Source organism: Polyodon spathula, chromosome 11 (genome assembly GCF_017654505.1).
Source record: "Polyodon spathula isolate WHYD16114869_AA chromosome 11, ASM1765450v1, whole genome shotgun sequence".
Taxonomy (NCBI): Eukaryota; Metazoa; Chordata; class Actinopteri; order Acipenseriformes; family Polyodontidae; genus Polyodon; species Polyodon spathula.
The window spans coordinates 18473600-18617778 of NC_054544.1; the positions used below are offsets into that span (position 1 = coordinate 18473600).

The 144179-nt window shown below is 39.8% G+C and overlaps 5 protein-coding genes and 1 long non-coding RNA gene across 14 annotated transcripts; 5 read left to right on the top strand and 1 right to left on the bottom strand.

Moving 5' to 3' along the window:
- Positions 1–4948: 4948 nt before the first annotated feature.
- si:ch211-45c16.2 (mitogen-activated protein kinase kinase kinase 13) lies at positions 4949–50854 on the top strand. 4 transcript variants are annotated; one of them, XM_041264185.1, is made up of 15 exons: positions 4949–5030; positions 18613–18732; positions 31204–31864; positions 32087–32270; positions 32622–32813; positions 40597–40755; positions 41446–41604; positions 41998–42106; positions 42413–42522; positions 43063–43179; positions 44190–44330; positions 44416–45169; positions 45455–45525; positions 46151–46454; positions 46939–50854. In XM_041264185.1, the coding sequence occupies exons 3-15, from the start codon at positions 31294–31296 to the stop codon at positions 47038–47040; spliced, it is 2973 nt and encodes a 990-aa protein (XP_041120119.1). In that variant the 5' UTR covers positions 4949–5030; positions 18613–18732; positions 31204–31293; the 3' UTR covers positions 47041–50854. The 4 variants fall into 4 exon arrangements, with proteins under 4 accessions (XP_041120119.1, XP_041120118.1, XP_041120121.1 ...); XM_041264184.1 differs by having other exon boundaries at positions 4950–5030; positions 18591–18732; XM_041264187.1 differs by having other exon boundaries at positions 4950–5030; positions 18591–18732; positions 31291–31864.
- Positions 50855–52747: 1893 nt separating this feature from the next.
- Positions 52748–75481, top strand: pfklb (phosphofructokinase, liver b). Of its 4 annotated transcripts, XM_041263109.1 has the most exons (23): positions 52748–52979; positions 53077–53185; positions 55739–55812; positions 57672–57749; positions 59562–59751; positions 59952–60117; positions 60259–60303; positions 61090–61198; positions 61744–61839; positions 62181–62273; positions 62618–62743; positions 63359–63423; positions 64057–64120; positions 64296–64442; positions 64970–65040; positions 65418–65505; positions 68075–68227; positions 69200–69364; positions 69704–69765; positions 70201–70312; positions 71517–71616; positions 71870–71975; positions 72859–75481. In XM_041263109.1, the coding sequence occupies exons 2-23, from the start codon at positions 53101–53103 to the stop codon at positions 73004–73006; spliced, it is 2343 nt and encodes a 780-aa protein (XP_041119043.1). In that variant the 5' UTR covers positions 52748–52979; positions 53077–53100; the 3' UTR covers positions 73007–75481. The 4 variants fall into 4 exon arrangements, with proteins under 4 accessions (XP_041119043.1, XP_041119042.1, XP_041119045.1 ...); XM_041263108.1 differs by lacking the exon at positions 52748–52979 and having other exon boundaries at positions 52986–53185; XM_041263110.1 differs by lacking the exons at positions 52748–52979; positions 53077–53185 and adding an exon at positions 54434–55062.
- A 3862-nt stretch (positions 75482–79343) lies between these two features.
- On the bottom strand, positions 79344–91728 carry LOC121323594 (trichohyalin). 3 transcript variants are annotated; one of them, XM_041264737.1, is made up of 16 exons: positions 91571–91728; positions 90883–90934; positions 90430–90486; positions 89511–89637; positions 89144–89233; positions 88426–88613; positions 87839–87881; positions 82882–82993; positions 82544–82647; positions 82151–82224; positions 81748–81812; positions 81346–81518; positions 81070–81202; positions 80933–80974; positions 80789–80831; positions 79344–80376 (listed from the first exon to the last, which is right to left on the bottom strand). In XM_041264737.1, the coding sequence occupies exons 2-16, from the start codon at positions 90932–90934 to the stop codon at positions 80222–80224; spliced, it is 1458 nt and encodes a 485-aa protein (XP_041120671.1). In that variant the 5' UTR covers positions 91571–91728; the 3' UTR covers positions 79344–80221. The 3 variants fall into 3 exon arrangements, with proteins under 3 accessions (XP_041120671.1, XP_041120672.1, XP_041120673.1); XM_041264738.1 differs by having other exon boundaries at positions 91519–91589; XM_041264739.1 differs by lacking the exon at positions 89511–89637 and having other exon boundaries at positions 79347–80376; positions 91571–91724.
- Positions 91729–109564: 17836 nt separating this feature from the next.
- LOC121322572 (ubiquitin carboxyl-terminal hydrolase 37-like) lies at positions 109565–116341 on the top strand. The gene is made up of 12 exons (XM_041262687.1): positions 109565–109890; positions 110185–110216; positions 110404–110449; positions 110701–110769; positions 111065–111096; positions 111285–111330; positions 113364–113450; positions 113714–113845; positions 114171–114294; positions 114724–114899; positions 115104–115203; positions 116268–116341. The coding sequence occupies exons 1-12, from the start codon at positions 109799–109801 to the stop codon at positions 116301–116303; spliced, it is 972 nt and encodes a 323-aa protein (XP_041118621.1). The 5' UTR covers positions 109565–109798; the 3' UTR covers positions 116304–116341.
- On the top strand, positions 116317–121232 carry LOC121322573 (ubiquitin carboxyl-terminal hydrolase 37-like). Its single transcript, XM_041262688.1, has 11 exons — positions 116317–116432; positions 116546–116609; positions 116873–116945; positions 117295–117380; positions 117534–117603; positions 118034–118172; positions 118633–118710; positions 118854–118923; positions 119354–119492; positions 119953–120030; positions 120529–121232. Exons 2-7 carry the CDS (start codon positions 116559–116561, stop codon positions 118703–118705), a joined length of 492 nt encoding a protein of 163 aa, XP_041118622.1. The 5' UTR covers positions 116317–116432; positions 116546–116558; the 3' UTR covers positions 118706–118710; positions 118854–118923; positions 119354–119492; positions 119953–120030; positions 120529–121232.
- Positions 121233–128155: 6923 nt separating this feature from the next.
- On the top strand, positions 128156–130714 carry LOC121322575. The gene is made up of 3 exons (XR_005951057.1): positions 128156–128421; positions 128592–128686; positions 130082–130714. It is a non-coding gene; the product is annotated as an uncharacterized LOC121322575 (long non-coding RNA).
- The last annotated feature ends 13465 nt before the right edge of the window (positions 130715–144179 follow it).

The window sequence follows — 144179 nt, forward strand, 5'->3', positions numbered from 1 at the left end:
GGTCCCCAGGACCAGGGATAGGAACCACTGCTTAAATAATCACTAACCCTGGGCTTCATTTGACTTTAATCAGCCTTGACTGAGAGAACAGTAAGTTCAGCTATGTATGTTCCAAATTCAATGCCAATATCTCATTAGAAACTAAAACTCAGAAATGTAAGATTAATTTTTTTAAGTTAAGATACTTGGATAAATTGTCAGGTACATGGTGGGGGATAGTGGGCGGGTCTATTATAATGATGTACAAAGAGGAGAGTCTTCATCCTGCCATTCTCACAATCATTCAACTACACTTTTGCAGATCTCTTATTTTCATGATCTTGTCAAATGGGGGTAGTTTTATAGGTGTAGATCATTAAAATTGTTCCTGAAACCTCAGATGTTTTTAGTATGTTCCTCTTAATCAAAGACGACAGCGTGCCACTGGACACAGATCTGAATCCTTTATTTGCATGACCTGATCTTTCCTTGGGATTTATATATTTGTATTTTTTCAATACTTTTGTACAGCTTATCTTCATAAAAGTGACACAATATTGTTTATAAAGACAATGCAATGAAGAGTTTCTTAAAAGTTTTATATTTTTTGACTGTGTCTGTATATATGCTCATATATAAGTAAATACAGCCTATATATATACACTGAGTGTACAAAACATTAGGAATACCTTCCTAATATTGAGTTGCACCCTCCTTTGCCCTCAGAAGAGCCTCAATTCGTCGGGGCATAGACTTTACAAGGTGTCGAGAGCGTTCCACAGGGATACTGGCCCATGTTGACTCCATTGTTTCCCACAGTTGTCAAGTTGGCTGGTAGTGGATCTCTACTCCGAATAGCTCATTCCATCTCATCCCACAGATGCTCAATTGGATTGAGATCTGGTGACTGGGCAGGCCACTGCAGCAAGCTGAATTCACTGTCATGTTCGTGGAACCATTCCTGGACAATCCTAGCCTTGTGGCATGGGGCATTATCCTGCTGAAAAAATCCATTAGCAGATGGATACACTGCTGCCATGAAGGGATGCACCTGATTGGCAATGATGTTCAGATATCCTGTGGCATTCAAACGTTGCTCCACTTTTATCAAGGGGCCCAATGTGTGCCATGAAAACACACCCCACACCATCACACCACCACCACCAGCCTGCAATGTTGACACGCTGCATGATGGATGCATGTACTCATGTGGTTTTACACACATACACAATCCATGTCTCAGTTGTGTCAAGGCTTAAAAATCCTTCTTTAACCTGGGTCCCCTTCATATACACTGATTGAAGTGGATTTAACAGGTTATATCAATAAGGGGTCATAGCTTTCACCTGGATTCACCTTGTCAGTCTATTTCATGGAAAGAGCAGGTGTTCCTGTTTTGTACACTCAGTGTATATATAGAGAGAAAGTAGAAGACTTTAAGTCTTTTATACATTCTTGAAAAATTAGTGACAGGTGCCACATGTTTACTCTCTCTCTCTCTCTCTCTCTCTCTCTCTCTCTGGTGCTCTCCTCAGTTCTCTCTCTCATCTCTCTATATATATATATATATATATATATATATATATATATATATATTTGGGGATTAAACCCCTAATATTTGGACAATAAAAATATTAATCATAAAATACGTGTTGACATCTTTTTATTTTATGATTGTGTATGTGTTATAATTAATATAATAAAATGCATTTGTTAAGGACAAATCCCATAAATGTGAGCAGAAGTAAATGTTATTTAGGTTAGAGACTTCCCTATTGCAAATCTGTAACCTGTTGGTCATTTTCAAACTGCAGATGTTACACCTTTCTCAGGCTTGCTCAGAGATTGCCCCAGCGATGCAATTTGCAGGAGGTACTATTAAACATGCCGAGTGCAGAAAAGTGGTAAGAAAAAATGATTAAATACAAACAAAATGGGATAAAGTAAATCTATGCAATGTTCCAGACAGGAAACTCTCAATATACCTGCAAAAATGATCATTTGATTCACAGGAAAATCCCTGAAACTTTAACATGAGTCAAGCACAAATTGGACTACGGAGGTAAATACCACATTCACGTCAACCTTCATTCAGTGTGAGTAAACAGTATTATACAGGTAATTGTATAATACAGCTAACTGCACTATATTTAGTTAAAGAAGAATGATTAAACAGTATAGCTTAGTTTATTGTGATGCCATTTCCATCTCATACAAGCTATTTAAAAAACGTAGATGGCTGAAACAGAGCAGCTAACACCGATCTCAGTAGAACGCACACCTGAGCTCCGGACGCCGGGTTGCGTCTTCATTTATGCATAAGAGAGTTTCATTAATATGGTTATTAATAAGTAGTTTAGTTTCATTTTTACATACGTGGCATTCAAAGATGTTATTATTCAACAGATAATATACAATGAGAACAGAAGACAGGGCGGCATGGCTCCAGTTGTTTCCGTCCTTGCACGGTGTGTTTTCACCGGTGTTCTGGGTTTCTGTGAGATTCTACGGAATTATGCCTCTGCTTATCTCATGCCCCTGACAGTAAACTCAGAATAGACATTGTCAAAACTACACTCCCTCCTGACACACAATAATAAAACAGAAATTGATACAAAATTGATATTGGTTTTTATAAAAGCCCTTTATTCTGCAGTTTATGCTTTAATACAGTAAAGAATGATTGTACAAACTGATCTGTGAATGAACTGAGGCACAGACTTTTTTATTTTTTCAATTATTACGTTTTTAATATCCTGCCAGTAACTTCAATAATGGTTTATTTTTCAGCCAAGCATGGCAGGGTTAAACCTCCCACTATACTTCTCCCCTTTATTATAACTCCCCTTTATTACAACAGGTATATTATTGAAAATCCTTATGTTCTGTAAAAATGCTGTGCTCTTTGAGCTAATTCATCAGCTGATCTACACTAATCGCCAGCTTTTAACCTGCCCACAGGGTTTTCCAGTTCAGTGAGTTCCCTAAAAAGATTTAAATAAGAATGCCAAGGATGCCTGAAAAACTCCCTCCAGGCACAGAATCTGGACACGCACACACACACACACACACACACACACACACACACACACACACACACACACACACACACACACACACACACAAACGTGTATAATATTAGCTGTGTTTGCTGGTCATGAAATGTAAGGCTGGTAAAGCATCCTACATCTTAGTGTGGTTAATAAAACTCAGTTCTACTATTGAATGGTTAACATTCTTGGCTGAGCTCCTTAAACATTTACAGTACTCAGAGCTTTGTGACATCACTGTGTACTGTGCTGTTCTGAGGACAGGATAGCACAGTAAGGCTTGTGTCAGGTGTCACTGCCTGACTCTCCCACAAGTGTATGGCAGATTCTCTGGCTGATTTAGAAGGACACACCCTAGGATATAAAATGGCTGCATCAGTGGTAACATGTTCATTTAATAACATGCAGTACTTATGGATTCATAGTGATATGAACCAATCCCCACTAGTATCCATTGCAGTATTATATCAGTACCAGACAGTGTGCTACCATATCAGGAACACTGTTCAAGTTCTGGTCTAACTCCATTGTGTTGCCATTCTGCTAAGGTTTGATTATGGTAAAATACTGGTATTATAATGGTATTTTTTATTTATTTATTTTTGATATAATGTATAATGTATTCTCCATTTTAACACAATCAGCCTTTTATGCTATTCCCTAACTAAAGTCTATTTTCAATAGACTTGTGACATTAAAAAGACTTTCAAATCAATGTAAAATTATTAAATTCAGAATTGAAAGATTTTTTTTTTTTTTTAATAAATGCTTATTGAAAAATGATCCATTTGGATAACAAAATGAATTGCAGAGATGACACACAAAGAATGTATTACACATGCTAAACTGAAACTATTTGCAGGAGTTTTTGTTTTTAACCATTAGAAATGATATATAACAAATCGTATGACTGGATTACATGATCTTGCACTTCTAACATTGTATTACAGTATCCGATATTCCCATTCCTACAGTACACAAGTGTAAATATAAACTATAGTGTAAGTGAGGTCACATGAATCATTTGCAATGCAAAATAAATCCTGGAAGTATTCTGCAGTATAAAGCACACTTTTGCTTGCCAGTTTATTCACAATGGACAAAACAGCAGAGCTGACAAACTTTAATAGAGGGCTGATAGAAGGTGCTCCGCAGATAGGGTATTCTGAGGTTCAAACACAGACTGTAGTTACTACACAGAGCTTAACTCCTGCTTACGTTCATCCTACATCTTACATAAGTTGGATAGGTGCTGAAAGAAAATAACTGTTTCACACACCCTGGAAAGTAAACCACAATGCAACAGTAATCTCATTGACATTTACTAAAACGCAAGCACTGAAATGTTGATTCTCTTAAACAAAGCACATCATAATGCTCATGAGAAGCCGGTGATATATATTTTTCTGACACTATCAAATATCTGACTATAGCCTTCAATTATGTTTGTTTCATAATAACTTAATCATTTTGATTTTCCAGACCCATAGTCTCTATATCTTTGTGAGATTGTTACTGTAGTTAGCAAATTAGTTACCCTTACAGCTTATGCAATGCATTTACTGTCCTATACCATGTTTAGCACCTTGCTATGCATATGAGGTTTTCCAGATTTATGCTTCACCATATTTTTTAATGCTATACTCAGCTTTGTATACTTGTATACTACAGAACACACCAGTAAAATAAGAAGGGCAGTGGGGCATTAACTTAAAAAATACCTATGGCATGCAGTGCTACTGCAAAGTAATGCATTAAAATAACTGTTTCTGTATCAAACGGACCAGTTAGGAGCGACAAGACAGGTGAGGGGGGAAGGGTATAACAGAGATAACGAACAATGACAGCCAGTCTTCCTGACAGCTGATCAGGTGCTCCGCTTGTGTGAGTTTACACAGGTGTAGGGAATGACACTGAACGAGGAAGTGACGTTTCAGCTCACGACAGCAAATGCGGAGACGGAGATGGAAAGAAAAAGAGGATTTTGTTGTCTTTAAAAAGGTATCGGCATTTTAAACGATTTATTAGTTTATTAATTTAGCGTTCTTCCATGTGGACATTGTGACGGCTGTTTTTTATTTTTGGTCGACGTGTGCCCATGTAAGCTTGGTTTATGTAGTAATATCAGTGTACGTGGCTGAATTTGTTTATATGGTGCAGTACGGCACACTGTAAAGACTTTATATGCCGAGTATGTTTGGGGAAATTTAAAATAGGACATATGGATGTTTTTGTATCAGAAGTGCTTTAACAATTATTTAGTTAGAAGTTATTGAGGGGGTGGTGGAGCCGAGTGTGCTACACGGGGATAGTAATAGTTTCCAAGCTACCAACAACAGAAGCTTGTTTAGTACATTATGCGCCTGACTGAGCTTACACTGTCAATGGATTTAATTATGTGTTTGAAAAAACAAATATAGGTCAGAATAACATTCAGCCATTCTGCCTTTCAGTTTCCGACTGTGGGTTTATATTGTAGAGAATGTTCAATCTTATCGAGTTTGTAGATTTAAACAAAGCTAAGCGAAAGTTTTAACTTGAATGTGAAATCTTTAAAACGTGTAGTGCATTGTAAACCACAGTTACACTATATATATATATATATATATATATATATATATATATATGTGTGTGTGTGTGTGTGTGTGTGTGTGTGTGTGTGTGTGTGTGTGTGTGTGTGTTATTTTAACTACTTTTGGAATCTAATAAAAAAAAAAAAGATACTTTTCTGACAGTCCAGTTTGTGTACAACACGGGTAGTTACGGTTTGTGTTTATAGGTTAACGTTTTCTAGTATTTGAACAAATACAATGCTCCGTCTTTTCGTTTTGATAGTAATTCACGGTTAGATACTGATGGGTGTCTTCCCCAATTCGTCCATATTTCACTTATCTATCAGCAGAAAATAAGGATAGAGTCCTGTAAATGTTTGACATTTTAAATAATAATCATAATAAACAACCATAACATCCTAGGGATGTGCCCAAGAACAGTGACTCGTACTATTTTTAACCGAGCGCACAAGAGAGATTTTGCACCGTAAGTGCAGGAATGCAGCAGCTAGCTTGATAGGAGCTCTGTCAGCACTCTGGGGAGCCGAGTAAGGGCAAACTTGGCCGAGGTACTGTAAATAAGGGGAGTGTTTGTTTGGTTAAATAGCTGGAGGTCTTTAGAAATTGTCGCGTCAGCTTTTGAATACACAAAACCAAACACAAATAACATGTATTAGGTGTGTGATGCCAACTGCAGTACAGTAATGGCAGCTAGAGGGTTGTAAAAAGAAAATAACAAAAGGTCCTGATTGTCAAAGGTTGGAAGCGCCAGTGTATGTTTTCCTGTAAGGAGTGGTACTTTTGTCTGGTTGTTTCATATCTGAAATGAAAATCTATATAGTGAATAAAAAACAAAACAAAAAAACCTTTTAGTTAATTTTATTATTTTTATCAAGCATTGTAAATGACAATACTTGGTTATGAACTGTCCCTGACAGTTAGACAGTTGTTACTAAAACATTTGAATAACAAAGGTATTAAAATGTTAAACCTGGGTCATCTGAGATCTTATTTGTATTTATTTATCTTTAAACATATCAACAATTTTGTTTGTCATAAAAGCATCTCTATTGCAGTAGGTTTTAGCCCTAAAAATATGTTTGATAGTAGTTATTCACTTGTTGTTTGAATATGCCAGAGATCTAGATGTTTCTATTATGTTAAATTGGAGTATGATGATAATTTATTGAAATGTTCTGCTAGTTTAAGATTTAGCATTGGTAGGCCATATTACACATTAAGCAGCCGTTTCACTTGCTATACCGTTGTCTCAAATGTACAGTTTTGAACGAAACACATTATAGCCAACATGGAATTTTATTTTTAAAATGATATCTGGCACAAGGTTAAAGAAAGTTCTGTTTGTTTTACTTGTTTTCAGGAAGTTTGTTACTGTTTCACTTCCTAGGTCATTTCACCTGCGTCTTTGGGGTCAAAGCATGCTGCTGGCTGCAGAGCATGTCAGTCAAATAGAGGAGGCAGTTTGGGAGGTTAGTGACATGACAGTGCACTGGCAATCCTGATGAATGTTTACACAGTCTTTATGTGAATTAAAAAACTCTGGTTAAATATGAACTTGGTATAGGGTAAAACTAGCAGTTACCTTAAAGGTATTCTTCTTGTTTTAGACCCATCACATCTTGGTGACTTTTTAAAACTCAGAAGTTTAAAGCATCCTGTGATCCTGACCCCCTGCAACACTTTACCTGTAAATACATCAATAGGAAATTCAGTACCACATAGAACAAATATGGTACTTACAGGTCTAGTTCAGTTTCCTGTCTGGTGTGTAGGGTAACTGACAGAAGCAGAAGTGTGCTGTTAGTTCCAAGCTAGCAAGTCAGACTAAATTGCCAGTACCAGAGGGTCTACTGTTGTTCCAGTCACGGTTTAGAACAGCTTTTGGGTTCTTATCGATAGATGGAAAGATAGGAACAGTGAGATCAAAAACAGTGTTGCTACAGGATTCTACAGTGGCTTCTTTCAGAGCAGTGAATCTTTTATGAAACAAAAGTGTGTTAAGAAAGCTCAGCTGCTAAACCCATGCGCTGAGCAATTAACCCAAACACTGCCTGCGAGGGTGTGAGTAATTCCCTGTCTGGCTATTCTACCATCTTCATCCTCAACAATCAGTGACAAGTCATAACAATTTTTTTTTCTGCATAGATTTTGGTACTGGAAATTATTAATAGAATTAAAATGCAATGAGTGTTATTGTGAAAATCTAAATGAAATGCTGAATAAAGCACTTAATATGTGGAGGGTTGCTTGGCATTGTGATGCTGAAGTATAAGATGACATGATTGGGGCTTTAGGGCTTGAATTTCTGTGTTGGATTGTGGAAATCGTTTTCGCTTTCCAAGTTGCTTCCGCATATCTGCAGCTTTCAGTGCGGGTAAATCCTGCTGAGATATTTAAAGACACCAAGGTACTGTATCTTTCACCCAATTTAGAATGCCTGAAATGCTCCAAAATCTCTAAGGAAGTGGGTGTCAGTGACGAAAGCACCATAAGCCGCATTCTGAGTAGTTCTGGTTAAAATAAATAAAAGTAGTGCTGGATATTTTAAGTGCTGCGAGACTTTATTCTCTCTTACGTGATTCTTGGCCGTTATCTTTAAGGATTATAGAAACTCGGTACACTGCAGTAAGTAAACAGTTTTGAATTAAAGACTATATTAAGTCTATCTAGATGTTTTCCAAGCAGTGACTTTCGCTTTAACTCTTAAAACTCAGCCCCATTCATTTTGGGCCGCCAGCACACCGAAGGTTACGCACATATTACTCAGGCACCGTAAAAGCCACAGTTCATGGCTTGTTTAAAAGTACAGACTCGGGGGTTTCAGAAGATGTAGTGTGTGTGTGTATGCGGTACTCCTAGCCGGAACTATGATCGCCTGAAGTTAAGCCTTTCATCATGTGACAGAGTTCACAGCTCTTTCATTGTAGCAGCTAGATTGAAAGGGGTGGTACTTTCATATTGATGTTCAGTGGTGCAGTACAAACTATCCAGTAGTTGAACATACATAAAAGAAAACAGTGAAAAACAGGCGGAAATAAGGCTGAGTGTAAAGAGTTGTAAAAAAGAAAAGCACCTTTTTCTTCTGCTGCAACGGATAGTACTCTCTCACACTTATGAACAGCTGTTAGGCCTCTTGAAAGCAGCTTATTTTAAAGCAACACCAGTGTGAATGATGATGCTGTAAAATATATATAGTTTTTTTTATATGCAAAAGTACCTTTTCTTTTGCCATCCCCACATTGGCTGCAGCATAGGGGTGAAATCCCCCCCAGCACACACAAATGAAATTCAAGCCCTGGGCTTACAGTACCATTGAAGTGAAAGCTTCTCCTTGAAGAGTCTGGTGGAGTGAGAATCCTAGAACTGATCTTCTCAGTCTTGTACAGATTTTGTTTTGTGAGCGAACGGTTTTGAAATGTGAGAAGGTGACATCAAATACTGCAGAGCGCTTTTCTTCCAAATGGTGATTGTGTTTCCATCAGCAGTGCTTGCTAAGCGGAACGTTTGGGTGCCATTACCAGTGATTTTAGTTGATCAGCTATCTTTAGCTGTGCATTTTTGGATTGTGAGTTTATTACACACACACACACACCTTCTCCCAGCACCATTGGACTAGGGCCAGTTCTTCACTCACTGTGGAATAACTCGAGTTGATGGCTTTGTTTTTTCAATTGAAAGGCTTCCACATTTACAAATAATAGGGACCAAACAAAAATCAAACTAACATTCATTCCAACACTTATTTACAGAATTATGCAAAAATAAACAGTACATTATTTTTAAATAAACAACTACAACTAAAAACAAAGGAAATGAGTAACATGCTGATATTTTTGGGTTTTGTGAATGGCTAAGCATTTAGTTGAGGTAAACTAAAGCATGTAGTGTACATGTTTAAGCTTAAAACCTATACCACTTATATAAAAGGCTGTGTGACTTCTTGCATTTGTTATGATGTGCTATTATTTCAACATTGTTTGTTTTTATTGCATATTTTTTCTGTTTGTTTTATGATTTAAATCTCAAGACTTCATAAACCAATAATCTAAACAATTTGTCCAGTTTCACCCAAAATATCAGGACACCAGTATATGATTCAGTATATTTCACTCCTTTTGCGTCTCATAACTGTTTGTTTTATTTTCACGTCTCACCCTGCGTGTGACTTATTCAATTTACCTGTGATCGCCCAGCTATTAGTGAACCAGGAAATATTATAGTTGATCTGTGATTTTGTTTCTGAAGCACATTTACAACAGTACTTGATACACAGAAGGACTCAGAGTAATGAGATTGATTCAGCAGTCAGGTGGTGTTCCCAATGGCTTTAAGGTTTGGGAACACCAACAGCACATACTATATTGGAGTGTAAGCGCTCACTCAGATGTAGGAGTCTATATTCACAATAATTGGACCGCCTAAAGTTTAGCTTGCCAGTGTGTACCTGATACAGCACCTCTTGCACACTGCAATGTAAAACACTGTCAAAGATAATTTTTCTGAAACTTTTAACACATGGGTGTGAGAGAGTGAAGATGCCATGTCCCCAGGTGTTGTACAGCTTTTGCAAGGGCTGCAAAGATGTAGGACACTCCCCTTTTGCAGTACATGCGCCAGTCCTTCCTGAAAGGCTGTCCATGTGTGGCAGTGGTACACAGTAAGCACTGTTAAGTAGCAACTGCAGCAGTTTCTTATTAATTTAGGGACACGTGAGCTGTGAGTGTTGCTGTTCCGATGCTTTTGAAATAATAATGATCACCTGTAATTGAGCCCCGGCAGTGTGCTTTACATCCAGTCCAGTCAACAAGGTTTCAAGTGCAGGGTAGGAGAGATTGCAGCTGCGCTTCGACACTGAGTGTGACCAGATGTGTTCACTCTGTTTGCTTAAGGGGAGAACTTTTTAGATGACATTCAGGCATCTGATATTGAAACCCCTTTCTCAGAGGTAAGCAGGTTTCTGTATACTTTGTGTGCTGGTGGATTGAGCAGATTAAAAATTAAAGGAATCAGCAATGCTGTAGGAAGAACTTAGGCTGGTACTGAGCTGTTAGAGTGACAAAACTGAAAGGATTCTATTGTCATGGAAATTTCTGTAAGTGCCATTTACAACAGATTCCAGTTGAAGAGCACTGCTGTTGTATTTTACATATGAAATGTTTTGCCTCTGTTCTAATCATTCTTAGCATTGTAATTTTAATAGATATTCTAAATGTAAGTAATCCAATTACTCCACTTTGTCATTTTTCACAATAGAATTCTAGAGAGTCACTTTAATTAACTTTTGTTGTAGTTAGGATGTATAAATCACTCTAAAGTGAATTATAAAACTCAGAAAGTTAAAGAACCGCTTTGACCGCAATGAAGCTCTCAGAAGCATGCCTGAAACCTCAGCGCATCAGTACAGCAGACTGTGTATGATCGAAGTGCTTGGAGGGTTCACGGTCTGAACTGCTCTAACGCACGTTTAAAGTAGACGTGTCCAGGGTATATATGAGGTTTGGAAGCCTCTTTGGTTACAAATGTAGATTAAAAAGGCAGAACACCTATTATGATTAATCCACACTATAGTTTTCTGTGACACTGTACACTGCTCTATGTCGCAAAGTGTTATCAGAGTCAGACATGAAATACTGTAGCCTCTCCTGTTTTGCAGAGCCATTATTTTTCCAAACACTTAACTTTTGTAAAATAAATCCTAAATGATAATATTGGTTTATTCACACAGTTTAACTAATGGTAGGCTACTGTATCAATAGCAGACCAAAACAAGTGCCAGACCTAAATAGATGAGTATGATTCCTGTAGCATCTATGAATGAAAGCATAAGCGCTTCTGAAGGTTTCCCCATCTACAAGGCGGTCTAGAGACCAATGGGCTATATATCTGTAACATCTGTAAGTCGCTTTGGGTAAATAAACTAATAATAATAACACTACATAGTGTTGGACATGTTTTGCGGCCATTAATTGCAAATTTCTCCATGCAGTACTTAGTAGTGTAGGTTTTTTTTCTCTCTGCTTCTCGTGAGCTGGCTTTTTTAAAAAAAAAAAAAATAATAATAATAATACAGCTAAATTTAAAGAGACTGAATTAAAGTAATTTTCTCTTGCCAAATTCAATTAAGTGAAACTTTAACACCTCATAGTTTTTAAGGACAAATCATTCAGATGATTTATCAGAACCCCAACTACAGTATCACTGGCAATACACTTATAAATAATGTTTTTGCACAGAAAAATATTGATTGGTCTTGTTTATTTGCTTATTTTAATGTACAGTATGTGTTCACTCTGTCTACAATATAGGTTCAGTAATACTGGTTCGAGGACCTGAGGTGTCTAGTTCCTACCTTTGATTGTCAGAATGTGTTTATACAGCAATGGGGTGTATACAGTTGCTCAAAACAGGGTCAGATCACCACTGAAATGTATGTCTTTTATGACATCTAACATCTCTCAGTTTTTTTAGGCCTTTTTCTTAAGTGACATATACAATATAAAAGTAGTAGGTTTATAATGATGGTGATAACGTATTGGGATCCACCACAGTTCAGATCAATTGAATAGACCCTAGAGTCTGTAATTAAAAGCTGCAGCGGTGGCTTAAATATGTTTTACAGCCGGTGACAGTTTCCTTGTTAATAGATTTGTGTGGTACAGTAGCATAGTGCAGAGATCATTTTAGCAAATAATATGAGAAATATTTGTCTCTTTATTTTACCATAATCCTGTTAACAGCCCAAGCCAATAAATATTCTTGTTTCACACTTTTCAAATGGATGTAATCACTAGCAAGATGCGGGAGCTTTAAAATTCGTAGTCCATCTATTTTTACGCAGTCCCTAAACATACAGTAGGCTGTCCTTTTTGTTTTTTCCGTCTTGCAGCATGAAAAGGTGTACACATCTAAGGACGACGTTTTGCTGCTTTGCAGTTTTGGTTAATTCTGCATGCTGCAGTAAATCTGCATTGTTCTCATTATCCCAAAGTAGACATCAGAGTGCTACCCCTATCCCCCACCTCAACCTCTTTAATATCTAGAAAGTCTCATTCCAGGGGGGTTGTTCAAACCCATCTGTCAATGAGTTGCGACAATGAATTGTCCTTTTGTGAAAAGACTTTGTGCAGTAACAACTTTTAATAAGTTGGTACCATCAGCCACAACTGAATCCAATTGTATAGTATAGTTGGTAGAATGCAGACACTTTATTTGAGTCCTGGTATTCATACTCTACAGGTAAATCAAATTTATGGGTTCTATGTCTCTTACAGTAAGTGCGTTCCTGTTGTCACATATCTGACCTGACAGTAACTGGGGATTAAACTTGACACAGTACCTCAGCCTCTGCCCAGTTACTGCTCCACGGTCTCTACGGTCTCAGTTTTCACCAGTTTTCCCTTGTCTAGATTTTCTCTTCATGGAGAGACAGAGGTAATCTAGAATCTTTTCAATTTTGGTCTGTGATCAGATGAATAATATCAAAATAGTGCTTTCTTGCTCAGGATAACACTTTTTCTCAAATGCGTCTACCTGGAAGATTCTTTGTGTGGTCCCAAGTAACTCCCCAGTAGCCCTTTTCTAAGAAACAAGTAACGGCTATGAGACTTGCATTCAGTTCATTGACTGAGCTATTATCATGGTTTGAGCTTGCATTCTGATTCCTGTTACTGCTTCCCTTTGTTTTACCTTCCAGTGGCCGCTTGAGAACCCCTGCACTTAATAAAAATGTCCATCAAATTGAATTAGGGGTTCCCCCAACCTCTTTATTTTTAATATTTAAAACTTTCTCTTTGTGATTTGTACAGCAGGTGAAATTAATTGTAACAAGAACATCGAAGTGTTGTGTATTTAGATTTTCGCTTATTGGGGTGGGGAATTCCTCAGTGTCTGTCACTCTGTCTCTAATCAGATTTTCCTGGTTTGCAGTTTCCCACAATTAGAACACATGCAAGCAATTAGCTGACCTTTGAAATATGAGTGATAAGCTGAAACTAGACCAGTGCTGCAATAACAAACAAGTTCAAACAAAGATTACTGCAAACAAAGCTACTGATCATTTTGTGTATTCCAGCCCCAGTGCCTTTGTGAAACTTCCTACAGTGAATTGCTATAAATTGTATAAGTCCTGTCCTGTCCTGAGGGTACTGGTCAGTGATGAGATGACTTTCAAAATGGGAAGAGAATAACAAGAATTCTGACCCAAAAGCAAACTTGGGCTAAATCAAGAGGTAAACATACAATACAGTAAACCTTTAATGAGGTAAAAGGAACATTCTTGTCCTCAGTACTTTGTTGTGTCCAAACACCATGTGAGGTTGGTACTGAAACACTTTACTGTGTATGACAGACCATCTTTTTGTTTGGTTATGAAAAACTCACAATGAGATTTGATCAGTACATGCCCAATTTGCTCCACATTGTAGGTCAATATAAGGATCAACCCCTCTACCACCAGGCAGAATCATTCCTCAAGGCACTATTGAGAGACTGATCTAACAGGTAGACATGCAGTCAGTGACACACAAATCTCATGCAGACTTCTGTATGCCTAAGTTGCTCCAGACATCTTAGGAACCAACTTTGTAAGCAGATTGTTCTGACAACAGTCATACATCCCCCTGCATTAAAATGTATTTTCTATATGGTACGTCTTTTTTTTTTTTGCTTCATATAGCAATGTAGGCGATTGTAGAGCATCTGCACCATCACAAGGATCATGATGTATTATGCTGTTGCCATCATGACCTGTGAACCGTGGAGATACACTACACTGTGCTGAGCACCACTATTGATTGTGTACATTTACGTAATTCAATTTTTAAAAACATTCAAAGATATGTGGAGGAGCAGATGACACTCACGTCCCTCTTTAGAATTACAGCCCTTCCAGCAGGTTCTGCAGTTACTACTGTATCTGGATCTTGATTAGATACCATTGGAAGTATCTATTTTAATTCAACTGGTTAACTTCTAATTTTCAGTTGCTTTCATCCATTAAAATGTGGACTTTATTAAACACTGGAGAATAGATGTGTACATCAAATTGGCTATTTATATAGAATCTGGGATTTTAATCCACATTAAGCACAATCTAGAGTTTTTTTTTTCTTATTTAAAAAATGTTTTTTTTTAGAATCAGTCATCCTTGAAGATCAACTTTGAAAATAAACATGTGTTCTGTTGAATCATACTTGGTAGAACAGGCTTTTAAACACAAGAACAGATTCATGCAGGTATGTGATTAGTTTATACTGATTTAAAATAAAGATTACAAATGGGCGTTGTCCTCATAATGACATGCATGTTTAAGGAATGAACCTAAACACTTTCTATTAGATTGTCAGTTTTGAAGTACAAATACAGAAATCTTGGTAGCTATATTGGCAAAGCCTTGACATGTCTTTTCAAGTTTATTTTTTTTTATGTTAATTATTTTATTTTTTATTTGTTGAGAGACAAGGCATATGGGTCATTCCATACTAATTCAACCAGAGCTGCTGCCCGATCGTCTCAGATTCTGCTAGTAAAATTCACCTGGAGGATTCCGGACCCGCAGAATTTAGAAATGCTAATCATTATTTTAAGGTTTTTTTTTTTTTTTTTTTTTTTTTTTTTTTTTTTAATAACTTTTCCTTTGAGCTGTGACCAGGCAAAGGTCAACCAAAAGTGACCCTGAACAGAAAAATCACCCTGGGCTCAACTTAGAGGCTACGTACCATCATATGTAGCTTCTCGTTTGACTTATAATGAATAGGGCTTTCTAGAAATAAATACCAGGAGCACCTCACTCACTCTTGGCAAGTTGCCAGACGAGGAGTAAGTGACGAGTTTTATTCGAATTTCAGCCCAAGACTTTAAGGCAACATCATTCTTACCCCTTACCAGCTGTATGAATGGGCGAAAGGACACATAACTGATGTGAAGGTCACATTTGTCACTCAAGAACAGGTTGAAGAGAACCACCCTCTCCTTAATGCCAGGTATGACAATGCCCTAGCCATCACCGGCTCCAGGGAAGCACACCACTTTGTACCCGATACCCCAGGAAAGATAAAGGTCTCATTTACCAGTTAAAGAAGTACGGAATTCCGTGTGGTGACAGTGTTGAAAGGCACAGTTGTCCAGCAGGGTCCAGCTCAGTTGCATCTACAAGTTGGTGCCTGAGTGAAGGTGTTGTATGACAATAAAATGTTCCTTGAAGAAGTTCAGAACTTCTCTGATGATGGAGCACAAGTGAAGGTTATGCATCCTGCCACTCTGAACACCTCCAAGTGGCCCTTTCCCGAGACTGTTCTATGAATGGAAGAACATTGTGAAGAAAATCTTGCTCCCCATTCCCAGTTCACGCCCGCAATAATTTTAAATTGGATGATTACAGAATGATGTGTGGTTTCTATAGCAGTTGTTAACCAGACACATTCTGCATGCAACTTTTAACATTTTTAAGATACTTTTCTTTTTGCATAGTTATATACTTGTCATAAGAACTGAGATTTTTTGTTTGATTCCAATAGGAGTAGACGTGAGATTCTAGTGACTCTAGAAGTTGTTAACCCCTCAAGTTACATAACTTTATCATGGTAATCTATTTCTTGTGTTTTCTATGAGTTTGTAGTTTTTTAAAACCAACTAATTGAGGTTTTGGTAGTTTGAAATTAATAAATAATGATTAGCATTTCTGAACTCAGCAGGCCCTAGAACTCCCAGGTGAATTTTTGTGGCAAAATCTGAGACAGTCGGGAAACAAAATGCCCCTTTTTCTAGTTGAGCTGGTGTGGAATGACCCATATTGGAATGAAATTGAAATGATTGGTAATTGGCATTCCTTATACCTACCCCCAAATGTAAGATGTCAAGGCCAGCTTTGTGATTAGTAGTCAGTGCTGATTCTGTGGTCTTTCTCAATTGGCTAAGAGCAATGAGAGTTACTGTCTAGATAACCCAACTAAAACACCTGCTGGGTAACACTGTAAAGCTTTATTGCAATTTCCCCTGCTGGGAGCTGCACGACTGTTTGTTTTTATAACAGATGTTTACAGCCTGGTAAACTAAGTAAATAGCCATTTCTGGCAGGTGGATTTCGATTGTACTGTTTATTGTTTTTTTTGTTTTGTTTTGCTTTTGTACCCCCCACCCCACGCATTGCTCTCTTCCTTTCTCTCTGAATCTTTGTTATTATTCTGGTCTTGCAAGTTTTCAACTCTGTTATTTTTATTTTACTTATTGTGATCATCTATGTGCTAGTAAGGGGTTCCTGTTTGATTGAGAGTCCCTTGTCTTCCCCCAACCCCTGAGAGTTCATTAATAGTACCGACTTGCCCAGCAAGCCAGTGTGTCAAGACAGTACATGCTTATAATACCGAATCAGTAATTTAATCACAGGGATCTACTGGAGATGCAGTTTAACCTGTATTAAAGACCACTGTCTGTTTTGATCCCTGTATAAATATGTGGGGTGTACTGTATGACCGGTTATGGCAAATACTGTGAGGTTTTCTAGTATGCCATGTTAATAGTTTGCAAAAAGCACATGTGTTCTGAAAGTCTGACGTATGAGTTCCTTACACAGTAAATCATTAGCAATGTACTGCAAATATCAGCAATATAAGTTACGAAGTGATGTGCATAACATAATGATTCATTTTGTTATATAAACAATGACAGTATCTTGCTAAATAAAAAAAACAAAACATTCAAGACAGGTGAAATGTTAGACACCTGTACAACATTAACTGGATATATTAGATTTTAATGCAGAAAATAAAATGAGTATAATTTAAAGGCCATTGTTTAAAAAGAAAAGCACAAGGACCAGCTGTTCCCTGGAAAAGATACACTTAAAGATACATTATTTAAACACATGCCAGTGTTTCTGTCTTTATCATTACAGTAACAGTTTTAACATACATGTTGGACTGGAAGGTGGTGATGTAATTGTGTGAGCATCAGAAAAGTGACCTGTCGAAACACTGTGCTTTTGGTCCTGTTTTGTGTTGTCTGTGATTCTGGCTGCAGTGTGCTGTTAAGTGGATCATCAGCCTCGGGGCTGAGATTCGCTATTTCTTTTCTAGGCACATGGCATGCTTGTCAAATCGGTTTTCTTTCAATGTTACGGAGGCATCTGTTCCAGCCCATCTCTTCGTATTGACCGTGGCTCGATTACAGTGTAGAAGCTCTTTTTGGTTTAGACTCTGGGTCCATCTGCTCAGGGTCTGATGGCAGAGGGAGTGTCGAGACCAGTGGGGGTGGTAAATGGTCTTTGTGGTCTGCACACGCATTCAAGCTGCAAAGAGAGCATCCAACTGCTTCTTGAACTGCTGCTACCATTTTCACAATCATGTGCAGTACTCGTATCTTGTAATTGTCGCTCAGATTCAAAGCTCTATTCAGTGTCCAAGCCTTCTGTTTTCCTCTGTTCTTATTTACACCTTTTGGCCAAATGGTTCCAAACTGTTGGAATCTTGTGGACATTCCTCAATCCTGTTGAATATGTTTAATGTTATAGTAATGTGTAACATTTTTTGTCAATTTCCAGTTGTCCCTTGCAGGCATGAAAATCCCAGACGACAGGTATTATGGAGGTGCCAGTTCATACAGTATACATCACCCTTTGACATATAACTGCTAATACAATTCTGATCCAACTTGGTACTGACATTCCATAACAAGTTAATGAGTGGTATGAGTAAAGAGCATGGTGACTTATATATGTTCTACACTTGTGATTTAGTAGGACTTATGAAGGATATATCTATCTGTTTTATAAAAATTTGCATTAGCATTTATTTCTTTAGACAAAAGTCTGGGATCCCTTTTTTATGCAATAATAAAAGTGTAGTTTCTCCCTCGTCCTCCCTACTACCTGCTGCATTATGTCACCCTTCCAGGGAGAGGTCTCCCTTATCTCCTCACTGGCAGAAGGGCCCAATCCCATTCGATTTATGGCAGTCACAGGACACCAATTAAGGTTTGTTGCTCTTTCTTTCAGACTCTGACCCTTTCCCTAACAGGTGAAGACAAGAGAAAGATTAGGAGAGCGAGAGAGGCAAGCCTGCCTGCCGGAAGGTATTGGAGCTGCACACAGGACTAAATAAAAAGGCAGAGGTGCTCAACCATGACAGGCTTCTCAGGTATAGTAAATGTTAATTGATTATCATAGAGTTTAATATGCATCTTGGAGCTGGCAGAACAAGTTACTTTATTTTGAATGCGTTGGTAATCATATTCTATTCTGAAGCTGTAAAAACGTGTCTGTCGGAGTTGTATTGATGAGGGTTTGTTTTATTTCCATCCTCTTATTTGATCAATTACCTTATTTTAATTGAAAAGTTTATTGATGAGTACTGCTCACACCTAAACCTGCTGGCTTCCCTTCTGGTAACCGCGACATCCCTCGCGCTCCAGGCTAGTCAGTTAGAGAGCACAGCATGCTATTCTACAGTTGCTTTGAATGTGCATCACAGATCTTTGGGGATATAATTAGTCGTCCCCTTTTAATCTTTTAAAATGAAAGTCCTCCCAGTAAATGGCAAATCGGATCAATATTTCATTTATTAAAGCTGGAAATAAAACCAAAGTTAACATTCGTTTGAGGGAGAAATAGACCAGTTATTTTATAAGGTTGTCTCCCTACATGCACACATACAGTACTCCTGATGATCTAAATGAATTTGGCTTTTGAACCATTCACCTGAAAACTAACATTTAGATCTACTGTCTATGTAGATCACAACATAGAGTATTAACAATATATATTTTTTCAGCATTCCATGTAGCTATAGCAATAGGTCATCAACATTTCCAAAAACCGCAATGATGTAACCCACTGTTAATTATTAACTGGTTATTTTGGACATTATACCTGTAAGCTATGGGCCTCTCCCTTATTGGATAGATAAATGGTTTCCAAGTTAGCAGAAACTTTAGCTTAACAGGCAAGGACATGTGTTTGTATTAATATGATCTATTGGTATATAAAATGTCAAGTTTAGAAATAGTTACGAGTTAAATGGATTTGCATGTACATAAAGATGGTCAAATAATGAGTTTTGTCTTGGATGTTTTCTTCACCATAATGGTTGAACACAAGACACCTGATGGGTACATAGATGAATAATGAATAAGTAAATCCTTGTAATAAGCAATTTTTATACATATGAATTATCATCCTGTGGCAAAAATTGTCTGGACCTGACTTGGCTAACTAATACCTAACTTTGACTGTGGGTTAATAGGTCAGCCTATGATAGAAGAAAATGTAATGTGTGCATGAGTGTGTTTGTACAGGGGTTGTACACAAAGGGGTTTGTGCAGAAGGGCTGTCCTTCTCATGTATTCTGTTCATATAAAAGCTGGGTCACACTGTTGCAAGTCAAGTTCAGTTCCGATGGGCAAGATAGCTGCTCAGATATCCTGTAATAGAGGAGTGAGGGTAAGTACAGGTACTCTGTTCGCAGGTGAATTCATATTGTAACACTGCAAAAAGTGTTGAGAAACAGTCTCATATACACACACACACACTCAATAATGCTGAATTTAGATATCTTGGATATAAATTGTCTCATTGTTGGCAAATGTTTTCTACTGTAATTATTTTTAAAATTTTACAAAAAAACGTTTGTTGAAAAGATCCTTCAGGGTTTCTAAAGGTACAAAGAAAGGTTGTATTGGAGTGCCATTGCTGTATTGTAGAAGTATATTCATGCCCGTGGCAAGTTTCGGTACTTTCTGAAAGCATTAAAATTCTGAGAAATCCCCAGACTGATTCAGCCTTAAATAATTGCAACAGGGATTGAGGGGGTGGGGCGTTGTTTGGTCCTCCTTGCATGCACACAGACATGGGCAGCAAGACGCACGTGCAGACACACACACACACACACACACACACACACACACACACATGCACGCAGACATCCACAGGCACTGTTACTGCACAACATGCAGTCAGGCCACGTAATACGTCAGTTAAATTATTCTTCACTTGATGTCACGTATGCTAACCACGGAGTCATTTTGAATGGTATTTACAAGTTGTTTCTGCAAATTGAGTGTGTTCTGAGTAGATATACTCTTCTGCTGTTGTCTTGCTGTCCTCATTGTTACACTTTGCGATTCCTGACCGTTTCGTGTTTGGAAAAATTTTGCAGGCCACATGAAACTGGTGAAACTTTAGGGGATGCTTTTGGTGATTTTGTTTTTTTCACATTAATTCAGGATCTGCAATTATTTCAAATGACATGCTACAGATAAACTGCTGCATCCTAGTACCAGTTCAGTACTGTAGGTCAAATGCTCTGATTGCAGCTTGACTATTGGAATGGGTTTGTACTACAGCATAGGAAGGGATTAGCAGCAGCAACTTTTATTTATTTGTTTGTTTATTCTTTCTTTAACCAGGAAAAAAAAAACCTTGAGACCGAGGCCTCTTTTACAAGAGCGTCCTGGCAAGATGACCAGAAACAGACCAGCAGTAATTTCACATCACTCTAAAAGACAATCGCACATTCAATCTGGGATCAGAAATATTTACACTTAAGTAGTTATTGGAACCCACTCATTAAAATATAGGAAATATTCGTCATTATTCTTCATTTAGCTGATACATTTTGCTCGATCATATCCTGGATACTCTTGTCCAGACTATCCCATGCCATAGGGGCGCTGTAGCTAAATGCTGATTGGCTAATCCAGGACCTTCTCTAGGCACTTACATATCCAGAATTAAAATATAAAAAACATGGAAGAAACAAAAAGAACCTCAGCACATAAAAAAGGGGGTGGGGGTAAATATAAATGTTGCTAACTAATAATAGGTAAGCTAAAAATTGGATTTTAAAATCTTGGTTATCACTCCAGTGCTTCACAATCAACCCTATTGCTGCTTCGGCTTATCCTCTCCACCACATGCTCTCCATTAAACTCTTGTGACCACAGGCATTGGCTGTCCTTCCTCTCCCTGACTGCTCTCCCCCCTCCCCCCTCGCTACTCCTCCTTCTCTCTGCACACGCCAAAGCTCTCAGGACAGGAGCTGAATCCTTAAACAGTCCAGTTCATTCATGAAACCGTGACGTCAGCAGCCTCCTTTGCAGCGGGGTTGATGTGTGGGTGGAATTTCCTCTGAATTCTGCATCTTCCTTCCATCTCCTCCCCCGCCCCCTAACCCTCCTCCTTGTGTTTCTCTTTCTGTGTTATTTTCTCACTACACTGCGCTGGAGGAAGATCATGCATCAGACCTCTCTCAGCTGTAAGTAACCAACTGGTCATTTAATCTTGTTGAGTTTCTTGATTGTGGATGTTGTATTTTAATGGGTGGTCTGTACTTTGAAGGACAGGCGGTAGGTAGGTTATGTATGCTCCAAGCAGAGGTTTTTTTTAGATTTGTTTTTTTTCAGCGGCCCCGGGAAGCCGCAGCTGTCGAGGCACTTTTATAAAAAGCGCAGATGTTAATGCTTTTTTGTCAGTGAAAAATCTCCACTGAAGATTTTTTTTTTCCCCCACCCCTCTCTACTCTCCCCTCCTTTGGCATATTCAAATAAGGCCCTTATTCATCAGTACGCCTGCATTGTTGCACAGGTACTAAGCCTGACTTACGTAACAGTGCTTGGATTGCTCAGAGCATCTCTGCTTTGATGCACGTCGGATGTCGAATATGGATCAGCTGAAAAATAAATGTCTGTGGTGATTTGACAAAAAGTGCATTCTTGAAATCAGTGAGGCAGGATGAACGCTTAACCACGGATTTGCATTGCTTATGTTCAGCACTCTGGACTGAAATCGGAGGAGTAGATATGCTTTGTAATCCTTAATTATCGGTTACAATTAACTCTCTGCGCTAACGTTGAGCTGGGGGGGGGGGGGGCTTAGTCTGTATTTGCGTTGTAGCCAAGAGATCATTTCTGCTTTACTGTCAGTAGCATTCACATAATTAGGTTTGTTTTAAAGGATAAAAAAAAAAAAAGTATAGGATGTGTGCTCTCTGCTGTTTATTTTGGGTTTGGCCTATAGATATTTCTTTTTCTACCCTGGTTTTACTGTTCTGTGTTATTCTCTGGTCTATTGTCTATTGTGCTTATGGTAATTATGATGTTCTTTCAGACAGCCTTAAGCAGAGTGGTGGTCTGTCTTGTCATCTGTGACCCTGTAACGATTCACACCATACATTTTGCCTTTTCTAAGTTAGGTATATTTTTTTTAATCTAAATTTTTACAGGAATAATTGCTAAGATGATTAGTGCTGCTCTGAGATTTTTCCATTAATGTTGTGTTCATTCGTGGGGGGTGGGGATTGGAGGGTGCACAGCTGCCACTCTATTTGACTGACAGATCTTATTATTACCTCTAAAAATGGCTGATTTTAGATCGCTTTATCCTTGACCTTACCCTGGAACAAAAATACTGTACATATACCATCTCTAACATTTGTTATTCAATTTAAATATGTAAATATATTGGTTTCAAAGTGTAGCCTCCCCACCACCACCAGTATATATTTCATTTTGTAATATATTCTAAATCCTGCAGCATCCAGGTGTTGTAATCTTAGATTCATTCATTAGCGTATTCTAAATAATACATGTATGTGAGGGGGTGTGTGTCGTACAAATGCCAGCATAGATCACTGTCTTTATGTCTTTATGTCCACCGCTTACTGTATGTGCTTCAGCATATGACAAATAACATTTGAAATCTCAATCCAATGGTGTTCGGAGGCGAGGCGATGAAGCTCTCATTCATACCCCTGCACATTGTCGCTGTCACTGTTTCAATGGAGAAAATGGCAGAAGCAGTTTCATGAATGAATCCCTGCCCTGCTGTTTGTATGCAGGTCTCGTTTTGATTCTAGGAGTATACAGCACGGCGCCTGCATATCAACCTTCTTCCACCTGACGCAGAGCTCAGAGCTCCAATCTGGAGCACAGTAGCAGACACTCTGCATCACAGTGAAGGAAAACTAGAGGTTGGATGTTTTCTGTCAAGGTCTGGGTATATAGTACGAAGCCAGACTTCTTTTGATAGCCATCATTTTTCAGTTACAAGAGATGCAAATAAAAACGGAAACGGTCATGGTCAGGGGCTCCAGCTGAGTCTAGCATCCAAAGAATGAGAAGTGGCAGCAGATCTGTATAGAGTGATGCTATTGTATGTGACTGAGCACTAGATTAGGGGATGTATGCCAAGTTTTAGGTTCTGTCGTTTATAGAAAACCACATAATAACAACCAGTATTGTTATGTGCAACTTCATTTACCTTGCACATTCACCCTTGCGGTACTTTGAAATCTGGTTCCAGCAGAGGATTCAAACTCTGTGAGCTCCTGTATCATGATCGTGTTGGGGGTTGAGTTGAGTTAACCTTGAGATTGCACATGGTTGTACTGGAAGCAGTATTACAATTAAGCTTATTTTGGAAGCATTGAGGTAACATTAGGTAGTTCAAGATTAGTGCTAATCAGGGTCTATCAATCAGTCAATCTTTTTTTTTTCTTATATAGCGCCTTTCACGATGAATCGCCTCAAATAACTTTACAGATAAAAACAACAAAATTAATAGTATCCAAAACAATTGAGAAATAGTAAAAGATGATAATACTCCTTAAAATTAGATACATTACATTATAGAAATGTGTTTTTAATCTTACTTTAAAAAGCAGTGATGAAAGGTACTTGTTCTTGGAAAAAAGAGCATTGCAATAATTATTCTATATATTATGAAAGCATGCTTCAGTCTCTCAGCATCCGACAGAGAAAGAGAACATCTTAGTCTGGCAACATTTCTTAAAGGAAAAAAGACACTTTAGTAAAATTCGTAATGTGTGTCTCGAATGAAAGATCTGGATCAAAAATGGCATTCAGATTTACAATTTCTGCCTTCAGCTACCAAAAGAGAAATCAGATGGATTTATCTTATTTATTTGCTTCTATAGTCTCAAAAGTATCATCTCTGTTTTATCTGAATTTAATATATATATACATGTGTACACACACACACATACTACCGGTCAGAAGTTTTAGAACACCCCCATTTTTACAGTTTTCATTGAAATTTAAGCATTTCAAGTCCAGTTAATAACCTGAAATGGTACAAAGGTAAGCAGTAAACTGCCAGAGGTTAAAAAAAAAAAAAAAAAAAAAAAGTTCAGGTTACCAAAAACTGAAAAATAATGTACTTTTCAGAGTTATACAAAAAGGCCTTTTTCATGGAACAAGTAATGGGTTAACAACTTAAAGCTGTTCTACAGCAATGGAAGTAAATTAAGCCCTGAAAGTTGATGCTAACAATTCCTACAGGTGTCTCAACTTTTGTTGATTACTTTCAAACCCTCTGTCTGTATAAAAGCGGTGTTGGAACAGACTGTGTTACTACACCCTCTTAAGCATTATTTGGACAGTATTGTACTACAGGAAGTAGTATATTGCTGTCATAATGGTGAGAAAAAGGCAATTAACAAAGGAAGACAGACAGACCATTGTAACCCTTAAAAATGTAGGTCTTTCCTTTAAGAAATTGCAAAGAAAGCCAAGGTGTCAGTGAGTACAGTTTCCTACACCATTAAAAGGCACTTGGAAACTGGAGGAAACTCTGGCAGGAAGAGGTCTGGCAGACCCAAAGCCACAACAGAATCAGAAGACAAGTTTCTGAGAGTCAACAGCTTGCATGATAGGCAGCTCACAGGACAACAGCTTCAAGCACAGCTTAACACTGGTCAAAGTAAGCAAGTCTCAGTTTCAACTGTGAAGAGAAGACTTCGAGCTGCAGGTTTGACAGGTCGATGTGGCAGTAAGAAAACCATTGCTAAGATGGCAAAATAAGAAAAAGAGACTTGCCTGGGCCATGAAGCACTGCCAGTGGACTACTGAAGACTGGAAAGAAGGTCTTATGGACTGATGAATCAAAATTTGAAATCTTCGGTTCATCACGCAGGGTTTTTGTACACCGTCGAGTAGGCGAAAGGATGGTTCCTCAGTGTGTGACGCCAACTGTCAAACATAGAGGAGGAAGCGTGATGGTCAGGGGCTCTTTTGCTGCATCCAGAGTCGGCGACTTGTACAGAGTGAGTGGCACCCTGAACCAAAACAGCTACCACAGCATTTTGCAGCGCCATGCAATACCCTCTGGTATACGCCAAGTTGGTCAGGTGTTCATCCTACAGCAAGATAATGACCCAAAACATACCTCCAAGCTATGTCAGAACTACCTTAGAAGAAAAGAACAAGACGGTAGGCTTCAAATCATGAAATGGCCAGCAGAGTCTCCAGACTTAAACCCCATCGAGCTGGTTTGGAATGAACTGGACAGAAGGGTGAAAGCAAAGCAACCTTCCAAACAATATTTGATTTCCATTGTAGAAAGAATGCCATGAGTGTGTTCGGCTGTTATATCTGCAAAAGGTGGCTACTTTGAGTCCAAAATTTTGATTAAATTTTGTTAAACAAAACGATTGCATGATTTCTTTTTTATCTCCAATTGTTTATTTGTTCTATGCTTTAACTGCAGTACACTGAGACATTAAACGGCGTAAATTTCAATAAAAACTGGAAAAATTGAGGTGTTCTAAAACTTTTGACCGGTAGTGTAGGTGAGATGAATCTGGGCCATTCTGGAGAACAGACTTGACTGAAGTAATCCACGCTGTCCTGGTGACCCATGCCGACACTACATTCCTCTGGGCAGTGCTATGGAAGTGGTCGCTGTCATGCAGGGTGCATGTATTGATAAAGAGAGTGTGTAATGAAAAAGCATACAGAAGATTAAGTGGAAATTAAACTTGATTGTACAGGGTTCTGTGGGGATATGCAGCTGTGATTTACTGCTAGTTATTCTTAATATATTGCACCACCTTGCACTTTCTCAGCCAGTCTTCATGCTTTTCTGCATTAAAATGCTTTCGGTTTTTTTTTTTCTTGCAGTACTGTTTGAAAACAATTCTTAATCTGTTTTACTGAAAAATAAGAGGGAATACCAAGGAGGAATAAACAATAGTCCTTTTTGTAAATAATGCACAACCTAGGAATGAATATACACTTTGACTCATCGGGTGGTCATTTATAAGCATTCAATCCTATGCATTCGGTTTATGATCCAATTAATTAAAATAAGAAAACATTCAAAACCTTAGTTTCTCACAAAGCATGAAACGCAGGAGTGCAGAAATAAAGGAGATATATTACATTATACCTAAAAGCCCCAGGGACAGTCATATTGACGGCCACACAGAAAACAATAGTATTTTGATTATACACAACGGTATTCTGCTTTATTATTTTAATTTACCAGTCTGCAATGTGTTTAGCTGTAATTAGATTAGTCTCTACTCTCTGCCTGCGTGAATAACTGACAGTCTATTGTTTTTCAATCAGCATTTTGAAAGGCTGGCGCCTGCTTGCCAGCTGCGGTGCTTTGGTCAGTCAATTAGCAACAGGACTAGTGAAAATAAATACCAGAGACCGTGGAGTTTTGCATGAAACAAAATATGGAATTGATATTTTGGATCAGGTGGCACAGAAGTATTCTGTGAAAGCTGGGTCCCGACAGTGGCCTGTTCAGGTGTTTTACAATGTATTGGACCTAGCAGCCATCAACTGCTGGGTACTTTACAAAGAATGCACAGAGAATTTACCAAAGAGAATATATTTTGCAGTTAGCACAGAAACTTCGCAAGAAGCATTTGGAACAGAGGGAAACTGCCAAGCGTGTACCCACAGCTGAAGCTGGCAGCCCTACTGAGAGCCGCAAGAGACACCAATGCCAGGTTGGCAAGTGCAATAAAAATAAAACTTCGGGCAGCTGTGCCCTGTGGAGAAGCGCATTATCTGTCTTGATTGTGAACAGCCTTAGAGTCAAGATAAAGGAATACCCTTTTGTCAAAAAAAAAAAAAAAAAAAAAAACTTTTATAACTTCTTGTGCTGTGCACTTCTGTAAAATGTTTTCTTCTACGTTTGTTTATCTACTTTGTTCAGTTGCTTTTGCTCATCTGTTACCCATATTTCAAACGAATTGATGATGATGATGAAGGGACCAACAATATGTTTTGTGTTGCCCTTAAATAAAATAATGAATGTTCAAGCTGATGCAGGCCTAAAAGATTCCAACTGGAATAATCCATAGAATGGATCTGATGTAATTCAAGGGGTGTTAATCTCCCCGATGTCTAAATATTTTTGGTTCGTGTGCAGAAGCCCTTTGGGTTAGAGGGTGATGAGGGGTGTGGATCATCAGAACAGACCCTGATTATCAGTTCTCTCCTCTTGCAGAACCCCGGCCTGGATCTGGTACCCCAGGCTGAGCTAATTTATATGGAGCAAGGCATGAGTTCACAGCATTGATTGTTTTCAAGCAGGGCTGCTGTTGTGTGTAATTTCAGCTGGCCCCAGGCATGTTCCTGCGACTGTGCGCCACTGTTGTTCACCTGCTTTATTTACAGGACAGACTGCTTCACACGAGAGCGACCATTGTTAACTCCTCACAAGACTTTTACTCTTTCAAAAGTAATAACTGTACATGTTATATTTTTCACTGTTAAAAAGAAAATATCGTTTTTGGAAGCTATGATTATTTTTTTTGAGTTGGAAATAAATTGAATAAAACTTTGTCTCACCAAGACTCTGCAAACCCTCAATGGTTATAAATGAGCACCATAAGAATAGTTTGCCACTGAGTCTTCATATTCCAGCTATGGGGACCCTATTGAGCTCCTAGCAAAAACAAATGCAGCTAGGTGATGGAGAACCTTAGTTTTTGTTGTGGGTGTCAGGTAAGCATACCCTTGTATCTGTAAGGTGAAACTGTGTCAGTAAACTTCCTGTATGTTTACTGTCCAACTCTGAAGGTAAGCACAATGTTTCCACCAAGACCGGATGAATTGTAAACAATATCGGTCGCTCCGGACTGTGTTGATAAGGTCCAGCCATTATTCATGGGATAACAGCAACTAACATCATTTATAATTCACACACTGTTCTGGATTAATGTTAGCCTTGTTGCCCTCTCATTACAAGCAAACCCATCAACTTCAGTGAACTGGTGTCTTGATTAAAAGCATAGCAGGAGAGGAGGTAGCTGAAGATTGAACTGCATGCTCAAACAAGCTATTTTGCTTTTTTCCTTGAAAGAAAGGAAGGAAAAAACTTGTTTTGTAATTTCTCCAAAATGATTATCTTTTTCTAACAAACAGTATTTCTATCCAAGACAGTAGTTTGTATTCTTCGATATTCATGGAACAATGACACTTCTGTTGGCACTGATTCTGTTTTCACATTTGCATAATGGAGTGGTCCATAACTCCCTTGAAATTATCCACTACCCACCTTGATATAATTTGCAAATCTGTAGCAACTACTGATTTGCAAAAGGGTCATTGCACGTTAGCTCAACCAGAAAAGGGACATTTAGTTTCCAGTCTGTCTCAGATTTTCCTAGAAAAATTCGCCTGGGGCTTTTCTGATACGTTGAGTTCAGAAATGACAGCCATTGTTTTTTTTGTTTTTTTTTTAATGTCCCCTTTGACCTTGCAAAGGTCAGCCTAAAGTGAGAAAGGGACCTTGACCAAAACAATTACCCTGGGTGCAATTTAGATGCTCCCATCATATGTAGCATCTCGTTCAACTCGTAATGAACAGGACTTTCGAGAAAAAAATACTAGGAGCACCCTGGGAACTTGCATGGGACTTGGGACTTCTTTGTTACGATGACACATTTGAAACTACCAAAACCTTACTTAATTGGGCTTTAAAAAAAAATCCCTGTATACAGCACCTGTCATCGAGCACCTCCTAAACCAAAGACTTTCAGTTGTGCCTGAAATTGACTGATTGGCTAGCATGAGAATGCAGCAAATGGCTTTTTCACAAATGGTTGGTCAGATCTTTTATCCCCCTAGGTAGGCACCACAACTTATAAAAAAAACCTTACTATCACTTTTTGGTTTTTAAAATCCAACCAAGTAAGGTTTTGATAGTTTCAAATGTGTCATCATAACAACTAAGTCCCAAGTCCCATATGCAAGTTCATAACCCCTCAGCTCCAAGCTAGTGCCATTGGAAACCCACATTGTTAGTTTTTCTAGAGCAATCCTCAGAGAATGCACAATTGAAGAATCAGCCAGTTTGGATATATCTATGTAGTACTTTAACCTCACCAGAGTGGCCATAAGCAATGTACGAGTGCATGATAAATGCAACTTCAAAATTCCCAACTTTAATGACCAGTGGTGGGACTTGAAACCAAATGTTTTTCACATAATTTGGAATACTGGTACTTAAAGTTCTTACAGTAATACTTACATTTTAGGACCCACATCCCATATAGGGTGAAGGGTTAGGCTGAAGTTTGAATAAAATTCATCAGTTACCCCTCGTCTTGCAATCTGCCAGAAGTGAGTAGGGTGCTCCTAGTATTTTATCCTATTTATTACAAATAGAACGAGGTGCTACACATGTCAAGGTCCCTTTTTCACTTTAGGTTGGCTTTTGCACGGTCACAGGTAGAACGGGAAATTAAAAAAAAAAAAATGGCTGTCATTTTTTAAAAGGAAAATTTTAAGATGGATGGGCAATGAAATGTCACTTTTCTGGTTGAGTTGGCATGGAATGACCCTTTTACAAATCAGTAGCTGCTACAGATTTGTAAATTATATCAAAGTGGGTAGTGGGTAATTTCCTGGGAGTTTTGGACTACTCCATTAACCAAACTCTGTGTCTGAAAACCCCGAGGTGAATTTTTCTAGGAAAATCTGAGATGGACAGGCAACGGCACTGGCTGAGTTGGCATGGAATGACCCAAAATTGTTTGTGTTTAGTTTTTATGTTTGTACAGTAACAGGGTAGCAGTGAGGAAGAAGTGACTCTGGTAGAGAGGTTCCAGTGTTCCACTTCCAGGTTCCACTCTCTCGCTCCCCCCCAGGCTGGCTGAAACCTATCTCTGTGAAGGACTCCCTGTGTGGAATTACAGAGTGGCACGAACACAGACAGCCCTGTTTTCTATCAAGCAGAAATAAATTATTTATAGCGTTACCTGAGAGAACAGTCTCTCCTTCAGCTTAATCTTTCAGCGTCAAATCATTCTCAGCCCAGTGTACTGACCCTGCATAATTCATGGACTCCTGGCAGCTCGAAGAGACTCGCCGGGCTTTGGTTACCCATGGCAAGAGGAGTCCAGGGCTAAGTTACTGAAAGCCAAAAGGATTTATTCACAGTAACCTTGTGCTGAACAGTAGAAAACAAACAAACTAATTTGGCAGGCTAGTAAAGCCAGTGTACTTTGTCTTCCACTTTCCAGGTGGTGAAGAGATTATTTAGATCTGTAAATATTAAACTTTATCAATGTCATTAGTGGTTTGAAACAACCACATTTATTATCCAAATGATGCGGATTTCTTTGTAGAACCAAAATAGAAAAATGCCTTGGTGCCAGATTTAGTTTATGAAAGGATATGAACATCTGCAGCGGATTGTCAGAACAGAATATGTTGGCAAAGTCTTATTGCTAAAATGTCTGTAATTGTCTAACTAAACTGAACTAAAAACCTTAGGCCACCTTATCCTTGGTGTCATACAGTATGAACAAGCCTGATTGTGAAGAGTTGTGTTGTGTGTCTTCCTACAGGTTTCTCCTGGCAGTGCAGAAGCAGGACTGTGCTTTAGAACCCTGCTGAGCTTGCCCACTCCTCACCCTCTCCCTCTCTCGCTGTAGCCCATGCACACCCACAGCACCATGGGCAGCCCTCCAGAGGTGCTGAACTGGTCCTCCTCTTCTCCCAACCTCATTGTGGACACACTGAAGGATGAGCTACTGCTGAGTGCCAGGGATACTACAAGCAAGAGCCCTTTACCCCCCTTCCTCTGCCCACCGGAGATAATAGAGAACCTTGTCCCCTCGCAGCAGCAGCATCAGGACCCCCCAGAGGAAGCGCTGGCACTGGGGAGCAGCCCCCCCACTACGACCCTGATCAGTGTGAGTGAGGACTGCGCGCAGGAGCAGCGACACTTTGACAACAGTGTGCTGCAGCTGCAGGAGAACGAGGACCCTGAACGCCCTGTTAGCCCCCCCCCGGGACACACCTGTGGCGGGAGTGAGGGCGATGGTGGCCACGGTAACAGCCACACCAGCTGCAGCGGAGCACGAACTCAGGATGAGTTCAAGATGCACTTCCACCGGTCAGGCAGCGGCAGCAGCAGCTTCCTGGAGGGGCTCTTCGGCTGCCTGCGTCCGGTCTGGAACATCATTGGGAAAGCCTACTCCACAGACTACAAGCTGCAGCAGCAAGGTACACACATAGACATTTTTTTCTTAGATTCTTTGTGTGTTGTACGATCACAATGCACCATATCTACAAATACCAGGTTGTTGCTTTTGAAAAAGAGATATTAACGGGTTTATACAGTAAATGAAAAAAGGAAGGTTCATAAATGGATATAAATGTTAGAAAACAGCCCCACAGCCTCCTGGTAGTGAACATTTCATCTGACGGGGTGTTTTTGCCCCACAGATACGTGGGAGGTCCCTTTTGAGGAGATCTCGGAGCTGCAGTGGCTGGGGAGCGGTGCCCAGGGGGCAGTCTTCCTGGGCAAGCTCCACATGGAAGAGGTGGCCATCAAAAAGGTGCGGGAGCAGAAGGAGACAGACATCAAGCACCTCAGGAAGCTCAAACACCCCAACGTCATTGCTTTCAAGTACGTAGCACCACCCCTTCCCCTGCACCCACCACCTGCAGTAATATTAACTAATATTAAACTGTCAATCCATAATGGGGTATGCAGCCCCAGAGATACCCTTCACAGCACAATGTGTGAAAGTTTACTTCTCCTGCACTTCCTTTCTTGTTGAGACCCTGTAAAAATCAGCTCTTAGCTATTCAGACTTCTCCAACCAGTAATAAGCTTCACCGCAGAGATGATTCTGTTTTGTCTTTTTATGGGTCATCATGTTCAATCATGCATGTGATGGCTACAGTATCCTTCTCCAGGCTTTCTTTTGTAAAACCTCATTTTGGCTGTTGTTAACCAGTGCGTTCCCTTTTGCAGGGGCGTCTGCACGCAGGCTCCATGCTACTGCATTATCATGGAGTACTGTGCCCACGGGCAGCTATATGAGGTGCTGCGGTCAGGGAGAAAGATTGCCCCCCGGTTACTGGTCGACTGGTCTACAGGAATAGCCAGCGGCATGAACTACCTGCATCTCCACAAGATCATACACAGGGACCTCAAATCACCAAAGTAAGTCAAACACGCTTGAAAACCTGCACACACATTGTCTTGCAGCATGGTGCCCTCTTTTAAAAATTTTGAGCCCCCCCCCCCCCATTCAGGGGCCGGACAATGGAGTAATCTTCCTCCTCTTATTAGATAATGAAGGCTGACCGAATTAAAGGGGGCAGGAATGTTTTCTTGCTACTGTTCTGTTGAGAAGGTATACACAAATATTGAAAGGGTACAGCCTGGGAAAACCGCATTTAGGATAAACACCATAGCCCGCAAAGAGCTTTACTCTTGTGTCCAAAGTGCTATATTGGCCCTTCAAAAACTAGTCTACCTATGTTCTAAGTTGTAACATTACTGGAATGTTTTTTCTTTTCCTTTCATAGCAAATGGAAGAAAACTGTTTGCCCTGGAGTAAAGACAAAAAAACATGCTTTTAAGGGAAATGAGCTATCCAGTGCTTATTTGTAGCATGTCAGTACATCTCAATAGTTCCCATTTTTCTGATGGAAGCAGACCTACAAGAGTGTTTCGAGCGAGGGCCTTAAACCGCTTGACTATCTGTTGTTACAGTAGAGCCAGGTTCATTATTCATAAATTCCACAACGGTTGCAAAGGGCAGAAAGATTTACACTTTTCCTAGACTCTGCCGCTCCACGTTCTTTACAGCAGTCACCTGTTGTATAATCAGTGTGGAATGTGTGCTTCATCAGTAGAAAAGATCGCCTTAGAATTACTGAACCTGACCTATTTAGGAAGAAAAGAATACAATCAGCATTCTGTTTATCGATTAGGCTTTTTAGTTTGTTTGTTTTTAACCCCAGACACTTGTGTTTTATTAAGAATATTAGGAATTTCTTAAAGCTCTTAGTTTTTGTTTTAAAAAAAAAAAAAAATTTGGATTGACCAGAGTAGTGTTGAAATCAGAGTTGCATATAGTCTGTAGGCAGGAGCAGATGTCCAGCAGTCTGCCAGGGAAGCATTGCATGGGTTTGGCTCATCAGCGCAGCTGTCTGCCTGTAGCCAGCTTTGTGCATCTTTGCACAAGGGGATGGGTGTGAGTTTATTTTTGAAAGGGGGAGGGGCTTGTGGACAAAAACTGGAGAGGGTGCATGGGGCGGAGCTGGCTTTCATGCAGCAGACTAGAATAAAATGAAAGCTACCACTTTTTTATGAATGTCATTACAGCATGGGAGGCAACATAGGTATTAAACCTTGGATTTACAGATTTAATTTTATACAGGAGCATTGCTCCTACCCATCATAGCAACAGCATCTACTGTATAGTAAAATGTTTCATCCTGGTGCAGGCTGGTATCCCAGAGGCTACACTGGCAGGCAGGACTAGGATGTGTGGGAGTCAGCAGCTGCTCCACTGTGAACTAGCGCTTCAGCTAATGTTGAGTTGGGACATTCTGTGCCTAAGCCCAGTAGAAACAAAGGTCTTTTTTTAGTTTTACTCAGATTATATGATTGAAATTATGGGTCTATGTGGAAGGGGTGTGGGTAATTCACTGACTAGGAGGTGTACTTGAAAACACCACACAGGTGCCCAGTTTTATTTTCAAACAGTTCTTGCTTTTTCTGGCAGAGGGCACTGTTAACCATGGGCTGCCTATCAACGATGATAGACAGCACCACGGGAATACCACAGCTGGTACGTGAACAGCAAGTGCACTCGCAGGTGCTCAAAGAAATAATAATGAAAACAGAAGGCGAAAAGAACAAGGGAAAATAAAACAGTAATAAAACTGCAAATAAAAGGTGCTGCACTCGGCAGCGTTATCCCGGTCGCCGCTACCCGCACAACCCGGATCACTGTCCTATTCTATCGGCTATCTAGCCTGCTCTTTCACAATACGACGGGGTCTGCCCAAGGATTCCCCGCTCTCTCTCTCTCTCTGTCTTGCTGTGAATCTTTATTTTTCTCCCGGCTGATTCCCGGTCCTGAATCAAAGCTTCCGCACTCTTAGCGCGTCTAAGTGGGCAGACCTGAGCAAACAACAGAGCGTTATTTTATAGGACCAACAATCACCCAAGACCCGCCTCTCAGCCATTCAGAGAGGGGGAAAGTCCACACACCCACTTTCCCACCTCCCCGTGTCACTGCCATGACTCACAGGCGGTTGTTGGGCGACTGCCACCCTCTTCTTGCAGCCCGTAAACACGCCAGCAGAGTCATCACAGATCACTCCCTGTTACATATCCTTCCCCTCAGAATGACACCACCGGTTCATTCGAAAATCTTACACCCCCATGCCTTCCCGAGAGAAAAAGTCTGCGTTTTGATGCAGCTTTCCTGCTCGGTGGACTACCCTGAAGGCATAGGGCTGCAAGGCCAAGTACCACCGTGTGATTCTGGCGTTGCTATCTTTCATCCGGTGAAGCCATGCTAAGGGGGCATGATCTGTAACCAGGGTGAAGTGTCGCCACAGGAGGTAGTACCGGAGTGACTCGACTGCCCATTTTACCGCGAGACACTCCTTCTCGATGATGCCATAATTTTTCTCGCGGGGAAGGAGCTTCCTGCTGATATACAGGACCGGGTGCTCGCTTCCCCGAACCTCCTGAGACAACACTGCCCCGAGACCTGTCTCTGACGCATCCGTCTGCAGGGTGAACCTCTTACCAAAATCCGGGCTGCATAGCACTGGCTTACTACACAGCCTCCGCTTCAAGGCGAGAAAGGCCCTCTGGCACGACTCCGTCCACTGAACCGTATTTGGGGCAGCCTTCCGGGTGAGGTCTGTCAAGGGAGCAGCGAGCGTAGCGAAACTCGGGATGAACTTTCTATAATAGCCCGCTAGTCCCAAGAAAGAGCACACCTGGGTTTTGGTTGTAGGAACCGGCCAGTCAGCCAAGGCTTTCACCTTAGCAACTAGCGGTCTGATCTGGCCGCCCCCTACTCGATACCCCAAATACTCCGACTCACTCTTCCCAATGGCACACTTCTTTGGGTTAGCAGTGAGCCCCGCCTCCCGCAAGGATTGCAGCACCGCCGCTACCTTACACAGATGACTCGGCCAATCCTCACTGTGGATAACCACGTCATCTATGTAAGCAGCGGCGTACTGCTGATGGGGCCGCAAGATGCGATCCATCATCCGCTGGAAAGTGGCGGGGGCTCCGTGCAACCCAAAGGGCATGGTCCTGAATTGGTACAACCCGAAGGGAGTCGAAAACGCCGTCCTCTCTCTAGATTCCGGAGTCAGGGGTATCTGCCAGTACCCCTTCGTTAAATCCAGTGTCGTCATAAAATGAGCCGTGCCTAGACGCTCCAGCAACTCATCTACTCGGGGCATCGGATAAGCGTCAAATTTCGATTTCTCATTGATTCGTCTGAAATCAATGCAAAATCGAGTTGACCCGTCTGGCTTATCGACTAAAACGATTGGACTGTTCCAGTCACTTTGGGACTCTTCTATTACCCCCAGTCTCAGCATTTCGTCAATTTCCGCTTTTATTACCTGTCTTTTACGCTCAGGTATACGGTACGGCCTCTGGCGAACTAGCGCCCCCGGCTCAATATCAATGTGATGATGGGCTACTCGAGTCTGCCCCGGGACGGAAGAGAACACGTCAGGAAACTCCGCCACCAGACCGCGAGCCTGACATTTCTGCGTTGGTGTCAGATTCTCAGCAATCTGTACCGATCCTTTTCTTGCCAACACAGAAAGATCAGGTCCTAGGTCCGTGACGTCATCTGCATGCGCCACTAACAACGCCTCTGGTTGTAACCAAGGCTTTAAGAGATTGATATGGTAAATGTGTTTCTCTGTCCGTCGCTCCGGCTGGCAGATCTCATAGTCCACCTTCCCAACCTGGCGTGTAACCTCAAAGGGTCCTTGCCACTTAGCCAAGAGTTTTGACTCAGAACTGGGTAATAAGAGAAGTACCTTATCCCCCGGCTGAAATGTGCGCAACCGGGCTCCTCGGTTATATTGTGTCTCCTGTCTGTGCTGCGCCTGCTGCAAATTGTCATGCGCCCATTTTCCAACAGACGTTTGCGCAGGTCCAACACATACCGGACGGTATTGGTCGAATTGTCCTGCTGCTCCTCCCACATCTCTCTGACCAGGTCGAGCACGCCCCGGGGTTTCCGCCCATACAGCAGCTCGAATGGTGAAAACCCCGTAGAAGCCTGGGGAACCTCTCTGATCGCAAAGAGAAGGGGAGGAATCAGCTGGTCCCAGTAACGCACATCACTACGAATAAATCTGCGCAACATGTTCTTAAGGGTCTTATTAAAGCGTTCCACCAAACCGTCGGTCTGAGGATGAAACACCGAGGTCCTAATGGTCTTAATTCCCAAAAGCTTACATGTTCCGCGGATTAGCCGGGACATAAAATTGGTGCCTTGATCGGTTAGTATTTCTTTGGGAATCCCCACCCGGGAGAAAACCTTCACAAACTCGTTGGCAACAGACTTAGCGGACATAGATCGGAGGGGAATTGCCTCTGGATAACGCGTAGCGTAATCCAGAATGACAAGTAGGTGGGTGTATCCTGCCGCACTCCTTTCTATTGGCCCAACTATGTCCATCCCAATACGCTCAAACGGAGCTTCCACTAGGGGCAAAGGCACCAGAGGGGCTCGTGGAACGGCTCTAGGGCTGGCCTTCTGACATTCCCCACAACGCTCACAAAACCGCTTAACATCGCCATCCAGCCCCAGCCAGAAGAACCGTGACACAAGCCTTGCTTTAGTTTTATCCCTTCCCAAATGACCAGACAGGGGAATAGCGAGAGCCAGCTGCAACAAATCCTCCTTAAAGGGCTGAGGAATGAGAAACTGATGACGCACTTCACCGGTCTGGGGTAATTTATCAGCACGGTATAGTAGGTCTCGATCAATTTCAAAGTGGGGGTACGTGGCGGCGCGTCTGGGCTCGACCACCCGACCATTAACCACCGCTGCTTGGTCAAAGAGCCTGCCCAGCACGTCGTCACGCCCTTGCTCGAGTCGGAAGTCACGGGAGCGAGCTAAGAAATCAGCTCCCATGGCTTCCAACTCGGGGTCAGGTCGGTCCCGAGCAGAGGCAGCCAAGCCAGACCCCTGCGCTGGCTCCGCGACCTCCCCCCCGGACTCTTCACCAACCGCCCCCACCTGAAACTTCTCCGACTCCCTCCATTGCCAGCCCTCATTCTTAGTGATCCGACGCTCCCGTTTAGTTTTACGGGGTTTAAATCTATGGCAAAACCATTCTGGATCGCGAAAGGGAAAAATCTCTCCAATTACTTCCTCTTTCTTAGCCAATAAAGAAGACGGGGCTGTCAGAGCAGCCAACCAATCTTTAAACTGCTCACAGTCCCGTCCCAGAACTACTGGTACTGGCAATCGAGGACATAATCCTACCTGCACCTGCGTCACCTGCTGGCCAATAGTCATACACACATTTATCTTGGGATAGGAGCGGACATCCCCATGAATACATTTAATATGCACCCGTCCCAATATACGTTTATGCCCCGGTGAGATTAGGCTCTCCTGTACTAGAGACTGACTACACCCTGAGTCCAGGAGAGCCTGGGTTTTTGTACCATCCACTGTCACAGGAATAACAAAACCCGTGTGCTGAAGTGACTGAGGTAATTGAACGCGCCTACCTGGTCGGCTGAGGTCACACTCCATCACGGGGCAGTCCCGGGAGAGGTGGCCCACCTCCCTGCACGTCCAACACCTCGGTGGGCTGGTTTCTCTCCCCGAAGTTTTGGAAAGAGGGGGAAACACTGGAGCCATAAAAGGGGCTCGCCGATAAGGCGTCCGCGCGAGACCCCGGTCCGACACTGCAGCAGCCCGTGGGTATCCCCACCCTGCCCCAGTACCCGGGCCGGGAGCTCCCGCCGACACCCCCCGACCAAATCCTGGACTACCCCTTCCCCCCAGTCCCTTCGCCCTTTCCGGGGCCAGTTGAGGGGACGATCCAGTAGCCGCACTCCTCCCGGGCAGTTTCGCAGGCGTTGGTTCCGCTGCCTGGTACCGCTCGGCAAGTTCGACCGCCCGGTCCAGCGTGTCTGGTGCCTGCCGCTGGACCCACAGCCGAGGTCCCGGGGCTAGACATTCCAGGAAGCGCTCCACCACGATCATCTCCACCACCCTGGCTTTGGTGTTCAGCTCCGGGTTCAACCAACCCAGGGCGTAATCCTTCAGACGGTGGGCGATGGCTCGTGGGTGCTCCCCTACCGCAAACTGCTCCTCTCGGAATTTCTTCCGATACCCCTCCGGTGTGGCCCCCATGCGATTAAGGATGACGGTTTTCAGCGTGGGGTAATCCATCATCCGATCAGGGGACAGCGTTCTCGCTGCTGCTTGCGCCTCCCCCGTGAGCTGAGGAAGCAGGTAACTAGCCCACTGGGCTGGATCCCACCCGGCCGAGGTCGCCATGGCCTCAGACACCTCTAAATAGGCGTCAGGTCGATCCTCGGCCATCATTTTTGTGGGGCGTTGTAACTGGGTGTCTGGAGCTGCGGGTCTAGCCGCCCCCTGCACTGCTGCGGTGAGCGTCTGGAGCAGGAGGTCCATCATAGCAGCAAACTGTGTGGCATCCATGGCTCGTCTGCTCCTTCCGTGGACGCACTGCTTGGGGCAATGCCAGTGAATCCCACTTCTAAAACCACGTGTGGAAGGGGTGTGGGTAATTCACTGACTAGGAGACAGACAGGTGTACTTGAAAACACCACACAGGTGCCCAGTTTTATTTTCAAACAGTTCTTGCTTTTTCCGGCAGAGGGCAATGTTGACCGTGGGCTGCCTATCAACGATGATAGACAGCACCACGGAAATACCACAGCTGGTACGTGAACAGCAAGTGCACTCGCAGGTGCTCAAAGAAATAATAATGAAAACAGAAGGCGAAAAGAACAAGGGAAAATAAAACAGTAATAAAACTACAAATAAAAGGTGCTGCACTCGGCAGCGTTATCCCGGTCGCCGCTACTCGCACGACCCGGATCACCGTCCTATTCTATCGGCTATCTAGCATGCTCTTTCACAGTACGCTGGGGTCTGCCCAAGGATTCCCCGCTCTCTCTCTCTGTCTTGCTGTGAATCTTTATTTTTCTCCCGGCTGATTCCCGGTCCCGAATCAAAGCTTCTGCACTCTTAGCGCGTCTAAGTGGGCAGACCTGAGCAAACAACAGAGCGTTATTTTATAGGACCAACAATCACCCAAGACCCGCCTCTCAGCCATTCAGAGAGGGGGAAAGTCCACACACCCACTTTCCCACCTCCCCGTGTCACTGCCATGACTCACAGGCGGTTGTTGGGCGACTGCCGCCCTCTTCCTGCAGCCCGTGAACACGCCAGTAGAGTCAGCACATATCTCTCCCTGTTACAGTGTATTATATTTAAATACATTTAAAATTATACAAATAACAATAATCTCCCAACATGCACTGTTGGTACAGGACTTGACAGGCCCTATGGTGATCAAGGAGTATAATTTAAAGAAAATGCATCAATTTGCTGGAGATAAAATGCCGTTTATTTAAATATATATTTGAGGTCAAACGAATGCTGCCCTCAGTTACAAACATACGCTTGATTTGGTTTCTAACATTTTTAACTTTAACCTAATCTTGGATTTTCTAACCTATGGTAACATTAATATAAATAGCAATTCTAAAAAGAGAAGTATTTTTAAAAATCTGTAAAATAATGTATTCATTTCCTTGAAAACGTGTGTAAGTTGCTAATAAGTTTTATTTTGGTTATACATCTGCTTGTTTGGATGTAAATATGCACTAAGACAAAGAGAGATTTGCAATTATTGCATCATTTTCATTATTTTCTTGATTCCAGTGTATTAGTCACACATTACGACGGTGTTAAAATATCTGATTTCGGGACCTCTAAGGAGCTGAGTGACAAGAGCACAAAGATGTCCTTTGCAGGGACTGTGGCGTGGATGGCACCAGAGGTGATCCGCAACGAGCCAGTGTCTGAGAAGGTGGACATTTGGTAAGTCAGATTAGAGTATGTGAGGACCGGGGCACATTCCCCCAGCCTCTAACAACAATCAGTGTAACTCAATATGTTAGGTCTCTGTTGTATATTTACAGGGAGGGGCAGATGTGCCACAAAGTCTGTGGCCTGTAGAGTAATTGCTTTTGAGACTGTTACTGAAACCTAAGTAATTGGTGCAGTATTGGTTACAAAAGCAACTGTCAACCTATCAGCCATCTATTGCTATCAGATTTGCTGTCTTGTACATCATGATTGAAACAGACTGACATGGGGAAATAAATGTCAGGGATTTCTTTTGCATAAGAAATGAATGTGGCAGCCCATTTACACAAGTGACTCCCATTCCCGAAAAAAATATAAAATAAATTACCATGTAGGTTTACATTGATTTACAAGCAAATGTGTATTGAACCCCCTACAACTGTGCTTTCTACATTTCTCAGCAGTTATAGCTTTCCCCACCAGAACCCTGATTCCCTTTATTGTTGATAGTCTTTAATTCCTTCTGCTTTCATTACAGTGCAGTGTAGCATACTTATATAACCAGGCTTTTATTTGTCACCTCTGATTCCCCTGTGTGCATGCACATGTTACAGAACCTAGTCAGTGAAAATGTATTCAGATTTTTTGTTTGTAATGATTGTTGATCATTTCTCCTTTCGCTCCCTGCATGTCTATTTCCAGGTCATTTGGAGTTGTACTCTGGGAGTTACTAACCGGTGAGATCCCCTATAAAGACGTGGATTCCTCTGCTATCATTTGGGGAGTCGGCAGTAACAGCTTGCATCTCCCAGTACCCTCCACCTGTCCTGACGGCTTCAAGATTTTAATGAAGCAAACCTGGTGAGAAGCGATGCTTATCAGTTTGATACTTTGTATTACTCTGTAATTTTTTTTTTGTTGATGTCATGAATGCAAAGCTAACAGCCTCCCACATTGGGGATGTATTTGAGGCCGCGTCCATCTGTATGTTTATCCAGTTGTGATTAAACTTAAGACATTTCTAAGCAATCTAGAAGTATAAGGAGTCATATTGATTTATTTTTCGTGCTACTAACTTTCTATTTACAGTTGTGGTTGGGGATGCATGTCACTGTGTTTTGTTATTTTGTTGTCCAGAATTCTTTTTTGCTGTTTTTGTAGATAATCTACCAGAAAATAAACCACATGCTCCTGCTTGGTCTAGTGGATATAGTGATACTGTGCTTCCTAAAAGTCTATACCCGTGTTTTTCAGGCAGGGTAAGCCCAGGAACCGGCCCTCCTTCAGGCAGATACTCCTCTACCTAGAAATTGCCTCTGCTGATGTGCTCGGCACCCCTCAGGAGACCTACTTCAAATCCCAGGTGAGTCTCAACCTGGTAAAACTGAGCAAAGGCAGTGTGTAGTGTTGTTGTGGGGGGGGGGGGGGGGGTCTTCATTTTTTGTAACGCATCTTCTAGAGATACATTTTGGGACTGGTATCGCTTATCATTAGTACATCATTAGAAAGAATATGGAAAATCACAGTCCTAAATTAGCAGAAAATAATTTGTGCCTTTCTTAATTGCCAGTGATTGAAGCTCCTAATCCGTAGCGATGTGTATCATAGTAAGCCTGGGTCTCACTGCAGTTCCATCACTGACCTTGCTGAGTGTTGTTTGATCTTGCAGTCAGAATGGAGAGGCGAAGTAAAGAAACACTTTGAAAAGATCAAAAGCGAAGGCACCTGTATCCACCGGTTAGATGAAGAGCTGATTCGTCGCAGGCGAGATGAACTCAGGTGTGTAACTGGTTTGTTCTTAAGAGCCTGGTAAAGTATGTGGGGGCCCCTAGTGGCTGTGTTATGCTAGGTGATTATTTAACTCGCTTACTTTTTTTACCCCCACCCCAAGCCAGTTGGTCCCAAATGTTAAATACCTGGATCATAAAAAACGGCTTTAAAAAATATATATATATATATAAATTATAAAGAGGTGCACATTTTTTAAAAGAAGCCATAAAATAGGTTATGAATAAATTACTGTCTGTTTGAAAATATGTCATTTGTTAATATTCTGATCGATAGATTTGACCTTATGCTTCTTATAGTTTTACTTCAGAATAATATGTGGATAGTTTCAACTTAGGTAAGGTAGTGCTAATCAGCATCAGTAAAACCAGCCATTCAATTATTGTTTAAATCATACATAATGGCAATGCTAGTTATCTAGTTTTGTTGTAACATCTGGGTGTGGTGAGTAGTAAGGTCTAGTCCACTGTGCTCATTCAGAAATGTTGTTCTTGTTCCCAATGTGTTGAGTTTCTGCTGGCTCCCTGACAGGCATGCTCTGGATATCCGCGAGCACTACGAGAAGAAGCTGGAGAGGGCCAACAATCTCTACATGGAGCTGAGTGCCATCATGCTGCAGCTGGAGGTCCGGGAGAAGGAGCTTATGAAGTAAGTCCTTCAGGAAAAGATCACCAGGGATTAGTCCAGCAACCTGAACATTAGCCTGCAACCTGAACATTTTGGGGGTTTGTGATAGGGTGCAGGTGTAGGGTGTGGAAATGACATCACAACAGTTCAAGTGTTTAGTACAAACAGCCCAATGATAACAGGGTGTAATTTATTTAAAACCAGAATTCTGTCCAACAGAAAAGTAAACAACAAAAGGTTCACACACAGAGAGGTGCTCGGTGTGGGTTTGTGGTGGTCAGGTGCAGAGTGAGTAATGTCCACGTTTGTATGGGTTGGCAGTAGTGCAGCAGCTTTCCTGGAATGGTTCACGTCTTCCCTGGTCCTGGTGAGTACAAATAAACATGTAACACAAACAAACAAAACACACACGGCAGTATAGGGCAAACACAAAGTCTTACCTCAGAGGCTCCGCACTCACAGAATGACTGCCCTTAAATACTAGGAGACTCCACCCCTGTGATCAGTGTGACTGGGCACACTTGCTAGTTGTCTAATGCAGTACAGCTGACCACAGTAATCTTGTCCCCTGATATGGTCCTTTAGCCCTGCACCAAGATGGCCAACTTCCTTTTCCACCCCTACCTTCAGGCTGTCCGACCTTTGAACCGGCGTGCGAGTACCTCTGCTTATCGCCCTCTTGGGTCAGGAGAGAGATTTACAGCCCGATCCTATTGATCCCTGTGACAGGGTTATATTTGGAAGTATGGCAGAAACAGTGCCAACGTGAGCCACATTGGTCATGAACATCCCTCACGCCTGGCCAGCAAGGGCCACCCATTTAGAGAGTAAGGGCGTAGTCCAGTTTCCATACCCAAGCAATCCACTCCAATATTTTATTTATACTGTTTGCAAAGGTGTCCAGTTCCAGTTGTGTTTTTAAACACCTGTGTATAGTATATTTGTACTACTGTATTTGAAATGTTCAGGTCTTGTTTGGATAATAATCAACTACCAGAGACTCTTGCTTCACTGTGTCTTTTCCCCAACAGGAGGGAGCAGGCTGTGGAGAAAAAGTATCCTGGTACATACAAGCGACACCTGGTGAGACCCATCGTGAGGGCCAACGCCATGGAGAAACTCATCAGGAAGAAAGGCAGCATATCACACAAAGCAGGAATGCAGGCCAAGAGGTAAGCACTATTCAGTTTTAGAAATGTTCTGTTTATTGTTAGCCAATAATACAATGGTGACCGTTGTACCCTCTTCTCATTCCAGGCCAGATCTGCTGCGGTCAGATGGGATCCCTAGCGTGGAGGTGTTGCCTTCCCACTCGCTGCTCTCAGGGAGCCCCAAAGTATCCACCCCACCGGGCAAAGCGAGGTACCGCAGCAAACCGCGCCACCGCCGGGGCAACAGCAAGGGCAGCCACAGCGAGTTCACCGGCATCCTGATGAGTGTGCCGGCCGCTCCAGAGGAGCAGCAGCACCTCGCCCACAACCACCACTTCCACCATCCCCAACCCCCTCACAGCCACCTCCGCAGAGAGGACGCCGTGGCCAACTGCGCCAACAACCTGCGGTACTTCGGCCCGGCCGCTGCCCTGCGGAGCCCCCACACTGACCACCTCCAGCGAAGGTTGTCCGGCTCCAGCCCCGATCTCCTCTCCACCACCATGGAGGCAGACACCCGCCAGAGAGCAGCTTCTGAGAGCGCCAGCCAGAGCCCCCTGTGTCCCTGCTGTCAGACTCACCCCTACCCCGGCTGTCTGCGCTGCCAGAAGATGGCTCCGACTACCACAGTGCCAGCCGAGAGACTGGCTGACGCCAACTGCTCTGCTCCCAGCCAGCCTGAGCTCCCTGCCTGCTACCTCCTCGATTCCTATGAAATTCCCAAGCAGTCAGAGCGATCCGCTGCAGCTTCTGAGGACAGAGAGCAGACCGACAGTTTCCAGCAGGGAGCCGCTCCCGGCGCCACCCCCCAGCACCTTACCCCGCAGGGACAACCTCGAAAGCTGCGACCCCTTCGAAAGGTAAAGCAACAGCAAAGCAAAACAGAACAAAACACTGTACTGACAACAGTCAGTGCTTTTTTTGTAAGGAATAAAACAATTCATTTTGTAAATGTAACATGGAGCATCCCAGCCCAGTACAAAAATGTAACTGCTGTAACCTGCAAATTACATGTTTCTTGTGAGGTTTATAATAGTTTTCCTTTTACTGGTTTCTAAATTGGGTCCAAAATTAATTTGTACTGTAGATGCATGCTATTTTCCAACAGGATGTTGCATCTCAATATGATCCCTTCTTATGTTTAGAATGGAGACTACTCGTCCGAAGAGGAGGAAGGAGAGGTGGACAGCGAAGTGGAGTTTCCACGTAGACAGAGGTGAGAGTTCAACCTTGTTACCATTACACATACATAAGTGGCACCAGACAGCCTCACTTGCTAAGTCCCAATGAGTCTCAAGCCGAGAAAAAACGGATTTGAAGTTTCTGAGGAGTCGTTCTTTTTATGAAGTTACCAGTGCTAACTACCATACATCAGGGTAAGAAACACTAGCCCTTCATCCAGACCTAGGTTTCAGAGCTACCTTGTTTAGGTATATTTGAGCAATCAGAACTTATCACACTTATCACAACACAAGTCTCATGTAAGTCTGTATGTTTGTGTAATAGTTGTTGTTCATGCAGCTGTAGGGGAGGAATGATTTTTTTTTTTACCTGGGTACTTAATTGAGAGTAGTTCTGAACCCAAGAACTGGGTGCAGGGCTAGTGTGAGTTTCGAAACCTGCATAAATACTGCTATGGGGAGCTTGACACATTTTCAGCTGAAAACATGGTGCTTAAGGAAAAGAAATAGTAGTTGTGGGCAAACCTAGTGCCCCCCTGTGCTCTTTTGCTATTTCTGCCAGACTGCTGTATGATCCATACAGTACTTTTTTCCATTAAAGGGGACGTGGATGCAAGCTGCGTGCCTTGTTCAAAAGTAACCGCCTCTGTTCCCTTGCAGGCCTCACCGCTGCATGAGCAGCTTCCAGTCCTGTTCTACTTTCAGCTCTGAGAACCTGTCGGTGTCGGACGGGGAGGAGGGCAACACCAGCGATCACTCGCACAGCGGGCCCCTGGACGGGTTCGGGAACAGCCAGGAGGAGCAGCTGGATGAGCGGCTGGACGAGCTGCTCTCACAGACCCCCGAGATCCCCATTGACATCTCTACGCAGTCTGACGGGCTGTCCGACAAGGAGTGCGCCGTGCGCAGGGTCAAGACTCAGATCTCCCTCGGCAAGCTCTGTGCCGACGAACACAGCTATGAGGTCAGTACGTTGCTTTATTTGCTTTACCTTCTCCATAGTGTTTCTGGCGGCAGATGACTAATTGATTTGATTGATTCCCATTAAAGGAGTGTTAGCCAAGGTTTCCTCTTGCTGTTTATTGGCTTTATTAATATGATTACTAGTGTGCCTCTTATTATGCAAGAGAATCTTTTTGGTTCATCACTTGTTTTAAGGCTAATTCGAAATATGCAAATATGTCAGATATAGTGCTAAAGGTGAACTGCTGCATCCTGGTACCTGTGCTGTAAGTCATTGTCTGATTGCAGTTAGAACATTGGAGTGGATATGAAACACAAATGTATTTAGAGCTTGTTTAGCACATCTTTTGAATTTTATTGTTGCATGAAGTTTTTATGATCACCCATTGTGACAAGAATGCATGCAATAACTGCAGTAAACTAATGAGATTTACTTTACTGTAGGAAACGCTGGTGGTTAATAAAGCCCAGTTTCTCTTTTCCAGAACCCACTGCACTTCACAGAGTCTGACTGTGACACCTCGGAAGCAGAGTGCTCCGACGCCACCATCCGCAATAACAAGCCTTGCAGCACCTCCACCTGGTGAGCAGGGGAGTCAGGCTGACGAGGCTTTAGCTGAACAAAGACTGCTCAGCGCCAAGGAACAAGAAATAGGACTTTTGTAACAAAACTGCAATAACAGAAGAAAAAACTAAACTGATCCAACCTTCCTCTACCTGCCCCCTTTCCCCTTCCAAAAACTGGTTCCAAACCTAAACATTGCTATCATTACATATGGCAGGGATTACATATTGTTGAATAATGTAGCTAGTGTAACATTGATAAATTATTTTTGTTTGACATTTAAAAAAAAAAAAAAACACAAACAAAACAAAACTCTGTACTGTATAGCGTGGAATATATTCAGACAATTTATTGAGAAAAACTGAAAGAAAAGCTGAATGTGAGTCTTACAGGTTATTATGCGAGGACCAGGCTGTCTGCTTATGCCAGGGACCAGGTGAATAATTGACAGGTTTAATCTAGGGAACTGGATTTTAACAGTGGAATACAGAACTGTTGCTGCTGCTACTGCTTCATTTTCTCTGCAGAAACAAAAAAAAACGCTGATGAATTTTACACCTGAACTTAACTACAAACCTGAATTTAACTGCAGACCTCTCCAGTATCATGTGTGTGCAAGTGCATTTTTGTATAATGCATAATCCTCAAGTACTCTACCACCTGGAGAATTGCCTTTTTTTTTTTTTTCTTTTTACTTTCTTTTTTTTTATAGAAACAACTCGTCCCTTCCAAGTGCATACAAGAAGAAAAGCAAAGCTTGAACACCAGCATGAAAAAGCAGTTTTTTCACCAAGCATGTCCGCCCAGCTTGTGTTGCGAGACCACAGAGATTAGCATGAACTGTGTCTCAATAGGATGTGCAAACAAGCCGACACACAAGCAGCAAAAACCAGCAAAACTAATCAACCCCAAAACAAGTAGCTGCGTAGATTTGGAATGCAGTTTATTCTAACAGCTCTGTTGTTTTTACTTTTTTTATTATTATTTATTATTTAAGTTCATGAACAAGAACCAAACCAGTATTTAATTATTTTACAGAAGGAAATTCCAGTATCTTGAGAGCAGCTCTTTAAAGACTGGACCATCATAGTCTCTGGGTTAATCGGTGTGGAGACAGCGAGTCCGGCAGCATATGGGTTTCATTTTGTGTTGTTTTTATAAAGTGAGTTCAGTACAAGTCCTGGATAGTTGGTTACAAGATGCAGCATCCCTTTGTATGTACTCATTCCTCAGCCAAAATGCCTCTCTTCTTCCACTTTCCTTGATGGTGTATTTTTTTGTTGTTCATATTATTATTATTATTATTATTAGTAGTAGTAGTAGTATTAGTAGTATTTATATATCAAAGGTTTTATTTTGGCCTGATGTTTCACTTAAAGGACTAAAGCAATTGAAATGCAGGATTCCCCATGCACAGGCTCCCCATAAAATATGCATCTTTCTTGACGGACAAAAAAAATGCAATTTATTAAGTTGAGTTACAAGCTTTTAATCATTTACAAATGTATATTGTAAGGGGAACAATATCACGCACCACCAGTGTAGACATCTAGTAAACTTGGAAAATACTAACTGGACAATCCTAGTACGGTAGCCTTTGAATCAGACTAGCTATTATTGCTGATGTATATTTTAGGCAGCAGAGACAATATGTATCCACTAGGTTGAGACAGATACTAGACAGATGCAATGTTTTTAACACATGCTATAGAGCACTCTTACTTGGTTGTTTTATAAACAAGTGTGTTTTTAATGCACAGTATTTTTTACGTACCAGAAAAGGGATACTGCATCTTTCTCATCTGTACGACTGGCTGTAATTCATCTCAGGCTTTTGAAATAGTGAGACAACTTTCTCTCCCCCCCACCCCCTATTCATTAATAAATTAAATCTGATCACAAACCTTCCACTCTACAGAACAGTTGGAATTCTGACCAGCTGTTCTGGACTGAATAGGGCTGTAAGCTGGAGACACTCCCTGGGCCGTCAACAACAGGACCTTCACTCGCCAGTCATTACTGTTGAGATGAAACCTTCTAAAAATCCAAAACAGAAAATGGCTCTTGCATGTGGCTAAACCCTTGCAAAAGTTTGGGGAAAAAACAATTCTGATACCATTATAAAACCCATAAACCCGAGCAGAACCATTAGCAAAACGCTGCATAACCAGCCATGGCAACACGTCCAGATACGGGAACATGACGGTGGAGTACCAGCGCTGGTTCATACCATTGGCATGACCAAAATATGCAACTGCTGCTGCTGTGGTACTATTGGCTTATAGTAGAATGTAGCTGCCCTTGTACTTATTAATTATTTTTGGGGGTGCTGGACCTTTGAAAATACAGAGTCTGATTTAATCTGTTTATAACAGGACCTGGACCTTATTGTAGTCAGCACGTAACAGTGTCGACATACAAATGCAGCTCTTATTATCTGATATGTGCAGTTAAATTCATAGTAATGACGATGAGGATGATACACTCCAAGTGAACAGCAGGGGGTGCTACAACACCAGTAACACACATGTATCAGCACACCACAAATTGCCCTTCAGAAAAACGTGGTTAGAGAAAATCAGTTCCATTACAGTGGACTGTTCAGCACTTCAGAGTACAGTACTGTGCAGGTGACATTTGTATGATACATGTTTAAAGAGATGGAACATGTATTCGTATATGAAGAGGTGGGGTCCCAGAAATCCTTCTGCAAGCTTGTACCAGCTTCCCAGTGATGTTTTAATTCAGCTCAGTTGTTTCCACCAAAACTGTTTTACAGCCTAAAGTGAATTGCAGCCTTTCTCCTTTGGTTTACAATGTCTTAGAGGTATGTAGATTTCAAATCATAGACACTGTAAATTAGCACGTTTTAGAACGAAGGAAGATGTCTTACTGACACGAAAGTCGTGTTGGTCCGTGTAAATTATTCAATTTTAAAGTTTTAAATTAATTTAATTACTCTTTAATTTAATTGTTTGTGTTTTGTAGCTGGCCTACATCAAGATCATTTAAGTTATGGTTCAAATCTCAGTTGTATCTGTAGATCAGAAGTTTTGTTAATTTCTGGCCGTTGTTTTTTTTAAACTGAATTGCGTTCGTCGCATCCTGACGACATTTCCTGATAAGTATTATCATAGCGCTGTATCAGTGAATGATGGAAGCTGTCCTGAGTGGGTATGGAAAGGGCTGTCGGCATTGGTTTTTATTAGGGACTCTGGGAATGTATCAATCGCAAGACATTCCTGTGGGCAGTGTTTGAAACCCATGTCTTTCTCATCTGGAAGCTGGGGGTGCAGTTGTGAGTTAGCCACCAGTTAAATGGATTTGGCAGGCAGATCTGTAATCCTTGTCATTCACAGAATCTGCATAGACTGAAGGTTGAACCTATCTAGTTTATCTTCCAAACAGGCTGTGAATCTCTCTCCTTTTTAGGCTTCATTAAACATGCCGACAGCCTGAGATATGATCAACCCTTTTCCTCTGTGATCTCAAGCTTTCCCTTACCTCTTCCACTTTCTCTAGCCCTTTGTTTGAATGGATTCCTGATAAAAACAAACTGGACCATGCCATGTATTAAGCAGTGTACAGTGATGGGAAATCAAAGCAAAAACAACAGCATGGAATAAAAGCCAGTGTACTGTACCAGAATTGAGTGTGTCTTACCTTTCATTTTAGCTGTGATTGGTTCACTGTGTTTGAATGCACAGTAAAGGCCTTTTAGAACCATTATTTACTAGCTAGGGGTAAAAGAGCACAACAGACATTTTTATATTAATACTGCATCGTATATTACATTAACTGATGCTGTTTTGTTCTCTACGCAGTTAATTAGGCCATGCTCTCCAGTTTGAAAGAATGAAGAAAAAAAGATACAGTTGATACACTCTGAATGTGTGGGGTTTTTTTTTTATAACAATGGTCACACAGTGAGTCAATGTTATATTATTCTGCCATACAAATTAAAACATGTCATCTCCTCATTCTCCTAACGAGATGTTGAATTCAGTCTGTCCCACACCCCTATCAAAGTATCTTCAAGCTTCTGTAGACTCTGTGGCTGTGCCCGGTGCTTTTAAATAACAATAAGCAGCACGTTCTACACATGTTCAATTGAGGACATTCTTACATAACACACGTGACCAGGAGTTTGGGTAACTACAAAAAAATATTTTAAAAAAGTTATCCTTTTCTTAACAAATTTTGAGTAGTATCACATTAGAATTTGAACCTTTTTTTCACAGCCAGGTGCTGAGACACACCTATACAAACTACACATTTTAATATCAGCAGAACAGCAATGTGTGTGTGTGTTTTTTTTTTTTTTTTGTGTGGTAGCTGCAGCACAGTGACTTCTCCTGCTCACATTCCTGTCTTAATATAATACATAGTACATAATATAGTGCTTAGAAATAATCTTGCTAATCAACAGGTTATTAGGAAGCTCTCAATAGATCTCAAAGGTGAAGAATAAGTTAGTAAAGAATAAACATTTCTGAAATAAGAAAACTTAAAAAAAAAAAATTACTTAGAATCTAAAGATGCTGAAACTAGATGAAGTCCTTATTAATACAGCAATTGGGTTTTAACTTCAAGCTGGGTTTGACATACTAATTAAATGATTCCCGGAAGGAATGATGATTTACACGACAGTGTCCTTGGTTTTGCTTGAACACCCAAATGCATTTGAATATTTTTCTTTCTTCAGAAATGTCACCTGTTGGGTTGCATTAACGGACTCATGCCCTTGGCTGAAATATCAATTCCCTCTCTGAACTTTGCTCAGTAAGCAGTGGTAAATAGATATCATGGGGGTAATTAAGTCCACTATAGATAGACAGGCACATCCTATGACTGGATTATTTTGAGATTCACAAACATCGTAGTGGCCATTCAAAGTTGATATGATTGATTTACAGAATGATCACAGAAGCATTCATTTAACAAGATGTGTTTCAGATACCACTAACAATGCTGTGCTGCACACTATGTATATTTTCAATGCCTATTATTGGGAATCTCTTTATCACATCGGTTTGTAAGAAGACTTTCCTTGGAAGTTGCGACAGGTTTGGGTATCCCACCTGGAACAATGATACATTGTGCTCTGATAACAAATACAAATATAATAATAATAATAATAATATAATAATAATAATAATAATAATAATAATAATACAATTACAGCTACATGCACTCCTGCTAAAAAAAAATCGAAAGGCTTTTTGACATCGTTTTCACAGGAGAAACATAGGTTTACTGATTACGTGCTGGATAAGCCTGAAAACAGACAAAAATGTGTGCGGTTAATGATTACCATAAGGAAGAAAAATCAGTATCATAGAGGATATACATTTCATAAAATTGTGGAACAGCAATGCAAATAGTGTGCTGTACGAAAATCTGCGCTATATATATATATATATATATATATATATATATATATATATATATATATATATATATATAGACACACACACACACACACACACACACACATACATGAATGGTTGTCTTTTATGACAGCAATACAAATATTACCTTATCATGTTTATAACACTACAATACTGTATACACCCTGCTAATCGCCAAAAGATTCATGTTTAAAGATCATGGGACGTTTCCTGAAGCATTGGCCTCGCTTTCGTCCCATTTCTGGTCACTGTAGCAGTACTGTCTTGTTGCGTTTTTCTCTGTTAAGGCATGTTTTAACACAAATTAAACCACACAGTGTACACTATGTGACTTATTACGAAGTGTTGCATTACACCTGCAACTTACCGTGCTGCAAACACCTTTGTACAAAGCCTCGTTTTTGTATTTTTTTTAAACCTGAGAATTGCTTTTTTATGAACTAGCTGGAGAAAAAAAACAGCCAATCCGCGGCACAGAAACTGTCATGCAAACCTGGTCGAGGCGGAGCTGCAAACTGAATGAGCGAGGGACCAAGAAAATTCAGCAAAGGTCATTTGGAATCCTAAAGGGAGACGTATTTTTAAAGGAGAGGATTATACATAGATAGATATATATATTATATATATAATTATCTTTGCTTTTTTAGGGTCCACGTTTTTCCTTTAACACCATGGCATCTGTGGATTTGGAGAAGCTGCGGATGACTGGAGACGGGAGGTCTATCGCCGTGTTGACGAGCGGCGGGGATGCACAAGGTAGAGGCGCACTGCACAGCCCGAGACTGCATTAATATGAAATATATCTGCAGTATGAAAAACCCGCATGAAGGATGGAGCGTTTGTGTCGTTGTAATATAATAGATTGCCTTATTTATTTTAAACATTTTAAAATATTTGTCGAGAGAGAGACTGACTGCACCAGGGGTCTCCAACCCTGGTCCTGGAGAGCTACTGTGGCTGGTGGATTTTGTTTAAACCAATCTCTCAGTTACTTAATTTAACCCATTATTGGCTTAATTAGTCAAGATTAACGGGTGTTCCAGATGTTTAGGCACCGATGATGTAAATACACGTATAAACCTGCTGGATAGGGGCTCTACAGGACCTGGGCTGGAGACCCCTGTACTGGATCGATAGAAATAAATACATAAATAATGCATTAACATCGGCTTTTATTATTATTATTATTATTATTATTATTATTATTATTATTATTATTCATTTTTATTTTTTATTTTTTTGCAAATCTCGAGCTACACTGTATCTACTGACGGAAATCCTTGTCGAGCGCTGTATATATCTACAAAATATATTGTGTGCTTGTTTTAATCGGATTGATTTGAATTTCTTGCTGATGGTTGGATGTGCTATGCTGTGCTCTACGTACTCGAAGTAAATGCAGTTATATTCTTGGCAATCGCTAACACTGCCTTAATATTAGCATGCATTTTTATCCCGTGTAATGTCATGATATTGACGTCACGTTTATGTACTGGTCTGTCCCCTGAAACATGATGATGTAGCGTCACGAGCCGTTCAACGCTTCAAGGGAGGGGTTTGTTATGTACGTGCGCTCAGTCAGGGTTTGCAGAGATCAGTACTGTACATTGCAGTTTGGATTGGTTGTTCCAACAAGGCACGGTTGCAAGGCTACGGGGAGAGGGATAATGTTTGTTTTCGAGGGGATTATAAAAGCTTACTTTCTATTGCACTGTACAGGAGATTTTTTTTTCTAGTTGCTGCTGATAACCAAACTGATTTTTTTTGTACACGTTCGTGCCAGGGAATTTATAGATAATATATTGTTTGTGATTAATGATCAATAGGGACTGGGTCAGGGGCACACGTAGCATTATACCAAGAAACCCGCATACAGCAGGTTCAACGAATGAGTACTGAGGCAAATAAAAACCATAATAATGCTATGCTAATAATAATAATAATAATAATAATAATAATAATAATAATAATAATAATAATAATAGGTCTTTTAAAATTTGAAAAAAAAAAAAAAAAAAAACATTTAAAGATGAAACTCTCATTCTGGTCCTCCCAGCAATACAAATACGGGTTATGCAATACTTGTCCTCTCTGTCGTTTTTCCCCGGCAGGACCATGTCTGTCCTGCTGTTGCTTCCTGCAGCTCAAGCTTAAATACACATTCCTCCTTTCCCTCTGGGACCTAGCGCTTCTTCTGAGCTGACCTTCTAGCTCATGCTAGGGTATATTTTGTTGCTAGGAAACCGCCTATCTCGCTGAATCTGGTTAACAAAAGTTATTAAAGCAAAAAAAAAAAGGTTTTGTTTTGCATCTAATCTGCTGGTTGAGTAAAACCGTGCAGGGATGGAAATAAGGCTCCCATTGCATAGCAGTATGATCGGTTTTTAAGTGTAAGCCTAATATAACACACCAGAGATGAATAGACTGTGCATGGAAGCCTCTTGTTGACAGTCCAGATTGTTGCGTTGGCGAAATCTAGTTTTAGCTGTAGGGCACAAGCCGTTGTAAAGCAACACCTCTTACAGTGGTCCTTAACTATGTGAAAGCTATTCCTAAAACCAATAGGAGACACTCCGGACCTAATCTAGGCGTGATATGCAGTGGGTTGCTGTTCCACACAAGCTATAAACAAGGTCAGTATGGGGAATCTTTTAGTGTTTCTATCACTTTTGAGTAAATATTAGAAAGCCTTGCACTGTTTTTATTGTATTTAATACGGGTTGTCCTGTGGTCCTAATTGTGGATGTGCAGATCCTGAATTTGCACCCTGCTGGATCTTTGCTCGATACAATACCTTTTACCGAGGCTACATTAAGTAGTTGCAACAGGACACTGAACAGCCCCAGAGCAGCAGCAGCAGTAATAAAGACAGCAGCCAGTAAATGCAGGGAAGGGTTCCGAGGGAGCAGTCCAGAGAGCAGTCTCTCGCCTTGATTTGTGCTGTACTGGCTGGCCCTCTATCTCTTGGATTTATTCTTGACTTGACTTGGAACTTGGAAGCAATGTGCTGCATGAACACAATAACCTCATATCCATTATGACTGCCAGGAAGCCATCTTGGAGGTTTTTCTCCAAAAATTGTTGGTCCAAAATGGCTGACTGAATTTCCCTCCGATTCATGACTGTGACCTTGTGTTGTGTGATGATGGTGATGAAGATGATGATCTGAACAAAGGTGGCACTCTTTGCCTTTTTATTTGCAAGTGGGTTTTGTACCCTGCTGCATATTAAAGCATGACTTTCTGAATTAATACACTCAGCTTTGTGTATATCTGTTCTCCATTTATTATAGTTTTATCCCCTTTGCAGGTATGAATGCAGCGGTTCGAGCCGTCACTCGTATGGGAATGTATGTTGGAGCTAAAGTTTATTTAATTTATGAGGTACGTAGCACAAGGTTTTTGGCAGCCCATCACAAATCTTGGCTGAGAAGACCATTTGGCTTTTCATGAAACTGTTTTAAGTCAAACAGCATTTATAGCATCCATTTTAAGTTTCATGTAAAATCAATGATTACATTTAATGCCGGGACAAATATTCAAATATTGCTTGAAATGTATATTCGTGGTATTTGATCATGCAGTATAATATAATTTAAAAATGATTATATCAAAAAGATATCATGCATAGGAAATCAGTGCATTAATGGCATTTTTAAATAAATAACGTCATTCTGCTGTACAGAAGAGTGTTTTTCTTCTTTCTTTAACAAGGTAGTTCGATGGGTCCCAGATTTTATAATGCGATTTATACTTTTGTTTACCAGCTAATTTGTAATTAAAACATGTTTTGATTATGCATTATAATTTTGTTTGTCCAAGCACTATTCAATTTAATCTGTTTTGTATATAGTGGTCTTTCCTCTATGTTTAAAAGCACCGTAAACGCCAGTCGAAAACAAACATGGAGGCATCTGTAATTTAATAACTGTAGCTCCTTGCAACGTGTCTCCCCATTGCAAGTTCAAAGTGTTGTGCCTCTAATGTCTTGCAGGCCTCATCTGCTCTTGCTAATCTGCCCCTTAATGTATTTTTAGGAAGAATCTTAAATTTGTTGTTAAAGAGATTATGGTAGCTGAGGACTGTCTATTAATCCCCAGCGCAGTTTGGACTCAGGAAGATTTACTGAGGTCTTTACATCACAATGCAATTGCAACAGTGTTTGTGATAAGGAAGTAAAACTGTTAATGTTACTAAGTTTAACTAGTAAGAAGCAGCATAGACTCACTATTTGAATCAGTTAAATCAGCACTCCAAGTTCTTTTATATTTTGTCACATAAACAAAAATAATGGTACAAATTGCAGTTTAACATAAGACCTTGATAAATCGGCTGCAAGTGGCAGTTATGTTAAACGGTTGGTGGTTTTGTGGTGTGTAGTGCTGTCCATTGAAGTTGAGACTACCAAACCTGTCTTGCTTAAAAGACCTAACCTGGGCCTTTGCAGTAGAAAGGCAAGTGCATTTATCCATCGTGCCACCTGCCCCACACCACTCCACTGTTCTGCATCTTTATTGGGTGTTCATCGTTAGACATCATTAGAAATTAATACAATTTCCAGACATGTGTGCTCTAGCTAATCCATTCTGCTGGGTTTGTGAAAGCTGACAGGAGATAGATCCAGCAGCTCACTGCTGATGATGACTTCATTTTCGAATCAGTTATCCGTGATTCCAGTCAGCTTGCTGTATGGTTGGGTAGAATTTAGGATAGGAATTCTTAGCATTGCAATACAGGTGTTAGTGAAGGCCCAATTCCAAACAGGGATCTTTGCCTGAAGCTAGGCCTTGTCTTTAGAGCTGAAAAGCAGGGCTGTCATACAGCACAGTGAACACCTCAGTCATTCACAGATCTGACCCAAAACAAGAAATGAAATCCAGGGGAGGGGAGAAATCCAGTTTTGCACACTGACCCAAAACTCACTTTTATCGATGACGTTTTTTTTTATTTATTCATCATTTTTGATGTTTCAGTCGTTCAGAGTGAATCCCAGTTCTTTTGCTTCATTTATTGAGTTATAGCCCTTTTTTTTTAGTTGTGGCTCTGTCTCAGTAGCTACTGTAGGAGCGTCTGTCATCTGGCAGTTTTGACTATGCTTTACCTACTCTGTGGTCAAGTATATAAGCAGGTGGGGGGCCAGCAGTGAGAGTGATCTGTTCATCCTAGCAGGTTCCTATCTTTGTGACCACAACCTATTCTCGCTCTCTCTCTCTCTCTCTCTCTCTCTCTCTCTCTCTCTGCAGGGTTACCAAGGTCTAGTAGATGGAGGGGATAACATTAAACTGGCAAACTGGTTGAGCGTCTCCAATATCATACAGCTGGTAAGTCTCGCGATGAGCAGGTGAATACAAGGAGAGAGTAGGGCGAGCACTGACCATCTGGAAGAGATCAGCACCACTCAGGCAGCTAATTCGGTTGTTAGAGGCTCATTGAAGAGGGCTTCTGTTTTTAACTACAGTGCTGATAGTACCTCCAAGGTGAACATTCACTTTTTTATTTCTCTTTTGTTCTCCTCTTTTGGCAATGTCCTGCCATTGTGAGGAGAGTGTCACTGAGTGGTAATATGCCGGTAAGGTGTCATGCTGCATGTTGCTCGGGCTGTGTTGAATTGTGAACTGTTGGTTTTAAACAAACTTTTTCTCTTTTAACCTCTAAATATGCATATAGTTTCATAAAAAATTATTTTTCATAGTTTTCTCTCATCATACGCTGGTTAAAAGGCAGTACGGTAAGATTTGCAATGACCCCAATAACAGTGTTTCACTTCCATTCTTATTTAAAACAGAAAGGCATGTAGGGTGACCTTTTTACTATAGCATCTGACCTCATTATAATGAGGGAGCACTGTATTGTAATTCCCTGGTTTGGTGAGGTTTACAAGCCTGTGGAGCATATTCACAAAGCATTTAGCACTGTGTTTGCTTGCACCATTTCTTTCTAAAAGAAAACAAAACATTTGATGCTAAATAGCTTAAAACTAACAGCTCTGGGGGTTAATTTAAGATGATGTTTCTTGTCAGTTCTATAACATTAGCACTTGGTTTTACATTTTACAAACGGGTGCAATCTTAGCACAGTGGCAGCATTATGAATATGGTCACCAATGTTTTGTTTTGCATTGTTTATCGGGCTTCTCAGTGCTTCTAAATGCTGCCCCTCAGGTTTTCTTGCATGTGAAGTTCGCAGTGTGAATATACCATACAGTCTCCTCTGCACTGGCTGTCAGGGAAGCAGCTCATTAGTTATCCAGGCTTGCTGTCGGAAATGGCCATTTGCCTGTCTGGGCTTGTGCTGTGGTATGCAAAGTGTGGATTTCTCATTGTTCCGTTGTATTTGTCAGATGTTCTAGACGTGGTGGCTTGTACAGTTCACATGCAGCCACGCTGTGGAACTCAGCCATCTTGAATCCTGCTCTTGGGCTAGGCCGGTTTGATTTGTGGATGAGGATCTTCAGGGCCTTCCTGTGACAGAGATGGTGCTTTCTCGCTTGAGGGCATTTGTATTCTTTCAGAGATAAGGTCTGTGGCCTGGGTTAAGCACCCTGTCAGACCTGGTGTCAATTAGAATTACAATTATAATTACAATGCTGTTTTGTTCAATTACAATCACCTGCACTAATTACAATTCTAATTACAAATATACTAAAAAGTAACAAACAACTACCCACATTAACACATTGACTCTATTTATTCTAAACAGGTACAGAAACATTCTATGTAACTTGTTTTTTTCAAACAAATGGGATCACTAAAAGTGGTTGAATGTAGAAGAATAACGATTATATTACCAATAAATATGTAACTGAACTGCAGTTCATCAATGATATAGCATAATTACAATAATGTAGCATAATTACAATGATATAGCATAATTACAATGATGCAGCTGTGCCAATGTTTAACTACAATTACAGTTACGTTGCCCAGGCAAAGTCACTGAAAGGGCCTTCACGTCCATTTTCATGAGAAAAGTAAGCTCTTGTGTCTTCTGTCTCTTATTTAACAGCAGTCAGAAAGTTCATGAATATCAGAACTTCAGTGTATTCAATCCCCCGTCCCCTGTGTTTCTCCAGGTTTCAAGAGGAGTTCTGTTTGTCCCTGACACTCTTGCTTATCCCTCCTCCCCCCTCCTAGGGTGGCACCATCATCGGCAGTGCCCGCTGTAAGGAGTTCACCACGCGGGAGGGGAGACTGTCCGCTGCCTACAACCTGGTCCAACGCGGCATCACCAACCTGTGTGTGTGCGGAGGGGACGGCAGCCTCACCGGAGCAAACATCTTCCGGACAGAGTGGAGCGGGCTGCTGGCAGAGCTCGTCGAAGCAGGTGATATGGGATGGATACTCATACTCTTACTAAGAGTATTAGCACACCCAGCTAGAGCAGGAAAATATATTGCTATCTCCTCCTGACACATTTAATATAATATGTGCACTTCACTGGCAAGGTGTCTTAATATTTGTCTCAATGTTTTTAGCGCTATCTTAAATGTTGCTAACATGGTCTTGTTTTCCTGTCTTTTCCAGGGAAGATCACAGAAACCCTCTCTCAGCAGTACACACACCTGAACATCGTAGGGCTGGTGGGCTCCATTGACAATGACTTCTGTGGCACCGACATGACGATCGGGGCTGACTCCGCCCTGCACAGGATCATGGAGGTCATCGATGCCATCACTACCACTGCTCAGAGGTACAGCAGGGGTCACTGAACAAGTACCACATGCATGCTGTATTTCAGTGTGTTCTTTCTCAACTGTTCCGGCCATATTTGAACTTTGTTTAGAATGGTTCTGTTACTTCCATGCTTATATCCCTGTTTTTTCTGTTCTAGTCACCAGAGAACCTTCGTGCTGGAAGTCATGGGGCGGCACTGTGGGTGAGTACTGCTCTACACAGCATGATCAGCATATTATCCACTAGCGAGGCACAGCACAGTAGTGGGAGGAGAGATGAAAAATGTAGTCGTGGAATACAGGACTACATCACCCAGAATGCCTTGGGGTTTGTAATTAGAGCCAGGATAGAAAACACCTGGCTCTAATGGAATCAGGACCACCCGCCTGTAGTTAAGCAGGCAGGTATAAAAGCAGGTCAGAGATGTTTGTTAGCTGTGTGTATAAAGACTAAAGCCTGTGAAGAGACCTGTGTTAGGGCAAAGTAAGGTGCTGTGTGTAACATGTTTTGGTTACCAGTAAACGGCTTAGCTGTCTGGCTAATAGTTTAGTTAGTACTTCAATGGGAGTAAGTTTTTGTTTTGTTAGTGTTTTCATTAAACCTTTTGTTTATCTGTGTGAATAAAAAGTCCAGGAAAGGGCTAAACTTGCAGTTCTGTCTCTGGGTGAGTGCCATTTCTGCCACTGGCCAGTCTTGTCCACCTGTCATTTTATCACAGTATCACAGTATATATATATATATATATATATATATATATATATATATATCCCCAAAATACCCTCACAATTGCCAGTCTCGCTTGAGTGAGGCACAGGACTGAATGGGAAGTTTGAGTATCACATTCACAAAATACCAAAATGTCAAAATACACAAATAAAGAAGAGCCCTGTTGTGACATACATGCAATAGAATGCACCTGGGATCTGGGTTTTGTATGCGGTGTCTGCCGATCTGTTTGCGAGTGTGTGTGGTCGCATCCTCTATGCAGGTACCTGGCGCTGGTGTCGGCTCTGGCCTCGGGGGCAGACTGGCTCTTCATACCGGAGTCGCCCGCTGCAGATGGCTGGGAGGATCGATTGTGTCAGCGACTGGGGGAGGTGAGGAGAGAGAGAGAGGGGGGGAGTGTGTGTGTGTGTGTGTGTGAGTGTGCGTACAGCAAGTTATTTTTGATGAAGAAATGTTTGTGTGTGAACCTTCATTGGAAATGTGCGTTCATTTACTGCCGGTATAGATTCTGACCCCTGCGGTAAGCTGTGATAGACAGACTGCATTGTGCAGTGGATAGGACTCTTACTTACAGAGTGATGAATCAATAGGCCATTCTGGATTGCAGATATCCTTTCATGGTTTAGAGATGGTAATCACTGAGGGAGTCATTGTAACATCTTGCAGACTCGTCACCATGAATCGGATCTATAACCATATAAATGTACTGGTGTAGGTCATTTCCTTAACCCTCAACTGCATTCAAATCAATGGCAAGTAGTGATGTTTTTGCACAGAACTTCACACAAAGCCATTGCATAGTTTTGTGTTTGCTAAAAGTGGTTTGGAAACCATTGACTGACTGTGCCTTTGAAATTGCAGCTGGAAATTCTGCCCTTGCTTCATATTCCCTGTTCTGTGTGTTTGTGTTTGCCAGACACGCAGCAAGGGATCCCGACTGAACACGGTCATTATGGCTGAGGGAGCAATCGATAGATATGGCAAACCGATTTCCTCAAACTACGTGAAAGAGGTAAAGTGTCCAGCAGAAAACTACTGAGTTCAATATTATTATTATTATTATTATTATTATTATTATTATTATTATTATTATTAGTAGTAGTATTATTATTATTATTATTATTCAGAAGTGAAAACTGTGTGTTTCTTTTTTGTATGCTACACTTGCATATTAAGACATACCTAGAGAAACAGTCTTCCAATTGTGAAGAGACTTGGTAAGGATATTCATTTGCCCGTGTTACTGATTGGTTGGGGCTGATGAAGGTGGAGTTTGAATGTGGGTCTGGGTCCTTCCGTGTGTAAATGTCATAATCAGGTTCTCCTCTTCCTGTCTCTTACGTTTCTCTGCAGCTTGTGGTGAAGCGCCTTGGGTTCGATACCAGGGTGACTGTCCTGGGCCACGTGCAGCGAGGGGGTACACCCTCCGCCTTTGACAGAGTCCTGGTGAGCTCCTGTGTGCATATGTACAGATGACTGGAATTGTGTTATAGCTAATGTAATAATTCTATAAGTCTACCTTGTCTTGCACTTTGTTGGCTTTATACAGCAAGCAGGTCGCCTATGTGAAGTTTGGAGGTGTTAACGTTTACTCCAGAATGTCACTATGGTAGGACGATTATTAAAGGAAAAACCCAGTACAGTTACCAAACCAGAAATATGGCTTGCAAGTAGTCTTTCAAATATTGAAATTGTTTTTTTCATTCAAAAGGTATGAAGCTTTGAATATATATCTCTCTTGACACCAATGATATGAAGAAAGGCTGAACCTTGAAACGTGTTCTCCACAGAGCAGTAAGATGGGGATGGAGGCTGTGCTGGCCCTGCTGGAAGCCACTCCGGAGACCCCGGCCTGTGTGGTCAGCCTGTCCGGGAACCAGGCCGTGCGCCTGCCACTCATGGAGTGTGTGCAAATGGTACACCCTCTCTGCAGCTATTACTGTTTCTGGTGTTATACTGATAGAGATTTAGCAGGAAATAAAACTCACAACATCACATCTTGTGAGTCTTCGGAGAATCCAGCGAGGCACCATTCAGCTTATAACCGTAGACATGCATACAGTCACTCATTTTCACTATACATCCACATTTAAGGAAAATACTTTTTTTTTTTTTAACTGCAGACCTGTATTCTGGTCCAGGAAAAATAACTTGACTCGAAACTGCAGAGTGCTGTACTAGCACAGAAAGTAAATCACACCACTTAAAAACGGTGGACTAGTGAACTAATGTAATATACCAATGTGTGGTTACACAGACCTGCTATCAGCGTCTAATCCTGGACTGTCCCCTTAGTGTACGGTAGTCTGAGATGAGTGCTAATGTGGGTCTGTGAGACCAGTTGTGAAACTAATCCGTTATCCTTGGGTAGCCATTTTATAAAGTTACATGACTTATGAGAAGGGAGGCCCCTAACATTCTGAATAGCTCCACTATTTAAAATAACATTGTTATGGTCTTATATAATCATGGTAAAGGTGATGGAAAGGAAATGAACCTGCCTCTCTGTTTCTGTGTTTGTGCTTTTCAAGACCAAGGAAGTGCAGACGGCCATGAACGAGCTGAGGTTCAATGAAGCTATACAGCTGCGAGGGAAGTGAGTGAAAGCTTTGCTTAGTGGCTCAGTCCTGCACAAGATGCTTTCTCTATTACCCTTTGAAACATCAGCTTCTGGTTTCAGAATGTACATTTTAAACCTTGTATTTGAGCTGCTTCTCAAAGCAGTGATAACTAAGATTTAAAAATCTGTTTTATTATCTCAGGCAACGTTCACTGCCCCATTCCCCTTTTCTTGTGTTGAAAATGTAGGTTCTGTTTTTGTATTTAATTATTTTGATATCTTTTTTTATAATCTTTTATCGTTTTGGATATGCATATCTTTAAAAGACAACACTGTTGCTGCTCCTTCCTGGTACGCGATGTAGTTCAAACTCACCCCAGTGACCTGAAGTAACTGAAATCAAACCATGTGACCAGCAACTTATCTTTGACATTGTATTTGAAATGTAAGCACAGTAAAAGGGGAATCCATTAGTAATAATGATGATAAATCTAATAAGGGATTAGAAGTTTGGCTACCAGAAAGGATTGCTTTTCTGGTTTATCGGATCACAAACTAGGTCTACAGCGTGTCAGGGTTCCAGGCATATGTGGGTCACAGGGCTGGCTCCTACTCTGAAAAGGTCTTTGACCTGACGTACTTTACAGTACTTCCTGCTTTTATTTGCAGGAGCTTTGAAAATAACTGGAACACTTACAAGCTGCTGGCACATCAGAAACCTTCCCAGTCAAAGGTAAGAAGGTTTTTTTTCACACCTGGTGGAAACTTGTTTTTAGAATGTACAGTTACTGGGCAACAAGATGCACTGGGGGTCTCAAACACTTGCGTGCTTTGTTCAAACTGCAAAGTTTTTAATAAAGTCTTCCTGTGGTGTTGGTTCCTCATGCGATACCTGTCTGTTTCCTCAGAGTAACTTCTCCTTGGCTATTCTGAATGTGGGAGCCCCTGCAGCAGGCATGAATGCTGCAGTCAGGTCTGCTGTGAGAGTTGGTTTGGCTCAGGGGTATAAAGTCTACACTGTCAATGATGGCTTTGAAGGACTGGCCAGAGGAGCGGTAAGGCATTTGAATTCTGTGGTCGTAGCAAATAAAGTATATTCCATACTGTATAAGAAAGCGTAAGAAATACAGACGAGAGACGGCCGTTCAGCTCGTCAGTGCTCTTCTGGCTCCTGATAGCTGACTGATTTCAAAACTTCAGCATCATCAACATGGCTAAAAAGAAAACATTTCGTTCTCTCGCCGCTCTCTATGTATAAGAAGGCAAATCCGGTTGTAACACTTATTGCAGAAGACAGCAGCTTGAATATAAAATCTTAGACTAATAGTCTGTGCAAATAACCTGTCATGCCACTGGACCTTCTCAAGGAGGAATGGTAGTGTTCTTAAGTAAAGTGGCAGCCAAAGCCAACTATAAACACGATTAGATCTCTGTGTTGCTGCACTGCGACAGTCTCACGACAGGTGAATAGCAGCTATCACTGCACATCCAGTCACTGACAGAGTGCTGTGCACAGTGGAGACTGACGCTGTTGACAGAGTGTATGTCTCCTGCTTCTCCTGATCACTGTCTCTGCTCGCAGGTCAATGAAATGCACTGGCGGGATGTAGGCGGCTGGACTGGACAAGGAGGGTCCCTGCTGGGAACAAAGCGGTAAGAAAGTTTGTATTCCTGCCTCTTTTCCTCCATCACCAAAACCAGCCTGGCTAGGGAGTGAAGCTGTGGATCTGTGCTTCTCCCACAGTGGAGCAGAACCAGTTTCTTCCTAAACGCCATGCAGCTGTGCTAGTGAATTGAGAATGCACAATTTAGGAACTACACAGTAGGAGTTCTCAAAAAGGAATTGCACTTTTTGCAAGTATTTCAAATGTTATGGTAAAAACATAAGTACTTTTTTTTTAATGCAGTCGATAATATTTTTTACAATTAAAGCCATATGTTATCTGAACAGCATTACTGTTTTAGGTCTGACACAACAGGCTGGAATTTTAACCAGATTTGATTATTTGGAATTCTTTCTTGTTTTTCAGAACCTGTCCCAAAACTTGTCTGGATAAGATAGTACAAAACATTTGCAAATACAACATCCAAGCCTTGCTAGTTATAGGAGGATTTGAGGTAACAACCATTTTACATGAGTACTACGGGGAAACAATTCATGTGTCAGTGAATGTGTGTTGGGATACTTGCTTGCGTTATACTGTAAATATAGAGACAGAGGGTAAACCCAAAACGCATAGATACTTGTCCTGTATATGCAGGTACTGTACTGTAACATTGTGGTGAACTGCAATTCCAGTCCTTATTTTTACTCAACCAAGCAATTAAAGGAGAATCAACATTGGAGTTTGTTAAGCCACTTGAGACAATAAGCACATAGCCATATTTACTCAGGGAAGACTACAAGATGTTGAGGAGACCTTGCCAAGAATGCCCACATTGCCACAAGTAGAGGCAGCTCTGCATTCAGACATAAGATTTCAAAACAAATTGGTGATTTATAGCATTTACACTATTTGAAATGCATGTGTGTGTCTGAGCTGAAGGTGACAACACTTACACAACACCTTTTTTTCTGAAAATGTACTGATTAAAAGTAAATGCTTCAATTGAGAAATGTTTGTTTGGATTTCACTCAGTTGTTCCCACAGCAGAGATTGGCCAGGGCCGTCTCGCTTCAATGCACAGCGGTCTGAGTCTCTGCAGTCTGTTTTGTACTTGGACTAACACAGCAGCCTCTGTAATTTGGCTTGTCCTGCTGCCAAAAGTCCACTCCCTCAAATAAGGGAGCAGTCTGGGTAATAAAGGTTTCCCAGTGGCATTCAGGGAGACGACTCTGTTAATCTTCCAAATGACTGGAGATTGCTTCACAATGGAGAGAAAAAAAGAAAAAAAAAAGCTGATGCAGAATTTTCCAAGGCACTTTTTGTCCATCTCTCGCTATTAGTGCATAACTAATTCCTTGCCTTCGACAACAAGCATAATGCATGCACCAGATGTTCTCCAGTAATAATAGAAAATAATAAGGATCCAAACTACAGTATGCAGCACAATTGCCGCAATCGATTGGGACTGTCCCACATTTTTACTGAGAAAAGCATCAGACAGTTTGACCTGATATTGTAATAAAAGTTAGTAAGCTGCTTGCTTTGAATAGGCACCCCATGAGTACTGCTTTGATACCTTGACACATGATACCTCACTTGTGTGGCTACAGTTTAAGCCACTTGTTAAAAGAAAAGCAAACTTGAGATAATGAGATAATATGTACTTGCTGTGATGGCTTCATTTGATACGCACTGTACACAAAGATATCAGACAGGCTTCATGAGAACATAAAGGGGTTTGGAACCTGTTCTGTGTCCTGGCTCACCTGTTCTCTGTTCTGTGTCCTGGCTCACCTGTTCTCTGTTCTGTGTCCTGGCTCACCGGTTCTCTGTTCTGTGTCCTGGCTCACCGGTTCTCTGTTCTGTGTCCTGGCTCACCGGTTCTCTGTTCTGTGTCCTGGCTCACCGGTTCTCTGTTCTGTGTCCTGGCTCACCGGTTCTCTGTTCTGTGTCCTGGCTCACCGGTTCTCTGTTCTGTGTCCTGGCTCACCGGTTCTCTGTTCTGTGTCCTGGCTCACCGGTTCTCTGTTCTGTGTCCTGGCTCACCGGTTCTCTGTTCTGTGTCCTGGCTCACCGGTTCTCTGTTCTGTGTCCTGGCTCACCGGTTCTCTGTTCTGTGTCCTGGCTCACCTGTTCTCTTCTGTGTCCTGGCTCACCGGTTCTCTGTCCTGTGTCCTGGCTCACCGGTTCTCTGTCCTGTGTCCTGGCTCACCGGTTCTCTGTTCTGTGTCCTGGCTCACCGGTTCTCTGTTCTGTGTCCTGGCTCACCGGTTCTCTGTTCTGTGTCCTGGCTCACCGGTTCTCTGTTCTGTGTCCTGGCTCACCGGTTCTCTGTTCTGTGTCCTGGCTCACCGGTTCTCTGTTCTGTGTCCTGGCTCACCGGTTCTCTGTTCTGTGTCCTGGCTCACCGGTTCTCTGTTCTGTGTCCTGGCTCACCGGTTCTCTGTTCTGTGTCCTGGCTCACCGGTTCTCTGTCCTGTGTCCTGGCTCACCGGTTCTCTGTCCTGTGTCCTGGCTCACCGGTTCTCTGTTCTGTGTCCTGGCTCACCGGTTCTCTGTTCTGTGTCCTGGCTCACCGGTTCTCTGTTCTGTGTCCTGGCTCACCGGTTCTCTGTTCTGTGTCCTGGCTCACCGGTTCTCTGTTCTGTGTCCTGGCTCACCGGTTCTCTGTTCTGTGTCCTGGCTCACCGGTTCTCTGTTCTGTGTCCTGGCTCACCGGTTCTCTGTTCTGTGTCCTGGCTCACCCGTTCTCTGTTCTGTGTCCTGGCTCACCTGTTCTCTGTTCTGTGTCCTGGCTCACCTGTTCTCTGTTCTGTGTCCTGGCTCACCGGTTCTCTGTTCTGTGTCCTGGCTCACCTGTTCTCTGTTCTGTGTCCTGGCTCACTGGTTCTCTGTTCTGTGTCCTGGCTCACTGGTTCTCTGTTCTGTGTCCTGGCTCACCTGTTCTCTGTTCTGTGTCCTGGCTCACCGGTTCTCTGTTCTGTGTCCTGGCTCACTGGTTCTCTGTTCTGTGTCCTGGCTCACCGGTTCTGTTCTGTGTCTTGGCTGACCTGTTTGTTCTGTGGATTGATCTCCTGTAGGCGTATGAAGGAGTTCTGCAGCTGGTGGAAGCCCGTGGGCACTATGACGAGCTCTGCATTGTGATGTGTGTCATCCCAGCTACCATCAGCAACAACGTGCCGGGCACTGACCTCAGCCTGGGGTCCGACACTGCTGTCAACGCTGCCATGGAGGTGAGCGGGAACTGTGAGCGGGGCAGCTGCCAGCCAGCACACTCACGCTGCACTGCCACTGACAACCGAAAACAGGGCATTTCTTTCTGGAAAACTGTTTTCTGGGATTTGTTTTTGGAAATAAAGGTGTTTTTTTGAAGTAAAACAAGTGAATAATTAAGTAATATTAAGATTATCACGTTTTATAAAAGAAGTGCGACACAGATAGCTATCAGCTAGCCTTCCCTGTGAGGAAATGATCTTGGGAGAAGTCATTGTTTATTTAGATATGTTGAGGAACCTGTGGAAAAAACACCAAGAGCTTTTCACGTCAGTTCAGAGGATTGAGTTGCCACGGTACCCCCACAATGTTGTTTGCTGTTTAATTATTTTTCTCATTATAGTTAATTATTTAGATGAGTATTTGTTTGTTACATCAGATTAAAAATAGTAAATAAAAATAATTTAGATTATAAATTCACCTTCTTACTTCCTGCCCCCTTTTAGAATAGAGCTGGAAGGTGAATGCACCCAATGGTGGGCCAGAAGATTATCCAAGAACACCACCACTAACAGCAGATTGTTTGTTTTTTTTCAACAACAGCATTGAACATAGCAAAGTGATTTTGCCATAAGCAGCCTGTACAAGTAATGCTTTTTAGATGTAGTGCTTTTAAATAGCATTGAGTGTTTTGCCCATGACTTTGAAAGCCAAAACCAGATTATTGAAACTGTATCAGTTGGCAATTTCGCTGTTCATTTCACTTAAACTAATGCAAACTTCAAAATATGAACACATCATAATTGCATATGACATACAGTACTGAATATTTTGATGTCAACATGGATATTTTGTATGTCAGAGCTTTGTTGAAAATGTTGCAGCCTTTTTGTTGTAAAAATAAATGCACATTCAGTGGTACTGCAGGTTCTATTATGTTGTGGTACATGTCGGCTGTCCTGGTAGCTTTGTGCCTGTCCCTCTGCTTCCAGAGCTGTGACAAGATCAAGCAGTCGGCCTCGGGAACGAAGCGGCGAGTCTTCATTGTGGAGACTATGGGCGGCTTCTGTGGCTATCTTGCCACCACCGCTGGCATTGCCGTTGGAGCTGACGCTGCCTACATCTTCGAAGAGACTTTCAATATTCACGACCTGAAGGTGAGCTTTCTGGGTTCAAGAGGAGCCTAGAGAACACAGCATGACAGTCACTCCAGTTTGAGTTGATTTGTAATCACGTTTGAGCTCCTTACAACTACTGAGAAGAAGAGCTGAGGGAGGCATTGTAAAGCTACATGCTGCTTTGAGCCAAGGAGAAAAGTGGAGGTGATGCGAGTCAAGCCTGGAATGCACATCAAAAATGCTTTAAAGATACTTCAATTGAAATGGATGCATTTAATGTGTTATATTTATGATTAAAAAGTAGTATCTGTTAGCAGAGCTGTATTTTTGTTTTTTGTATTTTTCACTATACTAATATGTACATATCTTTGTTCACAGGCCAATGTGGAGCATCTCACTGATAAGATGAAGACGGATATACAGAGGGGTCTTGTGCTCAGGTAATGCCAACAGGGAGCTGAATTAGAAGCCTTGTTCTAATAAAAATGTTGTCAGTGTCTTCCTGTGTACAGTAGGGACTTGTGATGCCATGTAGTTCATCCGTCACTTCAAGCACATGATGTAAAACTACCAGATGATTGGTCAAGCAGACAAGTTCAGTGCAGTTGTTAAAAAATGATTGTGTAAGATATTGTTACAATAGCCCTTTAGTCCTTTCATTTGTTAAGGTTTTACCTCTGCGTTGTGTGCTAAAGCATGGCACCTTATACGGTATGTCAACCCCCTGCACCCTAGTGCTTTGAATTGTGTGACCTCTGAACATGTCGACATAGGAGACCTCCAGACAGTCAAAACCCAACCCCCATACCATTCTGCCATTGTGTGTCACTGACCTGTTCAGTTCCTATCCTAACATGCCTTCGACTGCCCCCCAGGAATGAGAAGTGCCATCACCACTACACCACGGAGTTCATACACAACCTGTATTCTGCTGAGGGGAAGGGCGTCTTCGACTGCAGGATGAATGTACTGGGCCACCTGCAGCAGGTGAGTGGCTGTAGGCATTGAACCCCCCTTTATACACTTTTATAACAGCCCTCAAAAAGTGCTTGACTCAGTGGCCTGTTAATTAATAAGGACCTTCCAGTGATTTTTTCATTGTTTAGCCAAATGTTTCTCATACACCTTGGTAACAGATGGACAGTTTTCTATGAACAGGACTATGAAACTTTGTGTGTAGTTTGTAGAGCTAAAGGGCTCTTTTGCTTATCCCCCCAGCAGGGTTTCTGCTAATTTGAGTGTGTGATGCCAGAAGTGATATGGCATCTTAAAGGTAGTGCTTCAGTGGGATAGTGATCCATCCCAGAAGCTTGGTCAGGGTTTCAGTGTGCATATGTGCACCTGTGTGGCATGTGAGACAGGCATCTCTTTGTAGGGAACTGCTGACCCCTTCTGTTGTAAACTGGTATTGCTGTCATTATTTGTTTCTCTGGGCAAATCTTGGCATTTTATCTAAAGGTCTTTGTATTAGAATAAAAATAAAATAAAAAACCTCCCATATTTTAAATAATATTTCAATCAATTATAAGAGAATTTGAATGTATGGTTTGGTTTATCTCCAGCATAGTCTACAGTAACACTTGACCTTACAGTTTATTGTGTTTCATGTATGTCATTTTTTTGCCTTGAATTTACTCTGTTGTAACTTGAAAGGGAAGCCGCTTGCATATTTCTAAGTGCTTTATTGAACAGCGTCACTTGCTCTCAACAGCCAACCTAACAGTCCCTCTGCTTTTAATAACAAAGGTCAGGTGTGGAGCTTCCAAAGAAAGCTTAACTGATTTGTTGCACACGTGTATTGATGCAAACAGTGATTTTTTACAACATTCTTTTTTATAAATCTTATAAATGCTTTAAGTCCCTCAGAACATATTGTATCCATGGTGGGCTTGGAAGTGTAGAAATGTGTTTCCCAACACGTTTCATTGCTCTGTGGTCTATTTTAAACACTGGGGCCCTATTCACAATTTTTTTTTCAGTCTGCTTTTAATGAATCTAAAGTTTTATCTTCATGAAACTGTTCATATAATGCCATTGGCTTTTTCTAACAACAGTTTAATAAATATCAAACTTTTTTTATTCATTACTTTGAAATGAAACATTCTTTAAATAACTCCTGAAATGGAGCTGTGTGAACAGGGCTCTTGCATAGAATCCCAGCATTGTGATGTCACACCTCTGTCCATCGCAGGGCGGGAATCCCACCCCTTTTGACAGGAACTATGGCACCAAGCTGGGTGTGAAGGCAGTGCTCTGGATCACTGACAAACTGAAGGAGACCTACAGACAAGGTATGTGACTCAGGGATTCATTTTCTTAAACAAAATCAGCAAAAGTAACAGCTTTTGCTTTTGTCTCATGTTAGTTATTATAAGATATTATTAGAGCTCACAATTCTGTCAATGTACTCTTTTTTTTTTTGTGGCTTTCCTCTCCCCATCTGTGAGTGGATTTTCACAGGTGCACTGCGCTGCAGTCCCCACTGTAAATGGATTAAGTAACACTGATATTACTAACCCTAACCCTAATGTTTTGGATCCCCAGGCCGAGTGTTTGCCGATGCTCCAGAAACAGCCTGCGTGGTGGGCATGAGGAGGAAGGTCCTGTCCTTCAGCCCTGTCACAGAACTAAAGGAACACACTGACTTTGAGTGAGTGAAACCTGTTTGGGTTTTACTGCCAGTGCAGTTTAGGGGTTTCGTTTGAATGCTTAATCAGCCTTTGGAGCATTTTGTTTTCCAGCCTCATTCAATGCATATTCGTAGGCTTAGCTACCTACTGCTTTGTAAGCATATTCTTTTTATGGTTTTAATGCTTTTTTCATCTAGCCCTTTTGAAAGTACAGTAAATGTGCTCATGCTGTAAATGGAAAGCACTGTTTCACCAGTACATACCTAGTAACAATAATGTGGTGTGATTGAGACTGTACATTTATACACTGCCATTTTAGCCATGAAGGGTTCCAGTTAGGTGGTTCATAGTGTTCACATACATCCCGAACACCATTATTTCTCATGCATAGAAAACATCTCGCTTTCCAGCTGGCGATTAATTTATTTGTCTTCGAGATGTCTTTAATAATGGTGGTACAGTGCATTGGTAATACAGATGCATATCCATGTCAATGTAATTGGTAGCCTGATCCCTTTAGTAATGTTGTGTGCTGGATATATTATTAACCAATGGTCAGGGTTCATTTTAAAAGTAAAATGCCATATTTCCCTTAATATGTCCACTACATTTAAAGCATAAATTACATTTAAACTGCTCTGTTTAGTGTGTTCAAAGTAAAAATATAATAATAATAAAAAGGAAGCCAATTTTATTTTGTAGTCTTGTTTTTAAACCAAAGCAATTAAAAAAAAAACCCTTAAGATATAATGATTGCCAGAACATAAACATATATTTTCCTGAATTTGTTATTATTATCATATTATTATCATTGGCGGGGGATACAACAATAATATTGCCCGGCTTGTACATTTATTGCCCAGTAGGGCTGTTATAATAACTAACTTATTTCTCATCTCGCAGGCATCGAATGCCCAAGGAGCAGTGGTGGCTGAATTTGCGCCCAATGCTAAAGATGCTGGCTAAGTACCCCACCAACTTCAACGAGTACGTCACCGGCGAGATTGAGCATGTGACCCGCAGAAGCCTCAGTATAGAGACTGGCTTCTGAAGACCCAACGCCCAGCCACTTCACCCTGAGCCCCGTGTCTCACGTTCTGCACCGGCCACAGGAGACACATGGTAGTATCGTTCTCCCAATAGCCCAGTACAGGCCCATGTTCCTCAGTCTTTCTGTTGTCTGTGCCTAAACCTTAAAAGCCTCAAGCAACATCAGCACCTGTAGAGTTGCAGCTACCCCATGACCTTTTAGAAAGAAGTTTAGAAAGACCATGACCGTCTAGAAAGAAGCCTTGATGAAACGGTTCTATAAGTTTATGTTCAGGATGTCGAATGTTCTTTTAAAAGTATATGAGTGTGAAAAAGAAGGAAAAACCACTGCAATCTTACATTACTTTTTTAAAGGGGTATTTTTTTTCTATTAATATCAGAAAACAATCCTGGTTCATTGTAGAACAGATTGTAGTATAAAGCCTGTGGTATTTTGGGTGTGCTTTTTAGACCATGTGAAAATGTCAATGTCTAGCTTTTAAAAAGGGATCATTTCACAACACTCCTGATAACTGAGATGGGTTTTTACCAGTCAGGCTTTAAAATGAGCTCACAGCAAAAGGATGGGTTCAGTTTCGGGTGCTTTTTTATTTCTTCATTAGCTTTGAATTAAAATCTAATATATACTAAATGTAAATATATGTTTCTGTTCGAGAAGCAGTGATGGAGAGTTGAGGCTTTATCTCTGTCAACACTGAAGATCTTTATACCTGTCTAGGGAAAGCAATTCACTGAATTCACTCTAGACAGGTCTAAATAGACGTGTTATGACTTTCAGAGTGAGACATTTATCTTGCAGTGAGATTTCTGTATGTTGGTGGTGTGTTCTTTTTTTTTTTTTTTTTGTGCCGAGTTGCTTGTTGCCAGTTGTGTGACTTTAATTGTTAGAACTTTCCTTTAACGAAGATTATGTAAATTGTACTGTGGAGTAAAAACATTGATGAGTATGTCCTGAGAAGTGGCAGTTGGTATACTGTGTTGGGTATTAGCAGTTTGTTGCTGAACAGACTGTAGGGTTTAAATCCCAATGCATTACTTTCCCTAGCTTCCTGCTTTGTTGTACCATTGCAATATCTTTTTTCAATATAACTGATTGTTTTGATATTTTTTTATTAACATATCCCTGGTCAGTTTTGATCAGTTATTTTGGTTTCACATCTGTTATACACTCTCATGACTTCATTCACAAAGTTCAGCATTTTTATTGGTTCATCTGCCCGTCATCTTTGCAAGGATCCTACCTACTTGCTGGCTAGAGCGAAGGTGCAAGATATACAGGGGGTGCACCTTCAGACATATATGACTATTTATGTTTCTGCTAAAAACGTGCATATATTTTATATATAATATATATAAATAAAAATATGATATGACTTTATTACACAGCACACTGATAGCCTAGGCAGGGCAGTGAGCTCTTTCTTAAACACTGTTGTGTTGCTTAGCATGTAGAGTTCTCACCTAACACATCAAAATATTTTATTTGTTTATTGCCATTATACTGGGCTTGTCATGCATATTCATAAACCTGGTCCTACTCCGCTGAACCCGACAGGCAGGATCTTGGCAAGGATGATGGACAGATGAACCAATCAAAATGCAAAACTTTGTGAGAGGAGTCGGGAACCAATGAAATGTTTCTGATTGAACAGGTTGGATTCAAGCAGCCGATGTTGTGCATTCAGAGCACATTTTGACAGGAAAACCTGATACATAACCAATGTAAAACAAATCATCCTGATTTATGCCCAAGATATGTTAATAAACATATCAAAACAATCACAATTATGTTGAAAAATATTGCAAGAATACATGCAACAAAGTAGAAAGCTAGAGTAATGTAATGCATTGTTTTTTAAACCCTAGCGCCTGTTCAGTAACACTTTTAAGGTTTTTCCTAGAGTATTTTGCACTACAAACTTGTGACCTTGTGAAACTAAGCCAACAATCCTAATGAGGCAAAGAAGTATTATTAATGTTGGAAAAGACTACTCCTGCTACTTGACTTGTAATTAGAAAATGTGTATGATTTTTTTGTTTTTAAGAAATTTGACACTTACTAGAAACATTCCTGGAACATAATTTCAGCTAGAACACCTAAACACTAACTGTAGGTTTTTGGTATGTATTTAACAAAGGCATTAAACAATATTAGTTACTTGTTAAATTAAATAATAATAATAAAAATAATCTATTAAACATATATTAAAGTAAAAGGTCTCTCAACTTGCGTACTTACGCTACCAACCCCAACACACATTTCTATATTTTTTTTACCTTGTTATGTGTAAATGTTGATTTTTTTGTTAGTAATCAGTGATATAGAAACAGTATAAAAACTTGTGAAACAACTTTGTGATTTAGTTGGAAGCTTATGCTGATATTTACAATTTGTGGCTATGTGTTCCTTTGCTTTTACTGTTTTAAATTCATTGCATGTGTGGCCTATTAAAGTCAACAACAAATTACACAATCACTAATTCGCCTTTTTTATTGTTTTCAGTTACAGTGGTTTGATATCATATGCACAACGTCAAGAATACAGAAGCAATGGGGTGTTTTAGTAGATTTGCACACTACTGTATGTGCATACTGAGTATCATGCTGCATGTTTCAGTGTTCCCAGTTAATATAGTGGCATTGCACAAGCAGTTCCAAGCAACACAGAATAAAAATGTAATTCGAACCTGAAGCCTTGAAGAATCCAAAGCATTCCAATGCCATACATATGTACATATCAAGGCTTTAAATGAAACGCATCATTTAACCCAAATGGTCAGAGGTTATAACTTTGCAAAATGAGACCTAATGTATGCTAAGGAGTGCCTATACCAAGTTTTATCACAATTTCAGGTTGAATGCAGTTCATGCATAGTCAGCATCACCTTTTATTTTGAATTAGTGAAGGCCCCTTACATAGGTATAATACATATACCAGTTACTGTGAACAAGACCAATCTGAATGAACAGAATTTTCAAGTAAGTTTAAAATTCTGCTCATTCAGATCTTAAACCATTAAACACAAAAAATATGTAGAGTTGAGCTTCAAATATACTTTATATGAAAATAGGTTCCTCGTTGCTACAGGACACAGAAGTCCATGGTAAGCAGTAAGCTAACCAGTTTACATTTTTCCAAATGTGAATTAGACAAGAAGAGACAGCAACGGAACCCATATCTTGAGGATGAAGGATAACCTTGTTGATGGCTCAATTTTAGCCAGTTGCTTGACCCGATGAATAGATGAAGACAGACTACTTTTAATCCAAGTCGATCTTTTGTATTCCGTTTGTTTTTAATTGTTATCCAAATTAATAACATTTTATTTAAAAAATAAATACATTAAAATAATAAAGTATGCACTCAACTTTCTACAAAAGCACCAGCAATGGCATAGTTGATTACCTATCCTAACTGAACAGTTCAAGGTAAAACTAAGTTTATAAAAACAGAAGTCTTCCAGCAATCAAATCTGATTTAATCTGATAACTGATAGACAGCTATTTCAAAAGATCCACTAAGAAATTGCGACCAGTGATATGGTATGTGGTATTATGACATCACATGATGCTGATCATATGCAACTTTTTTCATCTCATACAATGACAGAGTAACCTACATGTTTTGGCAAAAGATTGCAAACTCATTTTATAGAAAATCTGTAATGCTATCACAAATGAATAGTCACACTGGTTTAGGTTTTTTTTTCTGTGGCGTTAAGTGTACATTTTCTCAAATTGCTAATGTTTTCACTGGAAATCACTGCCGGATGCTGACTGGAGCCACAGGATAGTTAAATAATCTAAGAATTAAATAAGAAAATGATAAATGCCTTCCTTTTATGGGAACCAGACTTGAAGGTTGTTTTTATTTGCTTATTACTGCTTGTTAGTGAAAGCTGCTCGGGATGTTGTAAGTTTCTGCAGGTTCAAAGCATACTATTCATTGTCATTAAAAAAAACTAACAAAAAACCCCAAAACAAATAGGTATATTCTGACCATTCTACAATAATTTAATTTTCTAAAACACAACTGAAACACAAGCCATAATACTATCAATAGGGATTACCCTACTGATTTTCTATTCAAGGAAGCAGGGGTGAAAATTTGTTCTCTAGATAGAATAACTTAACTTTTGAGATTGTTCCTTGGAAGGTTCCACGTCTTTTGTGTAGTCTTGGATATGGAAGCACTGTCACCTTCTATCAAAGTCTTTCAGACTCTGTTGACTAAAACTGACTGCAACAGGCTTTTTATACAATACCAGTCAAAAGGTTGAGTACACCTGCTTGAAACCAGGTTTTTCATGATTATCTATGCTTTTAACTGTATAAACTTGTCTATAGACACTTAATATTTCATTATATGACACATGTACTTATATAAGCTGATAATCATAAGTGAATTGCATTAAAAAATTACATTTTTAAATGAAAATATAAATCTTGTCAATTTCAATGAAATGGTCACCCAAAGCAAGGGGATTTTAGTCTGAAGCCCAAGTCAGTTAAAAGTCTGAAATGTGTACAACACGGTGTTAGAACACTGGCCTAAGTATAAAAGTGTCTTTGTTAGATGTTCTCTGAGATAACTAGCATGTTACCTAATTCACCTTTTGTCACCACTTATTGTTAAAAGGTGAGGGTCCATGATTACTATAAATATAGGTAGCATAGGCACAAGTTTGTCATTCCTGAATGTAAGAGAGCAGAAAATGGCAAAATACACTCAGTTAAGCAAAGAAAAAAAAGAGAGTCTGTAATTACTTTAAGAAATGAAGGTCAATCTTTAAGACAAATCGCAAGAACTTTGCAAGTGTCTGTAACTGCTGTGTGTAAGACCATCAAACGATTTGAAGAAACTGGCACTCATGAGGACCGAACAGGGTCAGCCAGGCCAAGGTTGACCTCACAATCTGAGAACAAGTTAGTTCGAGTCACAAGTCTGTGAAATCAGCGATTAACTGCCCCTGAAATAGAAGCCAGCTAAATTCTACTAGAAGTACGATGTTTCAACATCAACTGTTCAGAGGAGATTGCGTGAAGCTGGCCTAACTGGAAGAATTGCTGCAAAGAAACCATTGTTAAGAGTGCAGAATAAGAGGAAGAGACTTGCCTGGGCCAAAAAACACAGAAACTGGATGTTTGAGGAGTGGAAGTCGGTCTTCTGGACGAATGAGTCAAAATTTGAAACATTTGGGTCCAACCGCTGAGTATTTGTAAGACGCAGAGAGCGTGAGCGCATGAGTTCTGCATGTGTGGTTCCCACTGTCAAGCATGGAGGAGGCAGTGTCATGGTCTGGGGTTGCTTTGCTGGTGACAGTAGGTGATCTTTGCCAAGTCCATGGCAAGCTCAACCAGCATGGCTATCATAGCATACTTCAGAGGCATGCCATTCCATCAGGATTACAGCTAGTTGGGCAGTCCTTCTTCTTCAGCAAGATAATGACCCGAAACACACCTCAAAGTTGTGCAAGAACTATCTGGCAAAGAAGGAAAGTGAAGGACAACTCAATCTAATGACCTGGCCTGCCCAGTCTCCAGACCTCAATCTCATAGAACTTGTATGGGACGAACTGGACAGAAGAATCAAAGCAAAGCTACCCACAAGTGCCCTACATCTCTGGGAATTGCTGCAGAAGAGCTGGGAAGACATGTCGGGTGATTTCCTGCTGAAACTTGTTAACCGAATGCCTCGTGTTTGTGAGGCTGTTATTAAGGCAAAGGGTGGCTATTTTGAGGAATCCAAGATTTAGAGACAATTTTCCATTTTCTTGAACATTGCTTTGATACTCCTTATGTTTTGTTTTGTATATTGTAACATGTTTTCATTTTCAAGTATTTACAGAAACATATACGACGTAAAACATTGTTAATTATGAAAAAAACCTAGTTTCCAGCAAGTGTACTCAAACTTTTGACTGGTACTGTATAGTTACTTTTCTTTTTTTTTGTTATAGGTTTTTTAATCTACTGGCTCATAATTAAAAAAAAAAAAAAAAAAAAAAAAAAAAAAATAAATAAAAATATATATATATATATATATATATATATATATATATATGTACTTTTTAAAATGTATAAGGTATAGGTAGATTAGCAATCCAGGGATACCAGGTAACAAAGTAATGCAATAAACAGAAGGAATAAGGGCTTTTTATATTGATTTTATATAACACATGATTAATGATGAATCCAAATAAAAAATGGAAATACATGCACTGCATTACTGCATGAATTTGTTTTTCTAAAAAAAATAATAATAAAAAAAAAAAAAAACGTTCCAGCTACATTTTATTTTTTTTAAATTTGACCATCTGGAACCAATAAAGATCAACTTTTTTATTTTTTATAATAGAACAACATGTAAAACTTACTTTACAGTAGTTAATTACACAACTTTGTTAACAATAAATTCTATTAATTTTAACTGTTGCTGGACTTTTGAATATATAATATGTTTTTAAAGACATTTTCAATTTTCTGCCAATCCTACTTGATTTAGTTTCATGTGTGCACTACTCACACTTGTGAGCCTCCCTCCCATCCCTTTGCACTGTGTACTCCTAATACAGAGCTCACAGGAAGACCTTTAAAGCTGCAGACTCATGAAATTCAACTATACAATACAAATAAAAACTTTTTTTTTTTTTTTTTAAATTAGTAAACCTTTATCAGGGCTACAATATTTAATACAAGTTACATTTCATTTGCAAAACTCTGTTTTCCCTATTAACAGGTGATATTCTACAAAACTTTGTTAAAGCAAAAAATCTGAACAATGGGATAAGAAACCCTAGAACACTTACAAACTTCACGGAAAAAAACTGTAATGCAGCAAAATTGTTGAAAGCCATATTTTATTACCTTATGGTGTCTACATTTTATGAAGAAAATTACCAATAACAGTAATATAGTTAACTAAACAGAGAAAATGGCTTTTAAAATGACATTAAGTTGCAATTTAGCTTCAAAATGACCATCTTGTAAGACAACAATGACAATGACATTACTGTCAATGACGTTACAGTAGACTGCCATCCAACTACTGCAGAATTCATCCCGCAGTCAAACTAGAATTGCATATTTACACTGCATACTAACAAGAATGGAAAATGTACACTGCAGACCTGATGTAGATCCATTGCAACCAAGCCAGAGATACAACTATACTGATATTCTGGTGTTGCTCGCATGCAAAATTCCCCATCGGATTTTACTGTAGTTTATCAAAGTTGAGTGAGAAGGAAAATTCATCCCTGCTATCTCCTTGTTCCTTTCCAAAGCCATGCAAGGAAGAGCTCTTGGAGGGGAAGGAGAATTCAAATGCCTCTTCCTCTCCCCCACTCTCCAGCTGATCAAACAGGGAGCCTGCGGACAACAAACGCAGCATTATTTAAACACAGTTCAACTATACAGATCCATTGAGATTAAATGTTTCGTTGTCAGGGATGTCAGTGTTTATCTGGGATTAGAGATGTACTTTTTAAAAACTAGATTAGGGGGAATCTTTACTATACCACTTCTATTTGTTAAGGGCAAGGATTTTAGACTGTTAGACTTTGAAACAGTTAGTTAAACTGCTAAGACAGTGCTGACAATTTTACAGAGTAGTTTTTACATATATACTTCTCATCTTGTAATACTTTAAATAATGCCCCCATTAGAAGTTTGTCAAAATTAATGTTACAATAATGAAGCCAAGAAAGTTTGAAAACGTAACTAGTAGCAGGAAACGCAAAAAAACCCATAACTTTCCAAAAACTTGGTTTACTGTACTTACCAATCTGTTTTTTATTCCCTGAAGTGGAAGTATTCGTTACTTTCTAAAAAAAAAAAACAATATAGTTAGTTAGTTTTACTCTGCATAAAGCTAAGCAATCAAAGAAATACATTTTATATATATATATATATATATGTCTATTACCTTTTCGCTGAAATAAGAGCTGGTGAAACTAAACGGACTATCCTGGAATAAAAAAAGTAAACACATATATTTTAAATCTGTGACTTTTCTCCTAACAGTGACCCAACTCATCTTCTAAATAAAAACATGTTTCTTACCTCCCTATGAGAGGAACCTGTTCCAAACACATCGCACTCAAATACAGCGAAAGCAGGGTCACCTTTTGGAGTTGAATTCATTGAGAACAGGAAGGTTGGGGAATGTGCTTCTTCAGACCTCTGACTAGGACTCCTGTAGTAGACATTTAAACGTGTAATGATATTTTACAATAAATTTTGGATAAGAAGTTTGAAGGTAAGTGATGAGGGAACAGGAAGCAGGGAGATGGTGTAAACATTTGTGTAGGAGTCACTATGAAATACAAGTATATTTACTTCAGTGTGAAGGTTGGGGTGCTCGATAAAACTCTGATACTGGCTGGGGGAGTTGTTGGATAGACCTGCTCTTCCTCCTCATTTCCCTCTTCTTGCATTTGGTCCTGCTCTCTTCCTTCTGTCTCTCTCTCATGGCCTTCATCTTCCTTTCCAGGAAGGTGAGGAAGATCCTCCTGCAGAGGGACACACAATTACTCTATATTTATATATATGTTACTCTTTGAGAAGAATGTTTAGGGGAATTTGTATATATTTTTTAATGCTGTGCATGTTTACACATTTATTTCTGATTCAAACTGGGCTAGAATCACTCAAGATATTAATGACTTTGTAATCTGAAATAATGAAATAATGAAAAAACTGCAGTCTAATGCAGAAAGAAGTGTTGGTCAGTTATGGTACCTGTGTTTCATTCTCCATTGTCTCTTTATTAAGTTGGTCTGGTTGATATATGGGAGCACCATTATCTGTAAAGAAACAAGACTTTAATGCCTGATTTTGAATTTATGAGAGTTTATTGAACAGAGCGGTCATAACAATGGCTGAGTACAAAGTAAAAGCATTATGAAGGCATTGTAAAGTACACAAAAGCATGGTAAAGTATGACCACTCAACAGAGAGGAAACAATAACATTTAACTAGAATATTTTCTTAAAGCTCCAGAGGAAACCTATTTAAAGGGATCAGTGGCAGGACTATAAACAACAGTATCAAGCTTTATTACTTTACTCTGGCTGTTCACGATTGCTTGAATATAAAGTTTCTGATTAATTTCTGTATATGAAGCTGTTTTGCTCTCACTCACCTCTTTCATCTACCTTTCTCCACATCACATTGTTGTTTAACCCCACAAGGGATGGAGGGAAACTGGATTGCATACTGGGGAACATACAACCATGAGCAAGATTAGAAACTAGTGGTCATATAGGGGCTCTATTTAACTGACTGGTAGAAAAGATGAAAAAAAACAGCAACAAAACTGTAAAAATGTTATTCCTTTACACCTCATTGAAATAAAAATAAAAACTGATGTCCATGTACTCTGTTTATAGCATATGTTTGCATTTTCAAAAATACTTTCATTCAGATTAAAATGAAGTGAATTAGCCCCTAAATTCGAAGTCAGACAATATTGCAATATTTTATACCACGAATAAAATGTTATCCTTTTGGTCACATTCAATATCTCAAAACCTACTTCTCCTCCTCTCTCAGTTGTTCTTCGTCCACCTCTTTCTCTTCATTTCCTGGAACCTCTTCACTCACTGCCTTCTTACCCTCTCTGTCCTCAGCCTCAGAGCTCTGAATAATTAACAGGAAAAACAGCTAATTAATATTTTGACATTTCTAAATCTACCCATTCATCCAGAACTTAAAACACACAATCATATCCTCTGAACAGAAGAAAACCTAAGAACACAAACATTTATATGTAAAAAACAGAAGTGTCTAACTTCTATTTCAGGGCTACATCAGATCACACAGTCACTGGATCTGGCCCCAACATCTCTTGTTTGCCTGTCCTCTCAGCTCTACCTGCTGCTGTTTCAGTTTGAGGCTGTTTATGGCAGCCTCCAACACTGAGGTCGTCGGTCTTTGTAAGGCTGCCTCCCTATGAAGTTCAGATGTGCTCTGCTTCAGAGAAGCACTTCACAGGAGGGAAAGGGGGTTAAGAGAAACATAATGCATTAAAGTGAAAATTTAAAAATTTTCAAAAGAACTGTAATGTGCACAATACATACTCTACAATAACAATCATAACATTATGTTGTAACTACATTACATATCAGTATGTTGACACTGTAGTTTTTAGATCAAAAAGTACATATACTCCACATTGTAATTAAGAATCATGGTACAGCAGGGTGTGGTGATATGCTGAACCATCACAACGACTGTAGGCGTTATTGGGCACAACAGCGTAGACATTGTTGTGATATTTCAGCATATCCCGACATCCTGGAGTACCATCATTTGTTTATAAAACTGCATTTATCATTGTAACTCCCTAACATACTAATTAAGCACTAAGGGGTAGGTTTACTAAAGTGTTGCAACTTTTTAGGGCATGCTTTGCGGCACCAGTTTTTGTTTGCGGTTCAAGCATAGATGAACATGCAATTATGGGCTTCCCTGCATAAATTCGCAAAACAAGGGCTGAGATAGTGATGCAGACAGTAGCGACACTTTCAATTCCATCAGTTTGTTTTAAACAGTCGCAACTGTTGCTGGCATTTCCCAGTCCGTTTTTTCTCAGGTGAACAGCCAAACACCTATTTTTCCCTAAAAGCAAGGTGTGCTTACAAGCCTCGAAAACAAATTTTTATACCATTTCTGGTTCCCCAACATGTTGGGAGCAATAGACTGCACACATGTGCCGCAAACCCCTCCAGCTCATTCTGAACATCTGTATAGCAATAGGAAAAACACCTATTCTATTAATGTGCAGGTGGTTTATAATTGTGCACAACTTAGCACTGCAAGACTGACTATATTAAATAAAAACGCACGGTACATATTTGGCTTATAGGCTACTAATAATAATACAAATTAGTGGTATAATGGAAAGTTAGTTGCTGGTCCTTTGAATTCGTATTAAAGAGAATTGACTGTCCTCCTGCAGTATCATAACTAGGGCCCTACCAAATTCACTGTACTTTTTTTGTAAATTTCACGGTCGTAACATTTAAAAAAAAAAAATTCATGGCTTCAGCTATTTAAATCTTAAATTTCACAGTGGTGTAACAAAGTATGAACATGTAGTTAAAAGCGGCAAAATCTAAACATTTAAAAGTGGCAAAATCTAAACATTTAAATCCCTGAAGTTAATAAAAGCATGTGCCTAACAAAGTAAAAACGCTAAAAGAAAATAAATCTGAAATCCAGAGGATCGCTCTATGATTGTTGTGTTTCTTTTATTATTATTTAAAAAAAAAAAAACTGTTTTGGTTTTTTAAACGTCATTGTATGTAACAGTAACTCAAAAAATATTCTGAAATTGACTAATTTTAAAATTTAGGTCTAACTTGACTGACGGTACTACCATTACACTAAACCCGCCCCGGATGCCCGTGTCTACCAATCAGTGAGTAGAGCCCAGTTATTGGCTGTTCAAGTGTCAACCAATAAATCCTGTCCTGTTCATGATGAGCTTTCTTTTTTTAATTGAAACAAGCTAACAATAGTATCAGGAACCTGTAACGGTACATAAAACTGCACTGGACTTAACTACAGGGTAAAAGTACACAAAAGACCAGATTTCACGGGGGAGACAAGATTTCACGGTCCGCGACGCGTTTTTCACAGCCGTGAATTCACAGCCGTGAATTTTAGCCCTAATCATAACTTGTCAATGCGACACAATTACCTATTTTGTGTTGTCTAGGCAGTTAATAATAACAAAACAAAGCTAAAATCATGTAGTTTCAATTTAAAATAATATTTCATTAGCACTGTACACCAGTGTGCACAATGCAGCAGCATAATTTATTTTGCGTTAACATACCGGTAGCCTATACGCTAAAGTAAAAAGAAAGTGCGTTAGGTGTTCATTTGATTTTACTACTGTACTGTATAGGCGTACTGTAGAGATTTATATTTTTGTTAATAATGTAATGTGTAGCCTACCCAAAGCACATTAGTGTTATTTCATGATTTATACATTTAAAATACACTGAGCAATATAAATGTATGTGTGCGATTTGATTGTATTTTTTTAAAATCCAACACCTTCTAATGTCGGACGCACATCCGGTTATGCAAGGGCCTACTGTATGATTATGAAAAGCTTTTTGACCTCCTGGTTACAAGCCTGTTTCTTTACCCACTGGACCACACAGTCTTCTGTGTGTGTGTATATGTGTATACACACACACACACACACACACACAAATAACAGTATTACAACTGGTAAAATGAAGACAGAACAGAATGTATTGTACAGATGATGTTTACATTAACAAAATCAATGATATTGTGATTCTTGCACCCTTGCATGTATAGACATTATCCTTCGGGCACTGTTATCCTTCAAAACGTTATTCTTCAAACCACAACTCAACTCCCGCTATTTATTTGAACAATGTTGCCCGACTCTCGTAACAGAGATCTCACTAAGAAGACACAAAAATATTTCAATTGGTGTATTGTGGCTATTTCATTAAGATATTTTATCTTAGTACATACGACAAAATGTACACTTTGCTAAGTGTCGCAACGAAATGTATGTTTGTGCTGTGACTGGCTCGTCTTAGTTAACCAGTCCCCCAGTATCTTGATAATAATATTCACTGGTGTGTCCTTCCACTGTTTTAATGTTCAGATGAGCAGCGGTGTGTGTTATGTGTCAGGTACTTTATTATTTCACAAATAGTAATAATAACTTAATCCCATGTGCACTTTTAATATATTTAAATTACTGGAGAACATTGGATTGATTGTTAGGAACAATTGCTAAAAATGCGATTGCTATGTTGAACGAGGTCAGTGCCTGTTTGTGTAGGGCGAGAACTTAGCGTCTACTTTTTTTGCTCAGTCATTGCTAGAGTGGGTGAAGGACTGTTTACATTTGGACGGTTTGTTGTCAATGATAACTAAGGACATGGGACCAGGTATTTTTTTCTTAATGGCCAGCTTGCCAGTAGCTGCCTTATTTTTTGTGACCCATTATAGACATTATTTCGTGTTTCAAGACCAGCTTTGGCGAGAATATGAACAGCAGTAGATTGTATTGAATGGTTTGTCATCAATTAACCAATGTCATTTATATCACTATGTAACACAATTTTTGTTCCTGGGTAGTAAGTGTTATTTCCTAATTGCTTATGCCTCAAAAGTATAGAAAATGGCTATTATTCCCCACAAACTTTGCTTTTGTGACCAGGACAGTGATATTTTGAAATGTACCTATTTCCAATGAGAAAACGGTCTTTTTGTTCACATAAAGTCAGAATAAAAAAACATATGAATCCAAATTAACATGTATTTATACTAAAGTAATACAAAAATGACTACAAAAGATTTAGAAGTGAGTAGTTTTTCGGGATTTACGATTATACTGTAAATCACTTTCACGAATCAGCCCCCAAATGTAGTCTCCCATCATGTTCTCGTTATACTGTCCTTGGTAGCGGCGTTCAAAGTCCAGTATATCCTGGTGGAAGCGCTCGCCTTGCTCCTCCGAGTACGCTCCCATGTTCTCCTTGAATTTATCAAGATGAGCATCAAGCATATGGACTTTGAGGGACATCCTACAGCCCATTGTGCCGCAGTTCTTCACCAGAGTCTCAACCAGCTCCACATAGTTTTCGGCCTTGTGATTGCCCAGGAAGCCCCGAACCACTGCGACAAAGCTGTTCCAAGCTGCTTTCTCCTTACTAGTGAGCTTCTTGGGGAATTCATTGCACTCCAGGATCTTCTTTATTTGTGATCCGACGAAGACACCGGCTTTGACCTTTGCCTCAGACAGCTTAGGGAAGAAGTCTTGAAGGTACTTGAATGCTGCCGACTCCTTATCTAGAGCGCTGACAAACTGTTTCATGAGGCCCAATTTGATGTGCAGTGGTGGCATCAGCACCTTCCGGGGGTCCACCAGTGGCTCCCACTTGACGTTGTTCCTCCCCACAGAGAACTCGGTCCGCTGTGGCCAGTCCCACCTGTGGTAGTGCGCCTTGGTGTCCCTGCTGTCCCAAAGTCAAAGATAGCAGGGAAACTTGGTGAAACCGCCTTGGAGATCCATCAGGAATGCCACAATTGCAGCCTCTTGATGCCATCTCAGAAAAAAGCAGATATGTATCCATTTAGGCAGCTGTAACTAAACTGAACTGGTGGGCTTAAGGCTCCTGTATTTATACTACTATTTATATTACTGGAAAGTTCTAGAAAGTTCTAGAAGTTACTCCAAGTTTACTCAGCACTGAAGCTATCTGGAATGTTCTAGAAAATAGGTAAATTTCAAAATATCACTGTCCTGGTCACAAAAGCAAAGTTTGTGGGGAATAATAGCCATTTTCTATACTTTTGAGGCATAAGCAATTAGGAAATAACACTTACTACCCAGGAACCAAAAAAAAAAAAAAAATTGTTACACAGTGTATCCACTTTCTCTAGTGAGTATGTGATGTTGTGGTTAACACTGAGGATGTAAATAAAACACAGGTGGATATTGTGTATATATTTTTATAGTGAAAGTACAGGTTACAGTGGATTCTTATAGTCCTCATGCATCATTTCAGTCTGATATGAAGTGGCACAGTATTTCCATCTCATTAGGCAGTAATAGCTGTGGTAATAATGTGAAAGCTTTCAATGGGTGAAACATGTGATTGACCAATCAGAGATCAGCATCTCTGCTTGTTGTTTTATAAATGCAAACAAAGACCACTAATTCAATTTTAGTTGCACATGAAAATATAAACATACGGTAACTGTATCAAAGAATTGTACTATGCCTGTAGAGACCGCTGTGTATCCTGTCAGTATTTTGAAAGGATACAGCTGTAGCACGTACTCAGTAAGTGATTGTGGAGGGGTGTAGTCTGAAAAGAAACAGGAGACAAATAATAATAATAATAATAATAATAATAATAATACATGGGAATGATCTGGAATATCAGATCACGTCAAATGGTTTGTACACATGAAGTAAAATGGGTATGAGATAAAGATCTGTATTGTTGCTATGTCTAGATGTTAAAACAATGTGGCAGTGGAATGTTTCATTTCTACTGGACACCACGTGAATTGGAACCTTACATAATACTGCAGTGTACCATCTGTAAAGACTGTTTTATAGTTGAAAGTGAGTGGTCTGTATTATTAATATGGTCAAAGGGTAAAACAATCTGGCACTGAAAAGGTTAACATTCACTGGACTCAACCTAGAATACACCTGTGTAGCAACTATAAAGACATTGGAATATATTAAATTGATATAAAAAATGGTGGATTTAAATACCGAAGCTGTTGCTTTGGTGTGGCAATATAAATGAACATTATAAATTGGGGAAAAAAATCAGCTGTAAAATAATTGCTACAAATAAAAAAATAATAAAGAAAATCATACTGAGAACAGGTTATTACCTCTCAGAGTCTGCAAGGCTCTCTCTCGTTGTTCAATCTCATCATCGCAAGTTTCTATCCTCTGTTCGATCTGCTCTCGCTCTGACTGCCTCTGCAAGAGCTGCTGCCCCAGAGGACTCTGAGCATATCGGGCTTGGTGCTGCTGAAGTACCTCAGTGTAGCTTTCAACTCTATCTCTGTACATCTTCCTACACATCAGCACAAACGCACATTTTTCTTTTTAAACAAGTAGTGAAGAATAAATATTTGTAACTAAGCGACATCAGCTTCTATATAAGTATATAAGACTTACTTTTACTGAATTAAGCCCTTAGCATCAACAGTATAAGAAAATATAATCATGGTAGTAAAATCAGTTAAAGATATCTGTCTAAACACTGAACCATAAATAATGTGTTTACTATAATATTATCTTATTTAGGTATTTCTTAAATGATGCAGACATTTGCAAAGCTAGCTCTGTTCATGAGTTTTCATCAAGGTGTTAAATTATTCTGGAAAGATACGTGACCATCACTCATTCCCTCTGGAAAACTGGTGTAAAAATATGCATGCATGTCATTTTTTTTTTTAATTATCCAAGACCATTGTATATTTCAAAATCACAATGTAAAACATCATAAATGTATGCAGTCTTGGACTTAGAGGTGCATGCAAACTGAACCCCACCACCAAAGCACAGGGATTGGTCATGTGTACTTCGTATAGCTTTACTCACATGTCTTGTTCAGTGTCTGCCTGGCATCTTTGCAGTTCAGCCTGTAATGTTTTCTCATATTGACTCAGGAGGGCACCTGTTGCCTTCAGACTTGGGATAAAAATGTCAGACGTTATCATGCAAAATGTACTATATGGCAAATGGTGGTCAAAATTGCAATTTACTATGATTGGAAAATACCACCAAGTCTGAAAAATTCACATTCTGACAGATACGTAGAGGGAAACTTATCCAAATCAGACCTTTTAGGAAATGTTTCTATATATATATATATATATATATATATATATATATATATATATATATATATATATATATAATTCCCCGTCAATAGTCGCTGAGACTCCACCTTCTCTGGTGGCCCTACCTTTTTCTGTTGTCTACGTAGTGCTTAATTAATTTCTGTCTGTGGATCACTTCCTCTTCCAATTTAATAAGCTTGGTCCTCATGTTCTGGACCTGAGCTTTTCTCTCAACTATGCTTGATGAATAAACTAAGATAAATAACATTATAACATTTTACAAAATGTTTAAATAACATTTTACAATATTTCAAAAACAATAACTGTAGAGGAAGTTAACGCTCAAATATTGATAAAGTGAAAAAATATATAATATTTGTGAACAGATATCAGAAATGTCTATTTATTGTTGCAGTTTTACACTGAAATTATGTTGTAAACCTATGCACATAAAGGCCTATTTAACACATAATTAAAACTATAATACAATATAGTTGCTAACCTATGTACTGTACATTTAAGTGCAAATAATGCCTTCTAAGGCAGCATCCTGAAATATGCCCTCAAATTACATGTCTATATTTTTAAAATGCCAGTATCTGATTAGTTACATTAAGAAAAATCTATTTTGATAAAGGATAGCATGGATCCCCCATCTGACCATAAAAATGCTGTGTTACTGTACTGTGCATAATTCTCTGTTAATTACACCAAGCAACATCTAATTTTTAGGTATGACTGTGTGCAGTATCACTTCAAGAAATACTCTTACATGCAGGTTAATGTGCAAATGAGTTAAATAATTGGTTTCCACACAAAAATAAAACAAGAAATACAGACAGGGTTTCAGTCCCTCAGCTTTCACATGGTCACAATTCATGCTATTAAGCTAATACTTACAAAAATACAAATTTCAAACACAGATAGCCACCGGTGCTTCAAATGCTCTCTGTATTCAGTAGTAGTCGGTTTCTGCTCTTTCACTTTTACTGCACATAGGGTACAGGATCTTTAATTTTTGATAAACCCTAAAAAGATACTCACTTTGAATCTTCTGTTTTTCCTCCTCTTTCTGTTGAGCTAACCTATTCACCTGGAATGCTAAAAAAAGAAGTGGTGAGGCCTGATTAAAAAATAATTAATGAACAATTAAATTAAAACAGTTGATTTACCAGGAACAAAGTCAGAAGTTAGGGGGTGTAGACTGGGGGGCAGCTGGCTATGACTGACTAACTTGTAAACTGACTGGAACTTGGAATGTAAGTTGGATACCTTATATGCCTAGGATGAAATTGGAGCAGTGAATAGTTTAAGGAAAAACAGCAATTAATTTTTTTTTTCAGGTATTAAAATATTTTACAATGAACAACATTAATACTATGTATATAGTTTTTTAGGATGCCTTAGAAAAAAAAGTTATAACGGTTATTAAACACACACACAACTGTTTATTAAATAAGAATGAAGGTATGAAGAAAACAGAAATGCAGGACTTACCCAACTGAAGTAAAAGGTTATCCATATTTATCAAACTGTTACAGTCTTCCATCTTTGGATGCGAAGAAAAACAAAACGAATGGATCACAATGAATTCAGCTCACTACACGATAACTATCAATATTTCCAGATAAAATATAAATTGTTTAGATTAAGTAGTACAGTAATTAATACTAACATCGACGTTTAAAACGTAATGCATAGTTGTATACCGTATTTCAATTTGTTACATTATGGAAGTGTAATATACGAGTAATTTTTTTTTTTTTCATTAACGGTACGTTCTACATGGCCCTAATTAGACAGAATATTATGGTACTGAACATTATTTCGGCTAATTAATACAAATTAATGTTTAAATTAACAAAATGAATAGTTTTACATTATCACATTGGTCAGACTGTTTTTCTGTTCAGTTTGCATTATTTTATAAATTTAAAAATACGCTTAAAGCATGATTATCTACATATCAGTAATGCCTGTTCTGGCTCCGTTGCGCAGTTAAAGTCATGACAGCTTTTCGTTATACGGTATATCTATGTCTTATTTTTTCAACGAAACTATAGAAACATTCATACATTGCAACATTACTCAAATAAGTAGCCGCTGATAAATATTAAATCAAACATTTATTACCGAAGTAATTCAATTTTAGCACTCTCAGCACCACACCCTTAAAATCACAAACCTTAAAATCAAAGTGTCCGTTACGTGCTCGTGGCCAGCTAGCCTCGCCCTCGTGCTCGAATTCCAGTATATATTTGCATTACATTACTTTTGCATTCACTCAAGCTTTACCGTAGGTTGCTTCAATATGGAGGACATTTTATGCCAAAATAAAAAAGTAAATAAATAAATGTCAAAATAAATAAATATATAGACATGTATTTATGTATTTGTTTACTTATTTATGTACTTATTTATCTATGTATCTATTTATTTATTCATTTTTCACTTTGCCATAAAATACCCCCACAGCTTGTTTGTTTCCATATCTACTTCCTCAGTGTGACTTGTCGCTGCTGCTGTAGATCATCTATCATTGCGGTTCAGGATCGACCGACTCATGTTTATACCATGCATTTTTTGATATCAACAATTCCGGCCGGATGTTCATTAGTATGCATTTTTTATGTCAAAAATAGAATTTCTGATATCAACAATTCGAATTTTTGAAATGAACAATTATATTTCTGATATCAACAATTATATTTTTATATCAATAGAATTGTTGATATCAAAGATATAATTACTAAATAGAACTGTTGATATCACAAATAGAATTCTTGATGTCAGAAATTGTGAATAATTATTATTTAGTCCAATAAAAGGTATCACATCTCCTTCTCTTTATCTGAGTCACCCTCTTTTCAAAAGCACATTCTCTCCCTCTCTCCACTCGAGATGCTGACTCTGCCCGCTTGTCACCCGTTGGCTCCTCGATCTCATGTCTGTCGGTGACGTCACTCGCAAACACACTCACGCAGGCAGGCAGGCAGTGAAAGATATCGCTATGTAACACAATTTTTGTTCCTGGGTAGTAAGTGTTATTTCCTAATTGCTTATGCCTCAAAAGTATATAAAATGGATATTATTCGCCACAAACTTTGCTTTTGTGACCAGGACAGGTAAATTTAAAAATATCACTATTTCCAATGAGAAAACGGGCGAATTTGTGTCTTTTCGTTCACATAAAGTCAGAAAAAAACAACATATGAATCCAAATTAACATGTATTTATACTAAAATAATACAAAAATGACTACAAATATTTAGAAATGAGTAGTTTTTCGAGATTTACGATTATACTGTTACAGCGGCTTCACATTACATTTCCACAAAGCGCTATACAGGAGAAAAAAACTAAATAAAAAGAATACATAATCTTAAATTCTTAAAAAGTAACACAAGAAATTAATAAAAAATACATTTGTTTAAATACATTAATAAAGAGCAGTAAAAACATAGGCTAAATATAACAACAACAACATAGGTAACGTTATTTTTCTTCTATCAGCAAATGTAAAATATTGTCTTATATAACGTTATATAGCAGTATGCATATATGTGTGTGTGTGTGTGTGTGTGTGGCAGGCTGGCGAGTGGATAGAGGCCCAGAGACAGACTGCAGTTCAAAAAAATAACTATTTTATTATAAATAAACACAAAATGAAAGGGCACAAGGGCCAAAACAAAGCAATTTAAACACAAAAAAGATAAAAAGCAAAACTTACAAAAATAACAGTTTCCAGGCTGGGCAATGCCTTCACTGGATTCAAACTTTATAAACAACCCAAAAAAAAAACCAACCTGCTTCCTCAGCTCCCTCTCCCCAAATGAGAAGCAGAGGCCTCCTTTTATATCAGGTGGCTGGGCGCTGATTGATCGTTAATCAACCTAATCAACTAATCAACCCCAGCCACCTGAACATAATAAACCCAGGCAGGTAGAGGAAGTTAACCCCATCCCTGCCAATTTAAAAAGGGCAGAGCTTTGCTCTGCCACACACCTCCCCCCATGTACAACGTACACCGGCCGCAATCGGCCAACTCCCCCCTTCCCCCCACCCCCCCGTCCCCCCAAGAGTCCAATTATGTCCCTTGGGTGGGCTGTTATGGTGGGTGGTGGTGGGCGGGGTTGATGTCGGAGCCCCCAAGCCTTCTTTGGTTGAGGGGGCCCCGAATCTCCAAGGTAGCACGGCGACGGCGGCCCGGCTCCCTCTGGTGGCGGAGGCGGCGACTGCGGCCCGGCTCCCTCTGGTGGCGGAGGCGGCGACTGCGGCCCGGCTCCCTCTGGTGGCGGAGGCGGCGACGGCGGCCCGGCTCCCTCTGGTGGCGGAGGCGGCGACTGCGGCCCGGCTCCCTCTGGTGGCGGAGGCGGCGACGGCGGCCCGGCTCCCTCTGGTGGCGGAGGCGGCGACTGCGGCCCGGCTCCCTCTGGTGGCGGAGGCGGCGACGGCGGCCCGGCTCCCTCTGGTGGCGGAGGCGGCGGCGGCGGCCCGGCTCCCTCTGGTGGCTGGAGGCGGCGGCGGCGGCCCGGCTCCCTCTGGTGGCGGAGGCGGCGACGGCGGCCCGGCTCCTCTCTGGCTCTGGCGGAGGCGGCGACTGCTCCTCCCTCTCGGGCTCTGGGGGCGACGGCGATCCTCCTCCCTCTCGGGCTCTGGGAGCGACGGCGGCTCCTCACCCCTCTCTGGCTCTGGGAGCGACGGCGGCTCCTCACCCCTCTCTGGCTCTGGGAGCGACGGCAGATCCTCCTCCCTCTCTGGCTCTGGGAGCGACGGCAGATCCTCCTCCCTCTCTGGCTCTGGGAGCGACGGCAGCTCCTCCTCCCTCTCTGGCTCTGGGAGCGACGGCGGCTCCTCCTCCCTCTCTGGCTCTGGGAGCGACGGCAGCTCCTCCTCCCTCTCTGGCTCTGGGAGCGACGGCAGCTCCTCCTCCCTCTCTGGCTCTGGGAGCGACGGCAGCTCCTCCTCCCTCTCTGGCTCTGGGAGCGACGGCGGCTCCTCCTCCCTCTCTGGCTCTGGGAGCGACGGCAGCTCCTCACCCCTCTCTGGCTCTGGGAGCGACGGCGGCTCCTCACCCCTCTCTGGCTCTGGGGACGACGGCAGCTCCTCACCCCTCTCTGGCTCTGGGGAGCGACGGCAGCTCCTCACCCCTCTCTGGCTCTGGGGACGACGGCAGCTCCTCACCCCTCTCTGGCTCTGGGAACGACGGCAGCTCCTCCCTCTCTGGCTCCCGGGAAGGCGGCTCACCCCTCTCTGGCTCTCGGGAAGGCGGCTCACCTCTCTTTATTGGAGTGACCGGTGGATCTCCCATGTCTACCGCCAGGTAATTAACCACCATGAGGGCAACCTCTGGGAAGGAGGCCGGGTGGTGCTGTTCCTCCCACTGTTCCCACCTCTCCCCATCTCGACGCCACAGCGTGTTGATAACTATGGGGAGATCGTGGACGAGGTCTGCCTCAGGGTGCATCAACCAGTCCCAGATCTCCTGGGACAGTGGTGAAGGTGGTGGTGCTGGAGGTAGTGGGGTGGCCCCTGATGCCCGGGGTGAACACGGCACCTCTTCCTGGGCCTGGTTGTAGGGGCATCCTGCCCAGTTGTGGCCGTCCTCCTCACACCGGCCACACCAGTTTGCCGGTGGCACGTCTGGGCAGGACCGCCAACGATGGTCCTCCTTCCCACACCAGGAACACCAGGGGAAGAGGCTGGCCGGGTCCTCCAGCGGTGGCTGCAGCAGCTTACATTTCTTCAGCTGCTGCTGCTTTTCCTGCTTTTGTCGCTGTCTGCTCTTTCCCATTTTTTTTTTTTTAAAAAAAAAAAAAAAAAAAAAAAAAAAAAAAAAAAAAAAAAAATTATTCCAAAAATTTCACAAAACCAAAAATACTGCTCTGAGCCTCTAGGTGGCGCTATCCCACTTCTGGCACCAAATGTGGCAGGCTGGCGAGTGGATAGAGGCCCAGAGACAGACTGCAGTTCAAAAAAATAACTATTTTATTATAAATAAACACAAAATGAAAGGGCACAAGGGCCAAAACAAAGCAATTTAAACACAAAAAAGATAAAAAGCAAAACTTACAAAAATAACAGTTTCCAGGCTGGGCGATGCCTTCACTGGATTCAAACTTTATAAACAACCCAAAAAAAAAAACCAACCTGCTTCCTCAGCTCCCTCTCCCCAAATGAGAAGCAGAGGCCTCCTTTTATATCAGGTGGCTGGGCGCTGATTGATCGTTAATCAACCTAATCAACTAATCAACCCCAGCCACCTGAACATAATAAACCCAGGCAGGTAGGGGAAGTTAACCCCATCCCTGCCAATTTAAAGGGCAGAGCTTTGCTCTGCCACAGTGTGTCTGTCTGTCAAGTGTACAGGGATTTAATTACCAACCGCTTTCTTCCAAGTCACGAAAATTAAATTGAGATTTTCTTGAGGCAGAGACCCACAAGACATTTTGAACTGCCTATTTTAAAATGGTTCTTTAAAGAACACCTTTTTGACTTGAGAATGAAAACGGTTATATATAACCGTCTATGCTGTTAAGAACCCTTGAAGAACCATGTAAGTACGTCACCTATTTGTATAGTTTACTAGCTCTGTAACATAATGTTAGTACAGCAGGCCCTACCTTTATTTACATTTTATCATATTTTCCCTCATTATGTATGAACAGTAAATATTTAATTTAATATAGTAAAATCAATTTTCTTCATTTTAAGTTATGCGTTAAAAAAGTAATGCATAATAACAAATCTATTGCATCTTTTAAATACCAAAAAAGTAAAACAGTATTTATATAAGGTATATTTTTATTTTATATTGACTTAATGTTCTTAAAAAATAGAGAATTATATATTTTTGTTCTGCCTATGTGTTACTGGTACGGTAAAAGTACGAATCTGATGAATCTTAAGTTTTACCGGTAAATGTCAACATTTACAAAATAAGATGTAAATTTCTAAAATTATGAATAGACTGCTTTTCGGACATTTACCGCTAACTCTTATGATTTACGAAGGTTATTGGTAAATGCAGGGTTCATCGGAGAATGTATTTATTCATGTATGTATTAAATGGCCAATTAACAAAGTAATCATTAATACTGAAAAATGTATTTATTTCTGCATACACATTTTCCATTAACAAAAAACATCAGCAGTGTTGAAGGATATTGTACTCCAATACGTAGTAGTTCGATGAAAAAAAAAATTCTGTTAAATGCAAATTAAATAATTTAGGACCTTGTTTTTTTTTTTTTCAACAGAAAATCTGCTCGTGCTAAAGGGAAGATGGGGATGATTGGGAGACTGGGATGACAGCTGTTACAGATGCATGTACCAGGTACCATAGGGACATGCAGTCTGCATTGCCAACTACTGAAACACCTCTTTAGCCTAAAGTGAACAGAGACACAAGTGCCAGTTCAGCACCAGTATGTAAATGTACTAATGCATACTTATTTTTATTTTCATGCACACATCTAAAGCGTACAGCATATGTAGAATTCAACAACAAAAAGGTAGAATACATGCCTCAGCCAAAGCTGCTGCATGCACCTGCTCTTTCTGCAAACTGTGACCACGTTTGGTCAATATGTCTGCGTATACACCTGCTTTTAGAAATCCATCAAAATGTTCCTTGTTCATTTACAAACCTTTTTGTTCTATTAAGGCCTGCCAATGAATTTGTGGACTGATCTGCTTTATTAAAAAAATGTTATAAATATGTAATAGAATGTTTATAAAATATGTTTATGAGCCATCTTCCCAGTAGAAGTTTCAAGGAAACAGTGATACGAACAAATTGAGAGTTTCTTGGCCATCTTCCCTAATAAAAACTTTTGTAAAACTCCTCTTCCCACTAAAATATATATTTCTTCCCCCAGATTGCCTCTTAAAACAATTTCAAAAGCCAAACAGCAAACAAGCTGGCATATTCCCACAAAAAATCCCCCAAAAAACCAAACCAAAAAAAAAAAAAACACCTTATACCCATGGTCCTAGTAAAAGTAGCTAGCAAACAATGATTTCAGTAGCTGTAGTGTTCTTTGGCATATGACAGAAACTAGGCATTGCCATCTAGTGTTTGGGGGATGTATTGCAGGCATTTGTCCCAATCATCCCATCTTCCTGATCTTGACACTAAACGCCACAAAGACAGGGAGTGACACTTCAAAAACAAGCATGTGAGCATGTAACCTTTTCTTCTTTTTTTTTAAGACTAAAAAGTACGTCATATAAACCACGTGGTTACTGTCACAATGCCACACCTAACTGGGAAGAATCTTTCTGTGAGAGGTCAAATTATGACAAGATGTAAATAAAAGTACTGTACTGAATGTTAATACTGCACTTTTACTTACATATTGTCGTAATTACCCTGCAGTAAATATTTAATACAGTATTATATTTAAATATCATCTTCCTTTTAAGTTATGAATTAAAAACAGTAATACTTAGCCTACCTTTAGCTGTTGAAATGTGTCATTTCCAAAGAATTACTTTAATAACGCACCTTTTAAATAAAAGAGTAAAACAGTATTTATATAAGGTATTTATTTTTTATATTATATTGACTGAATGTTCTTAAAAATAGAGAAGGTTTCAGCATTTTATTTGTATTTATTTATTTTCTGTATAGCCTGTGTGTTACGGTAAAAGTCCATATCTGATCAATCTTAACTTTTCCCGGTAAATGTCAGCATTTTCAAAATAAGATGTAAATGTCAGAAATTATGAAGAAATAGATTGCTTTTCGGACATTTACACCTTAATCTTATTATTAAAAGTTATTGGTAAATGCAGGTATCATCGGATCATTTATTTATTCCTGCATTTCTCACACACATTGGTAGAAAAACCAACAGGTGTTACGCAGATTTCTTTGTCCCTAAATAATTCTGTATCCTCTTAGATTTGACGCCTGCGTAGATAAAGGTCCCTATACATGAACTCTTGATGTCTCTGAACAGTATTTACATGCAATAAAATAAAAATGTGTTTTAAAAGAAAAATACAGTTTTATAAGGTCACTTTTAAGCAAGGGTTTCGTATATTGAGCACCGCAGGAGGCTGAGCGTACTGTAGGAAATCAGTGGTGTTAAATGTGCTGTTTTTATTTTGCTACAGAATTAGTTTGGTCTTGTTTTCAATATTTGTTGCAAACTGCAGCAGGGCTCAATGGCAGTGCTGGGGAACACAGCGGGACTCGGGCACAGGCATGGAATCATGCGGGTATACAGAAATTGCGTGTAAACACCTGTACATTTGCCTGGTGTTGTTGAAGGATATTGCGCTCCAAATACGTACTAGTTTGATGAAAAACAACGTTCTGTTAAATGTAAATTAAATCATTTAGGACCTTAGTGTCTTCAACAGAAAATTACTCTTTGATTATGACACTAAACGCCACAAAGACAGGCAGTGGCGCTTACAAAAATCCTTAAAACTGTTTTTTTTTTTTTTTTTTTTTTTACACAGTCCAAGGTTTGTGAATATAGTCAAGTATTAATATAACATATCGTCTGTTGCTAGTCGTGATGTCAGGTGTTAATAAATTGTGTATGTGAGTACGTAATCTGTTTTATTTATGAATAAAAAGTACGTCATTTGCAACACGTAGTTTGTGTCACAATGCCACATGTAACTGGCATCGCGCTTACTGTGAGAGGTCAAATACATTTCATTTAATTAACACCGGGAAAGACAGCATAGTTTAATTATCAGTCATGGGATTCTTTTGCTGTTGTACGAAAAAGGTAAGTCTTTATTTTCTTATTTTTGATTTCTTACCTCTGTGTTTTCCTTTGAACAAATATACATGTAAGCGTTCTTATACTAGTTCTTATACATGTTTCAATATTTCATGCATGACAAATTGGGGAACTGTAGCCTTATGGTTTCCTATAAGTTGCGCTTGAACCTATGGGGTGCCATGTGTGAAAAAAAAAAAAAAAAAGCGTTAATATTTTAATATGTCTCTTTTTTCCAGATTTAACTTAAATCTGGTATTTTTTTCCCTAGGTTTATAAATGTTGTGAAAATAAATAAATATATATGTTAATGTCTAAATATTTAGCTAAATGTCAGATCTTTTTTCAGAGATTTAGCTGCACAGTTAAATATTTAGGTAAATGTTAAATCTTGTAACTAGATTTATAAATTATATCTCAATGTACATATTTAAAAAAAAAATATTTTCATAACATGTATAAATCTGGGGAAAAAATACAAGATTTAAGTTAAATCTGGAAAAAAATACAAGATTTAAGTTAAATCTGAGAGAAAATACAAGATTTAAGTTAAATCTGAGAGAAAATACAAGATTTATGCTAAATCTGTAAAAAAAAAAAAGTTAAAATATATCGTCGTCGTCCCCATTCCATTTTTTAACTTTACTTTTTTTTTTTTCTTTTTGCCATTTTTTGAATTATTAATTTATTTATTTATTTGGTTTTGTGGGTTTCTTTAATTTGAGATACATGGCTACTTTAGTGATCCAGCAATTGGGTTACTAAATAAAGAACGCCGGGGGTCAAAAATTTGGATGCAAACATAGCCCTCCACCTTCCCCTGGATGAAAGAGGAGGCCATGCAAATGTGGTTGCACTGGCTCCTGCGGGGTCCCAATGCATAAAGGAACAGGCAGACAGAAAAACTTTCTTCTTTATATATATATATAACATTAAATATATTATGTTGTTTCATTATGTTTATCATGTTTTTTTGTATCGTTTTCAAACATCTGCAGTTCTGTCCGTAATGTTAGCTATACGTTAACTATATTGAGCTTAAAAAAAAAGTGAAACAGGATTTATATAAGGTATATTTTTTGTTTTATATTGACTGAATGTTCTTTAAAAACTATTATAGTTTTTTGCTGTATATGCATTTTAGAGAGATAGATAGATAGATAGATAGATAGATAGATAGATAGATAGATAGTCAGAAAATATGATTGGAGAAGAACCCTTAGATTTTAAAGTTTAGCCTAAGAGAGTTTTTTTATCAGCACTTCAAAACGCATTAATGTATGGTCCACTATTAATATTGAAAGTGGTGCCTGTGTACATTGTATGTGTGTTTGTGTAAACTGGGGCCTGTTATTTTCCTCCGGCAGGCAGGCAACAAGTGCCCTAGAGTGTTGAGACATTCTCGGAGAGTTGCTCCCGTCCAGACCAGGTACAGGGAAGCCCTTGTTTACAGCCATGTTAAACTGTTCTGGAAAAATTGTTTGTGTGTTAAAAAAAAACAAACAATTAAAATAAGCATCAATATATGTGGATATGCACAAGATTAGTATAATGGTTTAGTTAGATTAGTTCTTATTCCCAGACCTGGATACAGATCTGAAGTGTTCCAGAGGTCGTTGAAGTGTTGCTTTGTTGCTGTCCCTTCGCCATTCTGTATGTTTGCAATCGTTCTCAGTGGTTCTATTGGTAATTAGTAAAATATTGCCTGTGCTAACTAAGGTGCTGTTCAGCTGTGTTCAGTTGCCTACCACAGATGTTTGTGACATAGGCTAGATGAGCAACAGTGACTTTGTGAAGTGGAGCCAGCACCATTTATGGAGCTGCCATTTGCACTTTGTTTTTCTGCCAATACACACTGCAGTAGATGGTGCTGGCGACACTGGCTGATCGAACCTGCATTAATGTCTATGGTGGGGAGCTAGAACTGATGAGAAGTTTCAGTAACACAGAAAAACAACTCAGAACAATTGCGGATGGTTCTTAAAACACGGACTGTTTCTCAATCGGTGAAATTAATGTCTGTAAACAAACGGTTAGTTTAAATTTCAGTTAGTATATAGAAGACTGGTGCAGACATAGATCGTTACTCCAAAATGCAATTTGCATAATTGTTTTGTGAAAGCCAATTATAAACCACCTAGGTGCTTATACTAAGTATTTCTACAAACCTAAGATGTTTGTTGCTTGTTTTATTTTACAAAAAACATTTAGCAAATTGCATTGTGGTGTAAATCTGACTCTTTATGTCAAGCCCATTAACAACCTAACAGATAGGCTTCCATTGGTATGTGTTCCACTCTTCATCCGTTCTAGTGTGCAGATTGGTAAAGGTGTTCAAATAGGTAGTTAAAGCCCTATGCGAAGGGACAAGCACTCAAGCTCAACATGGATAAAAGACCTTTAGGTGTAGTATAAGCCATTAGCAACAATGGGTAATACAGCATTTTTCTTTTCTTCGAAGAATTATATAAAGTAGGAATATACTGACTAGACAGTTGATTCGAACCATACGTTTTTGAGAACCTTTCAGCTCATGTATCAGACAGGTGATGTATTGCTGTTTGTCTTGTAGGAGTGAGGTTGAGATCTCCCATGGTAACACCAAAGGGGATCAGTGCACCACTGTGATGGACTCCTCCAGGTTATTTGATCATTTACTCTTTACTTTGTTCTCTGTAGCCACTGTTAAAATGACTTGAAACTGCTGATTAAGTGCTCACTGTGCTGAGTCCTGTAGCAGCGAGGAGGAGGATGAACTTCTCCTGCCAGAGCCCTGACACTTGAGTTCTGATCAACAGCTAGACTCTGATCTAAGAATTAACTGAAGGGAATACGGGCCAAGCCAACATGCTTAGAAGAATATTGATATGAACTATCCTTCTTCATTGACTTAAATTTCAGTCTTAAAAATGTTTTGTATGTGTTTGTGTCTAATAGCACCAGCAATGAGGAGGGAGGGAACTGCTCAGGTGAGGAGGTCCATTCGTATTTTGAATTAACTTAACATGCTAATTTATTTTCTAAAATGCTACTAGGTACTTAGATACAGCCTTTTTGTCTACTGTAATATTATGTTGCATCTGAGGAAGTCCTTTAGTTCAGTGGCACTAGAACAGTTTTTATAGTGGGGGTACTGAAAGCCATTGAACAAGACTGTAACCCATTTGGTTGCTATTATATTAAACATGTTAATAAAACAAAGCAACATCAGCACCTGTTTATCTATTTAAGTAAAGTAAATTTAAAGAAATCAGCCAGTCTGTTCAGGGCTGCTGTGGTGTAAATACCCTGCACCTGGCACTAATTTACAATAATCACCAGGTGCAGGGGATAATTAACAAAGAAACAATTAACAGAAATGTGCGTTCTCACATGATTTTGGCAGGGAGGATATTAGCCCCCTCCGTGCCGCGTTACTATATATGTGTGTGTGTGTATCTATCTATCTATCTATCTATCTATCTATCTATATATATATATATATATATATATATATATATATATATATATATATATATATATATATATATATATATATATATATATATTGGGACATTTTCAATTATCCTTCTACTGTGTACAAGCTTTTAATGCATTCCAGATACTAAGCGACTCTCGTGAGATTGCAACCGTGCCATTTATTAAATATCCCGTCCCTGCTGTGACAGTCAGCGTTGATTGGTCTATTATCGTTTGTGTTCAAAAGCCATGTAAAAAGCTGCACTGCACACACAGCTCATAAGATTCACGAGACAAGCAGGATTTATCATTGCACCAGCTGTTGCACAGCACCCCTGTACTTCAAGCCAGGGGGTGCTGCCACACCCACAGCAACCCTAGTTCCCGCGTTCCTGCTTTAGTCTGTCTATTCCTGTCACTCACTGAGATATTGCTTTTTTTATTATTGCTTTCTGTCAGTATTTCATTATCAGCCCTTGGTAATAAATAAATCATTTAAATCAGTTGCCATATATAAAATGAGTCAGGGTTTGTTGTGTGTTTTTTTTTTCTTTTAGAGGTGATTCCACTGTCATGTGTGGAGGGTTCCTCTTTCTTGGACAGGTAATTGTACATTTTTTTTGTCCTCTTTATGTAAACAGGGTATGTTTCCAAGTGGATGTTAATGGCTTAGTACATATAAGACTGTTCTTGACCTGCCACTGTTAAATTTGCTTTAATTGTACAGGTTTCAGTTTTTAAAAAAGTTATATAAAGTACAAATATACTGAGAAGACAGTTGATTCGAACCATACGTTTCTGAGAGCGTTTCAGCTCATGTATCAGACAGGTGATGTATTGCTGTTTGTCCTGTAGGAATGAGGTGAAGATCTCCCTTAGTGACACCAAAGGGGATCAGTGCACCGCTGTGATGGACTGTTCCAGGTATTTGATCATTTACTCTTTACTTTGTTCTCTGTAGTCACTCTTACAATGACTTGAAACTGCTGATTAAGTGCTCACTGTGCTGAGTCCTGTAGCAGCGAGGAGGAGGATGAACTTCTCCTGCCAGAGCCCTGACACTTGAGTTCTGATCCACAGCTAGACTCTGATCTAAGAGTTAACTGAAGGGAATACGGGCCAAGCCAACATGCTTAGAAGAATATTGATATGAGCTATCCAGCTTCATTGACTTTAATTTCAGTCTTAAAAATGTTGTGTGTGTGTTTGTGTCTAATAGCACCAGCGGTGAGGAGGGAGGGAACTACTCAGGTGAGGAGGTCCATTCTTATTTTGAATCTTAACATGCTTATTTATTTCTTAAAATGATACAAGGTACTTAATACAGCTTTTGTCTGTACTCTTATGTTACGTTATATCACAGGAAGTCCTTTAGTCTTATCTGTTCCTGTCACCCACTGAGATATTGCTTTTTCAATATTGTGGACAACCTTGTGCAGCATTACCTTCTGACAGTATTTCATTATCAGCCCTTGGTAATAAATAAGCCAATTAAAGCAGTTGCCAGATAAATCAAATTAAACTGGGTTTGTTGTGTGTGTGTGTTTCTTCTTTTAGGTGTGATTCCACTGTCACATGTGGAGGGTTCCTCTTTCTTCGACAGGTAATTGTAAATCTTTTTTTGTCAACTCTTTATGTAAACAGGGTATATTCCATGTGGATGTTAACTGCTTAGTAATTATAACACTGTCCTTGACCTGCATCTGTTAAATTTGCTATCATTATAAAGTTGCAGTTTTCCAAAAACTACATAAAGTAGGACTATACTTAGCAGACACAGCTGCGGCTGGTGGCTAAAAAAAATGAGGAGGCAGAAAAAAAGCAGAGGGCTAGGGGTCTCCTTAAGCCCCCAACAGAGTAGAATGATAGTATTGTATTCTGACTGACAACACTTTTCATATCATATTTTCTAAGCAAAGTTATTAGAGCAGGCAAAAGGCAGACAAAAATCAAGCACATCTTATCGACTAAATTTACTGAACTTAAATACATGACCAACACAATAGTGATATACCATTCAGTACATGCGAAACATATCTGTTTAATAAAAAGGAATCAATTCAGCCAAACTTTAATTCCGAAGCCAGCTACATTTCAATTCAAAGAAGCAAACAGAAAAGCAATTTATAATTATAATTAGGGCTTGTGATTTTCGGTTTTAACTGATAAAACCCGATAAAACCCCCTCTATACAAATAAAATGAAATCGGTCAATAGCCAATAACAGCGGAAAAACTGTGGAAACGGTTAATCAATTTTCACTTTGACCTTACCCTTTTCCCATTAAAAAATAAAACCTACTACAAAAATAATAATAACTACATTTCCCAGTGCTGCTGGCCGATGTCCCGCCTTCCTGACTTGCGTCTGCCATTGATTACTTTGACTATTTTAAATCCGCCACCAACTACTGAGTGACAGCACATTCCTGCATTTCTACTGGAGACTCAGCTTGCGAGATTTAAAACGAGATTACAATCAGGATGGAGGCTTGTTAGCAGGATTTAAAGCTGTATTAGTTAAGATACAGAGGATTTAAAACAGAATTGTGGCGAAATGTACAAAAATGCCTACACACAAAAACCCCAGAAGAATCTGCCCGTGACCATAGGGATTTCATTGTGGAAGACAGCAAAGGAAAGAAGGTACAACTTGTGTGCAAGTACTGTCAAATTATTACTATATGTATTTTATCTGAAAAAAAAAACAAAACAAAACGATCAAGCATTTTGGAAAGTAGCCGAAAACACTAATTTCTTACAGTATATCAAAAACGAAAGCCCCCCAAAAAATCATGTACATAAAACTCTAAAATAGCTAAAAATAAGAACCGAAAAATACAATTAATAAAACCCGAAAAACAGAAGCCTAATTATGATATATTTTTTAAATGTATTAAATTAAAATGAATCAATCTATAGGCATTCAGTCCGTCCTTACCGCTGCTCCTTCCTTCCACTCTCGTCAGTATTAGCATCTGAGGTCATGAAGGTGGGAGAGCACACGCCCGGTGATTGGATAAAACAGGCAAAGGGGGAGAGGCGGCATCTCCCTTTGGCAGTTTTTTAGATGGCTTTACTTAGCGTTCCATGCAAGCCAGCTGAAGAACTGGAAGAATATGATTGGCTAATATACGTACTAATCCTAACTGCAGAGGGGACAAGGGTGCATCTGCCTCCTTCGAATGTACAGTGGTGACTGTGTGGAGAATTTGGATCAGTCTGCTGCCTCCATGTTAAAGCTATGCGTTTATTGTTATGTTACATATAAGTAAATTAATAAATAAAAATGATCATTTATTTCAACATTTTTGAGTAGGCAGTGCCTCCTCTAATGAGCCGTTACTGAGCAGACAGTTGATTTGAACCATACTTTTTGAGAGCCTTTCAGCTCTTGTATCAAGACAGGTGATGTATTCCTGTTTGTCCTGTAGGAATGAGGTCAAGATCTCCCTTAGTGACACCAAAGGGGATCAGTGCACCGCTGTGATGGACTGCTCCAGGTATTTGATCATTTACTCTTTACTTTGTTCTCTGTAGCCACTTTTACAATGACTTGAAACTGCTGATTAAGTGCTCACTGTGCTGAGTCCTGTAACAACGAGGAGGAGGATGAACTTCTCCTGCCAGAGCCCTGACACTTGAGTTCTGACCCACAGCTAGACTCTGATCTAAGAATTAACTGAAGGGAATACGGGCCAAGCCAACATGCTTAGAAGAATATTGTTATGAACTATCCTGCTTCATTGACTTTAATTTCAATCTTAAAAATGTTGTGTGTGTTTGTGTCTAATAGCCTCAGCAGTGAGGAGGGAGGGAATTACTCAGGTGAGGAGGTCCATTCCTATTTTGAATCTTAACCTGCTTATTTATTTCTTAAAATGATACAAGGTTCTTAATACAGCTTTTGTCTGTACTCTTATGTTATGTTATATCACAGGAAGTCCTTTAGTCTTGTCCTTTCCGGTCACTCACTGAGATATTGCTTTTTCATCATTGTGGTCAATCCCGTGCAGCATTACCTTCTGTCAATATTTCATTATCACCCTTGGTAATAAATAAGCCAATTAAAGCAGTTGCCAGATATATCAAATTAAACTGGGTTTGTTGTGTGTGTGTGTTTTCCTTCTTTTAGAGGTGATTCCACTGTCGCGTGTGGAGGGGTCCTCTTTCTTCGACAGGTAATTGTAAATCGTTTTTTGTCAACTCTTTATGTAAACAGGGTATATTCCATATGGATGTTAATGGCTTAGTAATTATAACCCTATTCTTAACCTGGACTGTTACATTTGCTATCATTTTACTATTTCAGTTTTAAAAAAATGATATAAAGTATGAATATACTGAGCAGACAGTTGACTGGAACCATACGTTTTTGAGAGCCTTTCAGCTCATGTATCAGACAGGTGATGTATTGCTGTTTGTCCTGTAGGAATGAGGTGAAGATCTCCCTTAGTGACACCAAAGGGGATCAGTGCACCACTGCGATGGACTTCTCCAGGTATTTGATCATTTACTCTTTACTTTGTTCTCTGTAGCCACTCTTACAATGACTTGAAACTGCTGATTAAGTGCTCACTGTGCTGAGTCCTGTAGCAGCGAGGAGGAGGATGAACTTCTCCTGCCCGAGCCCTGACACTTGAGTTCTGATCAACAGCTAGACTCTGATCTAAGAATTAACTGAAGGACATACGGGCCAAGCCAACACGCTTAGAAGAATATTGATATGAACTATCCTGCTTCATTGACTTTAATTTCAGTCTTAAAAATGTTGTGTGTGTGTTTGTGTCTAATAGCACCAGCAGTGAGGAGGGAGGGAACTACTCAGGTGAGGAGGTCCATTCTTATTTTGAATCTTAACATGCTTATTTATTTCTTAAAATGATACAAGGTACTTAATACAGCTTTTGTCTGTACTCTTATGTTACGTTATATCACAGGAAGTCCTTTAGTCTTATCTGTTCCTGTCACCCACTGAGATATTGCTTTTTCAATATTGTGGACAACCTTGTGCAGCATTACCTTCTGACAGTATTTCATTATCAGCCCTTGGTAATAGATAAGCCAATTAAAGCAGTTGCCAGATATATCAAATTAATCTGTGTTTGTTGTGTGTGTGTGTGTGTGTGTGTGTGTGTTTCTTCTTTTAGAGGTGATTCCAATGTCACGTGTGGAGGGTTCCTCTTTCTTCAACAGGTAATTGTAAATCTTTTTTTGTCACCTGTTTATGTAAACAGGGTATATTCCATGTGCATGTTAACCGCTTAGTAATTATAACACTGTTCTTGACTTGCGTCTGTTAAATTTGCTGTCATTATAAAGTTTCAGTTTTAAAAAAACTACATAAAGTAGGACTATACTTAGCAGACACAGCTGCGGCTGGTGGCTAAAAAAAATGAGGAGGCAGAAAAAAAGCAGAGGGCTAGGGGTCTCCTTAAGCCCCCAACAGCAGTAGAATGTTAGTATTGTATTCTGACTTACAACACTTTTCATATCTTTTTTATGTTTTACCCCATTTCGGCTGTACTTTCTCCACTAGCCAGCAGAGAAAAGAAAACAATAGCCCATTATAGTTTATTCTAATAAACTCGACTGTTACGCACTGTCGGCTTATGTTTAAAAAGGCACTGTGTACAACAAACGTATAGCATTTAGATTTCAAGACCACGTCACTTTAACATGCTTTGCATAAAATATTTTCTAAGCAAAGTTGTTAGAGCAGGCAAAAGGCAGACAAAAATCAAGCACATCTTATCGACTAAATTTACTGAACTTAAATACATGACCAACACAATAGTGATATACCATTCAGTACATGCGAAACATATCTGTTTAATAAAAAGGAAGCAATTCAGCCAAACTTTAATTCCGAAGCCAGCTACATTTCAATTCAAAGAAGCAAACAGAAAAGCACTCTTAATTATAATTAGGGCTTGTGATTTTCGGTTTTAACTGATAAAACCCGATAAAACACCCCCGATACAAAAAAAAATGAAATCGGTGGATAGCCAATAAACACTGGAAAACAGCGGAAAAACTGTGGAAATGGTTAATCAATTTTCACGTTGACTTTACCCTTTTCCCATTAAAAAATAAAACCTACTACAAAAATAATAATAAATACATTTCCCAGTGCTGCTGGGCAATGTCCCGCCTTCCTGACTTGTATCTATCATTGATTCGTTCTGAATATTTTAAACCCGCCCCAACTACTGAGTGACAGCACATTCCTGCATTTCTACTGGAGACTCAGCTTACGAGATTTAAAATGAGATTACAGTCAGGATGGAGGCTTGTTAGCAGGATTTAAAGCTGTATTACAGTTAAGATACAGAGGATTTAAAACAGAACTGTGGTGAAATGTACAAAAATGCCTACACACAAAAACCCCAGAAGAATGTGCCCGTGACCATAGGGATTTCATTGTGGAAGACAGCAAAGGAAAGAAGGTACAACTTGTGTGCAAGTACTGTCAGATTACTACTATATGTATTTTATCTGAAAAAAAAAACAAAAAACGATCAAGCATTTTGGAAAGTAGCCGAAAACACTAATTTCTTACAGTATATCAAAAACGAAAGCCCCCTAAAAATCATGTACATAAAACTCTAAAATAGCTAAAAATAAGAACCGAAAAATACAATTAATAAAACCCGAAAAACAGAAGCCTAATTATGATATATTTTTTAAATGTATTAAATTAAAATGAATCAATCTATAGACATTCAGTCCGTCCTTACCGCTGCTCCTTCCTTCCACTCTCGTCAGTATTAGCATCTGAAGTCATGAAGGTGGGAGAGCACACGCCCGGTGATTGGATAAAACAGGCAAAGGGGGAGAGGCGGCATCTCCCTTTGGCAGTTTTTTAGATGGCTTTACTTAGCGTTCCATGCAAGCCAGCTGAAGAACTGGAAGAATATGATTGGCTAATATACGTACTAATCCTAACTGCAGAGGGGACAAGGGTGCATCTGCCTCCTTCGAATGTACAGTGGTGACTGTGTGGAGAATTTGGATCAGTCTGCTGCCTCCACGTTAAAGCTATGCGTTTATTGTTAGATTACATATAAGTAAATAAATAAATAAAAACGATTATTTATTTCAACATTTTTGAGTAGGCAGTGCCTCCTCTAATGAGCCGTTACTGAGCAGACAGTTGATTTGAACCATACTTTTTGAGAGCCTTTCAGCTCATGTATCAGACAGGTGATGTATTGCTGTTTGTCCTGTAGGAATGAGGTGAAGATCTCCCATAGTGACACCAAAGGGGATCAGTGCACCACTGCGATGGACTTCTCCAGGTATTTAATCATTTACTCTTTACTTTGTTCTCTGTAGCCACTCTTACAATGACTTGAAACTGCTGATTAAGTGCTCACTGTGCTGAGTCCTGTAGCAGCGAGGAGGAGGATGAACTTCTCTGCCAGAGCCCTGACACTTGAGTTCTGATCCACAGCTAGACTCTGATCTAAGAATTAACTGAAGGGAATACGGGCCAAGCCAACATGCTCAGAAGAATATTGATATGAACTATAATGCTTCATTGACTTTAATTTCAGCCTAAAAAATGTTGTGTATGTGTTTGTGTCTAATAGCACCAGCAGCAAAAAGGCAAGGGCCCACTCAGGTGAGGAGGTCCATCTTATTTTAAATCTTAACCTGCTTATTTATTTTTTTAAATACTACAAGCTACTTAATACAGCTTTTTTCTGTCAGCAATTCATTATCAGCTATTGATAATAATTAAATCAATTAAAATCGTTGTCAGATATGTAAAATTAATCTGAGTTTGTGCTTTTTTTTTCTTCTTTTAGAGGTGATTCCACTGTCGCGTGTGGAGGGGTCCTCTTTCTTCGACAGGTAATTGTAAATCTTTTTTTGTCACCTCTTTATGTAAACAGGGTATATTCCATGTGGATGTTAATGGCTTAGTAATTATAACCCTATTCTTAACCTGGACTGTTACATTTGCTATCATTTTACTATTTCAGTTTTAAAAAAATGATATAAAGTATGAATATACTGAGCAGACAGTTGATTGGAACCATACGTTTTTGAGAGCCTTTCAGCTCATGTATCAGACAGGTGATGTATTGCTGTTTGTCCTGTAGGAATGAGGTGAAGATCTCCCATAGTGACACCAAAGGGGATCAGTGCACCACTGCGATGGACTTCTCCAGGTATTGGATCATTTACCCTTTACTTTATTCTCTGTAGCCACTCTTACAATGACTTGAAACTGCTGATTAAGTGCTCACTGTGCTGAGTCCTGTAGCAGCGAGGAGGAGGATGAACTTCTCCTGCCAGAGCCCTGACACTTGAGTTCTGATCAACAGCTAGACTCTGATCTAAGAATTAACTGAAGGGAATACGGGCCAAGCCAACATGCTCAGAAGAATATTGATATGAACTATAATGCTTCATTGACTTTAATTTCAGCCTAAAAAATGTTGTGTATGTGTTTGTGTCTAATAGCACCAGCAGCAAAAAGGCAAGGGCCCACTCAGGTGAGGAGGTCCATCTTATTTTAAAACTTAACCTGCTTATTTATTTTTTTAAATACTACAAACTACTTAATACAGCTTTTTTCTGTCAGCAATTCATTATCAGCTATTGATAATAATTAAATCAATTAAAATCATTGTCAGATATGTATAATTAATCTGAGTTTGTGCTTTTTTTTTTCTTCTTTTAGGTGTGATTCCACTGTCACGTGTGGAGGGTTCCTTTTTCTTCGACAGGTAATTGTAAATCTTTTTTTGTCAACTCTTTATGTAAACAGGGTATATTCCATGTGGATGTTAACCGCTTAGTAATTATAACACTGTTCTTGACCTGCGTCTGTTAAATTTGCTATCATTATAAAGTTTCAGTTTTCCAAAAACTACATAAAGTAGGACTATACTTAGCAGACACAGCTGGGGCTGGTGGCTAAAAAAAATGAGGAGGCAGAAAAAAAGCAGAGGGCTAGGGGTCTCCTTAAGCCCCCAACAGCAGTAGAATGTTAATATTGTATTCTGACTTACAACACTTTTCATATCTTTTTTATGTTTTACCCCATTTCGGCTGTTAAACTTACTTTCTCCACTAGCCAGCAGAGAAAAGAAAACAGTAGCCCATTATAGTTTATTCTAATAAACTCGACTGTTACGCACTGTCAGCTTATGTTTAAAAAGACACTGTGTACAACAAACATATAGCATTTAGATTTCAAGACCACGTCACTTTAACATGCTTTGCATAAAATATTTTCTAAACAAAGTTGTTAGAGCAGGCAAAAGGCAGACAAAAATCAAGCACATCTTATCGACTAAATTTACTGAACTTAAATACATGACCAACACAATAGTGATATACCATTCAGTACATGCGAAACATATCTGTTTAATAAAAAGGAATCAATTCAGCCAAACTTTAATTCCGAAGCCAGCTACATTTCAATTCAAAGAAGCAAACAGAAAAGCACTCTTAATTATAATTAGGGCTTGTGATTTTCGGTTTTAACTGATAAAACCCGATAAAACACCCCCGATAGAAAAAAAATGAAATCGGTGGATAGCCAATAAACACTGGAAAACAGCGGAAAAACTGTGGAAATGGTTAATCAATTTTCACGTTGACTTTACCCTTTTCCCATTAAAAAATAAAACCTACTACAAAAATAATAATAAATACATTTCCCAGTGCTGCTGGGCAATGTCCCGCCTTCCTGAGTTGCGTCTGTCATTGATTAGTTCTGAATATTTTAAACCCGCCCCAACTACTGAGTGACAGCACATTCCTGCATTTCTACTGGAGACTCAGCTTGCGAGATTTAAAACGAGATTACAATCAGGATGGAGGCTTGTTAGCAGGATTTAAAGCTGCATTACAGTTAAGATACAGATTATTTGAAATAAACTGTGGCGAAATGTACAAAAATGCCTACACACAAAAACCCCAGAAGAATGTGCCCGTGACCATAGGGATTTCATTGTGGAAGACAGCAAAGGAAAGAAGGTACAACTTGTGTGCAAGTACTGTCAAATTACTGCTATATGTATTTTATCTGAAAAAAAAAACGCTCAAGCATTTTGGAAAGTAACCAAAAACACTAATTTCGTACAGTTTATCAGTATATAAATTAAAATGAATCAATCTATAGGCATTCACTACGTCCTTACCGCACCTCGTTCCTTCCACTCTCGTCAGTATTAGCATCTGAGGTCATCAGTTTGGGAGGGCACACGCCCAGTGATTGGATAAAACAGGCAGAAGGGGAGAGGCGGCATCTCCCTTTGGCAGTTTTTTAGATGGCTTTACTTAGCGTTCCATGCAAGCCAGCTGAAGAACTGGAAGAATATGATTGGCTAATATACGTACTAATCCTAACTGCAGAGGGGACAAGGGTGCATCTGCCTCCTTCGAATGTACAGTGGTGACTGAGTGGAGAATTTGGATCAGTCTGCTGCCTCCACATTAAAGCTATGCGTTTATTGTTATATTACATATAAGTAAATTAATAAATAAATAAGCTATTTTAATTGAACATTTTTGAGTAGGATGCTATTCTAACACTATTCCTGGCCTGCCACGGTTACATTTTCTGTTCATCACTGTTCTTTACAATCGTGTACATGCAATGATTATTTTATCATGATATATAACCAGCCCTGCTTCATGTGCTTGTGTATGTGTATTGGGCAGGAGTATCATTTATGAATAGGATAAAGATTAAACAACGTCCCACAATTTGTAGTAATGGCCATGGATTGTCTGGTATGTTTTCATGTAGGTTGCTCCATACCAAGAGCACGGCCTATGACAACAGTGCGATCATATTCTGCAATCTGACGGAGGTGCCCCCACTGGAATTACGTGGGTATGGAAGCTCCCTAGGGTCCTATATACTGTACTGCTACTGTATTCCATAGAACATGCCCTGTGTTCCAGTTCATTAGTATTATTGACTGGCAAAGTTCCGTGTGACAATGCCAATAAAGTTCTTATTTAAGGGGTAGGACATTGATAAAGACTTTCTCGAAATGTTTGTTAAAGAATTTGATGAGTTTCGTTCTTTTAGCATTTGTGCATTGACGGTTTCTCTGTTGCTCACATAACTGAACTGTGACTTTCCAATTGTAGGCTGTACAACCTGGGTTTCACATGCTACATGAATGCCACTCTGCAATGCCTGTTCTCTGTGCAGACTTTCTACACAGACCTCCTGAGGCAAAACAGCCTCTTAAGGAGGATGCCACAGAGTGGGCTACTCAGGTATCTAATACACAGCATAACTTCAGACTTGGAATAGCCAAGAGTTGACCGATTTTAGAGGATTCTCAGTACAAGGGATGCTTTAAGATATCAAACATTCATTAGGTGGGAATTTCCCACTGCATCCAGTGGAGTTCATCTCACCTTTCAGATGATATTAAACATGTGATAAAATTCAATTCTGCATTACTTGTTTCATACACCAATAATCCTCCTTACTGTACACTCCACTGTGCACTCGCTAGCCATGTTTCGATAAACATAATCGCATTCACTGCTTTTGTTTGTTTGTGGAAACTATTTCTCTATTTCTCGTACATGACAGGTGCTTTACTGCCCTGATGTCATCAAAGAACCAGTGTCGGGGTGAAGCAAAAAAACTGCTTCAGCAGAAAGTGAAAGACGCCCTGTCTGCCAGTGCAGTAATGTTCTCTGGGAACTCGGAGCAAGTAAGCGCTTTTACACTTTTACACACAAATTGATTCATTCTAAAAAATAAAAAAAAAGTTTAAATACCTTCTGTAAGAAGAAATGTTTCCGTATTGTTAACAAGAAAGATACATTCTACAGTGCATCACATATTACAAGATAAAATGGGTACCTGCTATTTCTTTTGAGTTCCGGTGTGCTGAAGATGCGTCAATTTAGGCCTCATGTCAGCTTTTGGGGGCGTCACAATGACACTGTAGTACTGACATTGCATCTAAAGAATGAGGATTATATGAAAAATTAAATGGCAGCAAATTATTAAACATGAGATACAAATGTAAAGCACACTGTGTTTTTTGACCCTAACAAACTAGTTCATTGTGTGTGCTGGTGACCTGTTTGTTTTTTGGGTTTGCCTCCTAACTGACAGAACGGTTTTTCCTTTGCAGGATGCCCATGAGTTCCTCAACCATTGCCTTGACCAGCTGAAAGAGGATGGGGAGAAGCTGGTCTTTGCAGGAGAGGTACTCCAGGCCACAAGCCCAGGTATCTCCCTTTCCAAGTACTCCTGTCCTGTGGTTACCAACATGGACTTCCAGCTGCAGTACAAGATGACCTGCACAGGGTAAGCGCTGTACTCACTGCGGCCGCACTCTAACTCTCCCTTTGGATTTCAGTACATATTGAGGGGGTCAGTGAATACTCTACATGGATGTCATTAGAAGCTTTTATTGTTTGCATTTTAAACGATTGAGTATTTTTTATTTTAGACGATAGCGTGAATTTGATTTGATCCCTTTTTTTGAAATCCTCTTTCTCTGTTTATAAGGTGTGGAGACTTCAGTGTAAGGCGAGAGCTCTTTACAATGTTGTCCATCAGTGTGCTCCCAGGATGCTCAATACAGGACTGCCTGGATCACTTCTTCAAGGTCTGTATCTACACACACCAGGGGTAGAGAAGACATGTATGAAGTAAAAGTTTGTTTTGTTTTTCAGGAGACTTAACTCTGATTAGAAACACCCTTAACCCTTAGCAGTCCATTTATTCAGTGCTTGTCAGATGCGTCAGGTCCAATTTATTTTCACCCACGCATTTTATTTTACAGGTGGTTTTTAGTATATATTGTTTTCAGAGTAAAACAGGTTTAAAAGGCACTGAATCACAAAAGGACACTCAGTACTGCACCTCCAGCCAAGCCGCACCCCTTGTTCGCTGTATTTTTCACATACCTCTTTATAGACGTGCATGCTGATACTCCTCAATAACGCGATCCAAGTCATTATTTTATTACCATAACATCTCAAAAGGCTCTGCAAATATCCGTGATATTTTTTGAGTGCTGGATGCAGAAGCAGCTATCGCCTTTGTATGTCCCTGTTATCTCTGTGCTGCATACGGCTATCAGATACGCCTTTTTTTTCCCTCGGCTTCATTCTGCTCCTATCTGTCTCACTCGGCCGTTAAAAGGTTTTCTCTGCTTTTTCCTGACAAAAAACAACTAGAGACCTGTGCTTTACGTCTTTTTGATGATTGGACAGGGTCCGACATCGGACTGGAAAGGGAAAATTGTAATGTCAGATCTGGTCCGACATAGGACCGCAAAGGGTTAATATGTACAGTACTTGGTCAGAACCATTGTCTCAGGTATTGTAAATACAATGTCAGTTTTGTTGTCGATTTAAGTTGATTGCACTTAGTTTTTAGGCAGTGATGAGTTTCCATTTTGCTTTGGCTAGGTGGAGGATGTAGAGCGTTCTTGCAACAAGTGCTCAGGGAACACTTCCACACTTGCCCTAAAATTCAGGAGACTTCCTAGGTAGGCTTAACACTTCCGCATCGATTAACCAGGGCCTGAGTAGGTCATGCTTGATAGAGTTGTTATAAGGCAAGCCTGATCTTTACCTAACATTGGAACACAGTGCAGGTGGTTGATCCGAGCAGGGTTTGTAGAAGCTGTTCAAAGAGCAAGCTCGCCCTCCTTTCCCTGTACAGGGTTCTTATCCTCCACCTCAAGAGGTTCAGCTTTGACCCCCTACAGAGAGTCAACAGGAAGCTGGAGGGGCAGGTGTGCATCCCATCATGCCTCAGTCTGCTCCCACACTGCAGTCGTTACACACAGCCTCCTTGCAGGCTGGACTACAGTGCAGAAACAGCTTTGTAAGTCCCAAACTTTTGGATTATTTTTGCTGTTTTCCTTTTTTTTTTGTTGAGAAAGTGGGCTCACCTACAAAGCCATTGCTGCGTTAGTTATTCTTCTGCGCCTATTGCAGGAACCCTGGCAACATGCAGAGCTGCCAGCTTTCTGAACCACTGGAAGAGAAAAGACCTGAGAAGGTGGGTGCAATGCATGTATGGACACACTCACATAGTGGAGACATATTGCTAATTGTATGTAACAGACACACATAGTGACTCAGCAGTAGTATTTTCTCTTTAGTAATTGTCTTGTTCAGCAGTGCTCATCTACACTTCTATGAAACTGAACTGTCCAGCCTGAAACAAGGCTGCCAATGCATATCAATGTGGTCCATTTGGGCCACTTATAGATTTGCATGACCAAATAAAATTGTACTGACTTAGCTTGTTATTTCTTGCAGGGAGCTGAAGAACAGGCGCTGGAAGAAAAAGAGAAGGAGTTCCTCAGAATAGCAATTGCTCTGAGTCTCCAAGGTGGGTCTAACTGCCTGTTTATCCTGTATAGCCTTTTGGAATTCTAACTATAAAGGGTTAGTTTTACTCTTTTCCATACCTGTATAGAGATCTAGGAAAGAGGACTGCACACGTTTACGAGTCTTGTGTATGCTTCTTTTATAACCATTTGTACGTATTGTACAGTCTGTTTAATTAGTTATCTTAAGGCTATATGCCTGTAATATAGTAATGCTGAAAGAGTTTGAATACAGTCATTCTTCACACAGTTCAAATATATTCATTTAAAGTAATCGTATTTGAGAGCTATGCAAGATAGCATTCCTGTTTGATCGCTGTTAGGATTCTTCTGTTTCTCTTGGTCTATCAGATTTAAACCACACCAAAACTGAGCCCCACGTAGACGAGGACTCCACAAATACCAGCACGGTGGAGTCCGAGGAGAGTGGTGCAGAGGTGAGAGTGTTGGATTGTGTGTGTGTTTGTGCAGGGCCCAGTCTAGAAAAGCAAGCTGATTTAACTTTGTATTATTTTTGCTTTGATATGAAGAGAGCTAGTTTATATGTTGTCACTGTTGTATGGTAATGCCTGCCTGTTTGTTGTTCCCAGATTGGAGAGCTCTCCAGCTCCTATCGGCTTATCGGTCTGGTCAGCCACCTGGGAAGCCGGGTGTCAACTGGTAAGGACTGACACTACTTGAAACAAAAATGTAGTTGCATTGCACCCCCAGAGCCAGACTGTTGACAGAGGTATACTTTTAAATGGATCAGTCTGGTTTTTGTGGTTCAGCATGTTTAATGAGATTTGTTTTTGGTCAAAAGACCTCTGAAGTTGAAAATGCAGTCCTTACTGATCACTTTTCTGTTTACAGAACAGCTTGGAGAATGTCCTACAGTAGTTTACATATTAGTTAACATCATTTCTGTTGAATGGCACTGTATTACTGCTAGAATTACAGCAGCTGAAAGTATGAAGTTAATAGTGTAGAGGTTTTGGATTAGCTATTCAGAATTACTCATTTATTCCTATGGCAAATCTGCATCTATTGTTATTTATTGCACTGCCCATTGTTACAGTAATTTGAAAAGTCTTTTCCCCTTTGCCCCTAGGTCATTACATCAGCGATGTATATGACTTCCTGGCTGACAAGTGGCTGACCTACAATGACGAGAAGGTCTCGGAGACTGATGAGTCGGCTGTGCAGGACGAGCGGAAGTGTACCGGATACATCTTCTTCTATATGCACAAGTAAGGACTGCAAAAGGAGGAGCGATGGAATTGTGTTTGCAAAATAGAGGAGCTTTTACTTAAGTATTGTCAAACGGTTAAAAATCTAATTGCAGTACTTGCATATGTAATAGCTCTCTTTTTGATATGTTTAAGGACTATTATTATTCTTCATCATTTGTGAGATGTTAACTTACTGCCTAACTGATACATGTTTAAGTATAAGGAATGCGTAATCTATATCCAAACTTGCTTTTATGATAGTCTTTCTACCAGGGTAATTTTGCTTGGCAAACACTGAAACTACAGTATGCACATGCAATCATCAGAGCATAGACAGGTATTCTTGATTGAAAATAAAAAAATCAGCAAAAACAAAATCATCAATAACCTGTATATTATCACACATGGTGTGTCAGGTTTCTGAGTAGTATTAAAGAGCTGTTAGCTAATACATGTGGGTGGATCTGTTTTATTGCAGGAAAGTATACGAAGATATCCAAAGGGAGAGAGCAGGCTTGTGCTTGCAGCCTGATTGTTCCCCATGGAGATGATAGTAGTAAGTGCACTTATTGGCTATCTGCATGCATAAGTTACTTTTGTGGAATCATTTTTTGCCAAAGTGATGCCTTTGATATGAAGAGAGCTAGTTTATATGTTGTCACTGTTGTATGGTAATGCCTGCCTGTTTGTTGTTCCCAGATTGGAGAGCTCTCCAGCTCCTATCGGCTTATCGGTCTGGTCAGCCACCTGGGAAGCCGGGTGTCAACTGGTAAGGACTGACACTACTTGAAACAAAAATGTAGTTGCATTGCACCCCCAGAGCCAGACTGTTGACAGAGGTATACTTTTAAATGGATCAGTCTGGTTTTTGTGGTTCAGCATGTTTAATGAGATTTGTTTTTGGTCAAAAGACCTCTGAAGTTGAAAATGCAGTCCTTACTGATCACTTTTCTGTTTACAGAACAGCTTGGAGAATGTCCTACAGTAGTTTACATATTAGTTAACATCATTTCTGTTGAATGGCACTGTATTACTGCTAGAATTACAGCAGCTGAAAGTATGAAGTTAATAGTGTAGAGGTTTTGGATTAGCTATTCAGAATTACTCATTTATTCCTATGGCAAATCTGCATCTATTGTTATTTATTGCACTGCCCATTGTTACAGTAATTTGAAAAGTCTTTTCCCCTTTGCCCCTAGGTCATTACATCAGCGATGTATATGACTTCCTGGCTGACAAGTGGCTGACCTACAATGACGAGAAGGTCTCGGAGACTGATGAGTCGGCTGTGCAGGACGAGCGGAAGTGTACCGGATACATCTTCTTCTATATGCACAAGTAAGGACTGCAAAAGGAGGAGCGATGGAATTGTGTTTGCAAAATAGAGGAGCTTTTACTTAAGTATTGTCAAACGGTTAAAAATCTAATTGCAGTACTTGCATATGTAATAGCTCTCTTTTTGATATGTTTAAGGACTATTATTATTCTTCATCATTTGTGAGATGTTAACTTACTGCCTAACTGATACATGTTTAAGTATAAGGAATGCGTAATCTATATCCAAACTTGCTTTTATGATAGTCTTTCTACCAGGGTAATTTTGCTTGGCAAACACTGAAACTACAGTATGCACATGCAATCATCAGAGCATAGACAGGTATTCTTGATTGAAAATAAAAAAATCAGCAAAAACAAAATCATCAATAACCTGTATATTATCACACATGGTGTGTCAGGTTTCTGAGTAGTATTAAAGAGCTGTTAGCTAATACATGTGGGTGGATCTGTTTTATTGCAGGAAAGTATACGAGGATATCCGAAGGGAGAGAGCAGGCTTGTGCTTGCAGCCTGATTGTTCCCCATGGAGATGATAGTAGTAAGTGCACTTATTGGCTATCTGCATGCATAAGTTACTTTTGTGGAATCATTTTTTGCCAAAGTGATGCCTTTTATCCTGCTTTTATCAAACCAGCTATATAAAACTATAGCTATGATATAAGGTCATTGGTTACCTGAAACAATACAGTACAATACATACTCTGCCTGGCAACCTTATTAGCTCATGTACCTAATATTGGGTTTGCCCATCACACTGGTTGCCCTTATCATAGCCTTGACACATTGTGGCATTCACTCCGCAAGCTGCTGAAAGGTGTCTCGAGTGAAGTTGTGTAAGTTCTTCCGAAACATGCTTGGATTTGAGATTCAGTGATACCTTTATAAACACAAAGAATGCAAAAAACTGAACAGTAAACAAACACTGTTTAGTTCGCAGTGAAGTTGTGGTTACAAATTAGTTATGGCTGGCAAACCCATAATAATATCCAGATTGTTTGCAAATGCCTGGTGCTCACCTATCCTTACTCTTCTCCAGCAATGGCACAGGGGCAGGAAGCACATGTGGAGGAGGGGAAAGCAACCCCCTGTGTGCTGAGCGAGTGCTGAAGGATGTGAGGACGACTGTGTCAGGAATCTCAGCAGTAGGAGTGCAGGAAGACTTCCAGCACCCACGCTTGCTTCGAGATCCGACGCAGTGTGGTGCGTATGCACAGTCTTTAGCATTAGTTCTGGAGGGCATCAGAACTTATACTTGTATTAGTTTATTGAATTTGTTAATTTTGTGAATTGTTAATCACACATTCTGTGAATCCAGCTCAGGGTGTCCTTCTTTTTTGAAGTACTGACCCCTGATTTATCTGATCCCTGGTTGAGCTATTGAAGGACACAGTACATTTTTGAAATCCCTGCCTAAATGTTGTTAAACTGTGAGGGAAAATAATTCTTAAAAGCATAACTTCACAGATATATAAACTAGGTTGTTTGTTTTTCCTATTGATTTATCTGCCTTAGTTTAAAGCACACCATTTCTTAAACCCAAGCTGTAAAATAATGTGTGGATCATATCTACAAGCCTGCCCTACATGTCATTATTTTTGACACCTGTTCCTTTTGCTGTGAATTCAGAAATCCACCCTGTAGGGTACCGAGTGATCTTTGTGGTGCTGTAGGGTACCGAGTGATCTTTGTGGTGCTGTAAGAACATAAGAAAGTTTACAAACGAGAGGAGGCCATTCGGCCCATCTTGCTCGTTTGGTTGTTAGTAGCTTATTGATCCCAAAATCTCATCAAGCAGCTTCTTGAAGGATCCCAGGGTGTCAGCTTCAACAACATTACTGGGGAGTTGATTCCAGACCCTCACAATTCTCTGTGTAAAAAAGTGCCTCCTATTTTCTGTTCTGAATGCCCCTTTGTCTAAACTCCATTTGTGACCCCTGGTCCTTGTTTCAGGCTGAAAAAGTCCCTTGGGTCGACACTGTCAATACCTTTTAGAATTTTGAATGCTTGAATTAGGTCGCCACGTAGTCTTCTTTGTTCAAGACTGAACAGATTCAATTCTTTTAGCCTGTCTGCATATGACATGCCTTTTAAGCCCGGAATAATTCTGGTCGCTCTTCTTTGCACTCTTTCTAGAGCAGCAATATCTTTTTTATAGCGAGGTGACCAGAACTGCACACAATATTCAAGATGAGGTCTTACTAGTGCATTGTACAGTTTTAACATTACTTCCCTTGATTTAAATTCAACACTTTTCACAATGTATCCGAGCATCTTGTTAGCCTTTTTTATAGCTTCCCCACATTGTCTAGATGAAGACATTTCTGAGTCAACAAAAACTCCTAGGTCTTTTTCATAGATTCCTTCTCCAATTTCAGTATCTCCCATATGATATTTATAATGTACATTTTTATTTCCTGTGTGCAGTACCTTACACTTTTCTCTATTAAATGTCATTTGCCATGTGTCTGCCCAGTTCTGAATCTTGTCTAGATCATTTTGAATGACCTTTGCTGCTGCAACAGTGTTTGCCACTCCTCCTACTTTTGTGTCGTCTGCAAATTTAACAAGTTTGCTTACTATACCAGAATCTAAATCATTAATGTAGATTAGGAATAGCAGAGGACCTAATACTGATCCCTGTGGTACACCGCTGGTTACCACACTCCATTCTGAGGTTTTTCCTCTAATCAGTACTTTCTGTTTTCTACATGTTAACCACTCCCTAATCCATGTACATGTGTTTCCTTGAATCCCAACTGCGTTCAGTTTGAGAATTAATCTTTTGTGCGGGACTTTGTCAAAAGCTTTCTGGAAATCTAAATAAACCATGTCATATGCTTTGCAATTATCCATTATCGATGTTGCATCCTCAAAAAAATCAAGCAAGTTAGTTAGACACGATCTCCCTTTCCTAAAACCATGTTGACTGTCTCCCAGGACCCTGTTACCATATAGGTAATTTTCCATTTTGGATCTTATTATAGTTTCCATAAGTTTGCATATAATAGAAGTCAGGCTTACTGGTCTGTAGTTACCTGGTTCAGTTTTGTTTCCCTTTTTGTGGATCGGTATTACGTTTGCAATTTTCCAGTCTGTCGGTACCACCCCTGTGTCAAGAGACTGCTGCATGATCTTGGTTAGCGGTTTGTAAATTACTTCTTTCATTTCTTTGAGTACTACTGGGAGGATCTCATCCGGCCCAGGGGATTTGTTTATTTTAAGAGCTCCTAGTCCCTTTAACACTTCTGCCTCAGTTATGCTAAAGTTATTTAAAACTGGATAGGAACTGGATGACATGTGGGGCATGTTGTCAGTATCTTCCTTTGTAAAAACTTGTGAAAAGTAATCATTTAATATATTTGCTATTTTTTTTTCTTCATCTACGATTTTGCCATTTGTATCTCTTAAACATTTAATCTCCTCTTTGAATGTTCTCTTGCTGTTGCAATATTGGAAAAACATTTTGGAATTGGTTTTAGCTCCCTTAGCAATGTTCATTTCTATTTCTCTCTTGGCCTTTCTAACTTCCTTTTTGACTTGCGTTTGCAGTTCTGTGTACTCTTTCTGCGTACTTTCTTTTTGGTCCTTTTTTAATGCTCTGTAAAGTGCCTTTTTTCGCTGAATATTTTTTTTAATTGATCTATTAAACCATTTTGGCAATTTAGTTTTACATTTAGATTTGTCTACTTTAGGGATATAATTGTTTTGCGCCTCTAGTACTACATTTTTGAAGAACAACCATCCTTCTTCTGTGGGTGTTTTCTCTATTTTACTCCAATCTACTTCTGTTAGTCTCTGTTTCATACCTTCATAGTTTGCTTTTCTAAAATTGTAAACCTTAGCTTTAGTCATTACTTTTGGGGATTTAAAAAACACTTCAAATGAGACCATGTTGTGGTCTGAGTTTGCCAGTGGTTCTCTGACCTCTGTTTTAGTTATTCTATCTTCGTTATTTGAAAAGACTAAATCAAGGCATGCCTCCCCTCTAGTCGGTGCCTTGACAAGATTGTGTTAGGAAGCAGTCATTTGTCATTTCCACCATTTCTATTTCATCCTTCGTGCTACCCACCGGGTTTTCCCATTTTATTTGGGGGAAGTTGAAATCCCCCATTAGTATGGCTTCTCCTTTGCTACACGCATTTCTAATGTCATTGTATAACAGATTATTGTGCTCACCGTCTGAATCTGGCGGTCTATAGCATGCTCCTATTATTATGCCCTTTGAATTTTTGTCCGTTATTCTGACCCATATTGATTCGGTTTTATTTTCTTTGTCCAGGTTTAACACCTGGGCTTCAAGACTGTTTCTTATGTATAGCGCTACCCCTCCTCCTCTTCTGTCCTGCCTGTCTTTCCTATACAGTGTATACCCACAAATATTATATTCGTCCCCATCACTCTCAGACAACCAAGTTTCTGTAACACCTATCACATCATAGTTACCTGTTAGTGCAGTAGCTTCAAGTTCTAGAATTTTGTTTCTGATACTTCTAGCATTTAGATAAATACATTTAATGGTTGTCTTACCTGAGTTGTTGTTCTTGTTTTGATGCGGTCTCCCTTCTGTTTTTTTGTTGATTTCTCCCCCCTTCCTTTCTAGTTTAAATGCTTCTGAACCTGCTCGAGGATCTTTTCTCCGAGTAGACTGGTTCCCTTGGAGAAAATTACGCTGTAACTACTATCACCTCCCCCCTCCTATTCTCAGAATCACTCTTTTTATAGAGCCACCCATTAATGACTCCTCCCCTGGGACTCAACCAAAGTTCCTTAAACCCATTCATAATTTATTACAAAAATGTATTGTATTATTAATATCAAAAAGTAGTCTAAACATTAAACTTCCAGGACTGTGAACATTATGGCACCAAATCATAACCAGAATTACAATTTGTTTAGAGTATTTAATTTATACTTCCTCTCCTATAGTTGGATGCTATTTGCAATAATATGGGTTAAGTATTAATAGGTAACCCGAGGTTATATTAATCTCCGCCCACAAAATGACGCTGTTGATGCCCAACACTAGGCCGAATGGTAAGTACTTTACTCTTTTCCTTATTCTATTTTTACTAACAAAACATTTAATGTCATTTTTTAACATGCAAAAATCTCTAATGTAACTAAAGGCAGAATAGTCTGTGCAAATATACATTTATTTAAATCTTTGGTGCGCTAATGTCGATCACAGAACAAACAGAAAAACGTGTACCTCTCTCAGCTTGCTAGAAAATGAAATTGCATTAGCCCACATTTAAGATTAAACTAACTTTTTTTTTTTTTAAAACAACATCGTACAGTGCAGCATTGCAGGGTGAGATAATGCAGTCCATGCTTCAACAATGGTATTCATTTATTTTATAGACGGTTGTGTTTGTTTTTTTCACAGTCCATGGGCCCGATATTCGAAAGATTTACGCACCTCGCAGAGGGGTATGCGCGTCGCAAATGGCCGTTGTGCCAAAATTGCGGCAAGTTGTCATATTCGAAACGTCCTTTTGCGCATCACAATCCATTCTGCGCTGTGCAGAAATAAAATGTATGCATCACGCAATATGGGGGGAGTGGCCGACAATATGCATGATCCTGGTATATTCGAAGGTATGCGCCAAGCACAAAACCAGGTTTGTGACACACAGAATAAGGATTGTAAAAGGACTGCGTTAACTCCGCGCACACTACCATTCCAGCACTGACTACAAACAGGCAACAATGGGAAACGTGGGTAGCATGCAGCGTGTCCGACGACATGTGGGTGTGAATGATGCAAGGCACACCCAGCAACAGCAACCCCAACATAGACGAAGATATGCTGAAAGGGTGTATCGGCCTCGGCACACACATGAGGAGCTCAGCAATGAGCAAGCAGTGTCCAGGTATCATCTCTACTCATCTATGCCACATGCTGCATGATGACCTGACCAGAACAAACCTGCGCAGTCATGCCTTGTCTGAGCAATTGGTAGTGTCTGTCTGTATGTGTATCCTGGCTACCGGGACCTTCCAGAAGGTAGCAGGTGATACAGTGGGGATCACCCAGTCAGCCGTGTCCCGCCACCTCGACCGGTTCATAACCGTGTTGCTGTGACGTGCTGAGGAACATATTAAATTCCCCAGTACCAGGGCAAACAGTGAGGAGATAATGCAGGGTTTTTATGAGGTTGCGCACCTGCCGCGCGTGGTAGGTGCAATTGACTGCACCCATATTGCTATCCGGGTACCTGTTCCAGTTGTCCTGTTCTATCAGGATTCCAGTTGTATTCGGAATAGTGGGAAATTTGAATAGCTATTCCATGCCATGTAAACAGGGTATTCCGAATGAATCCATCCGTATTCTGGATACCAGTATTCCAAAAACGTGATACCGAATACCCACTTAGTATTAGGATACTATCGGAATACTAGCCCTTCTAGACACCTTATTCAGAAAAACAGTTTTTTTTTTCTAGACACACGAGTCGTTGTTTTATAATTATATAAGACAATGGCTTGTGTGCCCAACAAAGCCTTTGCAAAAACTGTGCACAAATATATTCGTACATGTATGACCCCAAACTGGTTGCCGACTATGCAAAATCTTCCTGTTTTTTATTATATCTATATCTATCTCTCTCTCTCTCTCTCTCTCTCTCTCTCTCTCTCTCTCTCTATATATATATATATATATATATATATATATAAGAGACTATTATATATAGAATAAATTAAATTTGTATCCTTTATTTAATTATTATCCTTTTTATTTATTACATTGAATAACCTTATATACCAGAATATACCAGTGCGTCAACCTGCGTAAAGCCGGAGTCCAGCCTACCAAATCGTGTAACATACAGTGATGAGTATTAAATCTTGTATTTGTATTGTACCTCAATGCTGCATGATATAGCGAGGCAAGTTTACCTAAAGTTGATGGTGATGCAAACCTATATACTGCATTACCATAGTCAATTTGCAGCAAAAACATACAAGCGATGGGCCTCTTTTTTTTTTTGTTTCCATAACATATATAACATGTTCATATCATAGAGATGGTTATAGCGTATTCCCATGCCCAACAGACGAGTGTGGAAACATGCACTCACCTCTGTCCAGCACACTGCCTTCCTTCTGTTCCTTTAATACGGTCCTATTAGCATATGGTAATGCATCGGTAAATAGAAACATGAGATGCAAATGTATTCCAGGTGGATATTCAATATGCACATAGCGCAATCCAATTTGAATTGGATGAAAGCCCTAATTCGTCTGAATATACCAATATCCGCACGATAATTGCGATGCGCTAGTTCCAGTAACTGCGCACCGCTGACTCTGGAGTTGGGTACAATAGTACAAACGTACAATAGTACAGAACCCCAACCCCACCCCCCCATCCGCACACACCAGACGGGCGGATCAGTTATGTGTTTTATCACTGTATTGATACGATGGACAGTGGTAGTGTGTTTAGATATATAGTTATATGTGTGTTTCACTGCTCCACAGGCATATCAGCATCCAACGTGTACCATCAAAGTATGGAAATGAAGACTAAGAGAAGGATGAAGAGGGGAGGGGGGTCCTGCCTGTTATCTTTACTGTGTGTTGCCACACATCTGTAAATTAATTGTATAAATACATCATACACCCATCTTGTGGCTCATTGCTTTGTTTGGCTATTCCATAGGTTGCTGTGCATTACGAGTGAGGGGTGGGCCGCTGCAGTTAACATTTTCCTAAAGTCACACCAGTGATACAACCAACCTATCAAAGACCTGTATTTTCTCTGCAGAAGTCCAATCATAAGTTAGCTGAGGCAGGACAAACAGTTCTGTTAACTGTAATTTCTGTCCGTTTTTATGCAGCTGTCCAGTCTACTGAATATCGATGTTGCTAATTGTACAGAGACTGTTCATTTATTGAGCAATCATAGTAAGCTACAATTAATATTTTAGGAGTGTATTTAGAATGAATTATTATTCTTACAAAAAAATGGTATAACGAAAAAAATCCATTCCGGCGACACTCAAAACCTTACAAACTGGGCTTAATCATGATGTTCAAAAGGGTGAGTAGAATGAATAACATAACTCATTTCTGTGTATTGTGTATATAAAAATGCTTGATTGATGTTTACTTTGCAGGTGAATGAACTCGTTACATTTACAAATCAGAGAGTGTGCTACCACAGTAGACTTTGTCACGGCACGACTTATAAAAAAAAAAAAAGATTGTTCAGAAAAAAAAGACAGTATCCAAAGCCTTTTTTTAAATTTTACTTCAAAAACATACAGCTATGTCGGATCAGCTGGCCTTTAAAGAAACCTATATAGTATTTCCTTGTGATACAATACTGTCCGTATTCAGTAAAACAGTGGCATTATCAGTACATTAATTTGAAAACTTGGCGCCTAGCTATGGAGCCAATTGTGTATTTGAATGGTCCGTATGTATGTGTGCACGATATATTGTGTGGTCTCGTCTGCTGTCATATCGGTACATACTGTGGCAACACCAATGATAGCAGCTTGTCGCATTACTAATGGTGACTGTCCATCATTCTGCATTCTCGCTTGGCTGTTGTGTGCAGTTGCTATATTGGTAGTGAATGCGCAGACGGTTTTGCGAGGCACAAACAGATTTGCAAATTGCTCAAAAAACTGTTATATTACAATGTCTCGCAACTGCTTTGTGCCGTTTGGAATATCTTTCATTTTGTGCCAAAGCACTATTTGTTTGCGAGGCACAAATTTAGCGAGGAGATCGCTTGAAGATCGGGCCCCACGTCCGTTTAGGCTGAGATATTTATTTCAGAGTCCCGGTATTATTTAACACACAGTTCTCATGGGACAGATGCAGCCCCGTCACACACCCACTGCCTTGCTCACAGTAGGACTCCTGGTTTGAGTCGATTGAGATGGGGTCCGAGGAGTTACGAAGAAATGCACAGGTGAGGGTATGGGAGGGACTTACTATGCACCCGTTCACAATATTCAAAGTCTGAGGTCCACCCATTTTATTTTTGTCCATATTGCAATTAGAAGTAATTGTTTGGTCAACAATGGTATTCTGAAATACTCAAAGGAATGTCTGACATGGATTCCTCTTGTTCTTTCACAGTTCAATCACTAGAACTTGGCTGCCTCACACACAGTAGGACTGCTGTTTTTTTGGTCATTCAGTTGGAGTCCAACGATCTGAGGAGAAATGCAGAGGTGAGGGTCTGTGAGTGGGTTTCTGTGTGGAGGGGTAGCAGCGTCTGTTTGGGATTGAAAGTGTATGTTCTGCCTGTTTTATTGTAATCAGAAATTGTTATGGCTGCAACGGCTTCATAAAAGATTTTAAAAAAAAAGTATGTTATAGTATTTTAGTATTTTTTTGTTTTTTTAAAGTTTTGTCAGATTAAATATTTACAAAACAATTAATTCACCCACTTGCTTTGCAGCTGTCTGGCCAAAGTTGGTCAAACCAGAGGGGCAGTAGTTTTCTGATAAAATCCCTGGACAAGAGCCAGGCTAACATCGATTCAAGAGTAATAAATACAAATTTTTAATTTTTTTTAAAGGTATCTATTTCGCAGTTTAATAGCTTTTTTAGGTATGTAGGCGAGGCTTTGTCATAGCAGAGGTCCAGATTTCTGTTAATGTTTGTGAATTGGTAAATAACTGTTTTCCACAATTCTTAGAATGTATTTAAAAGGAGATTGGCATTAGAAGCAGACCATCTTCTCATGTTTCTTGCTGGTGATGCCTCATTACTTAGATTACTGGTTCGTGGTGGACTACATTTCTTATCCGGAACAGTGTTCAGTATAGTCTGGAGGGTTTAGACTGCCCCTGTAGACAGGTGTATGGTTATAAAACAGTTGGTCTTTGGAGCCGACAGATCCCCTTTAGTACAGTTCTCTTTTTTTCCCTACATGACCGCAATGATTCAACAGTGATGTGTACCACACTTGTATGAGAGGGCGATGCCACATCCAGTTCTTTTATTCAGCTTGGGCTTGTGGTTGTTTTGCACCCAATTGTTACATAGGTTTTGGTGTTATTCGCTCAGTGCCTTGTCTGATTGTGTAATCATTCTAAGCTGAACATGGATGAGGGGAATCGTGTTTCATTTCTTTTTCTCTACCACTGGTGATGATAACTGATACGAGGTGGAAAGTGTGTTTACCTGTACACTCCTTTCTTCCAGCATATTATCAGGTGCCTTCCCTCATGGTGGTGGAGGACTAGTCTATCTAGAGGAATACTATTTGTACACGCATGTCAAAACTCAAACATGCCGTGAATACCAAAAATGACATACTGATCATACCGTATTTCTTGTATTTTTTTTCCATCGTTTGCATATTGCCATAATGTCTGTGAATATTGAAAACTTGGGAATTAAATGTAATTGTTTACATAAAATAATTTTGGAATATTACACATGGAATAATATCAGTATGATAAACAAAAGAATTGGATAATTTCTCATTTTTATCTCGTCATTGCTTGTCACCAACAGTCCACCCTGTGCCTCAAAATGGCTGCCAGGAAATACCCTTTCAGCTGATGTGTGGAGGACTAGCTGCCAAATCATTAACGACTGTGCACCTCTTTCCACAGCTGGCCTAGCTTGAGTAGAAATGCAAAGGTAACTGAACGTGGCTTGAAATGGTAGCGCTGTTCATCGTGACGTCAGCATGGAGTAAACCCACACGGAGAGCAAACTCATTCACCGGATGCACAAAGCTGCATAGTTCTTCTTGAGATATTCTTGAGAGATATTTAATAAAGCTGTCTTCATCCAAAAACTGAATTGACTCCTCCATTTTCTATGGCTTGGACTTTTAAGTGGTATGCCCTCTGACACATTAGCTGATATAGAATAGGAAATAAACATTCTGGGGGTGTCCTGTAACTTAGCAACACGGGTCTTCGAAGATGGCAAACTCTTACCTATTGACCGTACGGAATTTTTCAGAATTAAAGACAATTAATGTAGCTCACCAATTGTATAAAACATGACTTTTAAGATTGTTCATTAGGCCTTGTAGTGTATGTGATTTAAAAAAACAAACAAAACAAAAAAACAACTACAGGTTGAAATAATTAAATCTGTCAAGTGGTTTTCAAATGGTGTGTGTTAACTCAAACATGTCATTTAAGCACTCTGCCGATTGCATAACATAGAATCAGGCCCCTGATTATCAAACCAGAGACAAATGAAAAGCCTCACTAAAACATTCACTCCCACTGTTGCCTTCACATTTGTCTCATCTTCATCATTGCAGTGTGTTCTAATTATTTTATCTCACTTTACAAGGTAACAGTCTTTATTTTATTCAGTCTGATGCATACCTTAGCCTAGGCAGTTTCTTGTGACAGCTAAGATTTTAAAATTAGAATGTTACTTCAACTACTGTATTCCCTATAAAATTGTCAGTTAGACACTTAAAATAAACCCCTGTTTACTATTATATTGTAGTGTAATTTCTTTGTTTGTTTTTTTGCTATTTCCTCTGGATATTTTAGTTTGCTTGCACAGGAATTGGTATTGTCAAAATTCCTTAGAAATTAAGCCCTGAATACCATTTTTGTTACAAAAAAAGGTAATCGCATTCAATTAGTCATTTCCAATAGCTGTCTAGTCATGCTTTCATCATTTAATTCATGACAGGGTCTTGATCTGGTGGTCCTCCATCCACACCTTGATTGACCTGGCTGTGTGGCATGGAGCATTGTCCTGCTGGAAAAACCAATCCTCAGAGTTTGGGAACATTGTCAGAGCAGAAGGAAGCAAGTTTTCTTCCAGGACAACCTTGTACTTGGCTTGATTCATGTGTCCTTCACAAAGACAAATCTGCCCGATTCCAGCCTTGCTGAAGCACCCCCAGATGAGTCCAATCTGGTCATCTAATGGTTAGACGGAGACCTGGAGAGGCCTACAAGCCACAGTGTCTCGCACCCACAGTGTCTCGCACCCACGGTGGGGGGCGGAGGGGCGGGGGCAGCATAATATCAGAGCTTCTCCTTGGTGGTGAAAACTTAACACTCAATTCTATGTGAATATCATCTTATGATCAATAACCATCAAGTCTAGATCTAACTGTACTAATGCCCTCAAACGCCCAAACCTGATTTATCAAAACTTTTATTTTTGATTTTATTAAGTGATGTTAATGAGGGGAGTAGCATTTCAACCCTGTGGGTGAAACACTTGCGGGGTTGTAGAATTCAAACCGTATTAGATTCATCACTGTTTATATTATTAAAATGGACCCTACTCAACCTGAACCAACAGCCACAGGGTTTGTTTTTTTCGTACACAGAGCAAGACCGTGCTTTTGTCTAGTTATAATCAACTTTATCGTAAATTCTATAACTATTACCGATACTAATCTTAGATTCTAGGAGTTTCAAGTGTTAGATTTTGGGGTATCATCTATGTTTTCTAGTTGCAGATCACACCGAAACTACTGGTGGAACTTTACTGGTTATAGAAGTTTGGAAATTATGCTCTTTCTTTTTGCTGTTTTAATAATATTCATAAGGAAGTTTAGAGTACTGACAAAATGACCAGCTATGCACTTTTTTATTGCAGTATTTTGAATACGTTCTTGTTAAAACATTTTCTCAATTTGTATTCCAGGAAAGCGATCAACCCAAACTAGCTTGAATTTATATTTATTAAACTGTTCTAGATTGTCTGTATGAAAAAGAATATGCAACAATTTGTTCATTTGAATTTTAGATTATATATAAAATCATATTCGCCAGCCTTGTTTCAGCGAACATTTTCAGAAAATATTTTAGATGTTTCTTGATGTTGCTCAATAGCTGCATATTGGTCACTCTGTCCACTCTGCGGTTTAGCTTAGTTTTGCTTATGAAGTCAAACGGAAATCTTTGCCTCTCATTACTGGACATTTCACAGCCAAGTGTCACGTAGCGTAACCACAAAGAAGTGTCACGTAGAGTTACCGCATCAACAAAGTGATTTGGACAGAAAATTCAAAAGCTAAACCATACAGGGCTGGGAATTGATAAGAAACGTGTCTATTGCAGTACAAAACGGACACGAGGAACTAGTGGCGGCTGGTGGCCAAAATTTTTGGGTGTTCACACCTCAGATGTAGCTGACGGGGTGGGGTCTGTGGGGGTGGTGACCTCAGTGGTAGATGCACTATCTAGTGGATCTGTTTCTTGCTGGAAGCGATACAAAAAGTTTGCTCTGCAATGTCTTATCGTGGCAAACTTTTCAATTACTTTATTAATAAAGTCAGGAATGTCAGTCGTCTTGTCTTTTTCGATTGATAACATGGCTAAAGCATTTAATCATTCAGTTTTCATACTGTTTCTCAAGAAGGTTTTTATCCGTTTGTGTTGAGAAGCACCTTTCAGCCTCTGGTGTAGCCATTGGAGTGGTAATAACTATCTTCAGTAGTTTTGTAATCTCCAGAAATGTTTTGTCCAAGTTGTTATACATCATCAGTTCAAGCATACTTAATGCATTTTCAGCACATTTAAAATCTTTAGGTTCATACACTGTTTGTAAGTCAATGCATAGAGGTCTTTCCAAGCATTGGATATGCTTGAACTGTTTCTTCTAGTACACTGTCTGGGAAAGCAACCTGATACTCATCAAAATGATCACTGCAGCAATTTTGCAGCAACAAGGTGCTTTCATTAAGGCAAACCGTTCCTTGGCATGAGAGATTATGATGTCACAAATTTTCAAGGCAGCTGTGTCACAATCTTCAGTTGTATTTGGGCCTCTTCTTTTTCACATTGGTGGCAGGTTCACACGGAGGCTGGATTCTAGTGTTCCAACAGATGCTCGGATGTCCTGAATGCTTTCAACAAATTGACTGACTGCTGCAACAGATGTGATACTTATTGCCTGAAGTTTCCCATAAAAAAATATCCACTTTCAGCATTATCTTTTGGAACAAGTACAGGGAGTACAGAAAATCTCTGTCATTGAGGCTATGGCAAAAAACCATTTGCTTGTCTAACTGTGATGCAGTCAAAGTTTCCTGAATTGCTTATTGTTTGAGAACACTCACTGTCCTCACTGCTCAACTACGAAAATTCCACCTGGTTTGAGGAGCAGTTGGAAGTCTTTTCTTTATGACTTCATCCAAAACAGCAGTTTTCTTTGGAGAGCGAGAGAAAAATGTTGAAAAACCAGAGACGGTCTGAAAAAAAATTTGAGCCTCTGAAACTTGACTTGCTGCTTGACCCATTATTAGATTTAGATGATGGGCATAGCAATGGACATAATGTGCCTTTGGATATGTGTCCCTTACAAACTTCTGGACCCCACCAGTCTCGCCACGCATTATACTAGCTCCATCATAGCTCTGTGCAATTATTTTAGCCTTTTCACGTTCTTCTGTGAATATGGCATCTAGCTGTTTCATAATGGCAGTGGAAATAGCTTCAGCATTTCCATGTTTCAACTCAATGAATCCAAAAAAATGCTCAACAACACGTCCAGTTTTGGGAACAATGTACCTAAAAACTAGTACACTTTGGGAAATATTTATAATGTCACTGGTTTCATCCACTTGAATAGCAACACAATCAGTCTGTTTCAGTTCTTTCACAATATTTTCCCTGCAAACCTCTAACATGCAGCCTAGAAGTTCATTTTGAACAGTCTTTGAGGTGCCTTTAAAGACTGTGGCCATCTTCAAGTGTGTTTCCATGGCCTGGTCAATCTTTGAAACAAAATCTACCAGTCCAAGAAAGACACCAGGATTAGATGATGATGATATTTCATCATGACCTTGTCGGGCCAATTCAAAAGCTCCACAAAACTTTATGCACTCAGTGATGCATGTAAGTATGTGTCGGTTTTTAGACACGTCTTCATTGTGCTTCTTTATGGTGTTTCGGTAAGTTGGACAGCAATATTCACTCTACCTAACACACCTAGACGCATTTCACATGTTTTATGAACTCTAGAAACCTCATGCTTCATTGATTTGGAGGACAGATGTTGCAGGTTTGTAACATCTCACGAGACCTCAAGCCAAATGTATCTTTCACTCAGGCCCTGAGTGCCCTCCACAGTCATCGAGACATGAGCACCCTTCACAGTTCATAAATCATCATCATTCATTCATTGCCATTCATTCACAGCGGATTCTCCGTGCTGAATTGCTGTATTAGTAAGACTCGTATTTTAGTATAAGTCACAAGAAGTTATCAATACAGCCAGCAATGCTTTACCTGGGTGAGTGTGCCCTGACATGTTTTATTTGTTATGTAGGCGTGTGCTTGGCAGATGATGATATGACTACGATGGACAAAATTGCGGGATACCAATGAATACCAGAGTATGTGTTTCAGCGTGACTATCACACACACACATGGTGATGATAGTATTTCTGAGTGCGCATTAACAAAATGAGTGTTTTGCAAAGCCCAGTAAACGCACGGTGTAATAAGCTTGGGGAAAGTAGGGTCAACAACATATGTCCTGTGTGATTTAAAAAGGCAAACACAAGATGTATTTATTGTTATAAATCTAGTTAAGGATTCATCACAATTCCAGTTCATCTTGTCCGATGCACAGATGTCATCCCTGCATTGAGCATACAGTACAGCTCAATTTGAAAGTTAAAATATCAACACTGTTTTCTGTTTCATGGTAGTTCCTGGCTACATTATCAGGTTTCATGATTTTAAATAAGCTCATGCCGTTATGTTTTATATCCATAATCAATAAGATACCCATATGGAAAATGGAGTTCATCCTTTTGTTTCATATTTAAGCCCATGCCCCATTCTCCATGCATAGGGGCAAATAGGTTATAAATCAACATTACTGTACAACAGCATGGACATTTACGCTAAAGCCTTGCAAGTGGATCTCTGTGTTGCTCCTTCTGCAGCTCTTTTCTACCTGCAAGCACACCCTCTATAAACTGAGGTGTGCCATTATACAGCCACTGTCCTGTAGCATGGCTATTGACTGTGCAGGGAACTTGCATACATGTTTCCCTTATAAAAGATGATGTGTTTTAATATTTTTTTACCTTTCACTGATGCTGACTGAAGAAGTGCATAGCGAAGGCAAAGTGAATACTTAGCTCTGCACCCTTCAGAGTCTACACAGGGATCATTAAAGCATGTAAAGGCTGTTTAGGCTGTAACTATGCTATATCAGAGGCATAGCAAAACTAACAGCTGCCGCTGCTACCTCTGATCCTGATACACACTCAAGTCTAACCTGAGGTTATTATAAAGGACAACATATACAATACGATGCTTTATTTTGCCAGGGTCAAGTACAGGGCATCCTGTGCTTAACGGTCAGTTTGATAAACATGGGACTTGAAGCCTTGAAGACTAGAAGTCTTTGCAATAAAGCAATATCTAGCGACAGTCACGCAATGTGACATGTCAGGTGGAGGTATTCACACTGTTTTAATCTTACAATACCTATGGAAGGCTGATCCTCTCAAAGTGCATGGTGTGCTGTCCCTTTGCAAAGTCCCTCTGACTCATGGAGTTTTATAATGAAGGGCTTGTGGTGATCTCAGGGTATAGTTACAGTTCATCTTGAGTAGGCAATTCAAGTTTTGGGGGGGGGGGGGTACCAGCGCATCAGCAACTCCTTTAAGAGTCAGAGTATAAATGTGTGGAGTCTGTGCAGTTTCAGAGCACTAGTGTTGGCATCACACCTGTGTGGAACTACAAGATGAACTCCACAACAATCGTCATCCTCCTCGGTCTGGCTGCACAGACAGGCACACTTCCACTTCAGGTACACGCTGTTGATCACATCAGGGCTACAGATTGTTAATGCAGGTACTGTATCATTACTAACATATGTCTCTCTCTTTAAGAATTCTTCTGCACTGAATGAAGAATCCACAAGATTTAAAAGAGCCTTTTCAGGTAACCAGAAAATATAAATCTTGTCAACTTTATTCTGTTAGTTGTGTGCTTACATTGCCTGATTAAACTACTTTATAAGAAGTAATACTTCAAGTTGCTTCTCAATCTAATTATACAGTGTTGTACTATTATACTCCTATAATTCAATGTAGAATATTACAGATTATGAACTATTTATTCAGCAAGACTGTATAATTCAGTAATTAAGTTTGAACTGACCATTTTCTATAGAATATATAGCTGATTAATTAGAATAAAACATTAATTCATGAAACATTCTACGCTTTCTCTAATTTCTTATGCTTGAATATATCCCCCTTTATAACGTTGTAGTCAGGAGCCATAGTTAACAGACCGTACTGTTTGTGTTCCACCTTGTAACGAGAATACTAGTGTAAGTATACTGGCATTGTGGGGCAAATGGGAGCCACGCCCGTACCGCCTTATAACCTGTAAAATGGGTCACCTTACACAGGGGGAGCAGTGTCTGTGTTATATATTATATATAATATATATGATATATTATATTATATAGATATATATATATTATATATATATATATAATATGAACCACCTTTCCTTTCCTAACCAAGTAATTTTCTTAACAATGGTTACTAAAGGGTGGTCAATGTTAGTTTTAGACTGAATGAGATAAAATACTAAATGAAACAATGTTTAGATTGATGTATGTAAAATGACTAAATTTCAGTAGGCCATAAAAGCAAAATTATTTCTCACTAATGATATTTCACCAAGTTGTCAAAATAGCATTCGGTGCTTTTCTCAGATAGACACACACTGACAGAATTCTGTTTGCAGATGAGCGAATGGCATTGGAGGACAGGACTGCAATGGACAAAATCCTGGAGCTGAATGAATACGAGTGTAAGGGTCCCACTGCAAATAGGGTGAAGCATCGTATGAGACCGGCAGGGCTCTCTTCACAAAGCCTTAGAGACAGACAGGGCTTTCTTCACAAAGCCTTAGAGACAGACAGGGCTTTCTTCACAAAGCTTTAGAGACAGACAGGGATCTCTTCACAAAGAGACAGACAGGACTCTCTTCACAAAGAGACAGGCAGGACTCTCTTCACAAAGCCTTAGAGACAGGCAGGACTCTCTTCACAAAGCCTTAGAGACAGACAGGACTCTCTTCACAAAGAGACAGGCAGGACTCTCTTCACAAAGCCTTAGAGACAGGCAGGACTCTCTTCACAAAGCCTTAGAGACAGGCAGGACACTCTTCACAAAGCCTTAGGGACAGGCAGGACACTCTTCACAAAGCCTTAGAGACAGGCAGGACTTTCTTCACAAAGCCTTAGAGACAGCCAGGACACTCTTCACAAAGCCTTAGAGACAGGAAGGACTCTCTTCACAAAGCCTTAGAGACAGGAAGGACTCTCTTCACAAAGCCTTAGAGACAGGCAGGACTTTCTTCACAAAGCCTTAGAGACAGGCTGGACTCTCTTCACAAAGAGACAGGCAGGACTCTCTTCACAAAGCCTTAGAGACAGGCAGGACTCTCTTCACAAAGCCTTAGAGACAGGCAGGACTCTCTTCACAAAGCCTTAGAGACAGGCAGGACTCTCTTCACAAAGCCTTAGAGACAGGCAGGACACTCTTCACAAAGCCTTAGAGACAGGCAGGACTTTCTTCACAAAGCCTTAGAGACAGCCAGGACACTCTTCACAAAGCCTTAGAGACAGGAAGGACACTCTTCACAAAGCCTTAGAGACAGGAAGGACACTCTTCACAAAGCCTTAGAGACAGGCAGGACTCTCTTCACAAAGCCTTAGAGACAGGCAGGACTCTCTTCACAAAGCCTTAGAGACAGGCAGGACTCTCTTCACAAAGCCTTAGAGACAGGAAGGACTCTCTTCACAAAGCCTTAGAGACAGGCAGGACTCTCTTCACAAAGCCTTAGAGACAGGCAGGACTCTCTTCACAAAGCCTTAGAGACAGGCAGGACTCTCTTCACAAAGCCTTAGAGACAGGCAGGACTTTCTTCACAAAGCCTTAGAGACAGGCAGGACACTCTTCACAAAGCCTTGGAGACAGGCAGGACTTTCTTCACAAAGCCTTAGAGACAGCCAGGACACTCTTCACAAAGCCTTAGAGACAGGAAGGACTCTCTTCACAAAGCCTTAGAGACAGGCAGGACACTCTTCACAAAGCCTTAGAGACAGGCAGGACACTCTTCACAAAGCCTTAGAGACAGGAAGGACACTCTTCACAAAGCCTTAGAGACAGGCAGGACTTTCTTCACAAAGCCTTAGAGACAGCCAGGACACTCTTCACAATGCCTTAGAGACAGGAAGGACTCTCTTCACAAAGCCTTAGAAACAGGAGTTATTAAAGAATGTTCTTCAAAGTCAACTTTTAGAAATAAAATGAAGAACCCAACAACAGTGTACAAAATATTCATGAATATCAAACTATCAAATGCAACATGTTGAACTTTAGGAACGGGCTGTTGTGCAGCTTACTGTATTTGGGTTTTGTTTTCTTAAAGTTTTGTAGTTATGTGTTGGAGTTTTAATGGTAGTTATTAATATTAGTTCTATGATCTTAAAACGCACGTATTTCAATAAATACGGACACGTTATCAAACTAAAACAGGCATTAAAATAATGATGATCATTTTAATTTGGATCTGGCTGAAACTAAAAGCGAAAGGGTTAGTTGTATCAGAAAACTGCAGCCACAATTAAGAGCTGCAAACAACACTGACTTGTTATATAGAACTATAGCTATGATATAAGGTCAACGTACCTGAAACAATACAATACATACTCTGCCTAGCAACCTTATTAGCTTATGTACCTACATCACACTGGTTACCCTTATGGGCCTCAGTTGATAGGCTCGATCATTCGAAAAATGAGTTTGTTGCATACCAAGTAGAGAACATTCCTGAAGATATTCTTCGGTCAGACAGGGCAGATGTTTCCTGGTACAAGATAGGGAGGATCTTCAATCCTGTAACAAGCCAACCAACGTTTGCATTGTTGGCCATGGTGATGCTAACTATATTGATAATACCCCACAGCAATGCAGACACAGAGAGAATATTCAGCATTGTGCGTAAAGTTCAAACAGAGTTCCGCCCAAATCTATCTAGGAAAACCCTAGAAGCTACTTGTGTACAGAAGCTGAAGCTCTTGTCTGTGGAAAAGAAATGCTATGAAGCTGTGTACAATAAGTCTGTACTGATGAAGTGCAAGAGTGCCACTTATACTAAGTTACATATGTGAATAAGCCATAACATTGACCGGCCATCACCGACACTGAATTGTGTTCTTTAGTTTACATTTTTGTATCTTTAGCATAATAATCTGTGAGTGGTTAAAAGCTTTTTTTTTTTTTTTTTTTTTTTTTTTTTGGGCTGAAATGAAAAGACCACTTTATTTTTTTTTGCTAGGAAAAACGAATGCCAAACTTATCTTTATGTAACTCTTAACATTGCTGATATTGCCAAAAAATAGACTTTTATATGCCGATATTTTAGTTCAACTTTAAGTTACTGGTTATAGGTACATGTTGTTATTTTATATATATATTATATATATATATATATATATATATATATATATATAGTAGTAGTTGCTTTATTTGTAGATAACCAAGTCTCTACGTCCTTGTACATAAACATGTATATACTATTCCTATGTATAAACAATAATACTCTGTACTGTGAAAAATGTATGCTGAATCTCCTTGTCTACTGTTTTTTGAAAAGCTGTAATTTGAGTCACGGTCAAGAAAGAGGTCTTACTGGGGCACAGACATAAAACTATGATTTTAATAAAACCTGTATTTTTATGACAATTAAATAATTAGCTCTGAGTTACATTTCTGTCTAAGCATTATATTGTTGGATATCGATTGATTTTCTCCTTAAGTGCGTGAAGCGGGCGTGGTTAGGGTATGCTAGGGTTTTCTTGATGCTTCGCTCACCAGGTGCTAGGATTTCCATTTTCAAATGTTGGCATCTCTGGTTTGGATGGATGGAGGGGGCCGTAGGTTAGCCCCCGAATCCAATTTGTGAAAACAAAACAACAACCCTGAAATAAAATTAGGGGACTGAAGGTTTTGGTCTATAGGCCGCTAATTTTGAAAACCTGAAAAGTGTAGTTTTAATAAACCTTTTTTAACTTTTCAGCATCTAAATTAGTCGTCTTTTACTTTTTTTCTAAATTGTTTAAGACGTGCGTTCGATAAAGGTTTTATGGTTTTTAGTCAAAGAATAATTTAACACTAATAACCAAATTTTATTAATTTTATTTATTCTTTTTGCAATTCTCACTCAAGAGTGTACGTCGAAATGTATTGTTGAAGTATCTTTGTGAAAAATTGGATATTTTTAAAAACCTTCAAATAGAAATGGCTTTATGTTGCTGACCTCTTAAAATACATGTACCGTATAAAACATACTAATTAAAACAAATAAAAAAATGTTAAGAGTGAGTTCTCACATGCAGCTTTACATAAAAACTTAGATAGTGCACGAATTGGAGAGCTATCTGAATTAATACAGTATTTACACGAATGTAAGTAGCCATCACGTCAACTAGGACTACGACTGATGTTGATGTAAATAATTTAACTGCATCTTAGGAATGTACATAAAGGAAACCAATCGTTTTGTGCGTTTTTCAAATGATATATCTATATATCTCTTAAAACACCATCGTTGACTAAAAACGTGTACGTCTTCTATATATATTAAAACAGGTTTAGATATTCCCCCACGTACACTTGATTAAAACGTCAAAAACAGTATTCTCTGTATCAGTAAAAGTGTTTGTACCCACTTCCCCATACCATTTATTTTTTTATAAAAATGTGCATTTTACCATAAAAATAGTCATTTTAAAAAGTAACTTTAACTCAGCATAACCATAAACTATACTGACAAAATAATGTTTTAAAAATATTTATTTTTACTAAAAACCACACTGCACATCCAAACACAGCGAGCGCTTTACTTTAAATAAAATGTATTTATAAAAAAAACTTAACCGTACATTTACACTTCAATAAATAAGACAAATGTTACTTTTTTAAACAGAAAAATAGTCTGCAATACACTTCGAAAAATATGATGTCAAACGTCACGTTTTTAAACAAAAAAAAAAAAAACGCTTTTCGTTTCTTAAATACAAATGGCATCTGTAAACTCTTGGATAAATCTCCACAAAACCTTGCCTTTCAGTTCTAAAATGCGCGCGTACACAGAAAGGCTCAAATAGGCAAACGCTAACTTCGTTCACAGCTGACTTATTTCCCGTGACACCGTATTTCTTGCATTTTTTTCGATCTTTTGCATATTGCCATAATGTCAGTGATTACTGAAAACTTCTGAATGAAATATAACTGCTTACATAAAATAACTGAAATATTACACATGGAATAATATCAGTATGATAAACAAAAGAATTTGATTATTTTTATCTCGTATTTGCTTGTCGACAACAGTCCACCCTGTGCCTCAAAATGGCTGCCAGGAAATACCCTTTCAGCTGATGTGTGGAGGACTAGCTGCCAAATACTTACATGTGCGCGTTTTTTTTTTTTTTTTTTTTTTTTTTTTAATGCATTTATTCACGAAACTTAACAGAAATTATACATTTGAAAGGACAACAGATCCTATCAAAATATAATAAATAAATAAACGTTATACATTGCCAGGTGTATTCCACTACTCCCAAAATAAACCAAAAGATAAAAAAAAAAGTTTATTTTTTGTTTGCTTTCTTATTTTTGCTTATTTTAATATCTTGCTTGTTTGTTTTTTAGTAGCTTATTGATCCCAAAATCTCATCAAGCAGCTTCTTGAAGGATCCCAGGGTGTCAGCTTCAACAACATTACTGGGGAGTTGATTCCAGACCCTCACAATTCTCTGTGTAAAAAAGTGCCTCCTATTTTCTGTTCTGTCTAATCTCCATTTGTGACCCCTGGTCCTTGTTTCTTTTTTCAGGCTGAAAAAGTCCTTGGGTCGACACTGTCAATACCTTTTAGAATTTTGAATGCTTGAATTAGGTCGCCACGTAGTCTTCTTTGTTCAAGACTGAACAGATTCAATTCTTTTAGCCTGTCTGCATATGACATGCCTTTTAAGCCCGGAATAATTCTGGTCGCTCTTCTTTGCACTCTTTCTAGAGCAGCAATATCTTTTTTATAGCGAGGTGACCAGAACTGAACACAATATTCAAGATGAGGTCTTACTAGTGCATTGTACAGTTTTAACATTACTTCCCTTGATTTAAATTCAACACTTTTCACAATGTATCCAAGCATCTTGTTAGCCTTTTTTATAGCTTCCCCACATTGTCTAGATGAAGACATTTCTGAGTCAACAAAAACTCCTAGGTCTTTTTCATAGATTCCTTCTCCAATTTCAGTATCTCCCATATGATATTTATAATGTACATTTTTATTTCCTGCGTGCAGTACCTTACACTTTTCTCTATTAAATGTCATTTGCCATGTGTCTGCCCAGTTCTGAATCTTGTCTAGATCATTTTGAATGACCTTTGCTGCTGCAACAGTGTTTGCCACTCCTCCTACTTTTGTGTCGTCTGCAAATTTAACAAGTTTGCTTACTATACCAGAATCTAAATCATTAATGTAGATTAGGAATAGCAGAGGACCTAATACTGATCCCTGTGGTACACCGCTGGTTACCACACTCCATTCTGAGGTTTTTCCTCTAATCAGTACTTTCTGTTTTCTACATGTTAACCACTCCCTAATCCATGTACATGTGTTTCCTTGAATCCCAACTGCGTTCAGTTTGAGAATTAATCTTTTGTGCGGGACTTTGTCAAAAGCTTTCTGGAAATCTAAATAAACCATGTCATATGCTTTGCAATTATCCATTATCGATGTTGCATCCTCAAAAAAATCAAGCAAGTTAGTTAGACACGATCTCCCTTTCCTAAAACCATGTTGGCTGTCTCCCAGGACCCTGTTACCATATAGGTAATTTTCCATTTTGGATCTTATTATAGTTTCCATAAGTTTGCATATAATAGAAGTCAGGCTTATTGGTCTGTAGTTACCTGGTTCAGTTTTGTTTCCCTTTTTGTGGATCGGTATTACGTTTGCAATTTTCCAGTCTGTCGGTACCACCCCTGTGTCAAGAGACTGCTGCATGATCTTGGTTAGCGGTTTGTAAATTACTTCTTTCATTTCTTTGAGTACTACTGGGAGGATCTCATCCGGCCCAGGGGATTTGTTTATTTTAAGAGCTCCTAGTCCCTTTAACACTTCTGCCTCAGTTATGCTAAAGTTATTTAAAACTGGATAGGAACTGAATGACATGTGGGGCATGTTGTCAGTATCTTCCTTTGTAAAAACTTGTGAAAAGTAATCATTTAATATATTTGCTTTTTTTTTTCTTCATCTACGATTTTGCCATTTGTATCTCTTAAACATTTAATCTCCTCTTTGAATGTTCTCTTGCTGTTGTAATATTGGAAAAACATTTTGGAATTGGTTTTAGCTCCCTTAGCAATGTTCATTTCTATTTCTCTCTTGGCCTTTCTAACTTCCTTTTTGACTTGCGTTTGCAGTTCTGTGTACTCTTTCTGCGTACTTTCTTTTTGGTCCTTTTTTAATGCTCTGTAAAGTGCCTTTTTTTCGCTGAATATTTTTTTTTAATTGATCTATTAAACCATTTTGGCAATTTAGTTTTACATTTAGATTTGTCTACTTTAGGGATGTAATTGTTTTGCGCCTCTAGTACTACATTTTTGAAGAACAACCATCCTTCTTCTGTGGGTGTTTTCTCTATTTTACTCCAATC

Coding starts and splice junctions, on each gene's coding strand:
- LOC121322573 (XM_041262688.1), top strand. CDS start 116,559: ATGCAGAGCTGCCAGCTTTCTGAACCACTGGAAGAGAAAAGACCTGAG. Junction 116,610..116,872: donor AAGAGAAAAGACCTGAGAAG/GTGGGTGCAATG, acceptor TATTTCTTGCAG/GGAGCTGAAGAACAGGCGCT. Junction 118,173..118,632: donor ATCTTCTTCTATATGCACAA/GTAAGGACTGCA, acceptor GTTTTATTGCAG/GAAAGTATACGAAGATATCC.
- LOC121323594 (XM_041264737.1), bottom strand. CDS start 90,934: ATGGAAGACTGTAACAGTTTGATAAATATGGATAACCTTTTACTTCAG. Junction 87,882..88,425: donor AGCCTTGCAGACTCTGAGAG/GTAATAACCTGT, acceptor GTTTCTTTTCAG/ACTACACCCCTCCACAATCA. Junction 80,377..80,788: donor AGGGAATAAAAAACAGATTG/GTAAGTACAGTA, acceptor TGTTGTCCGCAG/GCTCCCTGTTTGATCAGCTG.
- si:ch211-45c16.2 (XM_041264185.1), top strand. CDS start 31,294: ATGCACACCCACAGCACCATGGGCAGCCCTCCAGAGGTGCTGAACTGG. Junction 32,814..40,596: donor AGGGACCTCAAATCACCAAA/GTAAGTCAAACA, acceptor TCTTGATTCCAG/TGTATTAGTCACACATTACG. Junction 44,331..44,415: donor GCAGGAATGCAGGCCAAGAG/GTAAGCACTATT, acceptor TTCTCATTCCAG/GCCAGATCTGCTGCGGTCAG.
- LOC121322572 (XM_041262687.1), top strand. CDS start 109,799: ATGTATTGCTGTTTGTCCTGTAGGAATGAGGTGAAGATCTCCCATAGT. Junction 111,097..111,284: donor AAAGGCAAGGGCCCACTCAG/GTGAGGAGGTCC, acceptor TTCTTCTTTTAG/GTGTGATTCCACTGTCACGT. Junction 114,295..114,723: donor TCTCTGGGAACTCGGAGCAA/GTAAGCGCTTTT, acceptor TTTCCTTTGCAG/GATGCCCATGAGTTCCTCAA.
- pfklb (XM_041263109.1), top strand. CDS start 53,101: ATGGCATCTGTGGATTTGGAGAAGCTGCGGATGACTGGAGACGGGAGG. Junction 60,304..61,089: donor GTCATGGGGCGGCACTGTGG/GTGAGTACTGCT, acceptor TCCTCTATGCAG/GTACCTGGCGCTGGTGTCGG. Junction 61,840..62,180: donor CCTCAAACTACGTGAAAGAG/GTAAAGTGTCCA, acceptor GTTTCTCTGCAG/CTTGTGGTGAAGCGCCTTGG.